Source organism: Adiantum capillus-veneris, chromosome 2 (genome assembly GCF_014529385.1).
Source record: "Adiantum capillus-veneris isolate H3 chromosome 2, ASM1452938v2, whole genome shotgun sequence".
Lineage (NCBI taxonomy): Eukaryota > Viridiplantae > Streptophyta > Polypodiopsida > Polypodiales > Pteridaceae > Adiantum > Adiantum capillus-veneris.
Window position 1 is genome coordinate 3,445,876 of NC_140932.1, and position 144,179 is coordinate 3,590,054.

Genomic DNA, 144,179 nt, shown 5'->3' on the forward strand with positions numbered 1-144,179 from the left:
TAGCCTCCAGTGTCCAGTCTCTAGAGCTGCTGGGTCAGGGTCTATGACGCAAGTCCTCCCACATATGCCCACAACTCGGATCCTCTGGAAATAGCACTCTGCTACCTGCGGGGCCTCTACTGCAACTCGCTATAATCGTCCCCCACCCTGAAGCTCGAAGAACAGTGGGACAGTCTCTGAGCAAGCCCTGACTGAAATGAGAACCTCCAGTCGTGTGAAGGCTCCCATCCACTGGGGTGCTACTGGCTCGAGAGGTGTGAGCCACTCAGCTGGAACTTACTCTGAGATGTCCCGACACATGCTCTGCACCCCTCTCATGCCCTGTAGCTGGACACCCTGCACCTCCTCAGATAAACCTGTGAACTCAAGCCAGTCACCTAGAGAACACGCTGGACCTACTGCCATGGGACCCCAAGAAACATGAGGCCGACTCCCAACCAAGTGGCCTCTCTGAGTGCTAACCATGGGGTTCCAGACGAGGGGCTGCCGTAGGCGCTCCTCCGTGCACGTCGGCTGTCTCTGCTCTAGGCCACGCCGTAAGAGCTCCCAAGATCGAAGCAGACTCACAGCGAATCGGTCCTCCAGTCTCCTACTCAAACCAACTCGGCGCAACTCTGTAAAGATCCATCTGGTCGAAGGTTGCCAAGGGCCTCCTGACTGAGGCACTCTGGCACGAAGCCTCTACAGCAAGAACTCCTTCCAGGGCTTCTCACCTGGAAGAAGTCCTCTGACGACGAACTTCCCAAGAAGGGCTCTGCTCTGCTGTGCTGGATCAATGATCCCAAGCCCTCCCTGAGAACAAGGAAGTGTGATGACTGACCAAGCCACCTTGGCTCAGGAAATCTGAGTGTCACGACCTGGCCAAAGGAAGTTCCTGATCATCCTCTCTACCTGGCTGATACAAGAACTCGAGAAGATCCAGCAAGAAGTGATGTACCACATAGTTGCCAACAACACCTGGTTGGCAACTACTACTCTACCAGCCAGCGAAAGTCGTGTTGAGCTCCAATGTAACAGCTTTCTCCTAATGGACAGGAGAAGAGGATCAATCTGCTGCTCGGGGGACAAGTCCAAACCAACGTGACAACCCAAGTACCGAACTGCAGTCCCTAGAGGAATCCACCTGAAACCCTCTCCTGGCATCCAATCTAGCACAGGAGCACTGCCAACCGAGAAAGCCATTGTCTTTCTCCAGTTGATCAGTGCGCCCGATGCACAGCAGAAGGTCTCCAAAGCTTGCTCACATCTGTGTAGATTGGCCTCCTGGCCCTCTAAGTACAAGGCTGAGTCGTCGGCAAACTCAGCGTCCAGAATCTCATCTCCCCGTATACGGAGTGCTAAGCCCCGCAGACCAACCTGATGTGACACCAAAAATCTGCTCATCGCCTCCGCATAGAACAAAAAGAGAAAGGGGGCAAGAGGACAACCCTGTCTGACAGATCGTGTGAGCATGAAGCGCTCACCTCTACCTCCTTCCAAAAGCACCTGACTGTGAGCCTGTCTGTACAAAGCTACCACCCCTTTGATCCAAGCATCTGAGAAACCCATCCTTCGTAGAGTTCCCTCTAGAAAGTCCCAGTCAACTCTGTCGTATGCCTTCTCAAAATCGAGAAGAAGAATCACAAGGTCCTCCCCACGGAGCCGTGCCAGGGCAGAAGCCTCCCAGAAAGTGAAGATGTTGTCAAGGATACTGCGTTCCTTGACAAAACCTGTCTGAGTCCCATGTATAAGGCTCTCCAAAAGTGGCTGAATCCTCAAACTCAGAGCCTTGGCAAGAATTTTGTAGGCTGAGTTGAGGATGGTGATGGGACGCCACTGTCGAATCTCATCCAAGGAGCCACCCTCCTTTGGAATGAGGTAAATCAAGCCCTCACTCATGCTATCCGGCATCACTCCTGTGTGCAGAATGTACTGAAAGGCACTACAAAGATCTGGGCCAAGCAGGTCCCAGTACTCCAAGAAGAAATTGGGAGTCAACCCATCCTCACCTGGACAGCTACCACGTGGTAGGGCCCTAAGAGCCGTGTGCAGCTCCTCAAGCTGAAGAGACATCTCTAGTCTCTGGCGCATCTCCTCAGTCACAAGACAAGGCATCTGTGCCCAAACCTGCTCTCTGCATGCATCCTGCCGCTCTGACTGGGGCTCAGCCGACAGTAACTCACGGTAAAAGTCAGTAGCAACTGCACACATATCCTCTGGCTCACAAACAACTGACCCATCGGGTCTCCTCAACTAATTGACCTTGGCATGCGAGTGCCGAGGTCCCACTGTCTCAAAAAAAGAACTTGTCACTCTGTCACCCACCTGAGTCCACTGAGATGCCTGTCGGTGAAAGGCAAACTCATGACGCCTCTCCTCTGTGCAAGCAAGCTCCTGTCGAGCCTGCTGTAACTACTCCTCCAACCATGGACTGTCTGCCTGCATCCTTTGTAGTGAAGCAATGCCTCGTCTGAGAGGCTGCTCCTCCTCTCTCGCTGCAGCCCGTCGAGCCAGAGATTCCTGGAGAAAAAAGTGGCTAAGCTAAGCTAGGCCTAATGAGCTAGGCCTAAGGCCACTCTGTCTGCAGGTAGAGCCTGGCTGTCCATGCCCTCTATCCAAAGAGCCTCTACCCTCTCTTTGAGTGCTTAGTCCAACAAGACTCGCTCTGGGATGCGAAGCATCGTGCTCCCACTCCTCTGCGTGTCTGCCACTGTGAGGATCACTGGTGCATGGTCCGAGAAGGATGTCCCTGCCAAGATGCCCACTGATCCCCCCAAGTCACTGAAGTGGTCACTAGTGTAGAAGCGATCTATCCGCGATAGATTCACTCCACCCACTCTGCGGTCCGACCTAGAGAAGGCAAGACTCTCTGGAGGCCTCACAAAGCCAGAGTGCTGCCATGTATCCGAGACCCTCAAAGTCATACACAACCTCTCCCAAGCTACTAACTCGACTCCATGAACAGTAGCATGGCTGCCTCCAATCCTGTCAGAAGGGTCCTCCAACATGTTGAAGTCCCCCGCTACACACCAATGGTCAGCCTGTGGCAAAGACTCAACAATCTGTGACCAAAACTCTGCACGAGCACTCGCCACATTGGATGCATAGATGTTCAGGAAGCCCACAAGGCCACCCTGAACCTACATAGTAATCCACTAAGCCCTGCCTGGCACAATAATCCCTCTGCCCACAATGGCCTGCTGCAATGAGTCCGCAATAGTCATACATACCCCACCCTGGATGCCTCCAGGTCCAAAAGCGGTTGACCAAAAGGTATCATATCGTCCACGCAAAATCTGACCACATCGCCGAATGCGGCTCTCAGACAAATGGTGCTCCTGTAGCATAAGGAGATCAATCTCTCCTCCCACAAGGCAACGCTGAAGCTCCTGACGCAATCGGCCCCGTTGTCGCTGAAACTGGGGCCCACCTAGTCCCTGCACGTTCCACGAGACGATCCTCATGGGGAGCGAGAGAGAATAGATGCTGCCGCAGCAGCAAGACGGGCTATCTTCGAGGCTGGCTATTAACCGATTGGTCGTAGGTTTGAATCCCCTACCATTTTCCCCGGTAGCTCAACGGTAGAGCGGTCAGCTATTAACCGATTGGTCGTAGGTTTGAATCCTATCCGGGGAAATTCGTATCTCCGTCAAGAATTCCCACTAATACTTATTAGGATTAGGAGAGCTGTATTTCACATCACACATATGCCAAAACAAGTCGCGTGACCCACCAACCACTGAATGGTTTGCTACCGCGCTATTTTAGGCCTCGAGACCAACCAATGGAAACGAGAATACTGGCACGTTCCCCCCCCCCCCCCCCCCCCCCCCCCCCCCCCCCCCCCCTCTCCACTTGACTAATTTAATTGGCCTATTCCAGTCATTCGGTACACCGGATTGATTTAAAGTGGAAATTCTTAGATTTCGACGCCTCAATGAGATCCTTGGAGCTACTTGGGGTGGGTTGGGGGGGGGAGGGGGGGGGGGGGGAATCCAAAATTTTATCGAGGATAGTTATTGGGAAGACAAAGAATTGTCTTCGTTCGCATAATTCCTGCGGAATAACCTATATCACTCCTTCCAATCCTACCTCTCAGTGGAGAGACTCCTAATTCCTATAGTAATTGTTCTCCGACTTCTTTTATTTTTGAAATGCTATAATTAGATTTTTTGCATCAATAAAGGAAAATAGAGATCTTCCTCCTTCTGAGTGAGTTGCTTCCAATTCTATGGCTAAAGATCTAAAGGGAGTGGGGAGTATCTAGGTGAGGAAACAACAGTTGTTTCATGACATCGAACTTTCATAAAGGAATTGTTTCATTGTTCAATCCAGTGATGCTTTACCAAACCGAAACGGATTGGATAAATATTCATAAGTTTCAAGCAACATATTATAAATAAGAAAATCCCGAAATGGGGAACGGTTCCGTCTCAGACATTTGTTTCTATGAACCAGAAGCCTAAACCGAAGAAATCGTTCTAGGAAATCCTCCGCTACCGCGTAGCAACCCAAACGAACGGGAGTAAATATCTGCGGATATTGCAGATGTATATCTACGGAAGAGGTTTCCCTGACGTATTCGGAATCTCGCTCCTCCTCTTCCAGAGGAAGATTATTCCGCTGATTGAGAGATGAGTCGGGTTTCAATTTTGGATTCTCTTCGCTATAGAGAAAAAAATCTTTAATTTTATTATTTGACATCTTCTGAAGGTGCTGCCTTCTCATACCGTAAATGGTGTAAAGCCTCCGTGCCAGTTCTTTCGTTGACAACAAGTTGCGGCACAGGGAAGGAATGTTAGGGTCTGGCTGGAACAGAAGCATGGGGTCCCAGAAGAAGCGCCCCCCGAAGAGTCGAGTCGTTTCATTCATTCAATCGATCACAATGTGTTTCATACTCATTAGATGAATTGCCAGAGATTCCCAATTCGAAAAATTGCTCACGTAACAACATATTATCCAATCGGTTTTCCAATCTTTTAATGGAACTATCTGTTCCATTATTGACAGATTTCTCGAAGCTGAAAAGATACCCGCTTTTCTCGCGCCACTTACTTCTCTTTCCCCTAATCTTACTGAATTCAAAATCTTGTTGGGGTATGTAATTCTGATTGTAGTAAAGTTATACAAATGGTTGGGTTTGGATAATACCCCCATCAATTCGTAAGTCCCGCTTTGCAAGAAACAGAGACGCCAAGCCTTACGGGACCAAGTAATCTCACGCGATATCTCTACCGCTGAGTTTCTTAATTTGGGTGACTGTTGCATCTCGAAATCGGTTAGACTACTAATTCTCCCTCTTTTCAGAGATTTGGAAGAGCGACTTAGAGAGGTTACGCCTGAGCAATACTTGGGTTTTACAATAGGAAGAGGGGGAGGAAAACTATTACTGCACCGGCTCTCTCCCCTACAAATTTTCGGACGTGGGAAATTATTCGAGAGGTTTTCTAGGACGCCACAAGCTAGGTTTAAGTCATTCTCTACGAGTTTGTCGATAACAATGAAATTCTCTTCTTTCCCCTATCCATTTGGAACGAATCGCAAGCTACTAATTTGGCCACGTAATTCCCTAATGTTTCAGCAGATGTGAGTGGACCCTATTAGCCATTACAAGATCTACTTTGACTGTTTTTATTTCCCGTTTGTAGTATTTTTCATGGGTTTTCCTCGTCTTGAGATTTCCCATTGGTAATTCAAAATGACATTAAAATCAAAAGTGTGTGTGTGTGTGTGTGTGTGTGTGTGTGTGTGTGTGTGTGTGTGTGTGTGTGTGTGTGTGTGTGTGTCCAAAGGCATGCCAGTGTGCGGATGCACACGATCATACAGAGGGAAGGTGAGAAGGAGCTAGCATCGTGCAGGAGCATGAAGACTAAGAAAGACAAGTACAAGGTAGAAAGAAAGCCAAAGCGGCCATGCAAGACAAGGAGAGATAGAGTCTAATGAAGGAACTTTGCAAGGATTGTGTGTGTGTGTGTGTGTGTGTGTGTGTGTGTGTGTGTGCGCGCGCGCACGATATGAGGCAGATGATGATGATCTTTATGTAGTCATGTGTGTTTATGTGCGTGACTTTCCTTCTGGATGCTTGCCAACGAGAGCTAAGTCTTAACTCAACTTTGTGAGATGCACCAACCCTATAGGTTGCAACACGTGTGTATGGTTCCTAGTTACTCATATGGGAAAATCAAAAAGCGGAGCAAGGAACGAAAACAACCATGAATTGTCATTTTTTGTTACAAATATTCACGTTTAAAACATGGAATGGAGCTTTGTAATGGGAGGTTAGAATGGGAATAGGTATAGGAAGCCTGATAATAGCCATTACCTGTAACTATGGTGCTATATCCAATTATACATGGATCCCCATCAAGGGGAAATGTGCATACGTGTGTCTTCTCAACAGCAAACAAATATGTGGGTGCACCATGTAGATGTATGTGTGTGTACAGACACATATCAAACTTGCTTCCCTTACATTTTCAGCCACCATGACTTAGACCTACACACTTTCCTCCTCTACCAAAGTGTGGGCTCTTCATGGAGATTCTCATCACCACGATTCTAGAGCATCAAGAATTACTTAGTACACACATGCATCTTTGGTCCCATATGTCAAGGACGATAATAAAATCACTCTCTCTCTCTAGGCAACTTTAAAATAACCCTTTGCAACTGACGCTATTGCAAAAAGGTCAGAAATTGTGAAGCTAAAGATGGCTCATGTGTTCATGTCTTACTTTTCGACACCCAAAACCTAGTCTGGCTTGGTTGGCCTTATAGAGACAAATAAAATATCAAATGTGAACTTAAAAGATTTTATCTAAGTATAAATTTTTTGTGCAAAGCACTAGTGAAATGTATACGTCAAGATAGAGAACTCACCTTATTTGTAGTCCTTTCACTCGATCAAGTACACACTTCAAAAAGATTGCCTTTGATGGACCACGAACCAAAGTAGAAGAGTGGTTAAACTTTTCATATCATAAATATTTTAAATTATAGAAAAGGTAAATAGTGCATGGTCCACGCGAGTCATACAAAAGTATAGTGGAAAGCCGGCACTACATCTCCGCAAAAATTAAAAAAACGCAAGCCGCACAATCCATTTCCTACTACATAGTCATGGTACTCGAGAATAAGATATTGAACCTGAATTTCTCTGATAATTTGATATTCAAGTACATGCCACAACCATGTGAATTTGTATGTTTAATTTTATATTCAAGTTCTTCTCATAGCAATATAAGGTAGATCCTGTATTCAACATGTTCCGAGAGATAGCATTTTAGATAGAAAGTCCATTATGAACTTTCGTAAACAATAAACCAACTTCACTTTCTGTGGCCCTCACTTCGCATCTGTACAGAGCTTCCTGGCCCTTCCCATGTTCCGTATTTCCTGCAATCAATGTGTTCCAAGAGTCTATATTCCGTACAAGAAGCTCCCCAAGCAGTTTTTGTGCTTTTTGAAGTACAACATATTTGGTATACATGTCAACCGAGGCAGTGCCTAGCAGCACTACTTTTTTCTCCAACCCCTGACAGTACGATCGTGAGTTTTGTTACCCATATCAGTGTCTTGCGTAGTGCAACATGCCTTCAAACCAAAAGCATAGGTGATTGCATTTAGAGAGATGCCCTCATATCTTATCTGCTGACAACAGCCCAAGGCTTCCTGGCTTGCCACATTTGGCATACATGTCTACCGAGGCAGTGCCAAGCATAACATTTTTTGTTTTCAGCAACCTGTGACTAACGGTATCATTGTGAGTTCTTTTGCCCATCTTAGCGTCTTCCAAATTGCCACATGCCTTCAAGATGCAAGCATAGGTGATGGCATTCGGAAAAATGCACTCGCTTCGCATCAGCTGAAAACAGCCTAGAACTTCCTGGCCCCACCCTGTTCAACATATCCCGCAATCAGTGCGTTCTTGGAATTGACACTCCAAGAAGGCGCTCCTCAAGAACTTTGTGTGCTTTCTGAGGTACACACCACCTGGCATACATGTCAACCAGGCCAGTGCCCAGCATTGACAAAGGCTCATGGTGACGTTCTCGCTAATAGGTAAACATGAAAAAGACGCGTACTTAAAGTGCGTGTTGGTCAACATTTATGCCAGTTCCTGTGCACTTTAGAGATCAGACCAAGTCATTAATATGCTCCCCGTGCAGGATGTCTTCTTGTGGCCTTCAAGGTGATGCCATAGGGCGGGTAAAGCTCGGAGTTTTTTTCAAGGATGCAAAGCAAGGGTCTTGTCTGCAATCTTTCTTTTAAAGGGGAAGAACAGCATTCATGCGGGTGAGCAAACTTTTAACGAAGTACTCAAGAAGCTCAAGAGTCAGCGTCAATATACCGAGGCTTACTGTGAACGTTTTCTGCTTCTCAATATATTCTGGGCAAGGCCATGATCAATTCTGCTGTGCTTTGTCAGAATAACACAACCCATGATCGCAATACTGCTTTTTGACCATAATATTAAGATCATGGAAAGCGAGAGCGTCTGCAGAGCTGCGCAAAGTCAACGCTACCATATTGATCGTAGGATGAGGTTGCAAGATCCGACAGAGAAGTTGAGAACATGGAGCAGCCTCCGGGCAAATTCAATAAAAAGGGCCTTAGGCCAACCAAGGATTGACCAGACAACCTTGTTATATACGTAATTCAAAGAGCGAAACGTTGGGACCTTTCACCAACTTCAAACATACGGTAAGTAAACACACTTCACGCTCAACATTCAAAGATTTGTGAGTCGCACACATTGAACAAAGTCGAGCATCGATCCCAACTAGACAAAAACTCTTGGTTCAATGTGGTACACAATGGGCTTGAATTGTAGTACACAAAAGCAGTCCACAATGAGGACCAAGTCTTGATACACACGTTAGATACATGCAACTTTCTCGTTCTGGAGGGTACGAATTCCTCCAACAAGGTTTTTCTCAAATCATATAAATGTCTTTGGTGAGCCGTGGCAAGAAGCAATATGAATGAATCATTGAAGATCAGTGAGAGATGTGAATAAATGTCAATTGAAAATAAACAACTGTAAATGCTCCTTAAGAGACCACGAATAGTAATCAGACTCATACTAGGAGCTCTTTATCAAAAACTAGAAGTACCTCCATGATTTGCTCTCCCAGAAAGCCTGTCTTTATCCATTTGGCCACTGGCCAACACAATATTCCCCATTGCTTCCTCGGCTTTCTCCATAGCATCTTTAGTCCCTACAACAGTAGACCTCTCATTTTGGACTTCAGAGCCTACCTGGCCCTGGTTTGACAAAAACTGAGCCTGTGTATTGTGAAGTCCTACATTGAGCCATGAATGCAAAAGACATTGACTGGCAGTAGGTCGTTTTTCAGGAACAAAATCCAGCAAGGGAAGAAGAAAATCACTAAGGTCCTTTGCATCCTGTTGTGAGAAATCGTACTTCTCAACGAGCACTCTGTCTAGAGGCCAGTATCTTAATCTTCTAATGTGTCTTAGATCCCCATGCCTATTGAAAAAGTCCTTTGCATATCGACCACCAAGAGAAATCTGCAGTAAAAGTCAAGCATTAAAATCATCAGCTTACCAGAGGTGGACAAGACGACAAAATATTAAATGCCGTAACTTCTAAAGCAGAAATATACACGTCTCTCTAAAACTTCTTCTTCTCTCTCTCTCTCTCTCTCTCTCTCTCTCTCTCTCTCTCTCTCTCTCTCTCTCTCTCTCTCTCTCTCTCTCTCTCTCTCTCTCTCTCTAAAATGAGGGCCTGGTACCCTTTGTATTATGTAAGCAAGTTGCAAACCCAAAGGCATTACATCAGTCCATAGGCATTACAAAATAAGACAAAACTGGTGGTTTTTCCCCATTCTGTTGTCATTGTATATGTTAGGGGAAAAACCACCACTGATACAGAGTTACAAAAGATCGGTGAGAAGTCAAAAGCCAGGGACAATTGTAGCAGAGACCTCAAGCAAAAACAGACCACCAAACATCGCCGAGGAGGCCGCAACTCCACCAAAGAATCTCAAATATCAGCCTCCAGAAAAGGGGCATCCCCAGCAGAAAAAGCTTCGCCACCGCAAATCTGTTATAATTTCAGATTCCTGATGTTAGGTGCAGCGGAATGATTGTTTGCGCTTTGCTCAAGATGAGTGCTCCGAACTGTGCTCAAGGTTCCTTTTAGTTGTTATGGTGTCACAAAGTGATGACGTGGCGGACAGCAAAAACCCTAAAAATTCCTTCAAACCCTAATTTTTCCCAAAAACCCTAACTTCCGGAAATCGCGGAGGCTATATTTTTTTTATTTTTTTTTAATGATGAGCGAAGCGAATCTTGTTTTTTCTCTATGCAATGAGAAAGAGAGAGAATGCTTTTGCTTTCAAGTTTTGACTCTGTGTGAGAGAGAGAGAGAGAAAGAAAGAAAGAAAGAAAGATTTTTAACGTCTATGTCAGGCCGAAATCGGCCTATGAGACAAATCAAATGTACATGGTGTGTATGTCATCCGTCTATCGGAAAGACAAATGAAACAAAACTGATACAAAACTGAACTGAATGTAGGTAGTGGGGTATCTGAGGAGGGATGGAGCTCTATCTCTAGGGGTATATGCATGTCTATATGCTCAAGGTAGTACAATCATGAGAATGCATCAAGCTATCTAGCTCCATCCTGTACTAATGGGGGGATGTAAGATGTGGTACATGGGCGGGTCTGGTGCCAAGGCTGCCCGGATGAAAGCTGTCGGGTCGGCCCTCATCTGGGCCACTCGCTCCTCAGTGGCACGGCGCTCCCGGGCTCAGATCTCCTCGATCTGTCGGTGGTGGGAGCGCGCGCCCCTGTAGCCTGTGACTCGTGGTCGTCGTCTAGCTCGGCTCACCTCCGCCTGTGGGAGTGTCACTCCCCTCTGAGTGTCTGGTGGGGGAGGGGCGGTAATCCTCTGAAAGAAGTCTGTGAGCTGCGACTGTCTCCCCTCTGTCTGTGTAGCTGTGTGTGGCTGTAGTAGTGTGTCCCGATGGCTCTGTATCTCTAGTAAGAACCGTCCGAGCTGTCTCTGATCCCGAGAGTCCATGATCTCTCGGAGAGTGGGCTGTCCTCTGAATAGGGCCTCATACCTGCCTCTGATCTCAGTGTATGCTCTGCATCTACATACAAAGTGCTCCTCAGTCTCCACCTCCTCTGTGCAGGCTCTGCAGACGCGCTCCTCCCTGGGGACACCAGTATGTCTCCCGATCTCAATCTCTAACCTGTGTGAAGCCACTCTCAGCTGACCAATCGCCACCCGTGAGCTATGTGGCATATATGTGTCCATGTAGCGTGGTCTCTGTATGAACCCCCCAGACAATATGGTGAGAAACGGGTCTCTGTAATCTGACATCCTCGTCCCCAAGCCAGGTGACTCCCAGACTCTCCTAGTGTATAGCTGCCACAGATCCTGTCTCAATACCAAGTTCCTCTCACTGCGAGAGAGGTGAACATATGGTGAGTGGGGGTCGTACTGGAAAGGTGGTAGGCTCTCCATGTCAAGACCGTGTCCCTCAAACCATGCTCTGACCTGTGAGTACCATGCTCTCTCATGCCCACTCTCTGATAGCTGTATAGCTGCCTCAAATGCTCTACGAGTAAGTCTGTCAGGAGGTAGCTCTCTCATCCTCTGGATGAAGCAGACTGTCTGGAATAGTGCCTCTACCACCATGGGTGGTGTGGCGAGCTCGGCTCTAATAATGTCATGTGGCACTGTCTTCTTGCTGCGGAACAAGCGTGAGATCATACATATCTGTGGCCTCTCAAGCTGTGTCCACTGGTCAGCTGTCAATCCTGGTGCCCATACTGCCGCCGAGTACATCAAGGCCGGGGTGACTAAGGTGTCGAAAAGCCACCCCTTCGTGCGGGGTTCCTGAAAGTGTGCCTGTGGTGGCATCTCCGCTCTAGCATGGCCAGAGCTGCATATCCTCGGGTGAGCCTGTCAGCAGCAGCCTGCCTCATAGTGAAGGGTCCTGGTAGGCTGGTGAATGTGATGCCAAGGTAGACATAGGAGGTGACTACATCAACCTGTCCTCCTGCTGCTGTGAAGGTGGCAGCGCTCCTCACTGCACTGGATGTGTGAAAGATCATAACCTTGGTTTTGCCAAGGTTCACAGTCAACCCCCTGTGTGTGCTGAATTCGTCCAAGGCCTCAAGATGGCGTTGCAAGCCCTCGGGTGACTCTGAAATCAACACAATATCATCAGCATATAACATGATGTGGACCGGAGTACCTGCCAAGTCGCTCCCCTCTCCCCCTGCTCGCAGTATGTAGTCGGAGATCTCGTCGATGTAGAGCCCAAAGAGTGTCGGGGAGAGTGGGCATCCTTGCTTAACACCAATGGTGCTAGCAATGGTCTCTGAAAAACCGCCTGGGCAACGAACTCGACCCGTCACCTTCTCGTAGAGAGCATATATGGCCCAAATCATCTCTGTTGGTACCCCAATGCTGTGAAGGCGCTGGAAGAGTCTCTCGCGTGGGACTGTGTCAAAGGCCTTGCGGAAATCCACAAAGCAGCAGTAAAGCCTCTTCTTCCGCGCCTTTGCCCCATCAATGAGGCAGCGCAGAACGAAGATGTGATCAGTGGTGGAGAAAGCTCGTCTGAAACCTGCCTGGCCTGGAGCTCGTAAACCCTCGATCTCTGCGTCGTAGCTGAGCTGTGCCTCAAGTACTGCTCCATATAGCTTGGCCATCGTGTGGCCAATCATGATAGTCCTGTAGTTCCCTGGATCCAGGGTGTCGCCAGATTTGTGGATAGGCACTATGGTGTGCTGTGTCCACTCCTCTGGGAAGCCCTCCCCTATAGCCCGGTTGAAGACATGTGCAATCAACGGGGCTATAGTGGAGGCCGCATAAATGATGTGCTCACTCTGTAATCCAGTATGGTCAGCTGATCGTCTGTGCTGCATGCGGCGTATGGCCCTCTCTACCATCTGTGCTGTAAAGAAGGAGGAGCACGTGGGGCGTGGCTCGTGTGGCTGTGGGATAGGAGGCTGTCCTGGCACCTCGTAAAGTCGCTCTGCATAATCATGCCATATCTGTGGATCCTCAATAGCTGTAGTCGGACGTGGCTCGCGCAGGGTGCGCCATGCCGTCGCGCTATCCATGCTCATGAATAGGCGGTATAGCTCAAGCTCCTGTGCCTCTTCGAATGCTCGCCGCTTTTGGCGTGTCAGCGTCTTCATATGCCGTCTGGCCTCTCTCTCTGTGATCTCTCCTAAGGCTCGCTGTGCGCGGAGGCGTCGGTATAGCTCTCTGCACTCATCATCATACCAGCGGTTCTGAGGCATAGTCCCGGGGGGGGGAGTGCGTCCTGTGTGAGTGGTGTGTGGAAAGGAGCTAATAGCTGAAGTGTGGAGAACGGAAGAGATATGTGATGTGAGAACTGAGAGTGGTGTGGATGGGTGGAGGAGGCATAGGCCATGCTCGACCTCGGCCGAGTAAAGAGAGGCTAGCTCATGTGTGAAATGGATGGTGGTGTGTGGAGTGTGTGCTGTGGAGCTGTGTGGGATGGTATCTCCGGTGATGGAGAAAGAGAGGTATGTGTGGTCGGCTCCGATGGGTATGGGTGGAATGGTGAAGGATGTGATAAGGTGTGTAGCCTCCCTGGGTCCCAGAATATAGTCGACTGTACTCCCCCCTCCCTCTGCAACTCCATGTGGCATACAAGTCAAGCCCCCTGAGGTGGGCCACTGGACCATCCCGTTATAAATAACGAGACGGTGCTGGGAGCCAAGTCGAAGTAGATGTCGTCCGTAGGCTGTGACTGGAGCTCTGTCTGCTGTATCTCTCATAGTAGCCTCCTCATCTAGAGTGTGTAGTGCCTCTGGGTCCTCGTGGTCATATGCCTCACACTGCTCACTGCGCGTACGAGCATTGAAGTCTCCCATAAGGAAGACTTCACCCAGTGTGGAGTACTCCATAATCTCCTCCGTGAGGCATGCGTACGGTGACTCCTGCTCAATAGGGGCGAATCTGGAGCCTGTGGGAGCAAAGTAGCAAAGGGCAATGTAGACGATCCTGTCTCGTGAGAGCTCGAGGCGAATCCACATGTAGCGGGCCTGTGGGTCCCGGGCAACAATCTGTAGTCTGCTGTGAAGCCCCTGTCTAAAGAGTATGGCCACTCCTCCTGAGCCACGAGTGGTGTGCTGGCGCATACATCCCCGATGTAGAGACTCCCACTGGAATCCATGTATCCGTGGTAGCCCTCTCTCTGGGCTCTCGTGTGTCTCTGTAAGTAGAATGATGTCTCGACCTCTCATCACCTCCTCAAGTCTCTCTGGGTGTGTCCATAGGTCTCCATTGCAATTCCAAACCGTGACATGAATCTCCTCGTGTGTCCCACAGGCCGCGAGTCCCTATGCGATGGTCTTGCCATCAATGATAACCCTACCATCTCGATATACTGCCTTCTTCCCTTCTTTGCGGGCTTGGTGGACTCTAGGCATGCACGCGCGACGGTGATCTTGTTGCATCTTTGTGAGGTCATCATCAAGATAAATCGGGGGGCCTTCTAGCCCTCTCAAGATGACCCTCTTTCGGAGAAAAGAAGTTCGAGACTCCTCGGAGGCGAATTGGAGGATGAGAGCTCTCTTCTTTGGATCTTTGCCAGCTCTCCAAACTTTGGAGAAAGGGATTTCTTCTTCCTTGTATCCCACTTTCTTGCATAAAGCTTTCCCATCGCTCTCGGGTGTAGACCCTTCTTCTTCTTTGATGCCGGTCACTCGCACATTGAGACGGCGAGCTTGTCGCATCTTCTCCTCCTCGATGGTTGTGTGTACGATGAGTACCTCATCTTTTTGGGCTTCCTCTCTTGCAACCTTCTTGATGTTCTTTTTGACCACTTCGACCCATCCTTCTTTGGTGGCCTCTAATTTGTCCTCAATGCTTGCGGTGAGGGCTTTGGTGATCTCCTCCTTGAGGGCTTCCTTAGCCTCCTCTTTAATCTCTCCTTCTTCGGGGGTGAGGGATGTGATGGAAGCATGAAGGAGATCGATTTGTGCCTTCATCTCTTCTTGCTCTTTCCTCCATCTCTCCCTCTCCTTCCCGTTCTCCCGTTCCCTTCTCTCCTTCTCCTCTTTGAGATTTTGGATTTCCGCTCTCATGTCCTCTTTCTCTTCGTTCCATAGCTTGATGAGGGTGGCTTTCTCCTCCTCCCATATCTCTCTCTCCATCCGCCATTCTTTCATGTCCTTCTCCAATTGTGCAAGCCTCTTGTTCGTGAGCATGAAGGTTGTCTTCATTGTCGATGCCGGCGTCTTGATGATGGGGGAAGACATGGCTGTCTTCGTAACTACCCTCTCTTCATATTGTGAAGAAGAGGGGAGAAGGGGAAGAGAGGGAGTACTTGTGTGTATGAGTGTATGTGTGTAGTGTGTGTGTGGGTATGTATCCGTGTGTGAGAGATTGGGGGCAGCGGGCCTGGTGCACTTGGTAATGCTGCAACAGTGAGGCAGCAGCAAGTGCTACAGCCTTGGCAGCGTGCAGTCGCAACAGGTCAGCCACAACGGGTTCAGCAGCAGCAGCAGTGGCGCGCGCAGGGGGTGAAACAGCAGCAGCGGTGGCGCGCACAGGGGGCAGCAGCAGTGGCAAGTGCTACAGCCTTGGCAGCGTGCAGTCGCAACAGGTCAGCCACAACGGGTTCAACAGCAGCAGCAGTGGCGCGCGCAGGGGGTGAAACAGCAGCAGCGGTGGCGCGCACAGGGGGCAGCAGCAGTGGCGCGCACAGCAGCAGCAGCAGTGGCAGAAGAGAGAGAGAGAGAGAGAGAGAGAGAGAGAGAGCAGTTGCTTTTGATTTGAAGCTTTTGAGGCTCTGCTTTTGAGCATCCCTTGTAACCTTTAAATTAGTGGTGAGGGCTTCACTTCTCAGAGCATCTGGACACAGAGTCTGAGAGTGAAACCCTAGCCACTCTCTTGTACTTTGATCCGATTAATATAAAAAGAAATACCGAAAGGGGCGCCAGTCTTTGGGGCCAATATCTCTAGGCACGGAACTCCGCCAGGCCAGTGCAAATCTATTGTGATCTGTGAATTGTTTTGAAGTGGTTATTTGATGCTGTAGCGATTGATTCTTGACTTGGAGTGTCCAAGTCTGTTACAGTGGTATCAAAGCACGGTCGATTTCTCTTCTACAAGAAATCCGATCCCCGAATTTTTTTTCCGTGGCACCTATGGCTTCAGGCAATGATCAGTCGACTCCCTCTGCATCTGGACATGTAGGCAGGGATCACGACGAAGATTCCGGCACGGAGTATGGCCTGCCTAGGCCTACTCCAGCGAAGCAGCAGGAGATGGAGCGTCGAAAATTGATTGATGATGCAACAAAGATGATGCTCAATTTTGCCAAGGACCCGAAGATGGCAAAATATATGAACCAGACCTCTTTGGATGAGGTACAAATGGAGTGGCAAAGAACCACAACACCACTCCCGAAACCCGCTCTCAAGAAACCTTCTGCCTCCAAGAAATATACGCAAAGGAACTGGAGAACGTGGTTGATGCACGGATTGCTCAGCTTTTCGACGTGCAAAAGAAAGGCAAAAAGCACGGCAATAAGCAGAAGAAAGGCACTGGCTTCCCGGGATATTTGGGTCGTCGGTCGACATTTGACAAGGCAAAGAAATTGAAGAAGCGCGTCAAGTTTGAAGACCTACCCAGTTCTTCTTCTTCTTCTTCTGACAGTTCTTCTACCTCTTCAGACTCGAGCGAAGAAGACAGGAAAAGCAAAAAAGCGAAGCAAGAAACAACGCTTCGGAAAGGGCAAGAAAAAGGCAAGGAAGTCTAAGTCTCGCCCAGTGAATGACACTTCTACAGAGGACTCGTCTACGGACAGTTCAGACTCTGACAACGGAAACTTTTATGCGAATAAGAAGAATTTTTACAAAGCCAACCAGTATGACTTTCTCGAAGATAAAAGCAAGAAAGTCCGAGAGTTTAAGGAAGGTGGCCACTTGATCAAGTTTGATAATTTTTCAGGATACTCAGATGCTTCGAAGGCTTTGTCTTTTATACAACAGTTTGACATCGCTTTCGCGGGAGGACACTATTCAAAGCACTCCAAGATTCGGAGAGCTGCCTCTTACTTTAAAAGGAATGCTCGTACTTGGTGGTCCACGCTTCTTTTAAACAAGACTGCGCCAGTTAAATGGCTGAAATTTAAGAAGCTTTTTATTTCTTCTTGGTTCACGCAAGAATATGCATGACATATACGAGCTGCTTGGAACCATCTTCGGATCACCAAGAAAGATACAATCAATGCTTACTCTGAAAGATTCTGGAGCTCTTTTCTACCCGCCTCTTCATTCAAGAAGATCTCGTTCAGAGAACAGATTGAGCGGTTTACCTTGGGTCTACCTACGGAGATCCGAGATCACAGCTTGGAATAGAAGTCAGCTTCTATTTAGGAGTTGATGAGTCATGCGAAGCGGGGCTTTGCCATTCACTCTAGCAGTTTCACCTACCCCACAGATAAGGCCATGACACAACGAGCCAAACAGACTTCTAGGAATGAAAGTAAAAAGAAAACGAGCAACCCAGAGAAAAAAGGATGCACGACCCAAGCTTACTCCTGAGGAGAGAGCTCGCTTCCTCAGAGAGCGGAAGTGCTTTGGATGCGGGGAACATAGACATATCTCCGCGAAGTGCCCTAAAAAGGCATAGAAAGCACAGAATGATAAAGACGACGACAGGCTTGAGAGTTCAAGAGCAGCTGAGGAATGTGGCAGAAAAGGCAGATAGAAAAGCAAAACTGGTACCACATGGCGTGGGTCCTGCACCGAATCTAATGAATGAACGTACAAACTTTGCCGCTTTTGGACCAAAGTGAAGGATCGGGAAGCTCTTTTGAAGGAGCCAAGGCCAACTTCTTTTCACTTGGAATTGGCGGCTCAACTTGGAATTACGCCCGACAGATTGACACCACAGGCGGAGGTAGTTCGACTAGCACCCGCATGGGATGTTTCCATTACACCAAGCATTGGCAAACTTCGTTTGCAATGACAGGGGTGTTCAGGACACGCGAGTGACGTTCTACTCAGGATCCCTTGGTACCACAAGAACTACGCCATGGTTGACTACCAGGCCGAGAAAGCGACTTTGATAAATGAAGGGCTTAGAGATTGTACTTGATGAACTTCAGTTTCTTACTCATTCTTTTGGGAGAGAACTGAACGACGGATAAAGGTTGAATATGTTTTGACCTGATCAAAAGAACGCCAAGATTTTTCTCCACACTCATGCCAATTGCTTTTCAGAGGGCCTGAAGATCAAACCATTGATCTGATACCTGGAAGCACGCCACCGAATCCACCACCTTACCGTGTGAGCCGAGTACAGAATGAAAAGATTATGAGCCCAGTGAAAGACCTCTTGGAAAAGGGTCTTGTCCAGCCTAGTACTTCACCGTATTGCTCTCCAGTGTTGTTGGTTTTGAACAAAGACGGATCTTGGAGAATGTGCATCGATTATAGCACTCTCAACGAAACCACCATCAAGAACAAATTTCCGATTCCTAGGATCGATGATATACTCGACAGGTTACAGGCATCCTTTAGCAGGATTGACTTGAAGAGAGGATATCATCATCTCAGGATAGCGCCAGGAGATGTCTACAAGACAACTTTTCGGATGACTTTTGCGTTATTTGAGTTTTTGGTGATGCCTTTTGGCTTAACCAATGCTCCTGCGACATTTAACCGGATGATGGACAGGATTTTTCGAGAGTACAGGCTATTTGTTGGCACTTTCTTTGACGACATCATTGTTTTCTCCAAGAATGAGGCAGAACACAGAGATCATCTGCTTCAAGTCTTTCAGGCATTACGAGATCACACGTTAGTGATTAATGCAAAGAAAAGTGAATTTTTCCTACCAGAGATACACTTTTTGGGACACATTGTGTCAGCAAAGCAGAAGTGCAAATGGACCCGGCCAAGATAGAGACTATCCGTGATTGGTCCGATTTGAGGAATGTCCATGAAGTTAGAAGCTTCTTGGGACTGTGTTCGTACTACAGGCGGTTCATACGAAAGTTTGCAGAGGTTGCTTCCCCTTTGCATACCTTGACACAGAAAGGAGTACGTTTTTCGTGGGGACCCACAGAGGTGACTGCCTTTCGGACATTGAAAGAGAAATTGACTATGGGACCTATTTTGACTTTGCCGAACTTGCAGAAGTCATTTGAAGTATATTGTGATGCTTGTGGCCATAGTCTGGGTACGGTCTTGATGCAAGAAGACCATGTCATAGCTTACGAGAGCCGTTTGTTCTCTAGGTCGGAGATGACAACACAGATTTATGAGAAAGAGCTTTTGGCGGTTATCCATGCTCTTACTCAGTGGCGGCATTACCTACTCGGAGCGGATTTTACTATCTTTACAGACCATCAGAGTTTGCGCTACTTCTTGTCACAGAAACAGCTTTCGGAAAAGTAAATGTGGTGGGCGAACATCTTGTCACAGTTCCACTTCCAGATTGTCCATGTGCAGGGACAGAAGAATGTGGTGGCAGATGATTTGTCTCAGAAACCGTTGGTTCTGGCTATGTCCGCGATACATTATAGGAGCTTCGAGGATATGGTCGATCAGTATGCCACAGATACAGATTTTGCAGATATTTTCACACAGATATGGGATGGGGAGACAGTAGCTTGATACTCCCTTCGGGAAGGCTACTTGATGAAAAAGACTATGTTGTGCGTTACACAGCCGTTGAGGGAAAAGGTTATGACTGAATGCCACTGTCCACCTTTTATGGGTCACCGCGGCATTGCTACCACCATGAAAGGGGTAGATAGATACTTCTTTTGGCCGTGACTCAAAAAGGACGTGGAAGAGTTGTGCGTAGTATGCCAAAAGGTCAAGTTTGACAGACATAAGGCACAGGGATTGTTACATCCTTTACCCATACCCACCCGCCCCTGGGAAAGTATTAAAATGGATTTCATTTTCGATCTCCCGATTACACAGAATGATCACGATGATTTTCCGATTACATGGCACGTCTGAGACGATTGTCTCCGACAGAGACCCCAGATTTATGAGTTTGTTTTGGAAGGCAATTTGGGAGAACATTGGCACGCGGTTGCAGTTCTCGTCATCGTTCCACTTGCAGACTAACGGGCAATCTGAGATTGCCAATTCAATGGTTTTAGATTTATTGAAGTCTTGTATCTCGGATCAGAAGACTCAATGGGAAAAGAACTTACCTTTGGTGTAATTTTCCTACAATAACACGATACACTCTTTGACGGGGAAGACGCCATGTGAGATTGTTGAAAGTGCTACGAAGGTTCCATCCTTCTTGAGCACGAAAGATTAGATATTGAAAGCGGATGAATATTCGCGAGATATGGATACTGCTTTTGCCAAGGTTCGCGAGACTTTGGCGGAGTCTCAAGAACGACTGAAAAAGGCAGCGGATCGTAATCGTCACGACTTGAAATTGAAGGAGGATGATTGGGTGCTCTTACGTTTTGAGAAGGCACGCCTACGAAAGAAAAAGGGAAAGCTTAGTATGCGATACTACGGACCTTTCCAGATCACTGCCAAGATAAATAATGTCTCCTTCCGATTGAAACTGCCAGATACTTGGAGGATTCACAATGCATTGCATGTGAATCTCTTGAAACCTGTTAAGGATGATGTGTCTGATGATGGGGAGCCTGATGAGCAACCCGAAGTGGAAGAAAACGAGGAGATCCTTGTTCCTGAACAGATTTTGGCACATAACGATACGGAGAAAGCTTAACTCCGAAGGCGGTTGTTGGTTAAGTTCAAGAACTTTCCTGCATTTGATGCGAAGTCGATGGAGGAGGAGGACCAAGCAGATACTCCTCAGATTGTGAAACTTTACCTGGATGTTCTGTTTAACATAGTCTACTCCAAACGGAACCCAGAATTCAGCTTGGCCGGAGATCTGCTGCAGTGGGATGCACAAGAGGGGAGTCACTCCGCTCCTTTGTCAACAGATGCCTTGATTTTGATACTAAAGTCATTGATGTCTCTTTGAGCTTCAAGGATACTGAGAGCTGACAGTATTCTATTGGATGACTTTATGAAATGGAATTCCTGATAATGATACTGATTTGTTCTTGACTGATAGCCGAAATGATAGCAGCATTTTGGTCTGATTGATCTCGAATAGACATGGTTGCAATAGGAGATAGTCAATCGGACATCGATGAGGTCCCGATTGGACCTAGATGTGATTGCTAGATACATTGCCGATAAATCAAGGTCTAAGATCCGAATGAATGTTGACTGTCATGTGATGTCCTGTGATGTCTGGTGATGTCCTGTGATGTCGTGTGATGTGACTGTCGATTTTGTACATGTGCTAGAAGTGTGTTCCTAGTACGTAGGTACTAACAGTCAGTGTCTGCTAAGACGGTTTATGGCTTTTGTCAGTTTTGCAAGCGTAATCGCAGTCGATTACAATGCTTTCAAGAGGGGGGTATGTCACAAAGTGATGACGTGGCAGATAGCAGAAACCCTAATTTCTGCCAGAAACCCTAAAATTCTTGTAAACCCTAATTTTTTCCAAAAACCCTAATTTCCGAAAATCGCGGAGGCTAAAAAAATTTTATTTTTTATTTTTTTCTAATGAGGAGCGACGCAAATCTTGCTTTCTCTACGCAATGAGAAAGAGAGAGAATGCTTTTGCTTTCAAGTTTTGACTCTCTCTGTGAGAGAGAGAGAGAGAGAGAGAGAGAGAGAGAGAGAGAGAGAGAGAGAGAGAGAGAGAGAGCAATTGCTTTTGATTTGAAGCTTTTGGGGCTCTGCTTTTGGGCATTCCTTGTAACCTTTAAATTAGTGGTGAGGGCCTCACTTCTCAGAGCATCTGGACGCAGAGTCTGAGAGTGAAACCCTAGCCACTCTCTTGTACTTTGATCTGATTAATATAAAAAGAAATACTGAAAGGGGCGCCAGTCTTTGGGGCCAATATCTCTAACACAAAACCATGAACATACCCATTCCATGTTAAGTGAGTGGAAAAAATCTAGTCTTTCTCAAAGACTGTGCATGCAATGTAGATGAAAAAATAGACGGAGTGTCAAACCGTTCACCACATACATGCAAACAATGAGATCGAATCTTTTTGTGCTGATCTAAATCAATCAATTGTGGCAAAACACAATGGAAATGCCCATGCTTGGTGCTCATACTTTCATGTGCTCGTTCAAAGACTGTGTCATCCCAAGAAAGAGACATGGAATGTGACTTCCTTACATACATACTTTTCAGCTTTTCATGAAAAATCCGCATACACTCGTGCTCATTCATGAGAGAAACGTGTTCAACATACAATATGTCATGCCTAGGAAAAGGGATCACATAACGATGCTGACTAAAATATAGGAAACGATCACGAATGAAACACTCGTACAATGCATGCGTATCAATCATACAAACACATAATACTTCCTGTGAGGGTTCTTTGGACCTAGGCTCGAGAGCCAAGATCGCTTCTTCTTGAATGATCGAATCGTCTTGTGGGGGTTCTTTGAACCTCGACTCGATAGTCAAGATCGGTTCTTCGTGATTGATCGAATCTACAACGAGGTTAGCTTCGCTAGAAAAAGAATCCACCAACACATCATCCTTGTGAACAATCACGTCATCTTCATGCAACTCATCATGCTTGTGAGAAATCACATCTTGATCATGCAAATCATCATGCTTGTCTTTGTCATCCCAATCATCATGCAAATCATTGTCAATCAAATCATCATCACGCTTCACACAATCATGCAAATCCTGTGTATCATGTTGTGGAGAAAAAGAGACTGAGAGAGTCTCCTTCTCTTGAATCTTTTCAATCTTGTCCTGCATATTAGCAACGAGAGATGGAGAATGAGCAATGTCCTCTCCATGAATGACAGTAGGAGAATCACTGTCGGCATTGAGAGTTTTAGTGTTAGCCGCAAATTTCATAAGAGCGTCATTATCATGAAACCATCGAATGTCCAAAATCATATCACATCCTGAGAGAGGAGAAACAACAAATCTTCTAGTGAAGGCAGTCTGTTGAATTGCACACAACACATCAAAGCGTCCATACTGGATGAAAGCCAGAGACCTCGATAGGAGATCTCGGACTAACTTCGAGGCGGACTCTCTCAACAAGAGAGGAACTGATCACATCATGCATACTACCTAGGTCAAACAATATGACAAAACGGTGCCCCGACGTACGACCATAACATTTAATAAGAGAATCATCAATGGGAGGGCCTTGAGAAACTTGGGGCACACTCGTGTTATCATTCATTGCATTGACAGAGGAAGTGGGTGCTTTGGGTTCTTTAGATTCATTCGATTCAAGCTTAGGACATGTTCTTTTTATGTGACCCTTAATGTGACAATGAAAACAACGACCTTCCTTAGAATAAGTGCTTTGTTCTTCGGACGTGATGTAACCTCCTACAATTCCTTGTGCGACCTTTTCATCTGGAGTAAGCTTAGGTTTAGCACTTGTGTTAGCCTTACCCTTAGATTCATTGGAAGAATTCTTTGATGAGAGACTGTTGGAAGATTGGTTAGAAGAGTTATCATTCTTACCATTCTTACCGTTCTTACCGTTCCGAGGGTTCTGAGAAGTCTGCGAGGTACTTGTGGAAGTCTTGTTCTCCTTAGGCTTTCCCTTGTTGTGCTTCATCTCCTGTGCGAGAGCAATCGCTACCGCCTTGTTGAGATCCATTGGATCGAGTACCTCGACATCGTACTTGATATACTCGTCCAATCCAAAGAGAAAAGCCACTTTGCGCTCATCATCCGATTTTCGTAATTGAGTGCCTAGCTGCAAAACACGATTAGAAAAAGACATAACTGGCATACCATTTTGCTTGAGAGAGCGCCAATCGTCTTTCAATCGTGCGAGGTACTGAGGTGGCGTAAACCGCGCCTTGAACTTGTCTTGGAAATCAGCCCAATCGAAGGTAAGGGACGTAAATCCGTCGGCTACCTCTAGGTGCGCGGCTAGCTGTGCCTTCTGCCATGTGTGGTACCAATTAATGGCATCACCAACAAGGTACACAGCTGCCGTCAAAACATTGCTATTTCCTGTCTTCTTAGTTGTCGCAAAATAAGCATTAAATAGATGCAACCAAGAATGAATAACCGTAGCATCCATCTTACCGTCATACTTACTGAAAGTCAACTTCTCTTTGACTGGCAATATGGCTTGCGCCACTTGATGAACTCCCACGATCTTTGGGTGGTTCGGTCCTCGAGGCTAGTACTTGGGAAATAAATTCTTGAGTGCGTAGCTCCCTTTGAGCTTCACGCTCGGCCTCCAAGGCCGCGCTTCGTGTTGCCGCTTCCTCCTTTCGTAGTTGTTTTCTTTCTTTTCTTGCGTCACGTTCATGTTCTAAAGCAATGCGATTTTCTTCTTGTTGTGCGGCAAATCTTGCGTTTCTTTCGTCGCGCTCGTGGTCTTTGGCTTCTTGTTCACGGTTCTTTGCTGCTTCTTCTCCAGCAATTCTTGCAATTTTGTCGTCGCGGTCATGGTCTTTAGCTTCTTGTTGTTCTGCTTTGCTTGCGAGCTATGCCAATGCAACTCGATTCGTTTCTTGTTGTTGTGCCATCATGTCCAACATCGACTTGACCGTCATCTCCATAGGAGAGAGTACAACTCGTGGCGTAGATGGCGAAGGGGGAGGGTCGAAAAAGTCTCCTGGTGGGGAAAAATCTTCGCCGCCTCTCTCATGCTCATCACCTATATGCGAAGTATCCATTCCACTTCGGGTGACGACCATGCACTATGATCTTTGGTTCTTAAGTTCACGAGCAACTTGGGTTCTTAAGGGTCTTGGTTCTTGGGTTCTTGAGGATCTTGAGGTTCTTCAGGTTCTTGAGGTTTTCTTTCGCTTGCAAATCGCGTTGGAGAAGGATCTTCTCTTCACCCGAGTTCTACTCTTTTCCGCGGACGCACCTTTTGGCGGCCTTGCGCTCACACCAAGGTTGCTTTTTCCCCCCTCACTTCAATTGGCTGGCCGCTAAGTGCACGGTCCGCTCTCAATGAGTGAAAAGAGACACAAGGAGAGGCTCGACAAGCCCTTCTTTCTTGGGATTCCTATCACTCTTCACCAAAACACGATTAGGAATCGACACGCCCAAGTAAACTTGGGTTCGTGCAACCTCAACAAGCAAAAAAAATCGTGTGGTTCTTTCCTTGAGTGATACAGAACACTGCCAAAGCTTTGATACCAATGTTAGGTGCAGCGGAATAATTGTTTGCGCTTTGCTCAAGATGAGTGCTCCGAACTGTGCTCAAGGTTCCTTTTAGTTCTTATGGAAGGGAGAGCCTTCCGTTCTTAATGGAAAGTGCTATGATCACGAACAAAGTGAATGCACAATGTGCGTGCAAGTGTATGAGACTGAGAGATAGAGAGAGAAGAGAGATACGACACCAGAGACGTTGTAAAACCCTCCTCCGAAGGCCCCACTCTCGTCGGCGAGAGTGGTCTACTTTTTGATTGCACAAAGTGGTACAATGCGAATGCACTGGACTGATGCAACTTGGACTATGCTGATGACGACAACCGTGATGACGACGACGACTCGATGGCTGAAATCTGTGATCTTCTAACTACTGAATTTCGGGACTGTTTCGGTGGCTGAAAATGACTGTTTTGGCTGCATTTTTATGGCTGAAAATGGGGGATCTCTGCAATGCTTCAAGGGGTTACTCTGCTACTGTGTCTAATGCTGAAAACGTTGCTGCAAGTGCTTCATCAACGGCTGAAAATGAAAACGCTGCAGCAAGAGGAAAACGCTAGCTGGACTGCTGTGATGCTGGCGATGATCTGCAAAAACGCTACCCAACTGTGGTGGTGGCGATGATCTGCAACTGAGGAAAACGCCAAGTCGGGGGAGATGGCCTGGCGCTAGAAAACGCTAGGGGCTGATGTGTATGGCGAGGTTGGGAGGTCCAAAAACGCCAAGTGCTAGGGTTCTACTTAGAAGGTGCCTGTTGAGCATGGGCTCCAGCTCCCTCTTTTGCCAGAAAGTGCTAACTTGGGTTTGCTTATATATTAACTTAGCAAAATTGCCATACCTACTTTTGTTGGAAAGTCGCTCAAAAATAATAAGTGAAAAATGTTAAAAATAGGGAAAATAGGCTATATGCACTGGAAAATTCCCTTGACTGAATTTGATGGATTCTGAAGGGAATACTGATGGTCATGCTTTGTGCAACCGGAGGATATGCATCTATGCTAAGTGACTGGGCATGCATGGTCTACGAATAGACTCACAAAAGTGCCAAATCACTGCTAAATCTAGACAGACTGGACTGACTGAACCCTACTGTGGTGTAGCTTGTTGTCCACGGACACATAGGGTTGGGATGTGTCACGTGACACCTGATGGTGGCTCCAATATCTCCTAGGAGCAAATTAGGGACTAAGGGCTGTTTTGTGGCTGTCCCCAGCCGTACCTAAGGTAGAAGTTGTCACGCGGACGTGGCAGTTATTAACCATGTCACAGAGATGTGGCAACTGCTAACCTTGGTTGTTGGTTTCTTTCCAATGGGGTTTACTTTATTTGTTTAAGACCCTCTTTTTGAAGTAGCAAACGGTCGGACATTGTATGGCCAATGTGAACGGTAGATTCAACCGCATATGGGAAGTGGTTGGCACTGGAATTCGTATGGTAAGAGGATGTCTAGGCTGAGAGCAAGATCATATAGGTCCCCCCGTCGCACTTAGCAAGTTGGTGGATACTAGGAAGTGAACTCAATTAAGACATAAAGTCAAGGTGGGACTACCAACAAAAAGTATCCGACAGTTGGGCCACATTGCATTTTTGGATGTGGTCCCAATGAGGATAGATGGTCAGAAGACCACTGGGAGCCCAACAGAAGCATCTCCTAAAATTTAGGGAACTGCTATTTTGGGCCGTGAAATGTGTTCGCGTCATTACCTCCGGTATGACTAGGGGAACATTTTATAACTCTGCCGCGAAGTCAACTGGGCAACCGGTCAAGATATTTTTAAGTGGCAAACCCGAAACGGAAAAATGCTTGAAAATGCGCCAAGTGTCACATTTTCGTGAACTTTCCTCTTGCAGAAAAATGGGCGTTGATTTTTAAGATGGGAGAGGCCTCATTTGCAACCTGTCACAGGTTAAGAGCTATGGAGTGCTTCCTTTCCCTCTCATGTACAGTGTGGTGCTAGGAGTGATGCCCTGCACACTATACACTGCTCTCTCTCTCCCCTACGTGCAGTTATGTGATGCCCCACAAGAGGGCTACTCATTTGACTGATGTACAGTTGTGTGGGTTCATGCTTTTGTGCTGAGGCAAGAGCCTCCTTGAGCAGGAACAGGGGTAGCTAACTGCTGCTCCAAAGCAGGCACTGGTGAGGGTCATAACCTCACCGTACAGGTGCAAAATCAGCGCTGTGTATGCGCTGTAAATTCACTGTTTTTCAGCCATACGGACGCCAGGATCATTGGGAATCGTGCCCCACTGGCAGAGGACACTTAGGGGACTGTTTGGGGCTGAAAACAGGGCAAAAACCAGTAAATACAGCGTGCTGAATTTACTGTTTTTGGACAGGAATCAGAGGTATACGACAGTGCAAGCGAGTTCCAGTAGGGGAATTGGTTTCGCGCAAGTTTTGGGGCTGTTATGCTGCCGAAATTTGGCCAAATCAAATGGTATCTAGGTGGATACACGTGAAGGATTCCCAGGACCTTACCTTGTAATTTACCCTCCTAAAGAATAAAGAAATATCGTAAGGGGCGCCAATTTTGGGGCCTACAGGTTCTCGGCGTCTGCTCGGAGCATTCTAGCTTCCGAGCCGTGTGTGTATTCAAGTGTTAACTCCCGTCGCAGGTTCTCTTTGCAAAGTGCTCTGTGTGTGTGTATAAAGTAAAGAATTTCGGGTGAAAGCCAACGCCTACCGCCCTACGGGCCGGTTTCATGGTTCCGTTGCCGAGACGTCAATCACTTTTTCCTCAAAGAGTGAGCCTGGATTGTTCAGGGTAAAGACACACAGTGCAAGAACGCGGGGATTACACTATGGCCGACAAGGGGAAGGGAATTATGGAAGAGGGTTCCTCTCCAAAGGACAGGCAGGAGATTCCTATGGTTTTTGAGATTGGCGAGAGCTAAGGGCCACGTCAGTCTGTACCTCCTGTCAACGTGAATGTCCCTCCAGTAGTACAGGGCTTTATGACAGGGCAACTTGAGGATGATGCATTTAAGGCTCAGTTAGTTGCCGCGGTGAATGTCTTTTCGCAGCTGGTGCAGAATCCGAGGTTTATGGAATTCTTGCAAGCGCCGCCAGTGTAACAGCAAAATAGGCAACCTACGCCGCGTACGGAGCTTGTTGAAGTTCAAGCCCAGGTACTTCATGAGGCGCAGGAGGAAAGGGAACACTCGAATGTTGCGGAGTCGGGAGCTCCTAGGCAGGTTCCTCCGGTGCTTGAACAGGTGGCTAGAACGCCTATTCCACAGGTTATGTCAGTTCAGCCCGCCACCTTTCAGAGCCAGCATGCTGTCTTGAATGGACAGGGAGCTGGATACCAGGCTATGCACTCAGTTTTTCCACCACCCACGGTACATCCTGGGTATTTCGGGGGTGGATCAGTGTTCCAAAGTATGGCTGGTTATGCGCCTGGAAGTCAGCCGTACATGCCAGGAACAGTGTTCGGGGGTATGCAAGGCATCATGCCAAACCGCATGTATGGTACTATCGGCATGCAACAAGGTTTCCGCGGCAACCAGGGCCAGTTTGGGGTGCCACAGGGTCATTTTGGCATGGCTGGTTTTTCTGGACAGCAGCCAGATATCGCACCTCTTACGCAAAATGTGAATGGCCAAGGCGTGCCGATCATGCCTAGTACAGTGCCCATGTTGCAGACCATTCCGTATGACAACTTGGGGGCACTAGAGAAGCCGAAGGCTTACAAAGAAGGTGGTGCAGCAGTAAAGTTCAGTACCTTCAGTGGTTTCGAGGACAAAACAAAGGCCCTCACTTTCCTCCAACAGTTTGATACAGCTTATACGGGAGGGAATTTTACAGAGGCCTCAAAGGTTAGGAAAGCTGCCACTTTCTTAAAGGACAATTCGCTTACATGGTGGACGACATTGTTAATGCAAGGACAGGCACCCGCCACTTGGGTTTACTTCAAGCAAATGTTTGCATCTGCTTGGCTATCAAATGAATTTGAAGCCGATGTACTGACAGATTGGCACCAGCTTACCGCAGCTTCGTGTAAGAGCTTGCTGGAGTACAATAGGAGGTTTTGTAAAGCATTACTCTCAGTGACCTCCTACAGATTTGTGCCACTGACAGAGCAGATAGAGAAGTATTGTTGTGGACTGCCTAAAGGGCTTCGCGATTACTGTACAAAGAACAGAGTGGCTACCCTTACTCAGCTTATGGAAGTTGCGAACACTCGTCTTGCCTTGTTGAAAGGAGAGGACAGTGGATTTCCGAGCAGTGACAAAGGAGGGCAGCAAAAGAAAAATTCAGCCAAGAAGCCCTTTGTGAAAACGGCTCCTGATGCGTCACAGGGGTCAGAACAGGTCACCAAAGACAAGGATTCAGCTGGGACTTCTGGAGCGCAGGCAAAGAAACAGAAAAGGAAGCCTTTTGTGCGCAAGTCGCTCGAGGAAAAGAAGGTCCTAATGGCTGAGAACAAATGCTTTATATGCGAGCAGCCTGGTCATATTTCTATCAATTGTCCACAAAGGAAAAGGCCAGCTGACTCAGAGGATAAAGAAGATCAGAAAGGCAAGAAGCCAAAACCCACGGCAGGTTTAGTGCCAGACATGGTGGGTGACAGGCCCAGCACAGATGCCAGTGAGTTATGCAGGGCATGGGGTAAAGTTAGGGATCAGACGGCACTCCTCTTCTTTGATCCAGGTGCCAAAGCCAACTTTATCTCACCAGAGTTAGCTATGAAGCTCGGCATCAGAGCTGAAGAGATGGGGTACACAGCAGAGGAAGGGTAGGCATGTCCTGGCCACTTAGAGTGTGTTACTCCCATCATTGGAAAACTGCGTCTGCATATTCAGTCGTATGTGGACACTGAAGAGTTTTACATCATGCCGCTGGAAGGTTGTGACGCCTTGTTGGGGATCCCGTGGATGTTCCGAGTGCATGGAGTCTTGGATGCCTACAACAAAAAGATCACTGTACAGCATAGGGGCAAAACTCACATCTTGGATGTAAAGCTTAGAGGAGAGTCAGTCCCTATTGTATCTGCTTCTGCCATCACTTCTGTAATAAAGAATCATCTTTCTGTGTACCTGATTTTTGCACGTGATGTCTCAGATAGTGATCAGTCAAATTTATCTGTGTTAGATAAAGAAAGGTCAGCATTTTTGCAAAAGTTTAGTGACTGTTTTTCTGATTCATTACCGTCGCAATTGCCGCCAGAGAGACCTGAGGACCATCGGATAGATTTGGTGCCAGGGTGTAGCCCACCAAATAAACCTCCCTACAGGGTTAGTGCGGCGCAGCAGAAAGAGATTATGGGCCAGGTTGAGGAGTTATTAGAGAAGGGGCTGATTCAGCCTAGTTCTTCACCTTTTTGCTCCCCAGTGCTCCTAGTGCAGAAGAAGGATGGCTCATGGCGCATGTGTATTGATTACCGTGCGTTGAATAAGAATACCATCAAGAATAGGTTTCCTATTCCTCGCATTGATGATATTCTCGATCGTTTAGAGGGTGCTGCAATTTTCAGCAGGATAGACCTTAAGAGTGGGTACCATCAGATTCGTATAAGCCCAGAGGATGTGCACAAGACTGCGTTTAGAACGACATTTGGTCTTTATGAGTTTCTAGTGATGCCGTTTGGGCTAACAAATGCTCCTGCCACGTTCAACAGAATGATGGACCGGATTTTCCGCTCGCATCAACAGTTTGTTGGAACATTCTTTGATGACATGATTGTGTATTCGAAGAATGAAGAGGAGCATAGGCGTCACTTGACCATTGTGTTCGAAGAGCTGCGCAGTCACAGGTTACTTGTCAATCCTAAGAAAAGTGAATTCTTCCTCGAAGAGATCCACTTTCTGGGCCACATAGTCTCAAAGGATGGTGTTAGAATGGATCCCGCAAAGGTCGAAGCTATCAAGACATGGCCAGACTTGAAGATTGTGCACGATGTCAGAAGCTTCTTGGGATTGTGTTCCTACTATAGAAGGTTTATCAGAAATTTTGCAGAGATAGCATCGCCTCTTCACGCATTGCAAAAGAAAGAGGTCACTTTCAGATGGACCCAAAAAGAGATTTCAGCTTTTAGTCTCTTAAAGGAAAAGTTGACTTCAGATCCAGTTATTGTTTTGCCAGATCTCAGGAAGTCATTTGTGGTCCAGTGTGACGCGTGTGGCAGTAGCATCGGAGCAGTGCTAATGCAAGATGGACGGGTAGTAGCTTATGAAAGCCGAATTTTGCAAGGGCCCGAGAGGACTATGCAATTCTATGAGAAAGAGCTCTTGGCCGTGATTCATGCACTTTCTAGCTGGAAGCACTACCTCTTAGGTGCTGATTTTGTTGTCCAAACAGATCATCAGACCTTGCGATAATTCTTGACACAGTCAAAGTTATCCGAAAAGCATATGCGATGGGCAAACATTCTTTCCATGTTCCACTTCCAGATTATGCATGTGGAAGGCAAGAAGAATGTTGTGGCTGATGCGTTATCAAGAAAGCCACAAATTTCAGCTGTGTCAATTCCTTATCATCATGAGTTAGATGACATGAAGGAACAGTATACTGCTGATGAAGATTTTGCAAGGATCTTTGAACAGTTACAAGAGGGGCAACATCATGAGCACTACCTCCTCAGAGATGGTTTTATGATGATGCATGGCAGACTTTGTGTCACTAGGCCACTGCGACATAAGGTCATGGAAGAGAGTCATGTCCCACCGTATGCAGGGCATCGTGGCATTGATGCGACAGTTAAAGCGGTAGAGACGTTCTTCTATTGGCCTACCTTGAGGAGAGATGTGGATGCCTTTGTGCGAGCATGCATAGTTTGCCAAAAGGTCAAGTTTGACAGGCAAAAGGCACCAGGGTTGTTACAACCACTCCCGATTCCGGATAAGCCATGGGAAAGCATTGCTATGGACTTTATCTTTGATCTTCCAAGGACGCCAACAGGGAATGATGGTATATGGACCATTATCTGCAGGTTCAGCAAGCAAGCCCATTTTATCCCTGTCAGGAAGAAGATAAAATCTGATCAGATGGCACGCTTGTTCATGTACAATGTGTTTAAGTACCATGGTATGCCACAATCGATTATCAGTGATCGTGATCCTCGCATGACCAGTTTGTTCTGGAGAGGATTGTTTGAGAACATGGGTACTACGCTCAAGTTCTCGTCTTCGTTTCATCCACAAACTGATGGACAGTCAGAAGAGGCCAATTCTACTTTCTTAGATCTGCTGAAATGCTATGTGTCAGATAATAAGGGCAAGTGGGAACAGTATTTGCCTATGCTTGAGTATGCGTACAATAATACGGTGCATTCGTCTACTGGCAAAGCACCTTTTGAAATTGTTGAAGGCGGCAAAAAGGTTCCTCCCATTTTGCATACAAAGGACAAGATCTTTGAGGCAGATCGATATGTTGAGAACATGGATGAGATGTATAAGAAGATTAAAGTTGCCTTGGAGAAGACTCAGGCAAAACAGAAAAAGGCTGCTGATCGTCACAGTCGTGAATTGCTACTATCACCTGGTGATTGGGTTCTCTTAAGGTTCGAAAAGGCAAGGTTAAAGAAGATGAAGGGCAAGGAACGGCTGTTTCCTAAGCTCAGCATGCGTTACTATGGGCCTTTTCAAGTGCTTGACAAGATCAGCGATGTGGCTTACAGGCTGAAATTGCCTGATGCGTGGAAGATTCATAATGCGTTTCACGTGAGTCTTCTAAGACCCTTCGTGGGTGATGAGCCAGAAGATCCAGTTGAGGATCAGCCAGAAGTTGAGGAACTTGATGAGATCCTGGTACCTGAGCAAGTTTTGGCACATAAGGACAGAAAAGTTAAAGGACAAGTTGCAAGACGTTGTTTGGTGAAGTTCAAGAACTATCCACCTATTGATGCAAAGTGGATGGAAGAGCATGAACTGTCAGTGTCACCAAATGTATTGCAGCTCTACCTTAAAGCCTTTGGCTTACAGCCTACTTATGCCCCAACCCAACGTGTGCAAAGGAGGGGTAATGATAGAGCTAGTACATCAAATGTACATATGAATTCAGTGCCATAGATAGAAATAGCAAAAGTATGAAGGCCTCATTAAGTCATTTGTATCTATGTACGTTACGACCTTTCTTGCGGATACATGCGATAATAAAAGAGTGTTGATAGCACAAGATCATCAGTGGCGTGTATTTATGGAATGCAATCGAGGACGTTTGCGATTTCAAGAGGGGGGTATGTCACGAGGACGTGGCAGTTATTAACCATGTCACAGAGATGTGGCAATTGCTAACCTTGGTTGTTGGTTTCTTTCCAATGGGGTTTATTTTATTTGTTTAAGACCCTCTGTTTGAAGTAGCAAACAGTCGAACATTGTATGGCCAATGTGAACGGTAGATTCACCCGCAAATGGGAAGTCGTTGGCACTGGAATTCGTATGGTAAGAGGATGTCTAGGCTCAGAGCAAGATTATATAGGTCCCCCCGTCGCACTTAGCAAGTTGGTGGATACTAGGAAGTGAACTCAATTAAGGCGTAAAGTCAAGGTGGAACTACCAACAAAAAGTATCCGACAGTTGGGCCACATTGCATTTTTGGATGCGGTCCCAACGAGGATAGATGGTCAGAAGACCAGTGGGAGCCCAACGGAAGCATCTCCTAAAATTTAGGGAACTGCTATTTTGGGCCGTGAAATGTGTTCGCGTCATTACCTCCGGTATGACTAGGGGAACATTTTATAACTCTGCCGCGAAGTCAACTGGGCAACTGGTCAGGATATTTTTAAGCGGCAAACCCGAAACGAGAAAATGCTTGAAAATGCGCCAAGTGTCACATTTTCGTGAACTTTCCTCTTGCAGAAAAATGGGCGCTGATTTTTAAGCTGGGAGAGGCCTCATTTGCAACCTGTCACAGGTTAAGAGCTATGGAGTGCTTCCTTTCCCTCTCATGTACAGTGTGGTGCTAGGAGTGATGCCCTGCACACTACACACTGCTCTCTCTCTCCCCTACGTGCAGTTATGTGATGCCCCACAAGAGGGCTACTCATTTGACTGATGTACAATTGTGTGGGTTCATGCTTTTGTGCTGAGGCAAGAGCCTCCTTGAGCAGGAACAGGGGTAGCTAACTGCTGCTCCAAAGCAGGCACTGGTGAGGGTCATAACCTCACCGTACAGGTGCAAAATCAGCGCTGTGTATGCGCTGTAAATTCACTGTTTTTCAGCCATACGGACGCCAGGATCATTGGGAATCGTGCCCCATTGGTAGAGGACACTTAGGGGACTGTTTGGGGCTGAAAACAGGGCAAAAACCAGTAAATACAGCGTGCTGAATTTACTGTTTTTGGACAGGAATCAGAGGTATACGACAGTGCAAGCGAGTTCCAGTAGGGGAATTGGTTTCGCGCAAGTTTTGGCGCTGTTATGCTGCCGAAATTTGGCCAAATCAAATGGTATCTAGGTGGATACACGTGAAGGATTCCCAGGACCTTACCTTGTAATTTACCCTCCTAAAGAATAAAGAAATACCGTAAGGGGCGCCAATTTTGGGGCCTACAGGTTCTCGGCGTCTGCTCGGAGCATTCTAGCTTCCGAGCCGTGTGTGTATTCAAGTGTTAACTCCCGTCGCAGGTTCTCTTTGCAAAGTGCTCTGTGTGTGTGTATAAAGTAAAGAATTTCGGGTGAAAGCCAACGCCTACCGCCCTACGGGCCGGTTTCAGAAGTACTTTCGCAGAGGTGCATTCCACAGTATTGCCCACCCAGTAGACTGGCATGAGGCAAGATTCCTGTTCATAGGAGTTCCCAAGGTCAAAGTCTCTATTGTTCTGAGTTTTCCTTCTAAATGTGTGCGATTATGTCACTTTCAAGGACTTCACATTTATTAGGAGTTTTGGCATATTTTCGAAGTCATGGGGTATCTGCTGAGAGTAGAGCATCCCTATGTATGCAACCCCTCCCCCCCCTGTCACAAATTGCTGACGAGTCAAGCCCCTCCAGGTCCAAATGCAGCTGACCAAAACATCTCATAGCGACCACGCAAAATCTAACCACACCATTGAAGAACAGAGCCGATTGGGAGATCCCAGCCAAGGGGCCTAAACCCTAAGAGAAGCAGCAGAAGAAGTTCCCGCCAACTTATGGGACCTTGTTCGATGGGCCGAAGTGAACTAAGAGCACTATCTGTTTTCTCTCACTGACTCCATGAGGATCATCTCATGGAATGTGCAAGGATTAGGAGGGCCCCATTTTCAGTGTCAGAGGGGTCGGCTGCGTCAGGAGCTTCAGTGTTGCCTTGTGGGTGGTGAGATTGATATTCTTATGCTACAGGAGCATCATCTGTGTGAGAGCCACATTAGACCATCCAGGGAGGGGTATGCATGACTATTGCGGATTCTTTGCAGTAGGCCATAGTAGGCAGAGGTATTTTTGTACCAGGCAGAGCTCAATGGATTACTATGTAGGTTCACGGTTGCCTCATGGGTTTCCTGAACATTTATGCGCCTAATGTGGCAAGTGCACGGGCAGAGTTCTTGTCTCAGGTTGTGGAGTCTTTGCCGAATGCAGAGCAGTGGTGTGTTGGCGGGGACTTCAACATGTTGGAGGACCCCTATGATCGGATTGGAGGTGGCCACGTCACGGTGCACGAGGGTGAGCTGGCAGCTTGGCAAGGGCTTTGTATGACTGAGGGTTTCTAATGTTTGACAGCACTCAGTTTTTGTGAGACCCTCCCACAGCTTGGTTTTCTCTCGTTCTGATCGCAGAGTTGGAGTGAATCTATCTAGGATAGATCGCTTCTACGCTAGTGACCGCATTTGTTGTTTGGGTCGGTCAGTATGCATTTTGGCTGGGACATCCTTTTCAGACCATGCACAAGTGATCCTCACAGTGACAGATAGACAGAGGAGGGGGAGCACGATGCTACGCATCCCTGAGAGGATCTTGCTGGACTCTGAGCTCAGAGAGCGAGTGGTGGATCTATGGACAAAGGGCTTGGACACACGGGACTCTCCTGCTGACAGAGTGGCCTCTGGACTTGCTCAGCTTAGTCGGTTCTTTCTTCAGGAGTCTTAAGGCCCGCTTGGCTGCAACGAGAGAGAAGGATCAACGTCTTCGACCGGGCGTTGCTTCCGTGAAGAGGATGCAGGAGCAGCACCCAGACAGTCTCTAGTTGGAGCAGCAGTTGCAGCAGGCTCGTCACGAGCTTGCCAGCACAGAGGAGAGGCGTCATGAGTTTGCTTTCCATCAACATGCATCTCAGTGGACCCAGGTGGGTGATAGAGAGACGGGGGCTTTCTTTGAGACAGTGGGACCCCAACATGCCCACACCAGAGTCAACAAGTTGAGGAGGCCTGACGGGTCAGTTGCTTTAGAGCCGGAGGACATGCGTGCACTTGCTACTGGCTTTTACCGTGACATGTTGTCAACAGAGCCTCAGTTAGAGCATAAGGATGCATGCAGAGAGCAACTTTGGGCACAAATGCCTTGTCTTGTGACCGACGAGATGCGCCAGAGGCTTGAGTTGCCTCTTCAACTAGAGGAGCTCCACGTGGCCCTTAGAGCACTTCCCCGTGGGAGCTGTCCAGGTGAGGATGGTTTGACTCCCAGTTTTTTCTTAAAGTATTGGGACTTGCTTGGCTCATACCTCTGCAACGCTTATCAGTACATCTTACACACACGAGAGATGCCTGACAGCATGAGTGAGGGCTTGATTTACCTCATTCCCAAGGAGGGTGGCTCCTTGGATGAGATTCGGCAGTGGCGGCCCATCACCATCCATAACTCAGCCTACAAAATTCTTGCTAAGGCTCTGAGTTTAAGGATTCAGCCACTTCTAGAGAGCATTATACATGGGACCAGACAGGTTTTGTCAAGGAGCGCAGTATCCTCGACAACATCTTTACTTTTTGGGAGGCATTTGTCCTCGAGCGTCTCCATGGTGAGGATCTGGTGATACTTCTTCTCGATTTTGAGAAGGCCTACGATAGAGTTGACAGGGACTTTTTGGAGCGCTCTCTTCGCAGGATGGGCTTCTCAGAGGCCTGGATTAGAGGTGTGTTAGCTCTTGACAAACGTGCACACAGTCACGTGCTTTTGGCAGGAGGTAGAGGAGATCGTTTCATGCTCACACGTTTGGTCAGACAAGGCTACCCTCTTGCCCCATTTCTCTTTCTATTCTATGCTGAGACGATGAGCAAATTTTTGGTTTCGCAGCAAATTGGTTTATGTGGCTTAGCGCTCCCTATTCGGGGCGATGAGCTACTTAATGCTGAGTTTGCAAACGACTCAACTTTGTACTTGGAGGGCCAGGAGGCCAACCTACACAGGTGTGAGCAGGCTCTTGAGACCTTTTGTTGTGCATCGGACGCACTGATTAACTGGAGGAAGACAGTGGCTTTCTCGGTTGGCAGTGCTTCTACGCCTGATTGGCTGCCAGGTGAGGGTTTAAGATGGATCCCCCCAGGGACTACAGTTCGATACTTGGGTTGTCAGGTAGGCTTGGACTTGTCTCCCGAGCAGCAGATTGCTCCCCTCCTCCTGTCCATCAGGAGGAAGCTGTTACATTGGAGCTCGCACGACTTTCTTTGGCAGGCAGAGTTGTAGTGGCCAACCAAGTGTTGTTGGCTACTATGTGGTACATTACATCTTGTTGGATCTTTTCGAACTCTTGCATCAGCCAGATAGAGAGATTGATCAGGAATTTCCTTTCGTCAGGGCGCGATACTCAGATAGCCCGGGCCAAAGTGGCATGTCACGTCATCATTCTTCCTTGTTCTCAGGGAGAATTGGGGATCATAGACCCAATAGAGCAGAGCAGAGCCCTTTTAGGGAAGTTTATCGTCACAGGACTTCTCCTAGGGGTGGAGCCCTAGAAGGAGTTTTTGCTTCAACGGCTTAGTACTACAGAGCCTCCAGCTGGAGGCCCTTCGCGACCTTCGACCAGATGGATTTTCACAGAGATGCGCAGAGTTGGCCTGAGCAGGAGACGGGAGGACCGTTTTGCTGTGAGCTTGCTTCGCACCTAGGAGGAGGTGCGGAGAGGCCTGGAGCAGCACCCATAGTCACAAGGGACGCATTCCGAGATAGGGAACAGGGGACGGGACTCAAATGGATTTTTAGTGTCAAAAAGAAAACGGGATGGTAAGTGGGGACGGGAAGCCCGAAAAAAGGCGTCCCTTGTGACTATTGCAGCACCAGCCTACTTGCACGGAGGAGCACCTGAGACAGCCCCTTGTTTGGAACCCCATGGTCAACACTCAGAGAGGCGACTTGGTTGGTAGTAGGCCTCATGTGTCTTGGGGTCCCATGGCAAAGGGTCCAGAACGCACTTTAGGTGACTGGCTACAGTTCTTAGGTTTGTTAGAAGAGCTTCAGAGCATCCAGGTACAGGGCATGAGAAAGGTGTAGAGCATGTGTCAGGACATCACAGAGCCAGTACCGACTAAGTGGGTTACACGTCTCGTGTTAGGTGCAGCGGAATGAATGTTTGCGCTTTGCTCAAGATGAGTGCTCCGAACTGTGCTCGAGGTTCCTTTTAGTTCTTATGGAAGGAAGAGCCTTCCGTTCTTAATGGAAAGTGCTATGATCACAAACAAAGTGAATGGACACTGTGCGTGCAAGTGTATGAGACTCAGAGATAGAGAGAGAAGAGAGAGACGACACCAGAGACGTTGTAAAACCCTCCTCCGAAGGCCCCACTCTCGTAGGCGAGAGTGGTCTACTTATGATTGCACAAAGTGGTACAATGCAGATGCAATGGACTGATGCAACTTGGGACAATGCCGATGACGATGACGGTGATGACGACGACGACTTTAGGGCTAAAATTTGTGGTCTGCTAACTGCTGAATTTCGGGGCTGTTTCGGTGGGTGAAAATGACTGTTTTGGCTGCGTTTTAGAGGGCATGTACTTAGGGCTAAATCTGTTGTTGTTTTCAAGGCTGAAAACGCTGAGCTTCCTGCTCTAGAATGGGCTGAAAGTAGGAAACGCTGGCAGATTTGGGACCGTTAGCAAACAGCTAGGCAATCTGGAACTGCTGCTAAAATCCAAAAACGCTATGGCGGAGGTTGACCAAAACGCTGGGCTAATGGAATCCAAAAACGCTAGGCCACTGGAATGCTGGCGATGATGCTTGGGAGTAGAAACGCTAGATGCAAGGGAAGCTTCTGCGATTTCGAACTGCTCAACACGCCAGGGCAGGATGGGGTCTTGATGGTGATGGAAACGCTAGGCTTAGGTGAGTGCTGAGAGGGTGCTTGATGAGTTCTTGATGGTTCCTGCTGAGAAGGTGCCTGTTGAGCGGGGAGCTCCTGCTGCCTCTTATGCCATTTAGTGCTAACTTGGGTTTGCTTATATATTAACTTAGCAAAATTGCCCTACCTACTTTTGTTGGAAAGTCACTTAAAAATAATAAGTGAAAAATACCAAAAATAGGAAAAATAGGCTAAATGCACTGGAAAATTCCCCTAGCTGAATCTGATGGATTCTGAAGGGAATACTGATCATCATGCTGTGTGCAACCAGAGGATATGCATCTATGCTAAGTGACTGGGCATGCACCGTCTACGAATAGACTCACAAAAGTGCCAGATCACTTCTAATCTAGACTGACTGGACTGACTGAACCTTGATCATGCTGTAGCTTGTCCACGGAGACATAGGGTTGGATGTGTCACGTGACATCCCCTCCTTTTCAAAGTGAGGTACTGGTACCGAATTGTACGGCGTCGAGGGAGATCGCCAATAGCATCCGGAACCCTGGAAGGGACTCTTCGCCGGCCCACTCTGATGTGTGGGTCGTGCGGTACTTGAACTTCATAAAGGTCTGCAACGCTTGCTTCTTTATGCCGCATCGAAAGCAACACAAAGTCTTATGTGGCTCCTTCGATGCTTCAACTTCGTTGAGAGTCATGCTTCCTTCTTCTTCAAGAATCTCCATGGCTGAAAATTCCTGAAACCATTTCCAACACAAAACCATGAACATACCTATTCCATGTAAAGTGAGTGGAAAAAATCTTGTCTTCGCTAAAGACTGTGTATGCAATGTAGATGAACATAGAGACGGAGTGACATTCCGTTCATCAAATGCATGCAAACAATTACATCGAATCTTTCTCTTATGATGTAAAGCAATCAACTGTGGCAATTCACAACGGAAATGCCCATGCTTGGTGCTCATACTGTCATGTGCTCTGTCTACAACTGTGTCATGCCAAGGAAGAGACATGTAATGTGACTTCCTGACATACATACTTTTCACCTTTTCATAAAAAATCCGCATACATTCGTGCTCATCCATGAGAGAAACGGGTTCAACATACAATAGGTCATGCCTACGAAAAGGGATCGCATAAAGATGCTGACTAAAATACAGGAAACGATCACGAATGAAACATTCGAACAATGCGTGCATATCAATCATGCGAACACAAGGGTTCTTTGGACCTAGGCTCGAGAGCCAAGATCGGTTCTTCCTGAATGATCAAATCGTCGTGTGTGGGTTTTTTGGACCTCGACTCGAAAGCCAAGATCGATTATTCGTGATTGATCAAATCTACAAGGAGGTTAGCTTCGCTAGAAAAAGCATCCACTAACACATCATCCTTGTGAACAATCACATCATCTTCATGCAACTCATCATGCTTGTGAGAAATCACATCTTGATCATGCAAATCATCATGCTTGTCATTGGCATCCAAATCATCATGCTTAGCAATATCATTCAAATCATCATGCTTATCTTTGTCATCCAAATCATCATGCTTGTCATTCAGATCATCATGCTTATCATCATGCAAATCATTGTGCTAATCATTGTAAATAAAAACATCATGCAAGTCATTGTCAATCAAATTATCATCATGCTTCACGCAATCATGCAAATCCTGTGTGTCATGCTCTGGAGAAGAAGAGATTGAGAGAGTCTCCTTTTCCCGCATCTCTTGCATCTGTGCCTGAGCTTGAGAAAAGAGTCGCAAGAACTCTTCCTTCCTTGCTTTGATCGCGCGATCAAATTCTGCTTGTCTTGCTTTGTTCGCTGCTTGTCTTTCTGCTTTGTCTTCTGCGTGACTGCGTTTCATTTCTGCTTTTTTTTCTTTGCATTCACGGTCCAATTTGGCTTGTCGTTCTTTGGCTTCCAAGCGTGCTTGCTCGTGCTCACGCGCTCTGGCTGCCATTCTTGCGGCATTTCTTGCTTCGCGTTGTGAATTATGTTCCATAAACAACGGCTCCAACTTCTCCATTGGAGTTAGTCAATCGCTGTCGTAGATGGGGAAGGGTTGGAAAAGCCTCTTGGTGGGGAAAAGTCTTCTTCGCCTCTCTCATGCTCATCACCTCCAAGCGAAGTATCCATTCCGCTTCGAGTGACAATCATTCTGAAGTCGTGGGTTCTTGTGGGTGTCTTGTGGTCTTGGGTTCTTAAGTTCACGAGGAACTTGGGTTCTTGGGGGTCTTGGGTTCTTAAGTTCAAGAGGAACTTGGGTTCTTGAGGGTCTTGGGTTCTTGGATTCGTGGGTTCTTGAGGATCTTGAGGTTCTTGAGGTTTTATTTCGCTTGCAAACCGCGTTTGAGAAGGATCTTCTCTTCACCCGAGTTTTACTCTTTTCCGCCAGCGCACCCCTTGGCGGCCTTGCGCTCACACGAAGGTTGCTTTTTCCCCCCTCACATCGATTGGCCGGCCGCTAAGTGCATGGTCCGCTCTCAATGAGTGAAAAGAGACACAAGGGAAGGCTGGACAAGCCCTTCTTTCTTGGGATTCCTGTCACTCTTCACCAAAACACGATTAGGAATCGACACGCCCAAGCGAACTTGAGTTCATGCGACCTCAACAAGCAAAAAAATTATTGTGGTTCTTTCCTTGAGTGATACAGAACACTGCCAAAGCTCTGATACCAATGTTAGGTGCAGCGAAATGAACGTTTGCGCTTTGCTCAAGATGAGTGCTCCGAACTGTGCTCAAGGTTCCTTTTAGTTCTTATGGAAGGGAGAGCCTTCCGTTCTTAATGGAAAGTGCTATGATCACAAACAAAGTGATTGGACACTGTGCGTGCAAGTGTAAGAGACTGAGAGATAGAGAGAAAAGAGAGATACGACACCAGAGACATTGTAAAACCCTCCTCCGAAGGCCCCACTCTCGTCGGCGAGAGTGGTCTACTTATGATTGCACAAAGTGGTACAATGCGGATGCAATGGACTGATGCAACTTGGGACTATGCCGATGACGATGACAGTGATGACGACGATGACTCTAGGGCTGAAATCTGTGGTCTTCTAACTGCTGAATTTCGGGGCTGTTTTGGTGGCTGAAAATGACTGTTTTGGCTGCGTTTTCAAGGGCTGAAAATGGGCGTCTTCTACATGTACTTAGGGCTGAATCTGCTATTGTTTTCAAGGCTGAAAACGCTGAGCTTCCTGCTTGGGCTGATAGTAGGAAACGCTGGCAGATTTGGGACCGTTAGCAAAACGCTAGGCAATCTGGAACTGCTGCTAAATTCCAAAAACGCTATGGCGAAGGTTGACCAAAACGCTGGGCTAATGGAATCACAAAACGCTAGGCCACTGGATGCTGGCGATGATGCTTGGGAGTAGAAACGCTAGATGCAAGGGACGCTTCTGTGATTTCGAACTGCTCAACACGCCAGGGCAGGAAAGGGTCTTAATGGTGATTAAAACGCTAGGCTGAGGTGAGTGCTGAGGGGGTGCTTGATGAGTTCTTGATGGTTCCTGCTGAGAAGGTGTCTGTTGAGCAGGGAGCTCCTGCTACCTCTTCTGCCATTTAGTGCTAACTTGGGTTTGATTATATATTAACTTAGCAAAATTGCCCTACCTACTTTTTTTGGAAAGTCACTTAAAAATAATAAGTGAAAAAAACCAAAAATAGGGAAAATAGGCTAAATGCACTGGAAAATTCTCCTAACTGAATCTGATGGATTCTGAAGGGAGTACTAATGATCATGCTGTGTGCAACCAGAGGATATGCATCTATGCTAAGTGAGTGGGCATGCATGGTCTACGATAGTCTCACAAAAGTGCGAGATCACACTAATCTAGACTGACTGGACTGACTGAACCCTGATCATGCTAGAGCTTGTCCACGGACACATAGGTTTAAATGGGTCACGTGACATCTCGAGTCAACAGTGCCCAGATGGATGGGGGTCTTCATGCGACTAGAGGTTCTCATCGCAGTTCGGGCTTGCTCAGAGACTGTATCCTCCATGTTTTTCGAGCTACAAAGCGAGGGTCGATTACACAGTCTCAGTAGAGGCCCCACAGATTGCAAAGTGTTGTTTTCAGAGGATCCGAGTTGTGGGCATCTGTGGGAGGACTTGTGTCACCCAGCAGCTCTTGAGACAGGCCACTTGAGGCTGTGGGCTTGGAAGAGTTGTCCACTTGCACGAGTGCACTGGGATCCTGGAGAGTGGTTTTGGAGGGACCCTTTCTCCTTAGCCAACCATCCAGGTGTCCCTTTCTTTCAGTACATTGTTCGACTGGGACGTCACATATTGGCAGCACGGAGAGAGGCTCGTCCTACTACAGCACCCCATTGGCAGGAGGAGGGTCTCACAGCTGAGTTCTTGTCAGCTTTCTGAGCGAGGTTGTGAGACGCCAGACAGCCACAGCGAGTCATGTTGTTCCAGTGGTTGGTTGCACATAGAGCTATAGCAGTGGGGAGTTGGCTTGTACATAGTGGCCTCTCGGCAGCATGTGTAGCTTGTGACCATCCTTTGGAGAGTCAGCGTCACTGTCTTTGGGACTGCCCTATGGCACAACGGTTTGGCTTGGGGTCCTTCGGCTGATGCTAGCTCTTTCCATAGCACGGTAGTACACTTGGGGGACAACTACTTGGTCCACTCTCACGAGCCCTGCATTACAGTTTGAGCTATCCTCCACCAGCAGGATGATAGTGATATAGGGGGGTCAAACACTCTAGCCTGCTATAGAGCTTACTCCACAAAAGTGGTGCACTGAGAGAGAGGTGTGTTGGGAGCTCGTTTGTGGCCTGACATTATGGTTCATCTGGCGGGTCTACTGCTTCTCCGTCTTTGAGGCTCGCCTTGTGCCACCAACGGAGACCGTTCGAGATTTTTGGCTGGAGCTGATCCATACTCTCAAGGAACAGTTCAAGAAACTTCAAGGAAACTCCGATCGCACGCGGGAGCGTAGAGAGGCGTTCCTTCGACCCTGGCGCCCTAGGCCTTTCTTCACCATGGTCCAGGATGTGCTCAAATGGCATTATTGTCCACCTGTGTGGCTTTTCCCTCCTCCCATCTCCTGATTTAGCCTCATTGTACATATGCCGTTTTTTCATTGGGAGAGTCTCCCCTTATGATTGTTGTAGCCCTATGGGCAATTTCATTAACTAATAGAAGGATCTTTTTCTCCCAAAAAAAAAAAACTCCATTTTTTTTCAACAACAGATTTCACCAAAGGTTTGTTGTGTCAAGGACACCACATTTCGTACCACCAATACCTGCTTTCAGCTTGCATGGCATTGCCTCTGAGAAAAACCGTAGCTTGAAACAAATATGGGATCCTTCTCTTGCAAGTGATCTTTATGGTTTATGCCCTGTAAGACAGAGCGATGAAGACGGGAGCGCACCCGATGCGCGATGAAGTAAGGGTGGGAGTGGTTAATAAGTTCGAGATCAACCTCGAAGATACTTCAAATAAAATTCTAGTGCACTTTGGGAAGCGCCGGTCTACTCTGTCTGCTCTTTGGTGGGATTGGTATGCTTTCAGAAAAGCAGACGTATGAAACTATGATACCACTGTCACGAGACGGGCACCACGTGCCAACGGAAAAGAACACTTTGAACAGACTTTTAGTACTTCAAAAAACAATTGAACTGAAAGAGAGAGAGTATACGTGACGCAGAGTGGCAGAATTCCACCCCAAAGAATATTGGCCCTAAACCTTGGCTCCCCTTCCGGTATTTCTTTATATTACTTTAACTCAGTACAATGCCGGTACTTGCGCTCTGCACCTCCTCACTAAAGCGTGCCAGAGAATGAGCCCTTTGCACATATTTAAAGGCCCTTGCCTCAAAAGTAGTTACATGAAAGCAGTAAACTCAAAAGCATCTGGTCCAAAAGCTGTAGGCCCGCAAATGCGAAAATCCGTACAGGTGCCACGTGGCACTGCCAGTGTAAGATGCGGAAATCCGTATAATCTAACACGGCAGCAGTCAGCGTGAAATCTCCAGCGCAAATCACGGGCTTGCTATCTTTGAGGCCGGTTTGGATGGGGAGTAATCCGTATCCGAACGACCTCTAGACAAGCGCGTATGGAGTGATTGTCCCACTCAGGCCCAAGCGGAGAGTGCAGCCCGTAGGGCTACATCCTCTGTCTAAGAATCCTCATGTACAAATACATAGCAAGGAGCGCTCTGAGTGTCAGCAAATAGATGCACCACAATGTGCTTGCAACCTGCTGCATCTGGAGGCGTCACGCTGAACTTGGCAAGAGGCCAAAGTGTCTGTACCAAATCTGTCACTGTACCAGATCTGTCACCCCTAAGTCCCCTGTGTGGTGTGAGAACTCAGTAGCCTAATTCTGGAGACAGTCAAGAACTGTGTGCAAGGTCCACTTTGTAGGATCCCTACCACACAGCAGGAAGGAGAAACCCACCGCTGTGTCCAAAGCCTCAATGCCTCGAGCTGCCAGAAAGAGGACGTGGACTCGAAAGCAAGCCTCCTCCAAGTCAGGAGAAGAATCACACAGGAACCGTGTGAAGCTATAGTCGAAGAAGTCCCAGCGTCTGCGAATGTCAAAGCTAGTCAAAGTTATAATACCTCTGCCCACAATGCCCTACAGCAAAGAATCCGCAATAGTCATACATACCCCATGCCTCCACGTCCAAATGCAGCTGACCAAAACGTCTCATAGCGACTACACAAAATCTGACCACACCGTCTAATGCGTCTCCCACACAGATGATGCTCTTGTAGGGACTGTCAAACCTCTAGGGATTGTTGTAAAAGAAGAAGTCTGCACCAGAAAAGGCGGCCTCAGATGGGCTTATCCCTCTCGAGCCACACGGCTCGTAGCACTACCAAGAGATTGCCTCGAGGCAGGTGAGTGTCCAGTCCCCTGCGTCTAAGGAAGGGCGAAGGAGAGATCGGGAGATGAGGTTGTGGGCCCCACCGGGAGAGAGGAGGGACGGGCGGCGGGGGTGGAGGTGGAGGTAGGGGAGTGTCACAAAGTGATGACGTGGCTGCCTGATTATTAGGGTTTTAATGACATGGCTGTACTGCTGAAACCCTAACCCTAATTGCCGAAAACCCTAATCTGCAAAAACCTTAAATGCTGCCAGAAACCCTAACCCTTATTTTGGGTGCATGACACGCGGCAACAGTACTGACACCAGCAGATTGCGGCGGAAATTGCGGAGGCTCATTCTAACGGCAGATTTGCTTTTCTAACAGTTTTTGGATATTGCTTTTTTTTCTACGCAATTTGAAAGAGAGAGAGCTCTTTTGCTTTTACTTTAGGGCAAGAGAGAGAGAGCTTTGGTTTTTAAGCATTTGGGGCTCTGCTTTTGGCATCCCTTGTAAATAAATAAATAAGTGGTTTGGGTCCCCACTCTACAGAGCATCTGGACGCAGAGTCTAAGAGTGAGACCCAACCACTCTTCTACTTTGAACTCAGATTAATACAAAAAGAAATACCGAAAGGGGCGCCAGTCTTTGGGGCCAATATCTCTAGGCACGGAACTCCGCCAAGCCAGTGTAAATCTATTGTGAACTGTGAACTGTTTTGAACTGGTTATTTGGTGTTGTCGCAGTCGATACTTGACTTGGAGTGTCCAAGTCTGTTACAGTGGTATCAGAGCACGGCCGATTTCTTTGCTACGAGAAATCCGATCCCAAAAAAAAAAATTTGCGGCACCTATGGCTTCGCGCAAGGATCAATCGACTCCCTCTGCATCCAGAGATGCGGCAAGGGATCACAACGAAGATTCCGGCAGAGAGTATGGCCCGCCTCGGCCTACTCAGGCGAAGCGACGAGAGATAGAGCGTCGTCAATTGATCAGCGATGCAACAAAGATGATGCTCAATTTTGCAAAGGACCCAAAATTTGCAAAATATATGAGCAAGACTTCTTTTCAAGAAGTGCACGAGCAGTGGCAGAAAACCACAACACCACCCCCGAAACCCGCTCTCAAGAAACATTCTGCTCACAAGAAATATTTAGAGAAGGAATTAGAAGAGGTGGTTGATGCACAAATTGCTCAGCTTTTTGACGCACAGAACAAAGCTAAAAAGCACGGCAAAAAGCAGAAGAAAGGCACTGACTTCCCGGGTTATTTGGGTCATCAATCAACATTTGATAAGGCAAAGAAACAGAAGAAGCATGTTCAATTTGAAGAAGTACCCAGTTCTTCTTCTTCTTCTTCTTCTTCTTCTTCTTCTTCTTCTCCTGACAGTTCTTCTAGCTCTTCTGACGCGAGCGAAGAAGACTGAAAAGGCAAAAAGCGAAGCAAGAAACAACGCTTCGGAAAGGGCAAGAAGAAGTCTAAATCTCGCCCAGTGAGTGACAGTTCTACAGAGGACTCGTCTACAGACAATTCAGACTCTAAAGACAACTTTTATGCAAACAAGAAGAATTTTTAAAAAGCCAACTAGTATGACTTTCTGGAAGACAAAAGCAAGAAAGTCTGGGAGTTTAAGGAAGGTGGACAATCAATTAAATTTGACACGTTTTCGAGATATAAAGATGCTTCGAAGGCTTTGTCTTTTATACAGCATTTTGACAGCGCTTTCCCAAGAGGACGCTCTCAGCGCACTATTCGGAGAGCTGCCTCTTATTTTCAGGGGAATGCTCGAACTTGGTGGTCCACGCTTCTTTTAAATAAGACTACGCCAGTTAAATGGTTGAAATTTAAGAAGCTTTTTATTTCTTCTTGGTTGACTCAAGAGTATGAACGCGATATACGAGCTACTTGAAACCATCTTCGGATGACCAAGAGAGATACAGTGGACGCTTATTGCGAGAGATTCTGAAGCTCTTTTCTACCCGTCTCTTCATTCAAGAAGATCTCGTTCAGAGAACAGATTGAGCAGTTTACCTTGGGTCTACTTACAAAGATCCGAGATCACTACTTGGAACAGAAGTCAGCTTCTATTCAGGAGTTGATGAGTCATGCGAAACGAGGTTTTGCCATTCACTCTGGCAGTCTGACGTACCCCACCGATGAGGTCATGACACAACGAGCCGAACAGACTTCAGTGAACGAAAGTAGAAAGAGAAAGAGCAACCCAGAAAAGAAGGATGCACGACCCAAGCTTACTCCTCAGGAGAGCTCGCTTCATCAGGGAGGAGAAGTGCTTTGGATACAGGGAACATGGACATATCTCCGCAAAGTGCCCTAAAAAGGCACAGAAAGAACAGAACAAGGACGACGAAAGGCCTGAGAGTTCGAGAGCAACTGAGGAACGTGGAAGAAAAGGCAAGATGAAAACAGGACTGGTTCCAGATTGTGTGGGTACCGATCCCAACAGCATGGACGAGAGTACAGAACTTTGCCGAGCTTGGGGCAAAGTGAAAGACCAAGAGACCATGATCTTCTTTGATGGAGGAGCCAAGGCCAACTTCATTTCACCGGAATTGGCGGCGCGGCTCGAGATCACTTCCGATCGGATGGGACCACTTGCAGAGGCTCTTCTAGCGGCACCCGGCACGGACTTAGTCATTACACCTGTCATTGGCAAACTTCGGTTGCATTGTCAAGGGTATTTGGGGCATGAGGACTTTTACATAATGCCTTTGGAAGGTTGTGATGTTCTCTTGGGAATTCCCTGGTACCACAAGAACAACGCCGTGGTCGATAATCGGGCGAGGAAAGCGACATTGACTACAGAGAAGGGCAAAACCATTGTACTTGACATTAAACTGAAGAGCGAGAAAGATTTTTTTGCTTGTTGCGGTCACACGTAACACAAGTCCTCTTGGGCATGTCGATTCCTAATCGTGTTTTTGAAGAGTGACAGGAAACCCAAGAAAGAAGGGCTTGTCCAGCCTCCCCTTGTTTCTCTTTTCACTCATTGAGAGCGGACCGAGCACTTAGCGGTCGGCCAATCGACGTGAGGTGGGAAAAAGCAACCTTGGTGTGAGTGCAAGGCTGCCAAGGGGTGCGCCCGCAGGAAAGAGAAGAGCTCGGGTAAGAGAAGATCTTTCTCTAGCACAGATTGCAAGCTAAAGAAGAACATCAAAACCCTCAAGAACCTCAAGCCTCAAGACCCACAAGAACCTAGGTTCCTTGTGAACTTAAGAACCCAAGACTTCAGTGTATGGTCATCACCCGAAGAGAAATGGGATACTTTGCATGGAAGTGGTGAGCATGAAAGTGGCAAAGAAGAGTTTTCCCCACCAGGAGGTTTTTCCGACCCTCCCCCTTCCCCATCTACACCAAGGATTGTACCAAATCCGATGGGGGCTTTGGTCAAGTCGATGATGGACATGATGTCACAACAAGAAGCGAATCGCGTTGCCTTGGCATGCGAGCGCGAAGAAAGAAAAGCAATCTTCGATCGCGAGCGCGAAGCACGAAAAGAAAGAAAGGCAATCTTGGATCGCGAGCGCGAAGAAAAAAGAGCGGCCTTGGAGTTAGAGCATGACGTGTTGATAGACCAACCCATGCAAGAGTTGGTCCTACAGGTACTCACCTCGAAACCCGAGCCGACCAAAGAGGTTGGTAGTTCATCCAGTGGCGCAAGCTGAGATTCGAACTCCAACGACCGCGTCACCGAGAAGTTGACGTTCAATAAGTATGATGATAAGATGGATGCTACTATTATTCATTCTTCGTTGCATCCATTTAATGCTTATTTTGCGACAACTAAGAAGACAGGAAATAGCAAGGTTTTGACGGTAGCTATGCCATTAATTGGTACCACGCATGGCAAGAGGCACAGTTGGCCGCGCACCTAGAGGCAACCGATGAAGACGCGCCCCTTTCCTTCAATTGGGCCGACTTCCAAGACAAGCTCAAGGCACGGTTTATGCCACCACAGTACCTAGCACGATTGAAAGACGATTGGCGTGGCCTCAAGCAAAATGGTATGCCAGTTATGTCTTTCTCTAATCGTGTTTTGCAATTTGCAATTCGGCACTCAATTACGCAAATCGGATGCTGAGCGCAAAGAGACATTCCTTTATGGATTGGACGAGTATATCAAGTTTGATATCGAGGTACTTGATCCAATCGAACTCAACAAGGCGGTAGCGATTGCTCTCGTGCAAGAGATGAAGCACAATAAGGGAAAGCCTAAAAAGAACAAGAATTCTCAAGGACCCTGTCAGACTCCTCACAACCCGCAGAATGGTAAGAACGGTAAGAATGCTAAGAGTGGTAACTCTTCTGCCCCATCTTACTCTAATTCTTCGGAAAAGAACTCTAACAATGAATCTAAGGGTAAAGCTAAAACACCTGCTAAACCTAAGATATCCCCTGATGAAAAGGCCGAAAAAGGCATTATAGGAGGATACATAACGGCAGAAGAACAAGTCATTTATGCTAAGAAAGGTCATTGTTATCAATGTTATGCCAAGGGTCACATTAAAGCGGCTTGTCCCAAGACAGGCCCACCTAAAGAACCTAAGGCACCCGCAGCAACCACGAGCACTTTAACGAACCACATTGAATCTTCTCATGTCTCTGACACACACATTGATGAGTCTCTCATGAAGTGTTATGGCGTCACGTGCACATCCAACCCTATATGTCCGTGGACAAGCTACTTCATGACATGGGCTCAGTTCAGTTCAGTCAGCCTAGATTAGGAAGTGATATGGCACTTTTGTGAGTCTGTTCGCAGACCGTGCATGTCCAAACACTTAGAGTAGATGCATATCCTCTGGTTGCACACAACACAATTATCAGCATTACCATCAGAATTCATCAGGAGCATTTTCTAGTGCATTAAACCTATTTTCCCTATTTTTGACATTTTTCACTTATTTATTAAGTGACTTTTGTTGGAAATTGGGTAGGGCAATTCCACTAAGTTAATATATAAGCAAACCTAGCGCTAGCTTATCTGGCAAAAGGAGGAAGGACAGCAACAGGCACCCAGTGCAACAGGCTCTCTGGAGCACTATCTCAAGCAAGAACCACCCCTAAGCCCTGGCGTTTTCGGCAATGAACCACCAACGCTTAGAAGCCAACAAGAACCCCTCAGATCCAGCGTTTTGATCCAGCCATCAAGCGTTTTTGACAGAGCATGGCAGCATTTTTCAAGCAGTAGGACCAACGTTTTTACAGCCATTGAATCAGCGTTTTTCATTCCTTGCAATTCAATGTTTTTGTACCCAGCATAGCAGCGTTTTCAGCATAGGCACTTCAGCGATTTGAAGGCAAGCAGGTCAACGTTTTTAGCCCTCATATTAGCGTTTTCTGCAGCAATCAAACTCAACGTTTTTGCACCAACAAACTTCAGCAAGTCAGCAGTTCAAATCAGCAGACAAAGCATCGTTCGAACTAGCAAGTCATTACATCGTCGTCATCATCGTTTTCAGACTTAGATCCCCCTTGCATCATAGCTTCACGAGTTTGCATCAACATCTTGTACCAGATTGTGCAATCAATAGAATAGACTTCTCTCGTCATCGAGAGAAGGGCCTTCGAAGGAGGGTTTGATAACTTCCTAGTGTCGTATTCTTGTCTCTCTATCTCTCAGACTCGTGCACCTTCATTCACAGTGTTCACCGCTTTGTTTGTGTCCATTGCTCTCCCTTCCGTAAGTAAAAGGAACCTTGAGCACAGTTCGAAGCACTCATCTTGAGCAAAGTTCGACATTCACTTCCGCTGCACCTAACATATGGTCATGTAAAGGGTCAACATTTTGTCATATTGTTTGATTCAGGCAGTATGCATGATGTGATTGGTGCCTCTCTTTAGAGAGAGCCCGCCTAGAGGTTAGTCAGACATCTCTCGAGGTGGCTGGCCTCGCTCCCGGGATGGACTCTCTCATCACCGCAAGAGTGCCTTGATGTGTTGTTTACAGTTCAACAAGCTGCCTTCCGTAGGAAATTTCTCGTGTCTCCTCTCTCAGGATGTGATATGATTTTGGGCATTAGATGGTTTCGTGAGCATAACCCTCTCATTGATTGGGAGGACAACACTCACATTAAATGCCAAAAGCGACTCTCTTATGACCATTCGTGCTAAGGAGGGTCTGCATTCTTTGCCTCTCATTTCTCATGTACAGGCAAAGCGTGAATTACGACGAGGAGCACAAGCGGCATTCATCTATGCCTCTCCAGTTACCTAGAGCATTCAGGCTCGAGACAAGTACTCAACTTTGTTTACCAAGTTTAAGCATCTCTTTTTGCAAGATGATCTTCCACCCTGTCTACCACCCGCTGTCTACCACCCGAGCGGCCGGAGGACCATCACATCGAGCTTACGAAGGGGGCACAGCCTGTCAGTAAGGCTCCCTACCGTTTGAACAAGACACAGGACGAAGAGTTAGAGCGGCAACTCACGGAGTTGGTGGCTAGAGGATTCATACGTCCTAGTGTAAGTCCTTTTGCTTCACCTATTTTGTTTGTCCGCAAGAAAGATGGTTCGTCTCGTTTGTGTGTCGATTACAAGGCATTGAACAAGATGACCGTCAAGAACAAGTTTCCAATGCCTCGCATTGAGTATATCCTTGATAGGCTCAATGGGGCAAAGGTCTTCAATAACGTCAATCTCAAGAGTGGATACCATCAGATAAGGATATTCAAAGGCGACATCTTCAAGACAGAGCGAGGGCAATGGGAGTATGTTGTTATGCCTTTTGGATTGACAGGTGCCGTGGGTACATTTAATCGTCTGATGGTAGGTCGTTTTGGCGATATGGTTGGTATATGTGTCTTCATCTTTCTGGATGATATTCTCATTTTTTATACATCGTGGAAACAACATGAAAAGGATGTAAAAAGGGTATTGACCCGTTTGGCTGAGTGTCGGTTGTGCACTGCAACTAAGAAATCTGAATTTTTTCTCACTGAAGATACTTATCTCGGTTATATCATTTCTGTAGAAGGCGTCAAGCTAGACCCCGCGAAGGTAGAACATGTACATAATTGGGATTTGTCCAAAACTGCATATGATGTGCGTTCTTTTCTTGGTTTATGTCAAGCATATTGAGAATTTTGCACGCATTGTCACACATATGACTGATGTTCTGAAAGGGGTCAAGACTCACCGTCAGCCCGTAGACTTGCCTGAAGTAGCCTTTGAGGCTTTCGCAGCTCTCAAGGTTGCGGTGACAGAAGCACCGTGTCTTATTCTTGCTTCTTGGGATGACCCCTTTGAGGTATGGACGGATGTAAGCAATGTCGCCATAGGTGTTGTGCTTCAACAGCATGGTCATCAAGTAGCTTTCCTTAGTCTGAAGCTCAATAGTGCAAAAAAGAACTATTCCGTTTATGATAAAGAACTTTTGTCTGTCATTCACTCTCTTAAGCATTGGAAGCATTTTCTTTATGGTAGAGAGTTTACAGTTCGCACAGATCACCAAGCCCTCAAGTTGCTTCAGTCTATGCCTAGTGCAAATTGGAGTGATCGCCAAGCACGGTGGTCACAATTATTTGAGCAATTTGGATTTGATTAAGTATGTGCCTAGAAAAGCTAACCCTGTTGCAGATGCGTTAAGTCGCAAAGGACAGATCCTAGCTCTTGAGTCAAGATCCACAGTTTCTCTTCAAGGGGTGTCTTCGACAGAATGAAGAACCAGTATGCGGATTCTGAGTTTGGTAAGCAATGGTTGAGCCCTCAAGTTGCTTCAGTCTATGCCTAGTGCAAATTGGAGTGATCGCCAAGCACGGTGGTCACAATTATTTGAGCAATTTGGATTTGATTGAGTATGTGCCTGGAGAAGCTAACCCTGTTGTAGATGCGTTAAGTCACAAAGGACAGATCCTAGCTCTTGAGTCAAGATCCACAGTTTCTCTTCAAGGGGTGTCTTCGACAGAATGAAGAACCAGTATGCGGATTCTGAGTTTGGTAAGCAATGGTTGCAGGCTCTTGCTTCCCCAGGGTCAAGCAACTATCTCATTCGTGATGGTTTGTTGTATTTTCGTCAACATTTATGTGTGTTGCCCTCTCTCAAGACCAACCATATTGCATGATGCACATGACTCTCTCACGGGTGGGCACAGGGGAATGAACACCACCCTAGAAAAAATAGAAAGATTCTTTTATTGGTCTAAAATGTGAAAAGATGTATTTCGTTATGTCACACAATACACTATTTGTCAAAAAGTAAAGGCTCATCCGAACAAGCAGCAAGGCCTCTTGCTTCCGCTGCCTATTCCCGATGGACCTTTTCAAGATATTTCCATGGATTGTGGGACTAACCTTCCACCCAGTTTGCATTCAAGAAACAATCAGTGTTTGACAATTGTTGATCATTTCAGCAAGTTTTGCATGTTGATTACTTGTAAGGTCACAGTCACCGCACAAGATGTAGCACGGTTGTTCATAAAGCATTGGTACCCCCTCTGTGGTTTGCCAAAGTCGATTGTTTAGATAGAGATGTTAAGTTCACGTCCAAGGGTTAAGTTAGCCTAGCTTAGGAAGTGTTAAGTTAGCCTAGCTTAGGAAGTGTTCTGGCACTTTTCAGAGTCTGTTTGCAGACCGTGCATGACCAGGCACTTAGAGTAGATGCATATCCTCTGGTTGCACACAGCATGACCATCAGCATTACCATCTGATTCCATCATGAGCATTTTACAGTGCAGAAAACCTATTTTTCCTATTTTAGCCAATTTTCACTTATTATTTTTAAGTGACTTTTGTTGGGAAACTGGGTAGGGCAATTCAGCCAAGCCTGTATATAAGAAACCTAGCGCTATTGTATTCTGGCAACAGAAGAAAGGAGACCACAGGCAACTACTTGCAGAAGGCATCTCTAGCAACCTTCTCAAGCAAGAACCCCCTACAAGCCCTGGCGTTTTTCATTAGATAAACCCAGCGTTTTCAACAGCCATTACAACGTTGCAGATCAGCCTTTGGACTAGTGTTTCCACAAGCAATTGCAGCACTAAGTCAAGACAACGGTTGTAGCAGACAAATCAGCGTTTTCACAATAGTCAAATCAGAGTTTTCAGCCCTGATCTACTGGCGTTTTCAGCCTACTGTCCACAGATAAAACCAGCCAAGAATAGCAGCGTTTTTGACACAACTACATCAGTGTTTTCAGAGATCTGCATCAACGTTTTCAGCAAGGTCAAACCAGCATTTTTCAGCCATACAGGACAGCGTTGTCGTCGCCTCGCTGTCACCATCGTCACCGACCTAGAACCTCACTACATCATAGCATCAAGAACATTGCATCAGCACCTCTCTACTCAAATTTGTGCAATCAATAGTAGAGAGTGGAGCCTTCGGAGGAGGGTTTGACAACATTCTAGTGTCGTATTCTCTTCTTTCTCTATCTCTTAGTCTCAGCACCTTCATTCACAGTGTCTACCACTTTGTTTGTGATCATTACCACTCTCTCACTAAAGGAACGGAAGGCTCTCCCTCCCGTAAGTAAAAAGAACCCTTGAGCACACTTGGGAGCACTCATCTTGAGCAAAGTTCAACTTTCACTTCCGCTGCACCATACAAGATAAGTGGCACAACAAGATTGTTAGAGGTGGACTTGTGGTTGAAGGCTTGTACTATGGCCAAGTGGATGGGAAATATGATACATATAGCTTTCTTGATCATACACCACCAATCATGATCTATTCCCACCTTGTAAGAGCCATACGAAATCCGATGGAGCCTATGTCTAGACTGTTTACGTTAACCAGTGAGATCTATGAAAATGTATACAATAGTATGCCGTATGATGCCGATGGAGAATAGGATGGGGGCATTTGACCCATCCCCAACTCCGCCATTCGGGAGATTGAGTAATTTGTACTAGGTCTATCATTCAAGCTTGAGTAATTTGTCTTTTCCCTCTCTACCTCCATTATGTATGCACATCACATGCTACACTGTTGAGGTTAGTAATATAACATAATTTACAGGAACTTGAAAAACAGTGAGTTACAATCGTCTTACAATGAGAAGACCACTGCCAAATTCGGAACTTACTAGTACAGGTAATTGTAACTTCCCGAGCTCACAATGTTGTTTTTTTCCCAAAACAAGACTAACTCTACTATAAAGTTTGTATAATCGACTTCCATGACATAAAATCACCCTACAATAAGAAGACCAGTACCAAATTTGGTAGTTACCAGGTGCAGTACTTCAACCCTCAAAAGCTTCAAATTTGGTACTGTTATTAAAACTTCCCCAACCCATAATATTTTTTTTCCAAAATAATCTTTCTTCTACAATCACCTTATAGTGAGATGACCAACACCAAATTTGGTACTTTACAAACCAAATTTGGTAGATGCCAATGCCAGTATCAAAAGCACCAAATTTTGTACTGGTATACCTAACTTCCCAAGCCCATAATATTGTTTTTTTCCAAAATAAGCTATCTTCACCAATCACCCTATAATGAGATGAACAGCACCCAATTTGGTACTTTACAGTATCAAATTTGGTAGTTGCCAATGCCAATATCACAAGCACCAAATTTTTGTATTGGTATATCTAACTTCCCCAACCCATAATATTGTTTTTTTTGCAAAATAAGCTATCTTCAACAATCACCCTATAGTGAGATGAACAAGCACCCAATTTGGTACTTTACAATACCAAATTTGGTAGTTTCCAATGCCAGTATCACAAGCACCAAATATTGTATTGGTATACATAACTTCCCCAGTCCATAATATTGTTTTTTTTCCAAAATAAGCTATCTTCAACAATCACCCTATAGTGAGATGAACAACACCCAATTTTATACTTTACAGTATAAAATTTGGTAGTTGCCAAAGTCAGTATCACAAGCACCAAATTTTGTACTTGTGTACCTAGCTTCCCCAGCCCATAATATTGTTCTTTTCCAAAATAAGCTCTCTCAAAAATAAGCTTTCTTCTACAATCACCCTATAGTGAGACGAGAAGCAACCAATTTGATACTTTAAAGTACCAATTTACCAGTACCAAAGCCTGAAAGTTGTCAATCCTAGTACCAAAGGCTTCAAATTTGATACTAGTAATTATAATTTTCCGAGCCAACAGTGGTAAATTTTTCCCAAAAAAAAAGCTATAAAATTCGTAGAATGGAGCTTCTGTCACAAATTGCTGACGTGTCAAAGCCCTGAAGGAGAGAGCCGACTGGCAGATGCGGCCCAAACCCTAAGAAGAAGAAGTCCTACCAACTTATGAGGACCCCGTCCGATGGGGCCCCAAGTGACATAAAGATTAATATAAAGCAGGACCCGCAATTGATGACGTGGCAATTTTCAAAAATTGCGCTGACATGATGACGTGGCAAGCTGTACAGATTTTCGTAAATTACGTTGGCAACTTTTGGCATTGCTTTTTGGACCAGAAGCTCTTGAGTTTTGAAGGCTTTTCACTGTAACTACTTTTCAGACCAAGGGCCTTTAAATATGAGGTTAGGGCTCATCTCTGGCATGCTTCCTGGAGAAGGTGCAGAGTATGGAGTGTAAAGAAATACAGAAAGGGGCGCCAAGGTTTGGGGCCAATACTCTCTAGGGTGGAATTCCGCCACTCCGTGTCACGTGTCGTCTCTCTCTTTAAAGTTTGGTTCTTATTGAAGTGCTAAAAGTCTGTTCAGTCTATTCTTTTCTATTGGCACGTGGTGCCCGTCTTGTGACAGCTTCCATGAGTTACAATCACCCTACAATGAGAAGATCGGTACCAAATTTGGTACTTACCAGTACCAAATCCAAAGATCAAGACAAAATAACCACAGAAGTATACTATAAGAAAAATGCATAAATGGACATTAATGGATTTTCATTTTCACATAAAGAGTAATACATAACAGACTGCACCATGAAAATTTTCTTTCTTTGTTCCACAAATCATGGATTGACAAGGGGGCCATAGCGATAAGCATATCCCTCTCGCTGAATGAAATAATCACCAACGAGAAGGCTAACGTCATCTTCTACATCAAAGATGGGGTTTTGACAGCTATATGTTGTTGGGTAGGGAGTAGAAATCCAGCCATCCAACCAGGGCTTGACCAAGTCCTTGAAATACAAGGGATAGTAGGGATCAAGGTAAGAAGGCTCATATGACCATATGGCCAAACAGTTCTCATAGTCATTTCTAAGAGACTTATACCTACAGTCATCCACAAGTATGATAGTGCTGGCATTATACGACGGGTGTTTTGCCCACATTGATCTCAACAGCTTCAGGAAGACAGGCTTATCAACAACATCCCCTTGCACACACGAGACATCAAGGATGCTGGATAGCCACATCTCACAAACTTCTTGGCTGAACACATCTGTAAGAGTACGGGAAATTCAAGCAGAATTAATGACTATACTGTCACGTGACACATCTAACCCTATCTGTCTGTGGACAAGCTACAGCACGACCAGGGTTCAGTTCAGTGTAAGTGATCTGGCACTTTTGTGAGTCTGTTCGCAGACCGTGCATGTCCAGACACTTAGATTAGATACATATCCTCTGGTTGCACACAGCATGATCATCAACATTACCATCAAAATCCACCAAGGAAATTTTTCAATGCATTAAACCGATTTTCCCTATTTTTGACATTTTTCACTTATTTATTAAGGGACTTTTGTCGGGCAATTTCGCTAAGATAATATAAAAGCAAACCAGAGTTAGCACTTTCTGGCATTAGAGGCAGTAGGAGCATTGCTCAACAGACCAATCCTCAAGCAAGAACAAGGACCCCCTTCAACCTGGCGTTTTCCCCTCAGCTAGGCCAGGGTTTTTTTCATCACTTGCAAGACTCAGCAAGGCAGCGTTTTTAGACCTGTTGCTCTGCGATTTTTAGCCAGACTACTTGGCGTTTTCCAGCAGTGCAGTCCAGCGTTTTTGCTAGCAGATCCAGCGTTTGAAAACAGCCATAGATCAGCGTTTTACAGGGCAGCAGAACAGCGATTCGGCAGCAGCAAAATCAGCCTATGACCAGCATTTGTGTAGCAGCATGAACCAGCCTTTTTTTCAGCCAACAAGTTAGCAGTCACCTCCAGACTTGGTGCAACAGTTACCGACTCGAAGCACTCAGTTTTCAGCCCTAGTCTCGTCCTCGTCGTCCACGCCGTCGACCTCGACATAGCAAGCATTTCTACTCATTGCATCGCCCATTGTATTAGATTGTGCAATCAATAGTAGACCACTCTCGCCATCAAGAGTGGGGCCCTTGGAGGAGGGTTTGACAACATCTCTGGTGTCGTATTCTCTTCTCTCTCTATCTCTGAGTCTCATGTACCTTCACTCACAGTGTTCATTCACTTTGTCTGTGATCACTTACACTCTCTCATAAAAGAACAAAAGGATCTCCCTTCCCTAAGTAAAAGGAGCCTTGAGCACAATTCGGAGCAGCACTCATTTTGAGCAAAGTTCAACTTTCACTTCTGCTGCACCTTACGATGGTATCAGGGCTTTGGCAGTGTTCTATATCTCTCAAGAAAGAACCACAAAAAAACAATTGCTTGTTGCGTGACACATCCCAACCCTATGTGTCCGTGGACAAGCTACACCACAGTAGGGTTCAGTCAGTTCAGTCAAGTCTAGATTAGCAGAGATCTGGCACTTTTGTGAGTCTATTCGTAGACCGTGCATGCCCAATCACTTAGCATAGATGCATATCCTCCGGTTGCACACAGCATGATCATCAATATTCCCTTCAGAATCCAACAGATTCAGTCAGGGGAATTTTCCAGTGCATTTAGCCTATTTTCCCTATTTTTGGTTATTTTCACTTATTATTTTTAAGTGACTTTCCAACAAAAGTAGGTAGGGCAATTTTGCTAAGTTAATATATAAGCAAACCCAAGTTAGCACTTTCTGGCAGAAGAGGCAGTAGGAGCTTCCCGCTCAACAGGCAACTTCTCAGTAGTACCCCCTCAGACCCTCTAGCATTTTTGCATCTCCCACCCTCCCTTGGCTTTTCTCAAGCATCAGCACATCGCCATCAAAGCTTCCCTTTCCTGACGTTTGTTCCCCCTACAGGCAGCCCCATCCTTGGCGTTTTTGGCTCGCCAACCACCTGCACATTTCAGCATTTTACTAACGCTAGGAACCTGCTGCAGATTGGCGACTTTCAGCATCTTCAACCAGCGTTTTTCAGCCATATAAAAACTCAACTTCAGCAGTAGCAAAACGCAGAATTTCAGTAGTTCAAAACGCAGATTTCAGCAGATAGAGACGCAGCAGATTCAGCCTAAGTGGTTGCAGCAGATCTCCCATTTTCAGCCCATAAAAACGCAGCCAAAACAGTCATTTTCAGCCACTGAAACAGCCCCGAAATCAGCGATTAGAAGATCTCAGATTTCAGCCATCAGGTCGTCTTCATCATCACCGTCGTCGTCACCGGCATAGTCCAAGTTGCATCAGTCCATTGCATACGCATTGTACACCTTTGTGCAATCAAAGTAGACCACTCTCGCCGACGAGAGGGGAGCCTTCAGAGGAGGGTTTTACAACCTCTTGGGTGTCGTATCTCTTTTCTCTCCTTCTCTCAGTCTCATTCACTTGCACGCACAATATCCACTCACTTTGTTCGTGATCATAGCACTCTCCATAAGACGGAAGGCTCTCTCTTCCCTAAGAACTAAAAGGAACCTTTAGCAAATAAAGAGCACTAATCTTGAGAAAATACAACATTCATTCCACTCCACCTTACATTGGTATCAGAGCTTTGGAAGTGTTCTGCATTACTCAAGGAAAGAACCACAAGAACCACAAGAATTTTTTTTCCTTGTTGCGGTCGCCTCCCCTTGTGTCTCTTTTCACTCATTGAGAGCGAACCGTGCACTTAGTGGCCGGCCAATCGACGTGAGGTGGCAAAAAGCAACCTTGTTGTGAGCGCAAGGCCGCCAAGGTGCCCGCAGAAAAGAGTAGAACTCGGGTGAAGAGAAGATCCTTCTCCAACGCGATTTGCAAGCGAAAGAACACCTCAAGAACCTCAAGACCCAAGTTCCTCGTGAACTTAAGAACCAAAGATCCTAGTGCATGGTCGTCACCTGAAGCAGAATGGATACTTCGCATACAGGTGATGAGCATGAGAGAGGCGACGAAGGATTCTCCCCACCAAGAGATTTTTCCAACCCTCCCCCTTCGCCATCTACGCCACGAGTTGTTCTAACTCCTATGGAAATGATGGTCAATTCAATGATGGACATGATGCTGGCACAACAAGAAGCGACTCGCATCACTTTGGAAGCCAATCGCGTTGCGTTGGCACAACAAGAAACCAATCGTCTTGCTTTCGAACGCGAGCAAGATAAACGAAATGAACGAAAAGCAGAAAGGGACGCCGAGCGTGAAGCTCAAAGGGAGCTACGCACTCAAGAATTTATTTCCCACGTGCTAGCCTCGAAGACTTCCGGAACCACCCAAAGATCGTGGAAGTTCATCAAGCGGCGCAAGCCACGATGCGGATTCCAACCATCCAGTCACAAAGAAGTTGACTTTCAGTAAGTATGACGGTAAGATGGATGCTACAGTTATTCATTCTTGGTTGCATCAATTTAATGCTTATTTTGCGACAACTAAGAAGACAGGAAATAGCAAAGTTTTGACGACAGCTATGTACCTTGCCGGTAATGCTATCAATTGGTACCACGCATGGCAAGAGGCACAGCTAGCCGCGCACCTAGAGGCAGCCGACAGATTCACGCCCCTTTCCTTCGATTGGACTGATTTCCAAGACAAGCTCAAGGCGAGGTTTATGGCACCTCAGCACCTCGCACGATTGAAGGACGATTGGCGCGCTCTCAAGCAAAATGGTATGCCGGTTATGTCTTTTTCTAATCGTGTTTTGCAGCTAGGTATCCAATTACGCATGTCGGATTATGAACGCAAAGAGGCATTCCTTTTTGGATTAGACGACTATATCAAGTTCGACGTAGAGGTCTTCGATCCAATCGATCTCAACAAGGCGGTAGCGATTGCTCTCGCACAGGAGATGAAGCACAACAAGGGAAAGCCTAAGGAGAACAAGACTTCCACAAGTACCTCGCAGACTTCTCAGAACCCTCAGAACGGTAAGAATGATAACTCTTCTAACCAATCTTCCAACACTCTCTCAACAAAAAATTCTTCCAATGAATCTAAGGGTAAGGCTAACACAATTACTAAACCTAAGCTTACTCCAGATGAAAAGGTCGCACAAGGAATTGTAGGAAGATACATCACGTCGAAAGAACAAAGCACTTATTCTAAAGAAGATAGTTGTTTTCATTGTCACATTAAGGGTCACATAAAAAGAACATGTCCTAAGCTTGAATCGACTGAATCTAAAGAAACCACAGCACCCACTACATCGGTCAATGCAATGAATGATAACATGAGTGTGCCCCAAGTTTCTCAGGACCCTCCCATTCATGAATCTCTCATTAAATGTTATGGTCGTACGTCGGGGCACAGTTTTGTCATATTGTTTGACCCAGGTAGTATGCATGATGTGATCAATTCCTCTCTTGTTGAGAGAGCCCGCCTCAAAGTTAGTCCGAGATCTCCTATCGAGGTCTCTGGCTTTCGTCCCGGTATGGACGCTCTCATCACCGAGGAGTGCCTTGATGTGTTGTTTGCAATTCAACAGACTGCCTTCACTAGAAGATTTGTTGTTTCTCCTCTCTCAGGATGTGATATGATTTTGGGCATTCGATGTTTCGTGAGACTAATGCTCTCATTGAATTTGAAGCTAACACTTTAACTCTCAATGCCAAAAGTGATTCTCCTACTGTCATTAATGGAGAGGATATTACTCATTCTCCGTCTCTCATTGCTAATATGCAGGACAAGATTGAAAGGATTCGGGATAAGAAGACTCTCTCAGTCTCTTTTTCTCCACAGCATGACACACTGAATTTGCATGATTATGAGAAGCATGATGAATTGAATGATAATGATTTGCATGATGATTTGGCTGACAATGACAAGCATGATGACTTGCATGATCAAGATGTGATTTCTCACAAGCACGATGAGTTGCATGAAGATGATGTGATTGTTCACAAGGATGAGGTATCAGTGAATGCTTTTTCTAGCGAAGCTAACCTCGTCGCAGATTCGATCAATCACGAAGGATCGATCTTGGCTCTCGCGCCTTGGTCCAAAGAACCCTCACAGGAAGTATTATGTGTTCGCATGATTGATACGCACGCATTGTTCGAGTGTTTCATTCGTGATCGTTTCCTATATTTTAGTCAACATCGTTATGTGATCCCTTTTCCTAGGCATGACATATTGTATGTCGAGCACGTTTCTCTCGTGGATGAGCGCGAATGTATGCGGATTGTTCATGAAAAGCTGAAAAGTTTGTATGTAAGAAAGTCACATTCCATGTCTCTTCCTTGGCATGACACAGTTTCCCAACGAGCACATGATAGTATGAGCACAAAGCATGCGCATTTCCATTGTGCTTTGCCACAGTTGATTGATTTCGATCAAACACAAAATATTCGACCTCATTGTTTGCATGTGTTTGATGAACGGGTTGTCACTCCACTCCGTCTCTATGTTCGTCTACATTGCACAGTCTTTAGAGAAGACAAGATTTTTTTCCTTCACTTTACATGGAATGGGTATGTTCATGGTTTTGTGTTGGAGATGGTTTCAAGAATTTTCTGCCATGGAGATTCTTGAAGACGGAGGAAGCAGGACTCTAGACAAACTTGAAGCATCAAAGGAGTCACAGAAGACTTTGTGTCGCTTGCGGCGCGGCCAAAAGAAGCAAGTGTTGCAGACCTTTATGAAGTTCAAGTACCGCACGACCCACACATCAGAGTGGACCGACGAAGTGTCCCTTCTAGGATTCCAGATGCTGTTGGCGATCTGCCTTGACGCCATACAGTTCGGTATCAGTACCTCACATTAAAGAGGAGGGGATGTCACATGACACATCCCAACCCTATGTGTCCGTGGACAAGCTACACCACAGCAGGGTTCAGTCAGTTCAGTCAAGTCTAGATTAGCAGTGATCTGGCACTTTTGTGAGTCTATTAGTAGACCGTGCATGCCCAGTCACTTAACATAGATGCATATCCTCCGGTTGCACACAGCATGATCATCAATATTCCCTTCAGAATCCAACAGATTCAGTCAGGGGAATTTTCCAGTGCATTTAGCCTATTTTCCCTATTTTTGGTTATTTTCACTTATTATTTTTAAGTGACTTTCCAACAAAAGTAGGTAGGGCAATTTTGCTAAGTTAATATATAAGCAAACCCAAGTTAGCACTTTCTGCCAGAAGAGGCAGAAGGAGCTTCCCGCTCAACAGGCAACTTCTCAGCAGTACCCCCTCAGACCCTCTAGCGTTTTTGCATCTCCCACCCTCCCTTGGCTTTTCTCAAGCATCAACACATCGCCATCAAAGCTTCCCTTTCCTGGCGTTTGTTCCCCCTACAGACAGCCCCATCCTTGGCGCTTTCCGCTTGACAACCACCTGCCCATTTCAACGTTTTACTAACGCTAGGAACCTGCTACAGATTGGCGACTTTCAGCATCTTCAACCAGAGTTTTTCAGCCATTTAAAAACGCAACTTCAGCAGTAGCAAAACACAGAATTTCAGCAGTTCAAAACGCAGATTTCAGCAGATAGAGACGCAACAGATTCAGCCTAAGTGGTTGTAGCTTAGGACGTGTTCTTTTTATGTGACCCTTAATGTGACAATGAAAACAACGACCTTCCTTAGAATAAGTGCTTTGTTCTTCCGACGTGATGTATCCTCGTACAATTCCTTGTGCTACCTTTTCATCCGGAGTAAGCTTAGGTTTAGCAGTTATGTTAGCCTTACCCTTAGATTCATTGGAAGATTTCTTTGATGAGAGACTGTTGGTAGATTGGTTAGAAGAGTTATCATTCTTACCATTCTTACCGTTCTGAGGAGTCTGCGAGGTACTTGTGGAAGTCTTGTTCTCCTTAGGCTTTCCCTTGTGCTTCATCTCCTGTGCGAGAGCAATCACTACCGCCTTGTTGAGATCGATTGGATCGAGTACCTCGACATCGTACTTGATATACTCATCCAATCCAAAGAGAAAAGCCTCTTTGCGCTCATCATCCGACATGCGTAATTGGGTACCTAGCTGCAAAACACGATTAAAAAAGGACATAACCGGCATACCATTTTGCTTGAGAGCGCGCCAATCGTCTTTCAATCGTGCGAGATACTGAGGTGGCATAAACCGCGCCTTGAGCTTGTCTTGGAAATCAGCCCAACTAAAAGAGAGGGGCGTGAAATCGTCGGTTGCCTCTAGGTGCGCGGCTAGCTGTGCCTCTTGCCATGCGTGGTACCAATTTATGGCATCACCGGCAAGGTACATAGCTGCCGTCAAAACTTTGCTATTGCTTGTCTTCTTAGTTGTCGCAAAATAAGCATTAAATTGATGCAACCAAGAATGAATAACAGTAGCATCCATCTTACCATCATACTTACTGAAAATCAACTTTTCTATAACTGGATGGTTGGAATCCGCATCGTGGCTTGCGCCACTTGACGAACTCCCACGATCTTTGGGTGGTTCGGTCTTCGAGGCTAGGACTTTGGCAATAAATTCTTGATTGCGAAGCTCCCTTTGAGCTTCACGCTCGACGTCCTTTTCTGCTTTGCGTTCTTTTCGTTCAGCACACTCGCGTTCGAGAGCAAGCCGATTTTCTTCTTATTGTGCGGCCAATCTTGCGTTTCTTTCGTCGCACTTGCGTTCTAAAGCAAGGCGCTTGTCTTCCTGTCTATCCATCATGGCCATCATCTGCTTCATCGTTGCCTCCATAGAGTCTGGTGTAGATGGCGAAGGGGGAGGGTTGGAAAAATCTCCTGGTGGGGAGAATCCTTCGTCGCCTCTCTCATGCTCATCACCTGAATGCGAAGTATCCATGCCGCTTCGGGTGACGACCATGCACTATGATCTTGGGGTCTTAAGCTCACGAGCAACTTGGGTTCTTGAGGTTCTTGAGGTCCTTGATTCGTGAGAATCTTGGGTTCTTGAGGTTCTTGAGTCTTGAGGGTCTTGGGTTCTTGAGGTTCTTGAGGTTCTTGAGGTTTTCTTTCACTTGCAAATCGCATTGAGAAGGATCTTCTCTTCACCCGAGTTCTACTCCTTTCTACGGGCACACCCCTTGGCGGCCTTGCGCTCACACCAAGGTTGCTTTTTCCCACCTCACGTCGATTGGCCGGCCGCTAAGTGCACGGTCCGCTCTCAATGAGTGAAAAGAGACACAAGGGGAGGCTGGACAAGCCCTTCTTTCTTGGGATTCCTGTCACTCTTCAACAAAACACGATTAGGAATCGCCACACCCAAGTAAACTTGGGTTCGTGCAATCACAAGAAGCAAAAAAAATTATTGTGGTTCTTGTGGTTCTTCCCTTGAGTAATGCAGAACACTTCCAAAGCTATGATACCAATGTTAGGTGCAGCGGAATGAATGTTGTTTTTTCTCAAAATTAGTGATCTTTATTGCTCAAGGTTCCTTTTAGTTCTTAGGGAAAGAGAGAGCTTTCCGTCTTATGGAGAGTGCTATGATCATGAACAAAGTGAGTGCATATTGTGCGTGCAAGTGAATGAGACTGAGAGAAGGAGAGAGAAGAGATACGACACCCAAGAGGTTGTAAAACCCTCCTCCGAAGGCCCCACTCTCGTCGGCGAGAGTGGTCTAACTTGATTGCAGAAAGGTGTACAATGCGTATGCAATGGACTGATGCAATGGGACTATGCCGATGACGACGACGGTGATGACGACGACGACTTGATGGCTGAAATCTGAGATCTTCTAATCGCTGAATTTCAGGACTGTTTCGGTGGCTGAAAATGACTGTTTTGGCTGCGTTTTCTTGGGCTAAAGATGGGGGAACTTCTGCAACCAATCTAGGATGTATCTGCTACTGTTGTCTGCTGAAAAACTGCGTCTTTCAAAGGCTGATTTGCTGCTGCAAAAACGCTACCAAAATCTGAAATCTGCTGGCGTTTTTGGCTGAAGTCGCTAGAACTTTGCTGAGGTTGGAAATGCTGGAAAAGCTGAGGTGTCCAAGCTGTGGGAAACGCTGGAATAGGCAGCAGATAAGGCTGAAAGCAAAACGCTGGTGCTGCCTTTCTATTGCCAAGAACGCTGGGTCAGATGCTACAAAAACGCTAATGGCTGCTTGTGAAAAACGCTAGCAGAGATGAGGTCCCCTGCGATGGTGAGGATCTGCAATGATCTGCTAACGCCTGTGATGGCGAAGACTGCAAGAGAGGAAAACGCCAATGGTGGGGATGTGGCCCGGCGAGGATGAACTCCAAAACGCTGGGTGTGCTGGGGGGTACTGCTGAGAAGTTGCCTGTTAAGCGGGAAGCTCCTGCTGCCTCTTCTACCAGAAAGTGCTAACTTGGGTTTGCTTATATATTAACTTAGCAAAATTGCCCTACCTACTTTTGTTGGAAAGTCACTTAAAAATAATAAGTGACAATAACCAATAAATAGGAAAATAGGCTAAATGCACTGGAAAATTCCCTTGACTGAATCTGATGGATTCTAAAGGGAATACTGATGATCATGCTATGTGCAACCGGAGGATATGCATCTATGCTAAGTGACTGGGCATACACGGTCTACGAATAGACTCACAATAGTGCCAGATCACTGCTAATCTAAACTGACTTGACTGACGGAAACCCTGCTATGGTGTAGCTTGTCCACGAACACATAGGGTTGGGATGTGTCACGTGACAGAAAGCCTAAGGAAAACAAGACTTCGACAAGTACCTCTCAGACCTCTCCGAACCCTCAGAATGGTAAGAATGGTAAGAACGGTAACTCTTCTAACCAATCTTCAAATAGTCTCTCAAAAAAGAACTCTTTTAATGAATCTAAGGGTAAGGCTAGCACAATTGCTAAACCTAAGCTCACTCCATATGAAAAGGTAGCACAAGGAATTTTAGGAGGATACATCACGTCGGAAGAGCAAAGCACTTATTCTAAGGAAGGTGGTTGTTTCCATTGTCACATTAAGAGTCACATAAAAAGAACATGTCTTAAGCTTGACTCTAATGAATCTAAAGAATCCACAGAACCTACTTCCTTTGTCAATGCATTAAACGAGAACACGAGTGTGCCCAAGTTTCTCATGACCCTCCCATTGATGAGTCTCTCATTAAATGTTATGGTCATATGACGAGGCAACGTTTTGTCATATTGTTTGACCCAGGTAGTATGCATGGTGTGATTAGTCCCTCTCTTGTTGAGAGAGCCCACGAGGTTTGTCAGAAATCTCCTCTTGAGATCTCTAGCTTCGCTCCCGGTATAGACTCTCTCATCACGAAAGAGTGCCTTGATGTGTTGTTTACAGTTCAACAAGCTACTTTCCAAAGAAAATTTTTAGTCTCTCCTCTCTCAAGATGTGATATGATTTTGGGCATTCGATGGTTTCGTGAGCATAACCCTCTCATTGATTGGGCGGAAAAATACGTTCACTTTCAATGCCAAAAGTGACTCTCCTATTGTCATTCGTGGAGAGCAAGTTGTTTATTCTCCATCTCTCATTTCTAATGTGCAGGCGAAGATTGAAAGGATTCAAGAAAAGGAGAGACTCTCAGTCTCTTCTTCTCCAAAGCATGACACACAGGATTTGCATCATCATAAGCATGATGAATTGTATGATAATGATACGCATGATGACAATGACAAGCATGATGATTTGCATGATGATCACGATGTGATTTTTCCCAAGCATGATGATTTGTAGGAAGATGACGTGATTGTTCACAAGGATGATGGTTTAGTTGATGCTTTTGCTAGCGAAGCTAACCTCGTTGCAGATTCGATCAATCACGAAGAATCGATCTTGGCTTTCGAGTCGAGGTTCATAGCACCCCCCCCAGGCAGATTCGATCAAACACGACGAACCAATCTAAGCTCTCGAGCCTAGGTCCAAAGAACCCTTACAGGAAGTACAATGTGTTCAAATGATTCGTCAGCACACATTGTTCGAATGTTTCATTCGTGATCGCTTCCTGTATTTTAGTCAACGTCTTTATGTGATCCCTTTTCCTAGGCATGACATATTGTACGTTGAGCACGATTCACTCATGAATGAGCACGGATGTATGCGGATTGTTCATGAAAAGCTGAAAAGTATGCATTCAAGAAAGTCACATTCCATGTCTCTGCCATGGCACGACATAGTTGTAGAGAGAGCACAAGAAAGATTGAGAACCAAGCATGGGCATTTCCGTTGTGAATTGCCACAGTTGATTGATTTAGATCAGAAAGACAAGATTCGTATCTCATTGTTTGCGTGTGTGTGGTGAACAGTTTGGCACTCCCTCTATTTGTTCATCTACATTGCATGCACAGACTTCGATGAAGACGAAATTTTTTCCAGTCACTTTACATGGAATAGGTATGCTCATGTTTTTGTGTCGGAAGTGGTTTCAGGAATTTTCAGCCTTGGAGATTCTTGAAGAAGGCGGACCTACGTCCATAGACAAAGTTGAAGCATTGAAGGAGGTACAAAAGCTCTTTCGGCACGCCCCAAAGAAGCAAGCGTTGCAGACCTTTATGAAGTTCAAGTATCGCACCACCCACGCATCAGGGTGGGCCGGCAAGGAGTCCTATCCAAGATTCCAGATAACCGTGGCGATCTCCCTCAACGCCATACAGTTTGGTACCAGTACCTCACTTTGAAAAGGAGAGGTGTCACGTGACACATCCAACCCTACGTGTCCGTGGACAAGCTACAACACGACCAAGGTTCAATTCAGTCAAGTCGGTCTAGAATAGGAAGTGATCTGGCACTTTTGTGAGTGTTCACAGACCGTGCATGTCCAGACACATAGATTAGATGCATATCCTTTGGTTACACACAGCATGATCATCAACATTACCATCAGAATCCATCAAGGGAATTTTTCAATGCATTAAACCGATTTTCTCTATTTTTGGCATTTTTCACTTATTTATTAAGTCACTTGTGTTGGGAACTTTTCTTTGGGCATTTGACCCATCCCCAACTCTGCCATTCAGGAGATTGAGTAATTTGTACTAGGTCTGCCATTCAAGCTTGAGTAATTTGTCCTTTCCCTCTCTACCTCCATTATGTACGCACATCACATGCTACACTGTTGAGGTTAGTAATATAACATAATTTACAGGAACTTGAAAAACAGTGAGTTACAATCGTCTTACAATGAGAAGACCACTGCCAAATTCGGAACTTGCAAGTACTGGTAATTGTAACTTCCCGAGCTCACAATGTTGTTTTTTTCCCAAAACAAGGCTAACTCTACTATAAAGTTTGTATAATCGACTTCCTTGACATAAAATCACCCTACAATAAGAAGACAAGTACCAAATTTGGTAGTTACCAGTACCAGTACTTCAAGCCTCAAAAGCTTCAAATTTGGTACTGTTATTAAAACTTCCCCAACCCATAATATTTTTTTTCCAAAATAATCTTTCTTCTACAATCACCCTACAGTGAAATGACCAACACCAAATTTGATACTTTACAAACCAAATTTGGTAGATGCCAATGTCAGTATCAAAAGCACCAAATTTTGTACTGGTATACCTAACTTCCAAAGCCCATAATATTGTTTTTTTCCAAAATAAGCTATCTTCAACAATCACCCTGTAATGAGATGAACAGCACCCAATTTGGTACTTTACAGTATCAAATTTGGTAGTTTTGTCAATGCCAGTATCACAAGCACCAAATTTTGTATTGGTATATCTAACTTCCCCAGCCCATAATATTGTTTTTTTTGCAAAATAAGCTATCTTCAACAATCACCCTGTAGTGAGATGAACAAGCACCCAATTTGGTACTTTACAATACTAAATTTGGTAGTTTCCAACGCCAGTATCACAAGCACCAAATTTTGTATTGGTATACATAACTTCCCCAGCCCATAATATTGTTTTTTCTCCAAAATAAGCTATCTTCAACAATCACCCTACAGTGAGATGAACAACACCCAATTTTATACTTTACAATACAAAATTTGGTAGTTGCCAAAGTCAGTATCACAAGCACCAAATTTTGTACTTGTGTACCTAACTTCCCCAGCCCATAATATTGTTCTTTTCCAAAATAAGCTCTCTCCAAAATAAGCTTTCTTCTACAATCACCCTATAGTGAGATGAGAAGCACCCAATTTGGTACTTTAAAGTATCCAATTTACCAGTACCAAAGCCTGAAAGTTGTCAATCCTAGTACCAAAGGCTTCAAATTTGATACTGGTAATTATAATTTCCGGAGTCAACAATGGTAAATTTTTCCCAAAAAAAAAAGCTCTAAAGTTCGTACAATGGAGCTTCTGTCACAAATTGCTGAGGTGTCAAAGCCCTGAAAGAGAGCCGACTGGAAGATACGGCCCAAACCCTAAGAAGAAGAAGTAAAAGAAAAAGAAGTCCTACCAACTTATAGGGACCCCGTCCGATGGGGCCCCTAGTGACATAAAGATTAATATAAAGCAGGACCCGCAATTGATGATGTGGCAATTTTCGAAAATTGCGCTTACATGATGACGTGGCAGGCTGTACAGATTTCCGTAAATTACGCTGGCAACTTTTGGCATTGCTTTTTGGACCAGAAGCTCTTGAGTTTTGAAGGCTTTTCACTGTAACTACTTTTCAGGCCAAGGGCCTTTAAATATGAGGTTAGGGCTCATTCTCTGGCATGCTTCCTGGAGAAGGTGCAGAGTATGGAGTACCGGCTTGCACTGTGTTGATGCAATACAAAGAAATACAGAAAGGGGCGCCAAGGTTTGGGGCCAATACTCTCTAGGGTGGAATTCCGCCACTCCGTGTCGCGTGTCGTCTCTCTCTTTCAGTTTCGTTGTAATTGAAGTGCTAAAAGTCTGTTCAGTCTATTCTTTTCTATTAGCACGTGGTGCCCGTCTTGTGACAGCTTCCATGAGTTACAATCACCCTACAATGAGAAGATCGGTACCAAATTTGGTACTTACCAGTACCAAATCCAAATAGACAAAAAAACCACAAAAGTATACTATAAGAAAAATGCATAAATGGACATTAATGGATTTTCATTTTCACATAAAGAGTAATACATAACAGACTGCACCAGGAAAATTTTCTTTCTTTGTTCCACAAATCATGGGTTGACAAGGGGGCCAGAGCGATAAGCGTATCCCTCTCGCTGAATGAAATAATCAGCAACGAGAAGGCTAACGTCGTCTTCTACATCAAAGACGGGGTTTTGACAACTATATGTTGTTGGGTAGGGAGTAGAAATCCAGCCATCCAACCAGGGCTTGACCAAGTCCTTGAAATACAAGGGATAGTAGGAATCAAGGTAAGAAGGCTCATATGACCAAATGGCCAAACAGTTCTCATAGTCATTTCTAAGAGACTTATACCTACAGTCATCCACAAGTATGATAGTGCTGGCATTATACGACGGGTGTTTTGCCCACATTGATCTCAACAGCTTCAGGAAGACAGACTTATCACCAACATCCCCTTGCTCAAGGATGCTGGATAGCCACATCTCACAGTCTTCTTGGCTGAACACATCTGTAAGAGTACGGGAAAGTCAAGCAGAATTAATGACTATACTGTCACGTGACACATCCAACCCTATGTGTCTGTGGACAAGCTACAGCACGACCAGGGTTCAGTTCAGTGGAAGTGATCTGGCACTTTTGTGAGTCTGTTCGCAGACCGTGCATGTCCAGACACTTAGATTAGATGCATATCCTCTGGTTGCACACAGCATGATCATCAGCATTACCATCAGAATCCACCAAGGGAATTTTTCAATGCATTAAACCGATTTTCCCTATTTTTGACATTTTTCACTTATTTATTAAGTGACTTTTGTTGGGAACTAGGTAGGGCAATTTCGCTAAGATAATATAAAAGCAAACCAGAGTTAGCACTTTCTGGCATAAGAGGCAGTAGGAGCATTGCTCAACAGACCAATCCTCAAGCAAGAACAAGGACCCCCTTCAACCTGGCGTTTTCCCCTCAGCTAGGCCAGCGTTTTTTTCATCCCTTGCAAGACTCAACAGGGCAACGTATTTAGACCTATTGCTCTGCGATTTTTAGCCAGCCTACTTGGCGTTTTCCAGCAGTGCAGGCCAGCGTTTTTGCTAGCAGATCCAGCGTTTGAAAACAGCCATAGATCCGCGTTTTACAGGGCAGCAAAACAGCGATTCGGTAGGAGCAAAATCAGCCTATGACCAACATTTGTGTAGCAGCATGAACCAGCCTTTTTTTCAGCCAACAAGTTAGCAGTCAGCCCCGGACTTGGTGCGACAGTTACCGACTCGAAGCACTCAGTTTTCAGCCCTAGTCTCGTCCTCGTCGTCCACACCGTCGACCTCGACATAGCAAGCATTTCTACTCATTGCATCAGCCATTGTATCAGATTGTGCAATCAATAGTAGACCACTCTCGCCATCAAGAGTGGGGCCCTTGGAGGAGGGTTTGACAACATCTCTAGTGTCGTATTCTCTTCTCTCTCCATCTCTCAGTCTCATGCACCTTCACTCACAGTGTTCATTCACTTTGTCTGTGATCACTTACACTCTCTCATAAAAGAACAAAAGGATCTCCCTTCCCTAAGTAAAAGGAACCTTGAGCACAATTCGGAGCACTCATCTTGAGCAAAGTTCAACTTTCACTTCCGCTGCACCTTACAATGATATCAGGGCTTTGGCAGTGTTCTATATCTCTCAAGAAAGAACCACAAAAAAAAAAATTTGCTTGTTGCGATCGCACGTAACCCAAGACTTCTTTGGCGTGTGGATTCCTAACTGTGTTTTTGAAGAGTGACAAGAAACCCAAGAAAGAAGGGCTTGTCCAGCCTCCCCTGGTGCCTCTTTTCACTCATTGAGAGCGGACTGTGTACTTAGCGGGCGAGCAATCGACGTGAGGTGGTAAAAAGCAACCGCTATCCCTCTATGCATAATCATTCCTACAAGAAAAACAAGGGAGAAACACACAAAATGCACGCACACATGCTTGCTGTAATTTTCTGCACATAACCTGAAAATGTTACATGAGCACGTTCCAATGCCGAAATAGAGACGTTTTTCGCAATGGAATCGCACCAAGCTTAGTGTACGCGTAGTATAGGTAGAGAAGAACTAGATTCTATGAGTGCTTTGCTGAAATTCACCCTAATGGAGGAGATTAGGGGCTGAAAATAGAGAATTTGCAACAACTAGGCGTGAAAGAAAGAGAGTTTCCTTCTACTTTTTCGCGATGAATCTTCCCCCACAACAGCCTATGATCAAGAGAAACCTTGTTCTAAGTGATGGGAGCTCCACGACTCCACATGCACCACAAGAGCTGATTCTCTAACTTCAATGGAGAGCTCCGGTGCGTAGAGCACGCTCACATTTGGGGGGATAGGTGCACTACCAACCTGTGAAGAGGGAGAGGGGGTGCTCCTAAATAGCCAGCCAGAGAAGGGGACGCTAGGAAGAGAGAGAAGGTGAGAGTGAGAGTGAGAGTGAGAGCTAGTTTGCATTGGTAAGTGTGCCACTTGGCACACTTACTTAATAACTTAAAAACCTTTCAACTTTCACATTTAAAAGTTCATAAGCTATTAATGAAATGTGCAAATTGAATCACAACTGCACACATGGATGCAACCAATGAAATGTTAGCTGCTCACCAGCGCAATGCCGTACCGGCACCGTTCTGGCATTGCCTGTTCGCACTTGTCTAGCCATTTGGTCTAGCATAAACAATTTAAAAATATTTTAACTGACTTGTCGTAAAGCCGTAAAAATCATTCAGGCCTTAGGGTTACTGTTCTACGGACCCCATCTCATTCATGTGCTTGCACTGGCGCGCGTCATTTTTCTAAGCCTGAAATCTGAGGCTGCTATAACCCCTTTATTGAAGACCCGATTTCCTAATCACTAAGGCTTCAGGGTATTTTCTGCTAGGGTCTCCTTGAGGTGCTCGGGCCCAAATTTGGGCGCACTTGAGGCCCTAGAACTGCTAGTTCTATTCTGATGTGCACACAACTAATTAGATAATTATTTCCTCGTAAATAAACTAATTATTTACAAAGTCTGACATTGTTACATCCCTCTTGGTTCTAAACAATTGACCTCAACTGTAGAGCGTCAACATAACTGTGCAAGATGTATGGGTAATCCTTGAGATCAGGCTCAGTCATCCACTTTGCATCTAAAGGGATGTAATTCTTGAACTTGACTAAATACTTTCGAAGTAGGCTCCCACACTTTAGTTGTCTCTCAGAGTGATGTATTATCTGTTCAGGTTGAAGGATTTCCTCAGTCTCTTCGACTTCTGGAGGATCTTCTTGCACTAGCGCCACTAGAGAAGGTCCAACATATGGTCGGAGGAGACTTACATGAAAAGCATTACGAATGCGCCAATGAAAAGGCAAATCCAATCTAAAAGTCACTTAAATGACTTTATCTGTAATCTTAAAAGGGCCGTAAAATCTATGGGAAAGTTTAACAACTTTTACTTTTCCGACCCGCTTTTTCAATCTAGCTTTTTGAAACCTAAGTAGGACATATTATCCTTTTTCAAGATCAAGTGTCCTTTGTGTTGGTCTGCTTTTCTCTTCTGCTGCTCGAGTACGAAGAATCGCTTGCTTTACTTGTTGGTAGGCAGTATCAATATTGCGCACAAATTCATATGCAGCAAAGATGTTTTCTTTGTAACCATAATAGGAAGTAAGAGTGTTAGGTGCAGCGGAATGATTGTTTGCGCTTTGCTCAAGATGAGTGCTCCGAACTGTGCTCAAGGTTCCTTTTAGTTCTTATGGAAGGGAGAGCCTTCCGTTCTTAATGGAAAGTGCTATCATCACAAACAAAGTGAATGGACACTGTGCGTGCAAGTGTATGAGACTGAGAGATAGAGAGAGAAGAGAGATACGACACCAAAGACGTTGTAAAACCCTCCTCCAAAGGCCCCACTCTCGTCGGCGAGAGTGGTCTACTTATGATTGCACAAAGTGGTACAATGACGATGCAATGGACTGATGCAACCTAGGACGGTGATGACGACGACGACTTTATGGCTGAAATCTGTGGTCTTCTATCTGCTGAAAATCTTCTAATCTTTGGGCTGTTTTGGGTGGCTGAAAATGACTGTTTTGGCTGCATTTTCGAGGGTTGAAAATGGGGGTCTTCTGCAACCAACTAGGGCTGAATCTGTTGCTTCTAATGCTTGCTGAAAACGCTGAACCAACTGCTGCAAATGGGCTGAAAACCAAAAACGCTGGGCTGCCTGCTCTAGCGTCAGTGAAAAATGTTGAACATGGGGGAATGTTGCCGATCATGGGACTCTGCAAACGCCAAGGCTTGGGGGATTGTTGGCGGCCAAGCAATGTTGAAAACGCCAAGGCTAGGGGAGGTACTGTTGGAGAAAACGCTAGGGTGAATGTGTGTTGGCGATGAGACAAACTGCAAATGCCAGCTGCTTGTTAGGTGCAACGGAATGATTGTTTGCGCTTTGCTCAGAATGAGTGCTCCGAACTGTGCTCAAGGTTCCTTTTGTTCCTATCGAAGGTAGAGCCTTCCGTTCTTAATGAGAGAATGTGTCACCAGCGTGTGACTACTATCTATCCTTTTTGTTGATTTCTTTCTTATTATTTATTCATTTTCACTTTTTGGAAACACCCCTCGGGAAATCTAACTGCCCTACATTGCATAGCTAGTGTGGAACTGTTCAGAGGGAGTCCAAGCCTAAGGGCAAGAGAGCATTAAGGTTGGACAAGGACTATGGTTAGCCAAAGTGGGGTCACTGACTAGCCAAAGTGGAATCCTTTGCTACAGAGGCTACATTTCAGTTCTTGGTGTGGCTGCAGTGTACAAAGAGGGTCAGATGACCTAGAAAGATACAATGGCAGCATCTCCTAAAATTTAGGGAACTGCTATTTTGGGACCTGAAAATGTGTTCGCGTTATTACCTCCGGAATGACAAGGGGAACATTTTATTACTCTGCAATGAAGGCAATTGGACAACCTGTCGGGAGATTTTTAGGCGGCAACCCCGAAACGGGAAATAGCCTATAAATGTGCCAAGTGGCACATTTCTGTGCACTTTCCTCATGCATGAAGAGGGGGCGCTGATTTTAGAGAGGAGAGGGCTCATTTTCAGTCTATCACAAGTTAAGAGCGATGGAGTGCTTCCTTTCCCTCTTATGTACAGAGCGGTGCCAGGAGTGATGCCCTGCATGCTACGCACTACCCTCTCTCTCCCCTACGAGCAGTATGTTATGCCTCACTAGTGGGCTTTTCATTTGACCAATGTACAATTATGTGGGTTCATGCGCGATTGCCGAGGCAAGAGCCTCTTGCACAGGTACTGGATTAGCTAGCGGCTAATCCCCCGTAGGTACAGGTGATTCCGCAAGGTTTCACGTGCGAAATCTCGTCCGATTCAAAGGGCAAGTAGCCCTACATGTGCAGGAGCTCGAGGACTTGCTACGTATGCGACCGGCACGCAAAACGGAGCCCGAAACAGTGAATTACAGCCTGCTGTGTATTTTGCAGGTTTAGGGTTTTGGCCCTAAACGGACCCTAATACCCCCAGGAGGTTTGGGGACGCGAGGGGACCGTTGTACAGGTGATCTGGCGCATTTTCGGGGCAGAAAAAAGAGAATTCAGCGTGCTGCAGATTCTCGCCAGGTTTTGCAAAGTGTCCGTATGCGTCGGGGAAGTCATCCAATGCGTGGGAATACTGACTGTGAAGGATCCTAGTACAGTTATGCTGCCGAAATCGGGCCAGAACAGTTGAAATTCAGCCAAGGTTGTGCGGGGCAGCTTGTAGGGAACCACAGCGTTTATTCCCTCTTTTAAAGAATAAAGAGATACCGAAAGGGGCGCCTATTTAGGGGCCAATCCGGTGTCGGTCTTCTCATACAGGTGCAATCTAGCAGCCTGTATCCCTTTACCCTTTGTTGTGTCTTGAAAGTACAGGTAAAGTGGGCGACAAATTAAATGGGTGAAAGCAAATAAGGTTTATGTCTAAGGTCTACCGCCCTTTTTGAATTAAACAGGCCGGTTTCATGGTTCCATCGCCGGGATTAAATCACTTTTTTCCATAGAAGTGAGCCTTGGTCAGTTTGGGCTTGAAGACACAAGGGATCATAGACCAGACACAGGAAATTGCAATTATGGCTGACAGACCGTATGATGTGACTGAAGAGGTTTCCTCTTCGCAGGGTCAACAGACACATGAAGTGGGTGAGTCTTCAAGACCACCACAGACGGATGATGATATATTCAGGACCCAGTTGGCTACTGTTGTGGCTATGTTCACACAAGTAATGCACAACCCGAGGTTTTTAGCCTTTCTGCAACCTCCTCTTCCGTCTCAGCAAGTTGGGTCACTGGATCATATTCAAAAGCCTGTTAAGGCTCCAGCACAGGTGATTCATACTGCAGAGTCAATGGAAACACCTGTACACTTGACGGAGAACATGCAATCTCCACAACCTGTGCCTAAGGTGCAAGAACAGGTGGCTGAAATGCGATAGATTTGGTGCCAGGCAGTAGCCCACCAAATAAGCCTTCGTACAAGGTTAGTGCAGCTCAACAGAAACAGATAATGAGCCAAGTACAGGAGCTGTTAGAAAAGGGGCTGATTCAGCCCAGTTCATCTCCATTCTGTTCTCCAATGTTGTTGGTGCAAAAAAAAGGATGGCTCATGGCGTATGTGCATCGACTACCGTGCACTGAACAAGAATACCGTCAAGAATAGGTTCCCTATACCTAGAATTGATGATATTCTGGACAAATTAGGAGCAGCAGCTATGTTTAGCAGGATAGATCTAAAGAGTGGGTACCATCAGATCCGCATTAGATCAGAGGATGTGCACAAGACTGCTTTTAGAACAATGTTTGGCCTTTATGAATTTCTAGTGATGCCCTTTGGTCTCACAAATGCTCTTGCTACGTTCAATAGGATGATGGACAGAATTTTCCATCCAAACCAGCAGTTTGTTGGTACATTCTTTGACGACATGATAGTCTACTCAAAGAATGAAGAGGAGCATAGGCATCACTTGGCCATTGTGTTCAAAGAGCTACGTAGCCATAGGTTGCTCATCAATGCAAAGAAAAGTGAATTTTTCCCGGAAGAGATTCATTTTCTCGGACACATTATCTCAAAGGATGGTGTCAGAATGGATCCTGCAAAAGTTGAAGCGATCAAGTCATGGCCAGATTTGAAGACGGTGCATGATGTCCGAAGCTTCTTGGGACTATGCTCCTATTACAGAAGGTTTATCCGAAATTTCGCTGAGACTGCTTCACCTTTACATGCTCTTCAAACGAAGGCAGTCACCCTTAGATGGACACAAAAAGAGATTTCAGCTTTTAATCTCTTAAAGGAAAAGATGACTTCAGATTCAGTCATTGTGTCGCCAGATCTTAGGAAGTCATATGTGGTCCAGTGCGACGTCTGTGGTAGTAGCATTGGTGCAGTGCTAATGCAAGATGGCAGGGTAGTAGCCTATGAGAGTAGAATATTGCAAGGGCCAGAAAAGACTATGCAAGTCTATGAAAAAGAACTGCAGGCCGTGATTCATGCGCTCTTAAGTTGAAAACACTACCTGCTAGGTGCAGATTTCGTTGTCCAAACAGATCACCAGACCTTGAGATACTTCTTAACACAGGCAAAGTTATCTGAGAAGCATATGCGATGGGCAAATATCTTGTCCATGTTCCATTTTCAGATTGTGCATGTGGAAGGCAAGAAGAACGTTGTGGCTGATGCCTTGTCAAGGAAGCCACAAATTTCAGCTGTGTCAATTCCTTATCATCATGAGCTTGATGATATGAGGGAACAGTATGCAAATGATGAAGATTTTGCAAGGGTCTTCGAGCAGTTAATGGATGGACAACGTCATGAACATATCTTCTCAAAGATGGGTTCATGATGATGCATGGCAGATTGTGTCACAAAGCCATTGCGACGCAAAGTTATGGAAGAGAGTTATGTCCCACCGTATGCAGGGCATCGTGGTATCGATGCTATAGTTAAAGCGGTTGAGACATTCTTCTACTGGCCTACATTGAGAAGAGATATGGATGCCTTTGTGCGAGAATGCCTAATATGCCAGAAGGTCAAGTTTGACAGGCAAAAGGCACCAAGGCTATTGCAACCACTACCTATTCCAGATAAACCATGGAAAAGTATTGCTATGGATTTTATCTTTGATCTTCGGAGAACGCAGACAGGAAACGATGGTATTTGGACCATCATTTGCAGATTCAGCAAGCAGGCTCATTTTATTCCTGTCAGGAAGAAGATAAAACCATATCAGATGGAACGCTTATTTATGAGCAATATTTTCAAGTATCATGGCATGCCACAGTCGATTGTTAGCGACCGTGATCCACGCATGACAAGTTTGTTCTGGAGAGGCTTGTTTGAGAATATGGGTACAACGCTCAAATTCTCTTCGTCATTTCATCCTCAAACAGATGGGCAGTCAGAAGAGGCAAATTCTATTGTCCTAGATCTACTGAAGTGCTCTCTGTCACAGCATAAAGGAAAGTGGGAGCAGTATTTGCCATTGGTGGAGTATGCATACAATAATACAGTGCATTCATCAACTGGCAAGGCACCTTTTGAGATAGTTGAAGGTTGCAAGAAAGTTCCTCCCATACTGCATACAAAGGACAAGATATTTGAAGCAGACAAGTATGTTCAGGACATGGATGAAATGTACAAGAAGGTCAAAGTGGCCTTAGAAAAGACTCAGGCAAAGCAAAAGAAAGCAGCTGATCGTCACCGTCGTGAGGTGGTATTTTCACTTGGTGATTGGGTGCTTCTACGCTTTGAAAAGGCAAGGTTAAAGAAGATGAAGGGCAAGGAAAGACTGTTTCCAAAGCTCAGCATGCGTTACTATGGGCCTTTTCAAGTATGCGACATAATTAGTGATGTTGCATATAGGCTGAAATTGCCTGAGAGTTGGAAGATTCACAATGCGTTTCATGCGAGTCTTCTCAGACCCTATGTGGGTGATGTGCCAGAAGATATGCCAGTTGAAGATCAGCCGGAAGTCGAGGAACTTGACGAGATCTTGGTCCCGGAACAAATTTTGGCACATAAAGAAAGAAAAGTGAAAGGCAAGGTTGCTAGGCGTTACTTGGTAAAGTTCAGAAACTATCCACCAATGGATGCTAAGTCGATGGAAGAAGGTGAACTTGCAGAGTCACCAACTGTGTTATCACTTTACCTTGAAGCCTTCGATTTGCAACCTACCTTGACCCCTTGAGTTTCAAAGCTACATCGATTGTCTGGGTGACAATGGCTTCTGAAAGAAATGATGTACATGGTATTTAAAGTGAGCTCAAACGAAGTACATGTTACATGAATGTAAGAGCTGTACAGATTGTCAGTTTGGCAATTGCTCTTACAGAATGTCCAAAAGTTTGGTTAGTGCTATAGAAGTAAGTATTTCTTGTCAGTTTGTCAAGGATACAGTAATTGCTTCTATTAAAGGGTACATGTGTAACTGCATTCTTAAACTGTCGGTTTGGGTATGCTCAATGACTCAAAGCAATGGCAGAGTGCGAAGCTACCACTATGTCATTGGGACAGGGTTCACACGCAAGCAATACATGTGTCGACGAGGTGTTGAATACACCAGGGTTGACAATGAGCATGTATGTGTCGTGCATGTGTCGACAAGTGTTGAATACACCAGTGTTGACTGTGAGCATGTACAACATAGATGCAAACGAGGACGTTTGAGATTTCAAGAGGGGGGTATGTCACCAGCGTGTGACTACTATCTATCCTTTTTGTTGATTTCTTTCTTATTATTTATTCATTTTCACTTTTTGGAAACACCCCTCGGGAAATCTAATTGCCCTACATTGCATAGCTAGTGTGGAACTGTTCAGAGGGAGTCCAGGCCTGAGGGCAAGAGAGCACTAAGGTTGGACAAGAACTATGGTTAGTCAAAGTGGGGTCATTGACTAGCCAAAGTGGAATCCTTTGCTATAGAGGCTACATTTCAGTTCTTAGTGTGGCTACAGTGTACAAAGAGGGTCAGATGACCTAGAAAGATACAATGGCAGCATCTCCTAAAATTCAGGGAACGGCTACTTTGGGACCTGAAAATGTGTTCGCGTCATTACCTCCGGAATGACAGGGGAACATTTTATTACTCTGCAATGAGGACAATTGGGCAACCGTTCGGGAGATTTTTAGGCGGCAACCCCGAAACGGGAAATAGCCTGTAAATGTGCCAAGTGGCACATTTCTGTGCACTTTCCTCATGCATGAAGAGGGGGCGCTGATTTTAGAGAGGAGAGGGCTCATTTTCAGTCTGTCACAAGTTAAGAGCTATGGAGTGCTTCCTTTCCCTCTTATGTACAGTGCGGTGCCAGGAGTGATGCCCTGCATGCTACGCACTGCCCTCTCTCTCCTCTACGAGCAGTATGTTATACCCCACTAGTGGGCTTTTCATTTGACCAATGTACAATTATGTGGGTTCATGCGCGATTGCCGAGGCAAGAGCCTCTTGCACAGGTACTGGATTAGCTAGCGGCTAATCCCCCGCAGGTACAGGTGATTCCGCAAGGTTTCACGTGCGAAATCTCGTCCGATTCAAAGGGCAAGTAGCCCTACAAGTGCGGGAGCTCGAGGACTTGCTACGGATGCGACCGGCACGCAAAACGGAGCCCGAAACAGTGAATTACAGCCTGCTGTGTATTTTGCAAGTTTAGGGTTTTGGCCCTAAACGGACCCTAATACCCCCCGGAGGTTTGGGGACGCGAGGGGACTGTTGTACAGGTGATCTGGCGCATTTTCAGGGCAGAAACCAGAGAATTCAGCGTGCTGTAGATTCTCTCCTTTGTTGTGTCTTGAAAGTACAGGTAAAGTGGACGACAAATTAAATGGGTGAAAGCAAATAAGGTTTAAGTCTAAGGTCTACCGCCCTTTTTGGATTAAACAGGCCAGTTTCAGAATGCTATGATCACAAACAAAGTGAATGGACACTGTGCGTGTAAGTGTATGAGACTGAGAGATAGAGAGAGAAGAGAGATACGACACCAGAGACGTAAAACCCTCTTGCGAAGGCCCCACTCTCGTCGGCGAGAGTGGTCTACTTTTGATTGCACAAAGAGGTACAATGCGTATGCAATGGACTAATGCAACTTAGACTATGCCGATGATGACGACGGTGATGATGAAGTCGACCTAAGGATTGAAATCTGCAATCTTTCTACTGCTGTCCAAAAACGCTATGGGCTGAAATCTGCAAATGTTCTTTCTGCTGAATTATGACTCTATGTTGATGACGACGATGCGACGACGACGCGCTGAAAACGCAAATGCTGAAATCTGTGTTTTCCGGGTTGAAATTGTAAACCTTGCGGAAACTGACCGTGCGGGGAGGAACTGCTGCCGGAAGGTGAGATCTGCGAGGTTCGGGACTTGATCTGCGAAGTCTAACTGCTGAAAACTGAAAACGCTGTTGGTACTTGACTTTCCGTAGCGATGAAGGTGCAAAACGCCGGGGCTATGATCTGCAACCAAAAACGCTAGGGCTGAATTCTGGTGTTTCTATCACCGGGATTCTGCAGATGCAAAAACGCTAGGCTGATCTGCTGTGGTCTTGTCCAAAAACGCTACGCTGTTGCTTGGGAGCAAAAACGCTAGGTCACTTGGGGGGTTCTGCTGAGAAGGTGCCTATTGAGCATGTGCTCCTGCTGCCTCTTCTGCCATTTAGTGCTAACTTGGGTTTGCTTATATATTTTCTTAGCAAAATTGCCCTACTTACTTTTGTTGGGAAGTCACTTAAATTAATAAGTGAAAAATGTCAAAAATAGGGAAAATAGCTAAATGCACTGGAAAATTCCCTTGAAGGATTCTGATGGATGCTGATGGGAATACTGATGATCATGTTATGTGCAACCAGAGGATATGCATCTACACTAAGTGCCTTGGCATGCACGGTCTACGAATAGACTCACAAAAAGTGCCATATCACTTCTAATCTAGACTTGACTAGACTGATTGAACCCTGATCATGCTGTAGCTTGTCCATGGAGACATAGGGTTGGATGTGTCACGTGACACTTGTGGTCTTGAGGGGTTCCTGCTGAGAAGATGCCTGTTGAGCGGGGAGCTCCTGCTGCTTCTTCTGCCAGAAAATGCTAACTTGGGTTTGCTTATATATTAACTTAGCATAATTGCCCTACCTACTTTTGTTGGGAAGTCACTTAAAAATAATAAGTGAAAAATACCAAAAATAGGAAAAATAGACCAAATGCACTGGAAAATTCCCCTAACTGATTCTAATGGATTATGATGGGAATCTTGATGATCATGCCGTGTGCAACCGGAGGATATGCATCTACACTAAGTGGCTAGGCATGCACGGTCTACGAATAGACTCACAAAAGTGCCAGATCGCCTCTAATCTAGACTGACTGGACTGACTGAACCCTGATCATGCTGTAGCTTGGCCATGGATACATAGGGTTGGATGTGTCACGTGACATCCCCTCCTTTTCAAAGTGAGGTACCAGTACCGAACTGTATGGCATCGAGGGAGATCGCCAATAGCCTCCGGAATCCTGGAAGGGACTCTTCGCCGGCCCACTCTGATGTGTGGGTCGTGCGGTACTTGAACTTCATAAAGGTCTGCAACGCTTGCTTCTTTGGGCCGTGCCGAAAGCAACACAAAGTCTTCAGTGGCTCCTTCCTTGCTTCAACTTCGTCTAGAGACCTGGTTCTTTCTTCTTCAAGAATCTCCATGGCTGAAAATTCCCGAAACCACTTCCAACACAAAAACATGAACATACCCATTCCATGTAAAGTGAAGGGAAAAAATCTTGTCTTCGCTAAAGACTGTGTATGCAATGTAGATGAACATAGAGACGGAGTGACAACCCGTTCATCAAACACATGCAAACAATGAGATCGAATCTTTCTCTTATGATCTAGAGCAATCAACTGTGGCAAAACACAATGGAAATGCCCATGCTTGGTGCTCATACTTTCGTGTGCTTGTTCGGAAATTGTGTCATGCCAAGGAAGAGACATGGAATGTGACAGCATAGCGTTTTTGCTCCACAGCAACCACCTAGCATTTTTGGACCAGATCAGCCAACGTTTTTGCTTTTGTAGATCTCTGGCGACTAAAGACTCAACAAGAGACCTAGCGTTTTGCAGTTGTAGGCCATCCGGCGACAGCAGAGCCATTTTTAGATCAGCCCCAGCGTTTTGCAGATTTACCGCGACGGATCATCAAGAACCATTAGCGTTTTCAATTTTCAGCCCTTAGACACCGCAGATCAAGTCCCGAACCTCGCAGATCTCACCTTCCCGCAGCAGTTCCTCGCCGCACGGTCAGTTTCCGCATTCCAGCACGTTGTCGTCGCATTGTCGCCATCGACATCGTCACCGACACAGAGTCAGAATTCAGCAGATAGAAGATTTGCAGATTTCAGCCCATCTCGTCGTCGTCCTCATCGTCGTCGACATCGTCGGCAAGTCCAAGCATTGTAGAGATTTGTGCAATCATAAGTAGACCGCTCTCGCCATAGAGAGTGGGGCCTTCGGAGGAGGATTTTACGTCTCTGGTGTCGTATTCTCTTCTCTATCTCTCAGTCTCATACACTTGCACGCACAGTGTCCATCCACTTTGTTGTGATCATTGCACTCTCTCATTAAGAACGGAAGGCTCTCCCTTCCATAAGAATAAAAGGAACCTTGAGCACAGTTCGGAGCACTCATCTTGAGCAAAGTTCAAACATTCATTCCGCTGCACCTTACAGAATAAAAGAGCTCTAATAAGGGTCTCACTCTTCAGAGCATCTAGACGCAGAGTCTGAGAGCGAGCACCCGTGGGAAGTTGTACTTTGCTCACATATTAATATAAAAGAAATCTCTCTTGGCACGGAACTACGTCGGGCCGTGTCAACTCTCTCTCTCTCTCTCTCTCTCTCTCTCTCTCTCTCTCTCTCTCTCTCAATTTATGAATTGTTTTTAAGGAATCTCTATAGTGTCGCGACAGATTCTAGACTTGGGATGCCCAAATTTGTTACAGTGGTATCAAGGCATCAGGCGTGTGCTTTTCTCAAAGCATACCAATCCATGTCGGGGAGGTCTCAATCACCATCAAGGACCCCCTTGCTCTGTTGCCAGAGCAAGTACTTGCTTTTTCTTACTTGCACAATGTTGATACAATGGTCCTAAATGCTGACATGAGATGCTGATGGGTACCTGCTAGAGATGCTTGGTGCTGCCAAGATGCTGAGGGGTACTTGCTATCGATGCTTGGCACTGCGAAGCTAAGGACTCGAATGCTGAAAACGTTGATGGATCATAGAGCTGAAATCTGCAAACTGATGGCAATGAAGACTAAAATCCGATGGCTGAATCGATGGTATTGATGCTGAAAAACGTTGGTCTTGTAGGATGCGACAAGGTACTAGCGAGGAGGCAAAAATGCTCAAGGGCTGATCGCTGATTGAGGGTGAAAATGCTGGTGTAGAGGCTTGAAAACATTGATGGCTGCTGAGGTAAAGAAGGTACTTGTATTGCAAGTGTTGCTAGTGCTGGTGTTGCTTCCTCCCTTTGGAGGTGACCCCCCATGTCCCTTATATACCAAGGAAAAGCTGGGTCAGGCAGTGCTGAAAATGCCCTCACGACCTTGGGAATAAAATGCTGAAAAGTCACTTATTTAATAAGTTGATGACTCACTAATAAGAGGTGCTTTGTATGCCTATATGCGAGCTGACTGTATTGTGCAAGAGAGGGTATGCAACTATGACCTGCCTAAACATGCACGTCCAACTATAGGCTCACAAGGGTGCCAGGCTAGATCCTAAGCTAAACTAAGAATGACGCTACACTGTAGCAAAAGCTTGACGTGGCTAAGTGTAGTGCGCACGTGACACTTGGGTTTTCAGTTGTTCGATCTTTGGTTTTTCATTACTCCGACCTTTGACTTTTTCACTTGAAATACCTCTTGCTTTTCAACTATCTGACGTTTGGCTTTTCCTTTGACCGACGTTTGGCTTTCATTTGTTTGATCTTTCCTTTTCAATCGTCCGATACCTTGGCTTATAAAGAGAAGGGCGTCCCACTTTTAGGGCTGATTTGTGTTATGCGCCTCACTTTTTAAGGCTGATTTGTGACACTCACCCGATGTGGAGGGCAGTTTGTTCGCTAATCAAATGCATTGATGATGGGTTTGTGATGTAGGGATAGTTGCATGGCTTTTGCAATTTCAGGGCTCTCCAACATATCCGGTATTCATGATCACTTCATTGGGATATAGACCAAGCAATCTACAGATGACTCCAGATACAAGTCATCAGTTGGACCTTTCCCTCTCCCATGTGAAAGGCTTGTTGTGCTCACATTCAGGGCTCTATCTTTCCCTACATCCATCACTTTGACACCTATTTGGACTAAGTTGTTGCATACTCTTTGTGGCCAATGGGATACAGTAAGGTGCAACGGAATGAATGTTTGCGCTTTGCTCAAGATGAGTGCTCCGAACTGTGCTCAAGGTTCCTTTTTGTTCTTATGGAAGGGAGAGCCTTCCATTCTTAATGAGAGAGTGCTATGATCACAACAGAGTGAATAGACACTATGCGTGCAAGTGTATGAGATTGAGAGATAGAGAGAGAAGAGAGATACGACACCAGAGACTTGTAAAACCCTCCTCCGAAGGCCCCACTCTCCTTGGCGAGAGTGGTCTACTTATGATTGCACAGACTGGTACAAACTGAATGCATGTGACTGATGCAAGTCTAGGCTATGTCGGCGATGACGACGGGGACAACGAGACCGGCCTAAGGGCTGAAATCTGCAATCTTTTATCTACTATCCAAAAACACTATGGGCTTAAATCTGCTACAGTCCAAAACGCTGGTTTTGACGCTGATTCTGTTGGTCTTTGTCGCTGAAATTCTGCAGGTCTTAGGGCTGAAAACACCACCTATTGTGGAGGGCGATCTGGGTTGAAAACGCTAGGGCTGCAAATCCAAAACGCTAGGTATCTGTGAGTTTGTGGGCGATGGTCTTTGTCGCTGAAATTCTGCAGGTCTTAGGGCTGAAAACGCCACCTATTGTGGAGGACGATCTGGGTTGAAAACGCTAGGGCTGCAAATCCAAAACGCTAGGTATCTGTGAGTTTGTGGGCGATGAGATCCTAATGCAAAAACGCCAAGGACTGGGACTTGCTTGGCAATGGTGCTTGATGAAGAAAACGCTAGATGGTGAGTCTTGCTTGGAGGGGAGAACCGACAAGGTATTGCTTGAGAAGTTTCATGCTAAGCTTGGCTCCTGTTGCCTCTTCTGCCAATTAGTGCTAGTCTAGGTTTGCTTATATACAAACTTACTCAATTTGCCCTACCTACTTTCCAACAAAAGTCACTTCAAAATAATAAGTGAAAAATGTCAAAAATAGGTAAAATAGGCTAAATGTATTGGAAAATTCCCTTGAAGATTCTGATGGATTCTGATGGGAATGCTTATGATCATGCTGTGTGCAACCAGAGCATATGCATCTACACTAAGTGTCTGGACATGCACGGTCTACGAATACACTCACAAAAGTGTCAGATCACTTTTGATCTAGACTCATTGGACTGACTGAACCCTTGTCATGCTGTAGCTTGTCCACGGACACATAGGGTTGGATGTGTCACGTGACATCCCCTCCTTTTCAAAGTGAGGTATTGGTACCGAACTGTATGGCATCGAGGGAGATCGTCAATAGCATTCGCAATCCTGAAAGGGACTCTTCGCCGGCCCACTCTGATGTGTGGGTCGCGCGGTACTTGAACTTCATAAAGGTCTACAACGCCTGCTTCTCTGGGCCGCGCCTAAAGCGACACTCTTCTGAGGCTCCTTCAATGCTTCAACTTCGTCGAGAGTCATGCTTCTTTCTTCTTCAAGAATCTCCAAGGCTGAAAATTCATGAAACCACTTCCAACACAAAAACATAGAACATACCTATTCCATGTAGAGTGATTGGAAAAAGTCTCGTCTTCTCTAAAGACTGTGCATGCAATGTAGATGAACAAATAGACGGATTGCCAACCCATTCATCCAACACATGTAAACAATGAGATCAAATCTTTTCTTTCTTATCTAAATGAATCAACTATGGAAAATCACAATGGACATGCCGATGCTTGGTGCTCATACGTTCTTGTGCTCTTTCTACGACTGTGTCATGCCAAGGAAGAGATGGAATGTGACTTCCTTGAATGCATACTTTTCAACTTTTCATGAGAAATCCACAAACATCCGTGCTCATTCGTGAGTGAAACATACTCAACCTACAATATGTCATGCCTATGAAAAGGGATCACATATAGACGGTGATTAAAATACAGGAAAGCATCACGAATGAAACACTCGAACAATGCGCGTTGACTAATCATTCGAACACAATACTTTCTGTAAGGGTTCTTTGGACCTAAGCTCGAGAGCCAAGATAAGTTCTTCGTGTTCGATCAAATCTTCCTTTGGGGGTTCTCTGGACCTCGACTCGACAGCCAAGATCGATTCTTCGTGATCGATCGAATCTGCAACGTGGTTAGCTTCGCTAGAAAAAGCATCAACTAACACATCATCCTTGTGAACAATCACATCATCTTCATGCAAATCATCATGCTTGTCATTGACATCCAAATCATCATGCAAATCATTGGCATTCAAATCATCATGCTCATCAATATCATTCAATCCATCATGCTTCTCATAATCATGCAAATCTTGTGTCATGCTTGGGAGAAGAAGGGAGTGAGAGAGTCTCCTTTTCCCGAATCTCTTGCATCTGTGCCTGAACTTGAGAAAAGAGTCGCAAGAACTCTTTCATGTATTGGCCGCTCTTGTCTTTGACGGCAGCTGCCATTCTTTCTTGGTATTTGCGCTCCATTTCTGCTCTTCTTTCTACGTGTCTGCGATCCATTTCTTCTTTGCATTCACGAATTTTGCCATTCTTTCTGTTTGTCTTGCTTCGTTTCTTTTCATAAAGATCTGGTCCAAAGCCTCATAGGAGTTAGTGCAATCCTTTGCGTAGATGGGGAAGGGGGAGGGTCGGAAAAACCTCCTGGTGGGGAAAATTCTTCTTTGTCTCTCTCATGCTCATCACCTCCAAGCGAAGTATCCATTACGCTTTGAGTGATGACCATCCATTGAAGTCGTGGGCTCTTGTGGGTTCTTGTGGTCTTGGGTTCTTAAGTTCACAAGGAACTTAGGTTCTTGGGGATCTTGAGTTCTTGAGGTTCTTGAGGGTCTTGAGGTTCTTCTTTCGCTTGCAATCTGTGTTTGAGAAGGATCTTCTCTTCACCCGAGTTCTGCTCTTTTCCGCGGGCGCACCCCTTCGCGGCCTTGCGCTCACACCAAGGTTTCTTTTTCCCACCTCAGGTCGATTGGCCGGCTGCTAAGTACACGATCTGCTCTCAATGAGTGAAAAGAGACACAAGGGGAGGCTGGACAAGCCCTTCTTTCCTGGGATTCATGTCACTCTTCAAAAACACGATTAGGAATCGACACGCCCAAGCGAACTTGGGTTCGTGCGACCTCAACAAGCAAAAAAAATTATGTGATTCTTGTGGTTCTTTCCTTGAGTGATACAGAACACTGCCAAAGCTCTGATACCAATGTTAGGTGCAGCGAAATGAATGTTTGCGCTTTGCTCAAGATAAGTGCTCCGAACTGTGCTCAAGGTTCCTTTTTGTTCTTATGGAAGGGAGAGCCTTCCGTTCTTAATGAGAGAGTGCTATGATCACAGCAAAGTAAATGGACACTGTGCGTGCAAGTGTATGAAACTAAGAGATAGAGAGAGAAGAGAGATACGACACCAGAGACTATTGTGAAACTCTCCTCCGAAGGTCCCACTCTCGTCAACGAGATTGGTCTACTTATGATTGCACAGACTCGTACAAACTGAATGCATGTGACTGATGCAAGTCTAGGCTATGTTGGCGATGACGACGGGGATGACGAGACTGACCTAAGGGCTGAAATCTGCAATCTTTTATCTCCTATCCAAAAACGCTATGGGCTGAAATCTGCTACAGTCCAAAACGTTGGTTTTGGGGCTGATTCTATTGGTCTTTGTCGCTGAAATTCTGCACGTCTTAGGGTTGAAAATGCCAGCTACTGTGGAGGGCGATCTGGGTTTAAAACGCTAGGGCTGCAAATCCAAAACGCTAGGTATCTGTGAGTTTGTGGGCGATGAGATCTTGATGTAAAAACGCCAAGGACTGGGACTTGCTTGGCGATGGTGCTTGATGAAGAAAACGCTAGATGCTGAGTTTTGCTTGGAGGGGAGAACCGCCAAGGTCTTGCTTGAGAAGTTGCCTGCTGAGCTTGGCTCCTGTTGCCTCTTCTGCCAATTAGTGCTAGTTTAGGTTTGCTTATATACAAACTTACTTAATTTATCTTACCTAATTTCCAACAAAAGTCACTTAAAAATAATAAGTGAAAAATGTCAAAAATAGGTAAAATAGGCTAAATGTACTGGAAAATTCCACTGAAGGATTCTAATGGATTCTTATGGGAATGCTTATGATCATGCTGTGTGCAACCAGAGGATATGCATCTACACTAAGTGTCTAGACATGCACGGTCTACGAATAGACTCACAAAAGTGCCAGATCACTTCTAATCTAAATTGACTGGACTAATTGAACCCTTGTCGTGTTGTAGCTTGTCCACGGACAGATAGGGTTGGATGTGTCACGTGACAGATACTTATGTGGGCTCCTCCAAGAGGCGTCAATATTCCTTCCTTCAAACATGGGTGAGAACTTTGGTCCTTTTCAATCTGGACCATGGCCACATCACATGGCATTATGCACCCACCTAGATGTATATATAGCTCTCACATTGTACCTCCCATCATATATATCTGCTAGGTCATAGGCCTTTGAGCATCCCCATACATCTCTTTGTACACTGTATACAGACACTTTTTGTGCGAGAGAGAGAGAGAGAGAGAGACACACACGTTCCATGAACTACTCTTCATTGCAAAACCTAAAATGCACATAAATACTGCAAGTATAATCAAATAAACCAGTCCTCGTGATTCATAACAATACATCATATACTCGTCCTGTCTAGCAAAACAATGTATTGTGCTCCAATCTTGTGCCTGTTCAGAATTCCTCACCTTTTTTGGAATGCGTCCTAGAAGTTCCATCATCAAAGCTAGATGATCCTGGCCAAAAGTATTAAGGTGATCACAAAAACTAAGGTAGCTATGCTGGCAAATAGAATGCATCACTCAAGTACATCATACCTCATCTCGATCGTAGTCATCACCACTGTGGGGATCAAACAGAAAATCCCCAGTTGCAAGTTCAAATACAATACACGCAAATGACCACATATCAGCTGATGTTGAATACTTGGCACCAAGCAACACCTCTGGACAGCGGTACTGCCGTGTCTGTATGTCATTTGTAAATTGTTTGTATGTCCAGCAAGCATTACCCAAGTCCACTATTTTGCAGTGGAGATCAGCAGAGGTAAGGAGTCTCTTACGGCAAGAGTGGACACCTTTCTTGCGCGAGTTCTCAGTTCGACAAGCATCTGAGCTCTCTCCCATTCCATCAATGACATTCTGGGAGCCTTTGTTGACTGGTGTGCTGATTGCATCAGGATAGCTTGAATCCTGCCCATTTTCATGATGACTGCATTGATCCCTTTCCGCTTCATTTTCTCGAACAATCATACTAGCTTTCTTTGCCTTGCGTTTTAGCTTCTTCCTCTGGTTTCTGGTTAATCTAGAAACAGTACTTCCAACCTTTATGTTCTTGTGTTCTGTGCTAATCCCCAGCTTATCCATACCATTGCTTAGTAATGGACCTCTCATTGTAAGCTGAGGGTCTTTCTCTGGGTCCATTGAAGATCGGAGTAGGATATTTTCAGGTTTTAAGTCTGTGTGAATTATTGAGAGTTGGCGATGAAGATAGTCTAAACCTACCAGTACATGGTGAGAAATGTGTTTGACCGTCTCAAGAGGGAGACCCTTGTAATTGTAACATTTAATCAGTGTCAAAAGGTTGTCTCCCAAGTATTCAAAAACCATGCACACATGATGTCCGTTTGGCCCACTGTGCTTGAAACTATCTAGCAGTTTGACCACGCTCTTTGTATCATTAGGATCCCCCTCTGCAATCTGCTTAAGAATGGAAACTTCATCCATGGCAGCCTCTGTGTAATGCTGGGCACTTTTTTGAATTTTTAACGCCACATAACGCTGCAGGGGTAGATGAAAAGATAGAATGCTTTTAAAGAGCGACAGAGCATCCTGCACTGAAATAAGCACGACGAATCGAGAAGAGAGAAGTAACATACATTGCCCTGCACGTCCAAAGCAAGCCAGACGGTGGAGAAATGACCCCATCCAAGCTTGCGCTGCACCATATATCTCCCATTCTTGAAAGTGTCCCCCAACTTTACTGCATGGTATCCCCCTCGCCGATAATCGTCGGCGCCCTCGTCCTCAGACTCCGAATACCCCGAGCTCCCTTCTGTGTTTCCTGCCGACCCGCCCCCCGCCATAAACCTTTTGGTTTGCAGGTGTCAGCTCTCCTTCATCAGGTCATGAAAACTAGGAGCTGGGGCGACTTGTGTAGTGTAGTGTACTCAACTTACTCTTGAGGCCATTAGAAATGTAGGAAAACTTCGCTTTGAATTTGAGTGATAATATGAAAATAGACTGAATATGTTTGTACATTACAATGAGAAGAAGTGGTTTTGGCAAGAGAATGTGTCCGACCGTTAAAGAGTCTTAAGATGAAGGGAACAAACTAAAGGGGTCCAGGAAGGTCCAAAGATGGCCACCAATTTTGCATCATTTTGCCCTCAAGCCACTATTTGGTTGTAACTAGTAGAGCCCATTTACGAAAGCCCAATGTAATTCTCAATATGTAAACCATAGAAAGCCTTAGGAGTTGATCGAGAATTTCGGTGATTTCTATTGTAACTCTATGATGCTCACAAAGCCTAAAACTAATTGCGAGAACTATAATTAACCTGGCCAAGTACAAACCCTAATCTTTTAAGCTCATTTTGAAAATTCAAAAGTTGAGGAACTAGTCACAACAAGATTGAGCTTTGTAACCACCAAGGCGTCAGAATAGTTAGTGGAAGATGTAATGAAGACAAGAACTGGCCTACGATCTGGTTCCATCCTGGGCCAAAGTAAATGCCACCTTTATCCCAACAACCTCCCATTTATAGGAAAATGTGTCAATAAATGGGTACCAATAGGTAAACTACTAGTATATAGAAGAAAATAGGTGAGAGACTCTCTCAACATACACCCACTAGCTCACTCACTCAATCTATATGCAGTCATATCGGTTCCACACTAGAGCCTACAGTGACATCTTTGTATGTTCTCCATAGATCCACAATGCATCATGCTAGTGTCATGGTCATCATATGACTGACAATCCTTGCTATAGGAGCTCCCACTGTAGCTACTAGGCTGGACCTTGACACTAGTAGGTCATACATGAGATGCCTAAATGTTGGAACACATGTACAAACCTAGCTGTACTAACCTTCCTTTGTTATCTGCATGTACTGCATCATCAAGACTACTCATCACATATGGATGTGTCATCATCGACATTGGGATGGATATGTCCCTCTCATTCATAGGAGTAACTATGAATCTTGGCATCAACTCATCGGTTTCTAGCACGCTTGTATCGAAGAACTCCAAGTTTATCATGTTTACTTGTGTCTCCAAGGAGTAGGCATGTTATATCTACACAAACTCTCACAATAACTACCAAGCCTCACTAGAGAAATCTTGCTCTAGCTCTTGTTTACAACCATATTTAGTATATTTCTTACTTTAAGTCAAGTGTTTGTAGGTTCACGCATCACTAATTTTGTAATGTAGGGTGGAACCTCTTTAAAATCAGAATTGAGAGTTATCCTGAGATGTTATAATGTTTTGAATGAAGTGGAAGAAAGAGGTTGAAGCCTCGCGCACTGTGTATTCATGGCATTCTAAGTAATCTATTGTTAGTTGTAGTGCAATAACCTTTTTGTTTCCTGATTCTTATTTAGTGCCTGAATAACATGTGTTTATAAATCTTATGGATGATACACTTAAAGTAAAAGCATATGCATGTGTTGGCATTCTCCTAGAGCCCCAATAACACTTGGCGACCCTGCTCATTGTGGAAAGTATTCAGTGGGCCAATTGGGTAATGGGATTAATTGGGTCTCATGGAGACTAGGGTTACTAAGGAGGATGGGATTGAAGAATATAACAAAATATTTTCTAGATACTTACTTTGATTCATTACCTAATGACATAAGACTCAACATTGCATTGATGATCCATCAATACAAAGTCAGTAGGGTACCGTTTGGTGCCTGCAATGCTCTTGGATACATGTAATTCTACTGTAAAAATCAGGTCATTCAATATCTAAGGTCTCAAAGAAGAAGTAGTAGAAGAAGGGGAGATGTATGAGTGATTCAAGGGAGCAGCCACCAAATATTACTTATGGCACCAGATTTCAGAGGAGAAGATGAGATTCTTCGCTGGAATCTCAAAATCATAGATAAGGTGGTGATTTGGGGATAACATCCCTGAAGTAGGGGTGATTACTGGCTTTCCACCAATTATTGTGAGGACAGAGACATTGGATGCTAGCACTTCAAGTGGTGACCAGGAACAGAAGCAGGGGGAAGTTTTTCATCTAAGTAAAGAGAGCAGGGAAGAACCCTAGAAGCTCCTAAAAGGGTTATGCATCAATTGGTTGGAGTTGAGCAGTCCATCAATTTTTGATAGCAAGAACACAATTGAGGTTCCAGAGACCCCCACTTCAGCTACCACCATTAATTTTCAATCCCTTGGGAGGTCCACCACCACCCCATTCAGTAGTAATGGCCCCAATTTTTAGGTCTCTTCTAAAAACAAGAAAGATAGCTTTCAATATCTATTTTGCCAAATTTTGACTTAAGATGTTTGATTGATAGTATTGGAAGGTTCTAACGTAAAAAACAAGGTCATTTCCATGTTCCAGTAGGTTAGACGGACGTTTGGTTAAGTTTTGGAAAAATCCACTATTATTAGTTTTTTCTAATGCTTTTTATGCTTTTAGGTGCTTTTTTGCAAAAAGCAAGGTCGGCTACGTGCACTAAGGAAGATATAGCTCAATTTTTGTAAAAATCTTCTTTTTGAGTGCTTTTAAGTCTATTTTTAACTTTTCATTATTTTTAGTGCTTTTTAGTGAAAAGCGAATCAGCTTTCTTATTCCAGTGGGGACGAGGGGAACCCGTGAATCAATTTTAGAAAATTTTTCTTTTTACGCTATTTTTTATCTTTTCGTGTTTTTCGGTGTTTTTGAAAAGCAATGTGCTTTTTATGATGACTTAAACATAAAAATATTGATTTTAGTCTCCGTCGGATTTAAAAATGATCACCCGAAGTAAAAACCGGACCAGATGGGATTTTTACGAGAATTATTTTCATAAAAAACGGTCTCGTAAATACGTCGGGGCAATATGGGAAAGTCGGCATAGTCTAGCTACCGTTTCCATTAGTTGGCAAGATATTGTTCAGATGGCCAATTTTGCTGTAAAAAATCAATGATAAGTGGGAGAGTTAACCAGCAAAAGCTATGCCATGTTTTTAGAAAAGACTGGAGTTTTTTCCTAAAATCAGGAAGCTAATCCAGGCTGAGAACTAGCACTACCTGTAGCTTGGGGCACACTCCTAGCAGCTGCAAAACCTATAAATTGGCATAGAGTGCTGAGTTTTTAGTGATGTCTGTTGCGTCTACTACCGCAAGGCTATACGTATCTACTAAATGGAGTGGTGCAAGATCTTCATCACCATCTCCATAAGCTCTTCTCTCTTGAGAAGAAGAAGAAGGATATTGTCTCTCTACTTGCTTATTATCTTCTCTCTCGTTTCACGGTGTACGCACTCTTCGGAAGCTTTCGTGGCAGATACCTCTACATAGCTCTCATCATTGCTCTCTTGCGGCAAAGCAAGAAGCCTTTCGACAGTCCCTAATTGATTCTAAATCACGGTGAGAAGCTTTAAACTCCATAGCCATCATCTCTCTCTCTCTCTCTCTCTCTCTCTCTCTCTCTCTCTCTCTCTCTCTCTCTCTCTCTATGTCGTTTCTCATAGTAGTCACCCTCTTGGTGATTGTTTTTTCGCATATGAGTGCATGTATGGATTAACAAAGTATGTATGAAGTTGTCCCATGATTATTTCATTATGTTTAACACGATGATTTACACACATGATTCGTTTATGGTCACGTGTGTGCATAAAAAGCGCATTTCATTTCATGTCATCACAAACCGTTATGAATCAGCCCGAACCCTTTATATCAAAGATAAAATACATCATTTAGAACATTTTCTCTCTTAGGTGTCATGTGAAAAACACGCATGAGCTAAGAGATATGGTGAAAAAACGGCTTACTGTCCACTGCACAACCAATTTTTTTGACTCTAGGCTCCTTGGAGAACCACTATATAGAATCACCAGTGTCAGGGGGATTTGTATTCGAAAGGTGAGCCAGGAAGGCACTGGGCCCCTGGCTGTAAGCGGTGTGAGGAAAAGAGTTGCAGCAGACACAATTAATGGGAACAAAGCTTTAAAATAGACAGTTTAGCTAAAGCCAAATAAACAACAGTATCCCTGCTTAATCAAATGGTAATGGAAACGTTTATGCTCCTTACAAAGTTTAACATGTCTTAATCTAGGTGCTAATCAAGACAATCACAATTAAACTTCCTTGTATTGTCTTCTGCCTTCAACTTCCAATGCCTTGGGTGGTCCGAATCAGTTTATGGCTACCGGATTAATTACGGTTTTGAACGGGCTTAGATATTGTGGTAAACCGAGCTTAGGCTTGGCTAATGAGTTTATGATTAATGAAATCGAACTTAGGCTTAGTTTGGCTTAAGATTGAGGCTTTGGCGTAGGGAATTCGAGCTTAAGCTTTGCTTGAGTAATCAGTTTAGGATTAGGCTTGGATTAGCATAGGAAAGCTTAATGGAAAATGAGCTTAGGCTTAGCTTGAGTAAGGAGTTTAGGATTAGGCTTGGATTAGCATCGGAAAGCTTAATGGAAAACGAGCTTAGGCTTAGCTTGAGTAAGGAGTTTAGGATTAGGCTTCGATTAGCATAGGGAAGTTTAATGTAATCAAAAGCTTTGGATTCCTCCTAGAGAGAGAGCGCTCAAAAAGAAGGGGAGAGCCTTCCACAAGATCTCAAAGAGAGCCCCCCTTTCCTTTTTATATCTTTCATGAGCTTTTCCCCTTTCTAAAAAAGGGCCTACCCATTAGCGATGTCGCTAATGGGTACCCACTTGATGATGTGGCAGGCAGGTAGATGGGCCGGCACAGAATTCGCCTGAACCAGCGCCGAAAGGCATCGTGCCAGCATGTTGAGCATTTCTCGTCTCTTGGGCGAGCTCATTCGAGCACCGTGCAGCGTGCTACGTCTTCTTCTTCTCCTTCCTGCGCTCATCAATTGCACTTGCGTGTCATGGGTTTTGCCCTTCCACACAAAAGCCCCAATTAGTTGAATGGGCAGCCTCTAGGTTCGCTTGGGCGGGCGGCCATTTGGGCTATTAAAGGACCCTTGTTCCCTTGTAAGGGCACCACACTTGGCATACATGCCGGCCAAGCTTGCCAAGATTCTCCATTGTCGGCCATAGTAACTTTGGCTTCTTTGGGCGGCCTTCGGGCATCATTTAGGCATACATTTCGGCCAAGCTTGCCAAGCTTCTCCAGTGGGCGGCCACGGCCATTGTAAGGGATGACATTCCGGCCAAAGCAAAGCCGCTCATGACTTCAATTCCCAACATTTTCGACTAGCAATATCACCTTGTTGCCCATTCTGGTGCTTTGAATGGCATCGTAGCTTTCAAGATGCAAGTATCAGTGTCCGTCAAGGCTAGGCATTAGATATATTATAAAAAATGCTTCCACATCGGCCCACATTTGGCATACATATCGGGCACCGCACTGCATTAAGCCTGTATACTGGCCATCAGTTGCCACAAATTTAACTTTGACGGCTCCATTTCTTAGAATCTGTATGAAGCTTCAAAAATTACCAGATGGACTGATCAAGGTGATCAGGGCCGTTCGGAACCGGCACCCTAAACTGGCCATATCTTGCCAATCGAAACCCCGATTGACAAATTGGAAAGACCGACATGCTCTTGGAAGTGAGCACTTTGGACCCATGCATTCCTTTCATCTTTGACCTTTTATCAGCAGGTGCTCAATCCGGTACGGATCTGCTACTGACTCAACTTAAAATTGTCATAACTTCTTATCCGTACCTCTGATTGATAAGCTGTGAAGATATGCATGTAGAGCCCTTCAAGTACTTCAACTTTGATTAATAAAATCCCAGCTATGACCACTATACTTTTAGCTTATAAATTGGCTTGTTAGCAAGCCCTTATATCTGCTGAATAATCATGCAGGATTCAAATACACCTGATCGGCATTCCTTTGCTCATTTTCTTGTCATGGGAGTGGAGCGGCACGACATTCACCCCCTCTGAACCTGCACAGCCTCCAGTCTATGCCAATTGCACTTAATTAGCTTCATTAAAATCATCATCAGACATATCATCTGATGTATACATAACATGATCCTCTGGAGGTGGATATGAATGAGAATCTTCAAGAACAATCTCGCCTTCTCGCTTCTTGAATAGCTTGATCCGTTTTCCTGCAATAGGCACCTTAAGCATAGTGCCATCTACTTCACATAATTGATATGTCGCATTATCAAAAACATGTTGCACCACATATGGTCCAAACCACTGTTTAACCATTTTCCGCATAGTAGTATGTTGGTTCTCCAAGCTACTGTCATAGACAAGTACCCAGTCACCATCTTTGATAGCAAGTGGTCGTAGTCTGTGCTTTTCATAAAACGCTGCTTTATTCTTCAATCTTGCTTCTTTAAGCTTCTCTTTAGCCTGTTCAATATCCTCTTGACGCCTCTCAAGCTGGCGAATATGTAGAGCAAGCAAGTCTTCAGTAGACATACCTTCTTCCCATGGCATTATGGTCCAAGTCATAACCTCTTCCTCTTAGGCCTAATCAGTTTTTGCCCATGCATCAATTCAAACGGTATAAATCCTGTAAACTGAACTCTAGTGCGATCGGACCATAAAGCAAATGGCAAAGTTTAGGCCAATCACCAATATGTCCTTCACACGCCTTCGCTAAAGCTTTAACAATAGACAGATGTCCTCTTTCACTTTTCCCGTTACCTTCTGGATTATAGGCTATAGTAAGAGCGAGTTTAATGCCCATGCGAGCAAAAAATTCTCGAGCTTCATCTGCATCCAGCTCTCCTCTATCTCGAGTAATACTGCCAACACATCCATACCTAGAGATAACATCTTTAAGCGAGAACTTGCATACTGAACTGGTAGCTTTGGTATGCAAAGCTCTGCCTTCAACCTGATTAGTAAGATCTTCTCTGGCAAGAACAATATACCTCATCTGCCACACTCCTACTGGCATTGTAATAAGGTCCACTACCCACTTGTAGTGCATAGCCAGTGGATAGGTGGGATGCAATCCATCTCTATGTCGCACATTAGAGTATTGTTGACATATTAAGAATAATTCCACAAATTGAACCACATTTTTGTACATACCTTTCCACCAATACCGGTCTTTAATCTTAACAAAGGTTTCCCAGATTCCTCTGTGTCCCCAGCCCATAGACTTTCATGAAACTCTTTGATCACCTATCGTTGAGTTGCTTTGTCCCAAATAATTCATTGTGGTACCCCTCCTGGGCGCTTCGGTTGCTTCCATAAATGTCCATCTTTCAGGAAATAACCATAGGCCTTCTTCTTGATCTTCTTGAAATCTTGGTCACTCCATCCTTCTTGTCTAGTGAGAGTACTTAGGTAGCGGTCAATCATAAGCCACTCTCCGTCATAAAATTCTTCAGAAAATACTTCAAAAACATGAGCAATGTTTCCACAATTGGCATGTAGATAAGAGGACGTGTAGAACTTCAAGCCAACATCATCACTTGTGGTCATCATCTCTTCTTCATCTTCAAACCTGGCTTTGATAACCTATCTGCAACAGGATTATCTCTACCTGCAATATGACAAAATTCAGGGTTAAGAGACTTAATATAGGCTATCCATCATAGCATGGCAATGTCCGGAGTAGAGCAGTTTGCAATCATCCCTATCAGTGGCAAGCAATCTGTCTCTACCACAAGAGAAGCTCCAATAAAGTATTCTTTATCAGTCCTTAGAGCAGTAGCAACGCCCCAAAATTCCCTCTTAACCTGTGGATAACCTCGTTGACGAGCATTGAGCACCTTCGCTCCGAATCTTACCTCATACCTATGTCCTTCAGCATTATCTTGACCTATATCCCATCCAATACCTATTGGACTAGTGTCAACAGTTAAAATAACTGGCCTTTCGCATTTATAGTCGACTTTCCTCAAGGTTGGTGCCTCAAGAAGCATCTTCTTTAATTTCCCGATAGCTTGTGTGTGAACTTCTTCCCAAACAAACCTTTTACCTTTCCTTAGCAATTGGTACAACACCTCTGCAACATGAGCAAAGTGTGGCAGCCAAATACGAGAGAACACACACGCACCCAAGAATCAACCGAACTTCAGTAACTGAAGAGCATGTTTCCTTCATCTTTTGGATAGCTTCCACTTTTGTTGGACTTGGCCTTCTACCTTTAGAAGTGCACATATGTCCCACAATTAAGACCTCCTTAGCACCAAAAGTTGATTTTTAACATGAAGATGTTAAGTTAACTTCTTCAAGCCTCGATAAAATAGCATCACAGTCAGCAATATGTTGAGCAACAAACTATCGGCACCCCCTCTGGTCTTTTGTTTCATCTTTTGAGCCTTCTTCACAGCCCTTAATTGGTAGATCATCAATGAAAGGCATAGTAACATGTGGGATAAAGTCCCTTAATACCTTATTCATGTCGTTCATCATATGAGCTACTGAATTAGTAGCACCTTGTGGTAGAGTGCACATCCTTATCAAACCAAGAGGAGTACGCATTGTAGTAAGATCCCTGCTCTCCAAAGCTAATTGGAATTGATCATATCCTGAATAAATATCACCCATGGAGTAAATATATCTACCTGCAAAGGCCTCAGCAAATTCATCCACAATTGGACCAGTACCCACATTGCGGATTGTTACCTTGTTAACCGGTTGCATATCCTAAATGAACCTTAATGTACCATTTTTCTTTGAAATAGTAAACCATCGGTTAGAATATGGTGCACATGATGTCTCCAAAATTCCCATTTGAATCTTTTCATTAACCAAATTGATAAGCTTTGGCAAGTGAGCTTTAGGAACTGGAATAGGACGCAAGCTCCATGGCATGTGTGGAACAATGAAAATAATCACAGGTGAAACAACACTTGGATCCACACACCCAATCTCACTTGGCTCAAAAGCGAAAGCTTTACCATGTTTTTCAAGCATACTTTGAAAACATTTGATCTCCTCTTTGTTGAGGAAATTATCTTCTCAACCTTCAGCTGCTGCTGCAATGTCTCCTTAGTAAATTTATGCCCTATGTTCTTTAAATTCATGAGTATAGGCTGTCAAGAAGCCTCCTTGATCATCCCATCACTTCCTTCTGGCAACGGTGTAGCCACTGGCCTCACTTTCTTTGCAACAGTCTTGTATTTTGTCTCTACCTGTGCTTCAACTGTTTCACCTGCATCATCCTCAATATGCATAAGTGCTTTATATATACCTAACTCATCGTACATGTCCATGTAATGGACCTTAACCACTTCAGTTCCGCTTTGTAACCTGTTTTGCTTGATCTCCTCAAGCTTTGACATAGTATCTACATAATATACCTCTTCAAAGATTCCTAAAATCACATCATTTGATTCAAGCACATCACATCTCTGCAATTCACTTTGGATACCTAAAACATACTATTTTTCCCACTTTGGCAAATCATTAAATTTTCTGAAAGATACTGAACCTTCAAATGTTAACCCCAAAAACCCTGAAGAGAAAGCTTCTCTTTGCGAGAACTTCTCCTCACTTGTACCACCATAGTTCCGCTTTATAATGGCACTCCGAGAAAATCCTGTGCAAACCTGTGTTCTCTAAATTCCTTGCATATCTTTGGCATTGGATGATCACGTAGACTATCCTTGTTCCTGGCATGGTCAACACATACAGTCAAGAATTGAACTGCTTTCTTACCATCTTGGCTTCGAACCCTGGCATAAGCCGAGCCATCATCCAGCACCTTGGTTTCCATTCGCACAACCGTAATGTAGGGTTGCCCCAAAATTAATGGATAAGAGGAATGCTCCTGTATAAAGAAATTTTGCTCATCACAGACATCCCCTACATTTACCTTAACATTGGCACAAGCACCATAGAGGTCACCTGGAAGCATATTGGCAGCTCAAATCCGCCAACCATGGTCCACATCAATATGCCATTTTCCCTTCTTGTGCAATCTTTTTGCCATCAAATTGATCTCCGATCCATGATCTATGAGTGCTAAGACCGGTTCTTCAATGTCACCAAGCTTCACAACACTTTTGGTCGTTGCTCTTGCCCAATGAGTCCTTGAAAAGTGACTCCTTGGTATACTTTCATTATCTTCATCTTCATTGAAATGAACATGCCTTACCTTTGGTACAGTTGGATTTGACACCGCCACAGACCTCGACTCTTCTTCTTCTTCAAGATTCGCTAAATACTCTTCATAGTCATCCAAAACTGCTTCAATGTGGCGAACCGCCTGGCTCTTAACTGACTCCGGCTCCTGTTCACTTGGTATCTGTCGCTTTCTTTTGATAATATCAATAATCTCCTCATGAAACTCACGTTTGGCAATGTCCAAAATATCACCCAATGAGAGCTCCACTTTGCTATTCAGAATGCGCTCTTCAAAAACTTTCTTTAAATCTGTTGCTAATTCAATGTCAGATTTAAGCTTGTATGAGGGTCCCCTGGTTTTACCTTGCTTTTTGTCCTTGGGTGCATCCTCCATCACCACTTCAGGAGCGAGATTAGGAGTAGGACCTTCTTCTCGTTTGCTGTTGAATCTCGTTGTCCTTTTCGATGTCCCATGGGCTTCTTCATCTCTTTTCCGCTTTTCCTCCACCATAGCCTCATTAGCTTGAGACTTCGCAGTGAACGCATACACTGAGAGGGAATCCACTGGATCAGTCCACCCTATGGTTTTGTGAATTGAATTCCCTACTTGCCACAGCTTCCCATAAGTTACCTGCCCTGTTTCTGCTATCTTCAAAGCATAAGGCCACAATTGACCCTTGGTACATGCACCGTCATCATCACCCTTCCCGCAGACTTGCAGCCCATATGTAGCTTCTTCTACAAGAGCAACATTATGCTGAATGTCTTCAAGTATCTTTTTCATGCCGCCCCTATTGAAGTTCAGGCAGAGCATCTCACTTGTTGCCCTAAGGTGTATCTTCTTGTCCTTCTAGAACACCACGTTCCTTTTATAAGCTTCGTCAAATTCATCACATTCTTTAACGTACTTGTGGTCTTCACTATCACACCACATGCATCGGTCCCAGCCTTTGCGTGGAGGCTGCTGTCTAGGCTCAGAAGTAGACCCCTTTGCAGCTAGCCCTTCACATTTTACAGCTTTAAAATTCAAATTTAATTCTTGAATACCTTTCACCAATTCGTCAAGAAGTGGCTCCTTCACATCATCAAAAGCATATATAATTCACAAATGCTCATTTTGTTTGGATAATAGTAAAAAAATACCCTTATTCATATTATAATAAAGCCATAGTAAAGTATGAATCAACAGTCATGAAAATTGTTTATGATCGATCCATCTTTAAATCTGCGCATTGATATACAACAAGAGAAGATAAATAATTTTTCTTACTTATATCCTTTGCAAAACTTAAAAATTATGTAGTAAAAATGGAAAATATAAACTTGATGAAATTTTATGTTAAAGATTTTAAGATACGAGGAGTGATAGAAAGCTGAAAACTTATTGAAAGAGCAATCACACAAAGACTCTTTGGATATAATCTGCAGTTTAACGAGGTGCACCAAAAGCTCAAGGAAAAGAAATTGCAGCTGAGTGAGACAAAGCAACAAAACCAAGTGCTCACAAAAAGCAGCTTCATGGAATCAAAGAGACGCGTTAAAAGCTATTAAAAACAACGCAACAATTGAAAAAGGCACACCTATAGCTTGAGGAGTAGAAAAAACCAAAAATCAATTTGAGATGCCAAACAAAGGTGCATGATTGAAAAGCCAAAGAGATAAATTATCGTAAAAAAACGTAAATGAGAGAGAGCTGTTAAGAGCTCTTCACAATGTTGAACATGTTCCAGCTTATTTTACTCCACATCTATTTGAGTAAGAGTACAATTACACTATAAAATGTTGCACCATTACACGTGTTTCTGCTTGATTTGGCATGTCAACTTGATCAATAATTTTACACATTACGGTATAACCATTCATTCTATTTGCATTGTCCCATGAAGAGTTTTGTACACATGACAACGTGTAAATTTTTTAAGGTTGTAGTTCTAAAGGCACTCTATAGAAGCTTATGGATGGATGATCTTGATTGTGTAGGGAGAGTTGTATCCACACACATGATGTATTATCTAATCTAAAGAGAGCTCTAATGTGCTATGTATACATTACTGCATCCAATTGGTTTATTGACATTATAATGTATGTATGTTGTAATTAATGTTGATGTTGACTCTAACTTGTGTTTGTCCTATTGAACATATATGAATGGTTTATAAAAAAAGTGAATTCAACATACATGTCAAAGAGAGTCTTTACATTGCTTTGCAAGATTAAACAAGAGAAGCGCGTAAATTAGGCTTTGATATGTTAAAATTGGCTCGATTGAGAATGCTTAAAAAGTGCATGTATAGTCGAAGTAAACTATGTTTACATTTGTAATTTTTGTTTGAGTACTCTCTTACGAGAGAAGTTAGTTTAGAAGGTACTTTAATCTAAAAAGAATGAGAGCATATGCAATATGAATTGCATGAATCCTTGTCACAAACAATCATGTTGGGTATCGTACTTGATTTATTTGATAAAGAAGGGGAGTCAAGAGATCTTTGTGTTGCTATTATATGATGACATAATGGTGAACAATGTAACCCCATTAACTTCACCATGCATGATATTGACTATAGGATACTTGATGCAAAGTACTCATCCACCATGAGGAATCGTGACAACAAGAAGATGCAAGACCTCCAATAATATTTCAAATATATCAAGTATATCAAATATATAAAATATATCAGAAAGCCAGAACCTGACCTTCCACGTAGACTGCATAGTCTTGGTTTAAAAGATACTCTCTTGCTAGAGAAGTTGCTTTAGAAGGTACCTTAATCTTGAAAGAATGGAAGCATATGCAATATGAATTGCATGAATCCTTGTCACAAACATCCATGTTGGGCATTGTACTTGATTTGTTTAATACAACCAGCATTTTTGCATTTCAACCAATTGCACGCCTCTGCGGTTGTAGATTAGCCCCAACAGTACCACCACTGTTAGCAAATCCACAGTAGATTACCTAGCGTTTTCAGATTTCAACCTTGACATCGTCGTCGTCGACACCATCGTCATTGTCCTAATACTATAATAGTGTATTATAGGAATACAATATTATAACACTATAGTATTATAAATCATATAATCAAGTTTATCAAATATAACAAGTATATCAAATATATCAAATATATCAAATTGCTAGGAACCTGATCTTCCAAGTAGACTGCATAGTTCTGGTTTAAAAGATTAACTTGTAAATCAACTTTAAAGTTTCCATTATACTCCTTGCTTACATAGAGTATTTATGAACCCTCTTTAAGCCTTTCCCTGGCTCTACTTTATTAGGAGGTGAAACATTTGAAGCTTAAAAAACCCAGAAGCAGGAAGCTTTATCTTTCAGAACCCTTACTTTTTAAGTAGCATAAAAACATTGCAAATTGATAAAACTCTTTGTCAAAGCTTATTGTAAATTGTATAATTGACTTCCACAACTCCAACTTGACCTACTCAACTCAAAATAACATACCTGCTTTTTGTAAAGAGAAAAAGAATTTACTGTCTTTGTCTGTGGATTGGTATACTTGATATATCTGATATACTTGATATATTTGATATACTTGACATTGCAAGTTGGTAAAACTCTTTATCAAACCTTGTTGTGAACTATATATTTGACTTCCACAACTCTAGCTTAACATACTCAACTCAAAGTGATATACCATCTCTTTGTAAAAGGGCAAAAGAAATTGCCTTTCTATGAGGATTGGAGCAAATATGAGAAGATACTATTGCAAACGCACGTACTATGTGAGAATAACTACATAGATTTGACGGGCATGACATCTGCAGACATATGGCATCCAAACTACCTTGAAGCTTGCCAGCGCGATGAGAGGTTCACATAGACAACCTTTGGTGTTTGATATGTAGCTTATGTCTTTCCTCGATCGTTAGTAATTTATAGGTCTGGATGCCATATGTCTGTAGATGTCATGCTTGTCAAATCCATGTAGTTATTCTCACGGAATACGTGCGTTTGCGATAGTATCGAGGTTGTTTTATCCTTAGGTTCCTCTTCCACAACATCCATAATGTCAGCCACAATCAGCTTATCGATTCTCATCTGTCGTTTCACGATCATGTTTACTGCTTCAGTGACTATCTTCCAGTCAGACGTTAAGCCTAGTTCTCCTATTGAATCCTCCAGCAACTGCACTAGACTCTTCTGAAGTTGTGGATCAGTAGCCTGAATGAACAGTTCAACCTTCTGATCCTTCATTGAACGTTGCTTTGTCGAGGACAATTGCTCGAATTTCTTCTCAAATTCCCACAATAATTCTCGTGCAAAAAGATTTTTGTTCTTCTTCTGCACCCACTTCATAAAGCTTTGTCTGGTTACCCTTTCTGAATCCTCAAGGAAGTATTCCTCCTGAAGCGCCTTCTTGAAATCCTGCAAATTCGGGCCTTGAACCGCCTGAATTTCTTTTATTCGGCTCCTAAGTTCTAGCTCCGCAACAAAATGGAATCCTTCCACTGCATTCTGATCGTCAATTCCATTATCTTCCATTGCCTGCTCGTAGATATTGCAAAACTTGCTAATATCCCGGCCTTCAAATCGATGTAATCTTGGTAACTGTGTGTCGAGCTTTAAGGATCCTCTCTTGCAAATTATACTGATGTTGGGCAGCCTGTTGTAGCAGCAAACTGTTGCATCATTTGCTGCATGGCTACCTCTTGCGGTGTCGACATCTTCCTCCACCACATTGCTCACCCCGGCTCGTTTCACGTCGGGCTCACCAAGAATGTCCGGGGATTTGTATTCGAAAGGTGAGCCGGGAACGCACAGGGGCCCTGGCTGTGAGAGGTGTGAGGAAAAGAGTTGCAGCAGACACAATTAATGGGAACAAAGCTTTAAAACAAATAGTTTAGCTAAAGCCAAATAAACAACAGTTTCCCTGCTTAATCAAATGGTAATGGAAACGTTTATGCTCCTTACAAAGTTTAACCTGTCTTAATCTAGGTGCTAATAAAGAAAATCACAATTAAACTGCCTTGTACTGTCTTTTGCCTTCAACTTCCAATGCCTTGGGTGGTCCGAATTAGTTTATGGCTATCGGATTAATTCCGGTTTTGAACAGGCTTAGAGATTGTGGTAAACCAAGCTTAGTCTTGGCTAATGAGTTTATGATTAATGAAATCAAACTTAGGCTTAGTTTGGCTTAAGGTTGAGGCTTTGGCTTAGGGAATTCGAGCTTAGGCTTTGCTTGAGTAATTTGTTTAGGATTAGGATTGGATTAGCATAGGAAAGCTTAATGGAAAATGAGCTTAGGCTTTTTAGCTTCAGTAAGGAGTTTAGGATTAGGCTTGGATTAGCATAGGAAAACTTAATGGAAAACGAGCTTAGGCTTAGCTTGAGTAAGGAGTTTAGGACTAGGCTTCGATTAGCATAGGGAAGTTTAATGTAATCAAAAGCTTTGGCTTCCTCCTAGAGAGAGAGCGCTCAAAAAGAAGGGGAGAGCCTTCCACAAAACAATACCCGAGAGATCTCAAAGAGAGCACCCCTTTCCTTTTTATATCTTGCATGAGCTTTTCCCCTTTCTAAAAAAGGGCCTACCCATTAGCGATGTCGCTAATGGGTACCCACTTGATGACATGGCAGGCGGGTAGATGGGCTGGCACGAAATTCGCCCGAACCAGCGCCGAAAGGCATCGTGCCAACATGTTGAGCATTTCTCGTCTCTTGGGCGAGCTCATTCGAGCACCGTGCAACGTGCTACGTCTTCTTCTTCTCCTTCCTGTGCTCATCAATTGCACCTGCCCGCCATGGGTTTTTCCCTTCCACACAGAAAGCCCCAATTAGTTGAATGGGCGGCCTCTGGGTTCGCTTGGGTGGGCTAGGCCATTTGGGCTATTAAAGGCCCTCTGTTCCCTTGTAAGGGCACCACACTTGGCATACATGTCGGCCAAGCTTGCCAAGCTTCTCCATTGGTGGCCATAGTAACTTTGGCTTCTTTGGGCGGCCTTCGGGCATCATTTAGCCATACATTTCGGCCAAGCTTGCCAAGCTTCTCCAGTGGGCGACCACGGACATTGTAAGGGATGACATGCCGGCCAAAGCAAAGCCGCTCATGACTTCAATTCCCAGCATTTCCGAATAGCAATATCACCTTGTTGCCCGTTCTGGTGCTTTGAATGGCATCATAGCTTTCAAGATGCAAGTATCAGTGTCCGTCAAGGCTAGGCATTAGATATATTATAAAAAATGCTTCCGCATCGGCCCACATTTGGCATACATATCGGGCACCGCACTGCATTAAGCATGTATATTGGCCATCGGTTGCCACAAATTTAACTCTGACGGCTCCATTTCCCAGAATCTGTCTGAAGCTTCAAAAATTACCATATGAATTTGATTGATCAAAGCGACCAGGGCGGTTCGGAGCCGGCCCCCAACGATACTTAAAACTGGCCATATCTTGCCAGCCGAAACCCCCATTGGCGAACTGGAAAGACCGACATGCTCCTGGAAGTGAGCATTTCGGACCCATGCATTCCTTTCATCTTTGACCTTTTATCAGCAGGTGCTCAATCTGGTATGGATCTGCTACTTACTCAACTTAAAACTGTCATAACTTCTTATCCGTAGCTCCGATTGACGAGCCATAAAGACAGGCATGTAGAGCCCTTCAAGTACTTCAACTTTGATTAATAAAATCCCAGCTATGACCACTTCAAGTATACTCACTGTTTAGCATTACCAAGACATCATTTGGCCCTCAGAGCCCCATCTGACACACTTTTAGCTTATAAATTGGCTTATTAGCAAGCCCTTATATCTGCTCAATAATCATGCAAGATTCAAATACGCCTGATTGGCATTCCTTTGCTCATTTTCTTGTCATGGGAGCAGAGCGGCATGACACCGGGTGGGCAAACCCACTCAACCAATTGAAAAACTTAATGATAAATGAATTTAGTTTACCGTTATCACCTAAGGAATGCGAGTTATTAATCGTTCTATAATCGATTTTACCTACACGTGTAGGAGTGCTACCAAGGGGGTGTATCATATGATGTCATGAGTTAATCGAGCTGTTTTATTATGTTTCATGGTTTGTTTTGGTGAGTTATTTTCAACTATTAGATGGACAAAAAATTATGTGAGAGTATATGGTTAAACATCTCGAACCGCATAGGCAAATATGATTAAAGTGGCTTCCTTTTGGGGTTACCGTTTGTTGTGTGAGTATCATATGGGTGAAGTGATGTGATAGAGTGATAGTCTATATTATGGAGCTGAGCTTGATGCATTGGTTTGAGGTCAAATACTTTCATTTGCATGTTTTGCATACTCCCGACGATGCAAAAAAATTGTTTTTTTGCATATGTGTTAAGTTATGGTTTATGGTTGAACTAAAGGTCGGAGCTATTTTGCATCATGTTGACGGTGATGGAATGTTATCATATGAATTATGGAACTCATGGATTGATTTGGATACCTTATATGCATGGTTATGATTGCTTTCCACCTTCCTAGGTCAAACCTAGGTCTATGTGCTAGGGAGGTGAAGTGCAGATGTGATGCATGAACTTTGCATGGTTGGATGTTGTCAAAATTGGATTTTCTTATCATGATTAGTTGCTGGTCAAAATATTTTTATGCATGAAAGAATCACGTCTTAAGAGTCAATGTGTATGGACTCTGATTGATTGCAGGGGATATGTCAAACTCCAAGTGTGGGAGTTGGTCCAGTGTGGTTATCATTTATGGTTAAGGGCTGAGATTCCCTCATGGATTATGGTTGTGAATTTATGGTGGAAGCCGGTGGGGCTCATGGTTTTTTTTTTGTGGATATGGTTATGCTACCGAAATTGTTGCAGCCATGTTATGTTTAAAAAAAAGATTGTAAGTGCATATGGAAAGTGCTATTGTGATTGGACTCACGTGTTATGTTTCTCATGGCAGCATCACTACAAGACTATGATCACCTACATCGCTTAGCCTTAGACTAAAGAGTCATTGACCTGGGGCTTTGCTGGATCGGGGGTGTTGCCTAGGTCTTCTCCTTTTTGTTAGGCTCATCTACACGGTTAGTGTGTTGGGGGTTGAATGACCTACATGGCTAACGTGTTAGGGATTTTGCCTTGAATTTTCCTAACACCCAGTGTTGGGCATCGAAGAGGCATGGCCCCTAAACTGGTATGTTTGATGTTGATACCCTACCATCTATTGGTACTTGGGATCCTTTTAGAACTCAGGTTCATGAAGGGAGGCGAAGCGGCCTCAACCTATGTCTGGCTCATGTAGGTTGGAGGTGTTCTGGTTCGCGCTCGGTGAAGTGAAATTCTCTCTGTCCATAGTAGAGCAGAAGTGGATGGGTGGATTGGTCAATCCCTACATAGGGTCCGATGCTCTGCTACATATTTTATCATAAACTTTTTGATGTTATGGTATACCCAGATTTTGTCATTGCATTAATACATGGTTGCCCGTTTCATTTAGATGGGGCATTTAAAGATTCTCTGTTGTCATTCTCTCATGTCTCTGTGCACTCTATTTCATCCTCCACTATATTCTCTCTGTCTCTCTTCTCGCAACGCGTTGTACACATATATTCACCCTCCACAATGTTATATTTTTTCTTGAGTACGCTTTCATTCATAACACCCATTCAGGGGTAGCACTAGTCGCTAGGTACCTCTGAATGCATTCCGCCAGCTCATGGTCTAAACTCCATGCTTGGTCGGGCACCGAGAACTCCTCCCCTATGCAAATGCTTTTGCAACTCTGATGTATATTGAAAATTGCATAAAGGTGTAAATTGTATATTTTGTGCATAGATCTCTGAGGAGGGGTATCTCTCACCTGGTATCAGAGCCAATGCTTAAGGTTATGGGGATATCCTAAAGCTTGATACTAGTCAGGTTAGTTATGCATCATGCACGCATTCGTGCATGTTGTTTAAGAAAAGATATTGTATTCATGATGCATCTGTAAGTGACATTGGTTGATGGTACTTGTTTGACTTGTCTTATTGAGTGGAAGTGTTTGGTTTGAGTTATGGTAAAGTGGTTGAAGTGTTCACAACGGCGTGGTAATTTATTTGAATGTTTGTTTTGTAGTAAAAAATGGCTTTCAGAGTCATGTCTGAATGCTTTAGCCAGGGGAATGAGGTTTTGGCCATAGTGTTAAACAATATGGCAACACGGTTTTCTGGGGATGAACGGGAACTCTTTTACTTAGAAATCGAGACCAAAGTCTTTGGCATGCCAGGAAGCACAACTTGTAGGAAGAGTGTTGACCGCAGTTACATTATCTGTCACCAAGAACCCTTTCGTCAATTCTTCATCTATATTGACGATAGTCCAAGAGATTGGTTAGCCAGGGGAATGAGGTTTTGGCCATAGTGTTAAACAATATGGCAACACGGTTTTCTAGGGATGAACGGGAACTCTTTTACTTAGAAATTGGGACCAAAGTCTTTGGCATGCCAGGAAGCACAACTTGTAGGAAGAGTGTTGACTGTAGTTACCTTATCCGTCACCAAGAACCCTTCCGTCAATTCTTCATCTATATTGACGATAGTCCAAGAGATTGGTTTGCCAACCTCATACTACTTCAACTCAAAATATGGTTAGGTCTAGAGCACAGGTTCTACTACTTGGTGATACGTTCCCAAATATTAAGGATTGCCAAAGGTGCCAACAAGTTTGAAGTTCTTACAACTGTCATAGGAAAAGAGAAGTTGGAAGATAACTACAGACCACGTTATCGCATGGGAGGTCTGAAAGAATACCCTGTTATGAGAGTTAAAAGAATATTTAGAGAATTAGCTCCAAGACACCCATAATATTGTAATGATATCATAAAAATTAAATTTTGATGAATAAAAGAAGTGTAGACTCACTTTTGGTTCACATGTGTACTAAGTTTTCTCTCTCTCATTGTCTTGTTTTAGATGGATCTTCTAAATGTCTAGATGAACTCCCAAGTGACTTTGCACAAAAAGTCTTTTTCAATTATGTGGTTGGATTCAGTCTCCATTGGGGAATTGAAGTGATTCGAGTTTCAAAAGGGACTAGTGACTACCTTGTACCGAACACTTATGTATCATGGGAGTTATATGTTGAAGCTCAACTTGAACATCGAACACAAGTGCATGATAGGTTTATGACCAACCCATAGATTTGGGTCAAGAAAAAGATCCAAGAAGGTGATGTTAAAGTGTAAGGATATTCTATTTACCTTAACTTATGTTCTCTTTTGGACGTACCAAGTCATGAATTCGTACTTAGTAAGAAGGCCCTTATGCTAAACCAAAGATATGACTTTTGTGAAAAGGTCATAATTAGAGTATGGAAGAAATCAAATGGCGACAACCAATTCTATTATGTACTGAAGGAGTACGAGCGGAAGTGTGATGCGAGAGAGAGTGCGAGAAGAAGAGCACGACGATATGGTGAACTCGCTCTACTGTAATGTGTAGAGCATAGTGAGTTCTTATTAGGTTTTTACAAAAGAATATGTGTACGTACCTGGCGGCCCGCCCACTTACCTGGGCGACCACATTAGGCTTTATACCCCAACAACCTCCCACTTAAAGTCCAATGTGGTACTTTAAGTGTGAGAGAAGCTACTATACAAGCTAATATACAAGAGATGTAGAGAAGTGATGTACTACCCTACACCTAACTGCTTGCGAAAATGCGCAAAGATCTCTGAGGGAAGTCCTTTTGTAAGTAGATCAGCAGGATTTTCTGTGGTGTGAACTTTGACAAGCTGAAGTTGCTTATCCTCGAGCATTTCCCTGATGAAATGATACTTCACATCCACATGCTTTGTCTTTGAGTGATAAACTGGATTGCGAGCCAATTGTATAGCACTTTGACTATCACAATATAACACAGGCATCTCTTCTTTGATTCCCAAATCTGTTACTAGTCGATTAAGCCAAATTGATTCTTTGCATGCCTCTGATGCTGCAACATATTCAGCCTCTGTAGTAGACTGAGTAACACAATCTTGTAATCTAGAACGCCATGATACTGCTCCACCAGCCAATGTAAAGACATACCCTGACGTAGACCTTCGGTTGTCTAAGTCACCTGCATAATCTGAGTCTGTAAAACCCTTTACACTTAGCTCCTGACTCCCATAGCATATATGCATACTCTTTGTAGCTTTCAGGTATCTCAATATTCCTTTCACTGTCTCCCAATGTTTCTTGCCTGGGTTTGACATGTATCGACTTACTACTCCCACTGCAAATGTAATGTCTGGGTGAGTAGCAATCATTGCATACATCAAACTACCCACTGCAGACGCATATGGAATCTTATCCATTTCAGCCTGTTCTTCCTCAGACACTAGACAATCTTGTTTGCTAAGTTTCACATATGGTGGCAATGGAACACTCAATGCCTTTCCCTTCTCCATATTGAAACGTTGCAAAACCTTGTCAATATACTCTGTTTGAGATAACCAAATCAACTTCTTTGATCTGTCTCTCTCAATGCGCATACCAAGTATATGACTTGCCTCACCCATGTCTTTCATGTCAAACGATTTTGCCATCTTTGACTTCAAAGCTGAAATTTCTTCCAAGTGCTTGCCAGCAATCAACATGTCATCCACATACAAAATAAGGATCAGCCAACTACCATCCTTAGCCTTCTTTGTATATAGACAGTGATCGAACTCACTACGTTTGTAGCCTTGAGAAAGCATAAACTTGTGGAATTTATGGTACTATGCCCTCGGTGATTGTTTTAAGCCATAAAGACTCTTTAACAACTGGCATACCCAATCTTCCTTGCCTTTCTCAACAAACCCTTCTGGCTGCTGCATGTAAATTTCCACATCTAAATCACCATGCAAGAACACTGTCTTGACATCCATTTGGTGCAACACCAAATCTAATATGGCAACCAATGCAAGAAAGCATCTCAATGTAGTCATCTTGACCACCGGAGAGAAGACTTCCTCAAAGTCAATGCCTTGTTCTTGCTTAAAGCCCTTGGCAACAAGCCTTGCTTTGTACTTTGGCTGACTATCATGAGGGGTGATCTTATACCTGTAAACCCATTTACAGGGTAGAGCCTTTTTGCCCCGTGGTAATTTAACTAGCTTCCATGTCTGGTTTTTATGCAGAGCTGTCATCTCTGACTGCATGGCCAATTGCCAATTCCTGGAGTCCTTCATTTGCACTGCTTCCTTGTAACATGAAGGCTCATTGCAATCAGTCAACATGACATAGTCATAGATGGAACAAACCTATCAGGAGGTCGCGTGACACGTCCATATCTACGCACAATAGGTGGCTCAGGCTCAGCCACAACCTGTGGTTCCACTCTATCCTGTCCTTGCTCCTCTTGAGCCCTGACATTATGTCTTGCACGTGCAGGTCCATCTTCTTGGAAGACAACTCTTCTAATCTCCTCAACCCTCTCTGGTTTAGAATGATATTTGGAGTCATTAAAGTGAACATCATTGCTGCGGACAACCTTTCTGGATTCGGGATCCCAAAGTCTGTACCCCATCTCACCAGAATTACCATAGCCTAGAACGATGCACTTTCTACTCTTTGGCTCAAGTTTGTTCCTAAATTCCTTTGGAACGTGAGTATATGCCTCACAGCCAAAGACTCTCAGATGCTTGTATGAGGGCATTTTGCCTGACCATACCATCTCTCGCACTGAATCCTTCTGCAAAACCTTGCTAGGAGATCTATTTACAAGATGAACAGCTGTTGATACAGCTTCAGCCCAAAACCCATTTCGCAGCTGTGCATTAGACAACATACTTCTGACCTTCTCTTGTATGGTCCTATTCATCCTCTCAGCAACACCATTTTGAGGAGGATTGTAAGGAGCAGTAAGTTCACGTTTTATACCTTTTGACTCACAAAAGTCCTGAAAGGCCTTTGAAACATACTCTCCACCATTGTCAGTGCGTAAGCATTTAAGCTTCTTGCCACTCTGATTCTCCACAAGTGTCACAAACGTTTTGAAAACACTCAACGCTTCATCCTTGTGCTTGAGAAAGTAAACCCATACTTTCCTCGAGTAATCATCTATAAATGTCACAAAGTAAGAAGCTCCCCCTAGAGATAGGTTAGGCATAGGTCCACACAAATCACTATGAACAAGTGCCAACTGTGTATCTCTTCTACTGCTTCTATGCTTATGTGGCTGTTGTGTTTGCTTACCATACAGACAATGTTCACAGAATTCAAAATCATTAAATGAAAAGCCAGGCAAATAACCAGAACGAGACAAGATTTCCATTCCCTTCTTGGACATATGTCCTAACCGGCAATGCCACAAAGAAACGTTCGGCTGCTCGGTTACATTGATTACATTTTTAGAGACATTTGATACATAAATCATGTAAAGTCCTCCAGAATTTACTCCATGTGCTACTGTAATAGAACCCTTGGATATCTTCCACTTGTTCTGTCCAAAAGTGGTGACGTAGCCAGCATCATCAAGTAAACCTATGCTGATCAAGCTCTTTGTTATTGCGGGAACATGTCTCACATTCTTCAATGTGAAAGAAGAGCCATTCTGAAACTTCAATTGAACATCTCCAACACCTAAGATCTCACATGTCTTCCCATTGCCTAGCCGAACATGATCTTTAGTGGTCACATAAGAGGTAAACCACTCCTTGTTTGGAGACACATGAAGTGATGCCCCTGAGTCTATAATCCAGTCACTCAGTGCATTTCCATCAGATGCTGTAAGAAGAGCCGAGTCCATTGTATTCTTCAAGAAGTAGATGTCTCCTGACACTAGACTGTCATCCTCTGCAACAGTGTTTGTCACATTTATTTCTTGAATCTTCACTGAGGACTTGTTCTTCTCACCATGGTCTTCAGCTTTCTCTTTGCCTTTTTCTGCTTTCCATTCTCTGCAGTCTCTTTTCATGTGACCCTTCTTGCCACAATGGTAGCATTCTATGTCACTCTTGCCTTTAGCACTGCGGGACTTGCTACGAGACTGATTCCTCTTTCCACCTTTGTACTTTTCTTTGGTCCTTCCCCTGACAACTAAGGTTGTTCCTTTGCCTTTGTCCATTGTCTTTCTATTGGTTTCTTCAGTAAGCAGACTTCCTTCTACACCTGCTATGTTCAAACCATCTGGAGGTGCAGAATTACTCAAAGCTGTGCGAAAAATGTCCCAACTTTCCGGCAATGTGATCAACAGGAACATAGCTCTAACAGGTTCATCAAACTTGACATCTTGAGCTGACAAGTGACTATAGATTGTGTTGAATTCGTTCAGATGATTGGACATAGGTGTCCCTTCTGTCATCTTCAAGTCAACAAGCTTCTTAAGCCAGTATACCTATGAAGCTGCACTCTGCTTCTCATAAAGATCACTCAGCTTTAACCATGCTTGATAAGCCGACATCTCGTCTGCTACATTGAAGTAAATGCTTTCTGCCAAAGTCAGCATAATGGTAGAAAGTGCCAATTCATCCATTTCGCTCCATTCATCTTCGTCCATATCTTCTGGTTTTATCCCCTTGAGCTTTATAGGTTTTATCTGCTTCTTTTGTACCAACACGTGCCAAATCTGCTTCTTCCACAATGGGAAATTGGTTCCATCCAGCTTCTTGATATTGTAAAGAGCAGTGTCCTGTGATCCAGCCATAGCTACGCTTCACAGTAGTTTACTTTTCTGGGAAAAATTCGGCAGAGTTTCCCCTGTAAACTGACCTCTGAACCAATATCAACCTGTCAAATGAACCAAGAAAGCTTCAGATTCTGCAGAAATTTTGGCAGAGTCTCCTTTGTAAAATGGCTCTGGTGTACTAAAAACAGACCAAAAAACAGCTCAAAAAACACTGTCTCTTTGACACTGTAAGCTTCGGGTAAACATGTCCTGCACCTGTACTGTCTCTCACTGTCATGTCACTGTCCTGTAAGCATAGACTGGGACAATGCCTCAATGGCAGTAAAGCAAAGATGCAATCCCAACTGTCTAACTCACAGTCAATACATCCTAGCTGCCTATCTAAGGGTGCTCGAGGGATCGCTCCAAGACCTGTATCACCGAAAGGATCTCAACATTCGAGAATCCCCCAGCTCAATAAAACCTCACTCGACCCTCAACAAAGGCTGCAGTAAATCTGACAGTACATAGACTTCCCACAAAGTCATACATCCACAAATTTCCCATTGTATGTTGTAACCGCTGCGGCGGTTGTTTGCTGCGTGACTCATAGCCAACAAACCCTCAACAGACATACATCATCTCTGACAATACATCCCATGTGGAAGTACCTGCAATGTTAGGATGAAATCTGGAATATCAAGCAGCAAACACAAGCTACCTGATGAACTAGTGGATGTCGCCTATAGTCTGTGTGTAGATGCGTCCGTGTCGTGTGTGACACGCCTCCAAGAACTGTGAGCCGTCCTTCGATGTGTAGACAGCCACAAATCAACACTCTGGGAGTGTCGATATCCTCAGCACCTGCAGTCGTAGGCCGAAAACCCCAAATGTACAGAGTCGGATCTGCACCCGCTGAGACCACGTAGTCGAAAATGGCATACGTAGAACTTTGTCGAAGCCGAACGGTGACCGAGATGACCTCAGAATGAAATTCTGACAACACCAAGCCCTTCAGGGTTTTTCCACAGGATTTGGGGCCGTGTCTTCGCCTGTCGAATTTCACTCCAATATGAGCTGGTGACTCTAGCCTCCTGCAGTGTTGCCCCGAGCCTCGATCTGAGCTCTGATACCAGTTGAAGGAGTACGAGCGAAAGTGCGACGTGAGAGAGAGTGCGAGAAGAAGAGCACGATGATATGGTGAACTCGCTCTACTGTAATGTGTAGAGCATAGTGAGTTCTTATTAGGTTTTTACAAAAGAATATGTGTACATACCTGGCGGCCCGCCCACTTACCTGGGCGACCACATTGGGCTTTATAGCCCAACATGTACCCCATGATGGGTTCAATAGAGTCTATGGACCTATTCTCAAATACAACCCTCACAATGTCACTGTTACCTTTGATGACTACGAGAAACCAAGGTGCATTGGTGCTTTGCCCAAGCACAACCAATGGCAGTGAACTCGAGTAGATATTTCTATAGAAATGAGGTAATGAACGACATGCTCCTGTAAACTACTTAATTATCACCCAAGGATGTATCACGGGGGGAAGAATGGTACGAAAAGAAAGACCCGACTTTTAGTGCACAAGTTGAAGTTCTAAACTTTGACACCTGAGATGTGAACAAATATAGGGGTAGAATTCTCAGGTGAACAAATATAGGGGTAGAATTGATTTAAGGACTTCGAGTGGAATATAATATTTTACTAAGTGTGACCTTGGTTGATATGGTGCAGTAAGTGACCATGCCTCCTAGAGAAAATGTGGTTGCTGCTAATGCAAATGCGCCTGTTGTTTCTCAATACACTATCATTGATAGAGACATTGATGCTATGCTTTACAAGTCTCAACCTGGAAATTTTAGTGGGGAAGGCAAAGATGTAAGCAAAGTTCTAGAAGATTGGATTGAGTGCATGGATACTTACTTTGATTTGGCTCATTCGGTTTAGCAGTAAACAAAGCTATCATCACTAAGTTCAAACTAGAGAGAACAACCAAGCATTGGTGGAGAGACCATTGCATGGAAAACAATGTTGATCCTAATGTTGCAACTTGTGATTACCTTAAAACCCAGCTCAACAAGAACTATCAGAACAAAGTCTATCATTCAGACCGTATGAATGAGTTTCTTGACTATATTCAAGGAACTAGAGATCAAAAATCATATTATCAACATTTCTTAACTCCTATCAAGTATGCTCCAATAGGGATGACTCAAGAGCTCAAGGTAGCTCGATTCATGTCGGGGCTACATAATTCGATGAAAACTAGACTCTAGAGTCTTCGTCTTACCAATTTTACAGATGTACTTGCTGCAGGAAAATCTATCAAAATAGAGTTGTCTACTACCAAAAAGAGGAAAACAGAACCCGTTCCTGTTCATGAAAGACCTCGTCCTGAGGAGGAACAAAGGTCTGGAAATCCACATCAAAGAAGAGAGAACTTATTATGTATGAAAGCTAGACATGATCATTTGTTCTACACTTGTCTTGATCCTGGTCATCAATCCAGGGATTTCCATCTAACAATTCAACCTTTATAGGATTAGTAGACAATTATGAACATAGCAACTTCAATCAAAATCGGAATTTTGAAAACTCTAGACCCAGACCATCAGCAGTTCAGAGGAACTTCAATCAGCAAAACTTTAACCAAAACAAGAGACAATCTTAAAAACAAGGGAATTTTGGACCAGGCAATCCATCTTTTGTTTGGAATGGACCGTCTGTCTCACAAGAATAACAATAACGAGAATGCTAACCATCAACCACGTCCAGGAGGAGGAGGAAATCAAAGACCTCAAGTTAACAGAGCTCAAGGGACTAGAGGTAAAGGAAATCAGGCAAACACGTATGTTCATGCTACAATTGAACATCAAGGAGTGAATGAACAATTTTTAGTTATTCAAATCCCAACGGAGTATCAAGGTAACCATTTTATCTTATTGATTGATTCAAGGAGTACACATTCTTTCATATCTCCTAAGTCCATCAGAAACCTCATTGTACCTGAACACCCTGATACAGACCTTACAATAGAATTAGCTACGAGTAGGAAGGTTAGATCTTCTACTTCAGTGGGTAACTTGAATTGTGTTTTGGATGGTCACAATACTTTTGCAAACTTGAGAGTCTTACCCATAGGAATCTACGATGGAATTCTAGGAATGGATTGGCTTAAAGCCAATAATGCTCACATACATTGTAAAGACACTTCATTGACTGTTGAAAACGATCAAAACTAGAGGGTTATAGTTATTGGGAAATGGGGGAAGCCTAAGCTCAAACTAGTGAACTTTACCAAATTTTTGAAGAGTCATAGGAAGAATGAGAGGATTTATGCAGTAAAGCTGAACCCTAAGGAGAAAAAGATAGATTCACTTGAACCCGAATGGATAACAAAACTTGATGATGTATTTCTCAAAAAACTTTCAAAGTTACCACCCAAGTATGATGTTGATCATGCAATAGAGCTTACTCCAGGAGCTCAACCAGTTTCTTGTAGACCTTATAGAATGTCAGTACTTGAATCTATGAAACTCAAGGAGCAATTAACTCAACTCCTTGAACAAGGCTTTATTCAACCCAACGTTTTGGGAGTACTCTTGTTCTCTTTCATAGGAAGAAGGATGGTACTCTATGTCTTTGTATTGAGTATCATGGATTGAACCAGGTAAGAATCAAGAATAAGTATGCAATACCAAGGATTGATGAATTGCTTGATCGATTACATGGAGCTTCTATCTTCACAAAGATTGATCTTAAGTCAGGGTACTACCAAATCCGAATCAAGGATGAGGACATACCAAAGACAAGATTGAAGACTCATTTTGGATATTATGAATTTACAATTATGTCTTTTGGACTTACCAATGCTCCTGCAACGTTTAGTCGTCTTATCACACTGACGTTTTGAGAGCATCTTGATGATTTTGTTCTTGTCTTCTTTGAGGATATCCTGGTTTACTCAAGAAACACAAAAGAACATGAAAAACATGTGCGACGAGTACTTGAATTCTCCGTCAAAATCAACTTTATGTCAACCGTAGCAAATGCACCTTCTTCATTGACAAGATGGAATATTTGGATTTGTATCCAAGGATGGTGTTTCTACTGATCCAAGTAAGATAAAGCTGTTATAGCTTGGCCTACACTGAAATCACTACGAGAAGTACGTGGCTTTTTTGGTCTGATAGGATGGTATCGTACATTCATTGAAGGTTATGCTAAGATTGTATCTCCATTGACTAATACACTTAATAAGGCTAAAGTGTTTACTTTGAATGAACGTGCTAAAGCTAGTTTTGAGAAACTCAAAGAAGCCTTGGTGAATGCTCCAATACTACAGCTTCTAAACTTCTCAAAGACATTCACTCTGCTCATTGAAGCAAGTGGGCAATTGGTGGTGTTCTGTCTCAAGAAGAAAAACCAATAGCTTATGAGTCTCGTAAGTTATGTATACATGAGTTAAATTACTCTACATGCATGACTTGGAATTATTGGCCGTTGTGCATGCTCTTAAAGTATGGCGACGTTATCTTCTTGGAAGGAGATTTGAACTACATACCGATCATAAAAAGCCTGAAGTGGATCTACACCCAACCTGACCTAAATATGCGGCAATGAAGATGGATGGAGTTGTTATGTGAATATGATTTTGGAATTGAATATAAACCTGGAAAGGAAAATCTTGTGGCCAATGCTTTGAGTAGGAAGAGTACTATAGTGGTCGTCACAACCTCTACTACTTCTTTAATTGACCTTATTCGAGAAGAGATGACTCAGGATCCGTATTACTTAAAAATCCAGTACTTGATGAACTTAAATAATTGTATAGAGAAGCAAAAAAGGTAAATCAAAGGCTTCCACGTTGAAGGAGATGACCTTTATTTCGATAACCGTCTTTGTATTTCAAATCAAGGTGGAATCAAACTTCAAATATTACAGGAAGCTCATGATATACGTATAGCAGGACATCCAGGGTACATTAGGACTTACTCTACTATAAGAAAGAGTTTGTTTTGGCCAGGACTAAAGCGTATGTGTTAAACTATGTTACAAGATGCTTAGCCTGTCTCAACGTATTAAAGCTAAACGAATTCGATACCCTGGTAAGCTTCAACCTATTGATACTCCACAAATGAAATGGGAATGCATATCCATGGATTTTATTATAGGACTTCCTAAATTTTTTGGTTGTTGATATGCTTATAAAAATGACCCATTTATTTTTAGCCAAGACAACATTTAAGACTAAGGATATAGCTCAAGTTTTCATGAAAGTTATTTTCATGTATCACGGTTTACCTCGATGAATAATTTTTGATCGTGATGCGAAGTTCACCTCTAATGTTTGGAAAGTCTTATTCTCAGCTAATGGAACCCAATTAACCTTTAGTACTGCTTATCATCCACAAACTGATGGGCAAACAAAAAGAACAAATCAAATCATTGAAGACATGTTGAGAGCTTATTGTATACATGAGCATATAAATAGACTAGATATTTATATTTGGTTGAATTAGCATATAATTCCTCATTCCAAGGCTCAATTGGGATGTCTCCTTTTCATGCATTGTATATACAAGAGTGTCTTACTCCACTCAAATGGACAGACCCTCTCATACGAGTTCACTCATCCAAAGAAATGTTGGATGAAATGCAATTACAAACCGATCTTATACGATAGGATATTAAGACTGTTTAAGATAGACAGAAGAGTTATGCTGACCCAAGACGATCTGCCATACTTTTTGAAGAGGCCGATATGGTATTTTTGAGGGTGAAAGCCAAACATAGTTCTTTATCAATGGGTACGTGTAAGAAGCTAAGTGCTAGATATTGTGGAACTTTTGTAATCACAGAGTGGAGTAATGATCAAGCTTATAGACTCTTGAGTCTTGTTACCACCACACATAAAGGTACATGATGTTTTTCAGGTCAGCTTACTCAAGAAGTATGTACCTAATCCGCAACATATTCTTCACGATGTGAGCGGGATGAAAACACACACAGCGCCTCTATAACGACTCGACACACACTCTTGGGAAGATACACACACACACACACACACACACACACACACACACACACACACACACACACACACACTATGGGGCACCACTCGGCTTACACAACACACTTGGCCGAGACAGGAAACACACCTATGGAGTGAGAGGAGAGAAACTATCCACTTGCCCACTCCCACACACACACACACACACACACACACACACACACACACACACACCCCCAAAAAACTCAGCTCAAAAGAGGAGAAGTTCTGATTTTTAGATACAAATGAGCTTGGGCCAACACCAATGGGGCAAATAGCTCACACAATATGGGTAAAACATGCCAGATACAATCAGAAACGGGAGCGGAAGCTTCGCTCATAGGAGAAACTTACACAGCAAAAACAACAGAAAGAGAGTGAGAAATTTGGAAAAATGGACAGCGCCATCGCGTCCGGAACGGCCCAAAACCCGAGTCTACAATGTCAAAGTGCTCAAATCCGACCTCGGATGAGCAGTTTACGGCCAAAACAGGCTCCAAAAACCCCAAAAACACACCTGCTACTGTTCCTCCTCTCTTCTCCACGTTTTTTCTGGTCTTCTCTCTGTTTTTTCAGTTCCCACACTTAGATTTATTAGTTGGGCACCCTTGGCCTTTTAGATGACCTCAAACGGACCCCAAACAGGCCAAAAACTGACCTCACAGTGCATAGTTGTCACCTTTTTGCATCATTCGCACACCTGGCACTCAACTTTTTTCCAATAATGCATCTCGCCACCACGTGAAGTGGCCCCAAAAAGTGGTCCTCATGATGACCTTTCTGCATAATTATCACAAGAAAACATCCACGTTGTGCCCGTACTTCTCCGCGTGCAAGTATTGACCCCATTCGCCGTCCTTACGCCACTAGATGCCATATGACGCACCTGCTTACCTCATGTCGTCGGCCCGCGGATAGCTTCCTCGAGAAGTTTTACGCGCTATAAACTCCTCATTATTGTAGAAAAAACATACTGGTACTGGTGATAGTGAAAATCGATGCACTATATACACGCTGTCCTACCTGTACACATGTGGGCCCCACATAACCACCTGGCTCTGGAAAATGGGCAATTCTTTATTTGATGCACCATGCATGTGTATGTACATATGCGCAATCCCTTGCTCCAAAAAACTCCTGACAACGATTCTCAATTATCTACATCTACTGATGAAACTTTTGAAGTATATCCTGAAGTAGTACTTCAGAGTGGAACCAAGCCTTTGCGTAATGGGACAATTATTGAACACCTTGTTAAATGGTCAATGTATCCTCATGAAGATGCCACTTGGGAACATGATGATGTAATGAGACTAAATTATCCAGATTTTATGTCGAGGTGAGGACACCTTGAATTTTTCAAGTGTTGGAGGATGTAAGATTCCCAATTTTTCGGTCTCTTCTGAAAATAAGAAAAATAGCTTTTAATATTTATTTTACAAAATGTTGACTTAAGATGCTTGATTGAAAGTATTAGAAGCTTCTAAAGTAAAAAGCCAAGTCGTTTCCATGTTCCAGTACGTTAGACGGACATTTGGTTCAGTTTTGAAAAAATTCACTATTTTTAGCTTTTTCATGATTTTTATGCTTTTAGGTGCTTTGTTGCAAAAAGCAAGATCGGATCCTTAATCTATGTGTTCTCGGAAAGCTATGGTTCAATTTTGAAAAAGTCTACTTATGAGTGCTTTTCACTCTATTTTTAGCTGCTCATGATTTTTAGTGCTTTTTAGTGAAAAGCGAGTTCGCTTCTTATTCAAGTGGACAAGGAGAACCCGTGGTTCAATTTTAGATTTTTTTTTTCTTTTTACACTATTTTTAGTTTTTTGTGCTTTTCGGCGTTTTTGAAAAGCAATGTGCTTTTTATGATGATCTAAACATAAAAATACTAATTTTAGTCTCCGTCGAATTTAAACATTATCACCCGGAGCAAAAACGGGACCAGACGGTATTTTTACAATGATTATTTTTATAAAAAGCCATACCGTAAATACACTGGGGCAGTATTGGAAAGTCATGATTATGTCGAGACATTACGGTATGGCATAGTCTAGCTATGGTATCCATTAGTTGGCTAGATACTGTTCAGATGGCCAATTTTGCTGTAAAAATTGAATGGTAAGTGGGAGAGTTGACCACCAAAAGTTGTGCCATGTTTTTAGAAAAGACTGGAGTCTTTTCCCAAAAGTAGAAGGCTAATCCAGGCTGAGAACTAGCACTACCTGTAGCTTGGGGCACACTCCGAGCAGTTGCATAACTTATAAATTGGCATAGAGTGCTCAGTTTTCAGTGCCGTCTATTGCGTCTACTACCGAAGGGTGTACGTATCTATTATACGGAGTGGTGCAAGCTCTTCATCAGCATCTCCATAAGCTCTTCTCTCTCTCTCAAGAAGAAGAAGAAGAAAGATACGAGTCTCTCTCTACTTTCTTATTATCTTCTCTCTCGTTTCATGGTGTACGCGCTCTCCGGAAGCTTTCGTGGTAGATACCTCTACGTAGCTCTCATCATCGCTCTCTTGTGGCAAAGGAAGAAGACTTTCGACAGTCCCTAATCGATCCGAAAAGACGGTGAGAAGCTTTAAACTCCATATCCATCATTTCTCTCTCTCTCTCTCTCTCTCTCTCTCTCTCTCTCTCTCTCTCTCTCTCTCTCTCTCCCTGTCTCTCTTTGTCGTTTCTCTGAGTAGTCACCTTCTCGGTGATTGTTTTTTACCATACGAGTGCATATATGGATTAACCGAGTACATATGAAGTTGCCCCATGATTATTTCATCATGTTTAACACACTAATTTATGCACATGATGCGTTTATGGTCATGTGCATGCATAAAAAGCGCTTTTTGTTTCACGTCATAGAGGCGGTAGGAACACTGTTTTGGTCATAAATCACAAAACTTTATGAATTAGCATGAACCCTTTATACCAGAGATAAAACACATCATCTAGAACATTTTCTCTTTGGTGTCATGTGAAAAACACGCACGAGCTAAGAGATATGATCAAAAAACAGCTTGCTGTCCAATGCACAACCAATTTTTTTTTTACACTCCAGGCTCCTTGGTGAACCACTATATAGAATCACCGGATGGGCAAACCCACTTAACCAATTGAAAAGCTTGATGAAACTTGATGATAAATGAATTTAGGTCTCCTAATCACCTCGGGAATGCGAGTTATTAATCGTTCTATAACCGATTTTACCTACACGTGTAGGGGTGCTACCAAGGGGGGTACCATATGACGTCGTGAGTTAACAAAGATGTTTTTATATGTTTTATGGTTTGTTTTGTGAATTGATTTCAACTATTAGATGGCCATAAACTTATGTGAGAGTATATGGTTAAACATCCTGAATTGCATAGGCAGATATGATTAAAGTGGCTTTCTTTTGGGGTTACTGTTTGATGTTTGAGTACCATATGGGTGAAGTGATGTGATAGAGTGATAGTCTGTATTATGGAGCTGAGCTTGATGCATTGGTTTGAGGTCAAATACTTTCATTTGCATATTTTGCATTCTCCCAAAAATGCTAAATTTGTTTTTTGCATATGTGTGAAATGGTTGATGGTTGATCTAAAGATCGGAGCTGTTTTCCATCATGTTTATGGTGATAGAATGTTATCATATGAAATATGGGAACTCATGGATTGATGTGGATGCCTCATATGCACGATTATGATTGCTTTCCACCTTCATAAGTCAAAACTAGCTCTATGTGCTAGGGAGGTGAAGTGCATATGTGATGCATGGTTGGATGTTGTCAAAATTGGATTTTTCTATCATGATTAGTTGCTGGTCGGACTCTTTTTATGCATGAAAGAATCATGTGTATGGAATCTGATTGATTGCAGGGGATATGTCAAACTCCAACTGTGGGAATTGGTCCAGTGTGGTTATGATTTATGGTTAAGGGCTGAGATTCCCTCATGGATTATGGTTGTGATATTATGGTGGAAGCCGGTAGGGCTCCTAGTTTTTTTTTTTTCAAGATATGGTTATGCTGCCGAAATTTTTTGTAGCCATGTTATGTTCTAAAGTGGTTATGCAAGATTGGTCGTGCCTCACCCAAGTTTGGTGGAGTGCTCGCCTGTATGAGGTGATTGGATTATGGTTTATGATTTTGGGAATAGATCATGAAGTGATTTAGATGGTTTATGGTAGACGTGTAATGATAGAGACCTTGTACAGTCTAACTGCTTGGAAAAGATTTTTTGTGCATATGGAAAGTGCTATTAATTGTGATTGGACTCACGTGTTATGTTTCTCATGGCAGCGTCGACTAGGATCACCTACATCGCTTAGCCTTAGACTAAAGGGTCGTTGACCTGGGATTTTCTAGATCAGGGGTGTTGTGTAGGTCTTCTCCTTTTTGTTAGGCTTATCTAGACGATTAGTCGTCGGGGGTTGAATGACCTAAACGGCTAACGCATCGGGAATTTTTCCTTGGCTTTGCCTAAACACTCAGTGTTGGGCATCGAAGAGGCATGGCACCTAAATTGGTATGGTTGATGTTGATACCCTACCACCTACTCGTACTTGGGATTTTTCAGAGCTCGGGTTCATGGAGGGAGGTGAAGCGGCCTCAGCCTATGTCTAGCTCAGGTAGGTTGGAGGTGTTCTGGCTCTCTCCCAAAGAAGTGAAATTCTCTCCATCCGTAGAAGAGCGGAAGTGGATGGGTGGACCGGTTGATCCCTCACAGGCTCTCTTGCTCTGCTAGTTATTTTATCATAAATTTTTTGATGTTATGGTATACCCATATTTTGTCATTGCATTAATACATGGTTTCATGTTTCATTTAGATGGGGCATTTAAAGATTCTCGAGTGTCATTCTCTCACGTCTCTGTGCACTCTATTTTACCCTCCACTATATCTCTCTCTCTCTCTCTCTCTCTCTCTCTCTCTCTCTCTCTCTCTCTCTCTCTCTCTTCTCGCAACGCGGTGTACATATATATTCACCCTCCACAATGCTATATTTTTTCTTGAGTACGCTTTCATTCATAACACCCATTCAGGGGTAGCACTAGTCACTGGGTACCTCTGGATGCAGTCTGGCTCATGGCCTAAACTCCATGCTTAGTCTGGTGCTAAGAACTCCTTCCCTATGCAAATGCTTCCGCAACTCTGATATATATTGAAAATTGTATAAAGGTGTGAATTGTATATTTTGTGCATAGACTTGCGGGGATGGGTATCCCGCAACCACCACCCAACACTAAAGTAGGGGTATCAAAATTTAGTGGGAAAGATTCTCAGGATGCTAATAGCCATGTGGGTCATTTCGAGACTAGGTGGTCTGCAAGTGGCTATGATGTGCTCTACAACGATGCAATAAAGAAAGAGAACTTTGCACAAACACTAAAGGGGAAATCAATGACATTTTTGGCAAGATTCAGGGTATAAAACCTTGAAGATGTCATGAAGAAAATAAAGAGAATCAAGCAAAATGATCTATTGTGTTAGACAAGGGGAACTAGAACCTAGGATTCCACCTCCCAACCACCCACTATATAGCATGGCTGCTAGCCCTTTGCCGTAGTTGGACTCCCTTTCCACACTGCCTAGCCCGGCCTTGCCCTTGTCTAGTCTGGCCTTGCTGTTGTCCTGACATTACTCCCCCCTTAAAGAAGAGTTTTTGTCCTTGAAAACAAAAGTGGGGAACTTCTTCTTAAGAACACTAATGTTTTCCCAAGTGGCACCTTCCTCAGGTCGATCTTTCCACTTGATTAAAGCTTGTTGACATACATGATGATGCATACGTAACTCATGATAGTGGAGAATACGTTTAGGTTCATGCGATAAGCTAGGAGGTTCAATGAAATCAACCAAAATCTGTTGGTCAATGACATTGTCGTCCCCATGTAACCGCTTACGTAAACGGCTTACATGAAACACCGGATGAATACAATAATGTGTAGGTGGCAATAATTTTTAGGCATGATCGCCTACTCACTTGAGTATTTTGAAAGGCCCACAATATCGGGGAGATAATTTAGGTGTTGGCCTAGTTTTCAGGCTTTCTGAATGTTCTGCACACGTAAAAATACTTCCTCCCATTCCTCAAAGGTAACTTGCTGACGTTTCTCATCAGCATACTTCTTATACTGATCCTGCGCTTGTCGGACATTCTGATGAGTGAGTTTCAGCATATCCATGTGGTCTTGGAGAAAATCCTTAACTTGTTGTGGAGCTTTTCGATTGCCAACCCCACCGTAACAGGTGACCTAGGTTGAAACCCATACATGAGCATGAAAGGACTAAATCCACTATTGTAGGCAAACTCGAGAATAGGTAAGTATTCTTCCCAATCTGACTGTTTTTTGCTGTCGTATGCTCTTAGTATATCCTCTAGCACTTGGTTAACTCGTTCAATCTGACCATCTGTTTCTGGATGATCGGTTGTACTGAGGTTTAGTTGTGTACCCAATCGTTTGAACACAACCCTCCAAAAATGACTGTTAAACTTGGGATCACGATCACTGACAATGTTACTTGGCAAACCATACAACTTGTATAGATTGTCCACAAATAACTTGTCTAGTTCTGGTGTTTTACCCATTGATTTGGTTGGAATAAAATTACATAGTTTAGTCAATCGGTTTACGACCACCCATACCGAGTCATGACCTTGTACAGTGGTTGGTAAACCCACAATAAAGTCCATAGAGATACTTTCCCATTTTCCATTGGGAATCTCCAAAGGATGTAAGAGTCCTCCTGATTTCAGGCACTCTGCTTTGTTAACTTGACATTTTTGGCAATGCAAGACATAAGCTTGAACAAAGCCATGTAAACCTGACCAGTAAAACTGTCGTCGTACGAGAGCATAAGTCTTTCTAATACCAGGGTGCCTTGCACTTGGACTATTATGAAAGAATTTGGTGTCGAATGTTTGTGTCCGTCGGTACACAAACTCTCCCCTTATGGAGTAGGTACTCATTGTCGATGGTGAAACGCTTTCATCACTGTAGTTCATCACTCAATAGAGGAGAACTATGTGTGGAGGTTAACATTACAATACCATCATTGGAGTGAGAAGGATCCCTCATTTGTACATGTCTCCACACTTTGGAATATGCTTCATCATGCTCATATTTGCCTTTAAGAGAATCCAAAATTTCACTACGAAGTTTCGTGAACAAGAAAGAATTGACTTAGAGCGTTAGCCACCACATTGTATCGACCCTTACGATACCGGAGCTTGGCGTCATATTCCTGAAGAATCTTGGCCCACTTGGCTTTCCGACCCTTCAAATCCGTTTGTTGTGTAAACCATTTGATGCTTTCATGGTCAAACACAATCTCAAATTGAGCACCATACAAATAATGCCGCCATGTTTTCAAGGCAGACACTATTGCATAGAGTTCGTGCTCATAAGCAGAGTAGTTCTGCTAAGTTGCATCAAGCTTCTTGCTTTCAAATGCAATTGGCCGTCTGTCTTGTAACAGGACTGCTCCAATAGCATGGTCATTGGTATCCATTTCCAAACGAATGGTTTCAAAGGATCTACAATAGCTAGTATGGGAGCTATAGCTAGTGCATCCTTGAGCGTATCAAAACTATGCTATTTAGCGGGTCCCCACTAAAAAGCTTTGACTTTGCCTTTCAGTTGATCTGTGATGGGAACAACAATATTAGCATAGTTTTTAACGAACCTTCGGTAAAAATGTGCAAATCCTAAAAAAAATTATAACTCTTCCAGATTTTTAGGAGAAGGCCATTGCCGGATTGTATCCACTTTGGATTGATCCATATATAGCCCATTAGGTGAAATAACATGCCCCAGATAGTGAATTTCTTCTTTCAGAAAATCACACTTAGATTCCTTGGCATATAATTTGTTTGTTCGTAACAATTCGAACACCTGCCTTAGATGTTGTAAGTGTTCTTCTTCAGAAGCACTGTAGACTAGAATGTCATCGAGAACGATGACAAATTTGCCCAAGTACGGCTTCAAGACACTATCCATAAGTGTCATGAATGTTGTGGGCGCATTGGTTAACCCAAAGGGCATCCCCAACAACTCGTAGTGTCCAAACCTTGTTCGGGTTGCAGTTTTGGGTATATCAGCAAGTCGAATACGAACTTGGTGATAACCTGACCGTAAGTCCATTTTCGAAAAAATGCAAGCATGAGTGAGTTTGTCGAACAACTCATCCACTCATGGTAATGGGTACTTGTTTTTAACTGTAACCGCATTTAAGCCATGGTAGTCTACGCACATGCGCATACTGTCGTCTTTTTTCTTCACTAATAGGATAGGAGAAGCCCATGGTGAAGAACTGGGTTATATAAACCCTCTGCTAAGGTAGTCAGCAAGCTGACGTTTCACCTCAGCAGCTTTAGAGTAACTCATACGGTAGGGCGGTTTACTGACAGGTTTACTGCCTGCTACCACGTCAATGCTATGTTGCACCGATCACATCGACAGTAATCCTGGTGGCAAATCATTAGGAAAAACATCTTGAAATTTCTTTAATAATTTTTGTAACTCACTAGCAACGTTTGCTTGTTTGGAAGTAGCCATTGGTGGAAGAGATGAGAGAGAAGCATGCGGTGTTGAGGAATGTTCAACAGATTCAATGTTAGATAGAAAATGAGACAATGAGTAACATAAGAAAACTTGATCTATTTCATTATCAGAAACGAGCTGCATAAGCTCAGCTGTACATATCAATGGTGAAGAAGGTACATCCTTCTCTCCTAAAAACAACACATGTGCACCATAGGATTCGAACATCAAGCTATTGTGCTCATAGCTATGCTTCAGTGATGGTCCTAGGCTATGCAACCATTCCCTACCAAGGACCACGTCTGCCCTCTCCATGTTCACATTTTCAGGATGTGGAGTAACCTTGTACTTTCAACGGAACAGCTCGGACTTGAGTATCCCAGATTTTGGTATCATGTCCAATCATCATTGCTACCTTGTAGCGGTGGGTACTCAGAGTTTGAGGCAATTTGAGTTTTTTCACCAATGCATAATTAATGAAATTGTGAGTAGCACCGTCATCTACCAAGATGCACCCTTGTGTCCTTGCAGAGATCCGTGCATACGCACTAACTCATGTGGTCCGAAGGTCTGTTGCCACATGGAAGCTTTGAGACAGCATTCATGCACCACCTAGGTGTGTGTTACTTCCACTGTAGAGAATCGTGAGGAAGACTCAAGAGGCAGCAGTTGCACCGTGTACACTACTTTCTCCTTGCCATGAGCAACAAATTTCCCCTTGGGACAATCCTTTTTGCTATGAACGCTTCCTAAACATTGAAAACATAGTTTCTCTTTCTTCGCTTTATCAAAGTCCTCAGGAGAGAGAGGACCTCTGGACCCCTTGGGTTTTTTAGATGCTTCTGAATTGGCTACTATAAATTTCCTTTTATTGTGCCCATACTGTGTGCGTATATTACCATGTGTATTAGCAGACACGTGAGTATTATGTGCTTTCTTTTCATCTGGATCATCGTGAATATGTGCTTTCACTATGGCTTCCTCAAGTGTTTTAGGGTCTTGGGGTCTTGACGTGCTTCTTAAGCTCTAGTGTCAGACCACATATAAATCCTTGTACTTGCTGAAAGTTATCTAAGCCTTCCAGCTTGAGGATAATATCCTCATAGTGAGATATATATTCAAGTAATGATGGGTATTGGCGCATGGAACATGTGTCCCAAGCTGTCCAATTCCGATCTGCCTCATTTGTAGGCAAAACTTCTTTACGAAAACATAGCTTCAAAAGCTGCCCAACTCTGTGGTATGATATTGTTCTCCTTGAGAGACATCCACCATTTGTAGGCCTTGCCTTCTAGAGTTAAGCTCGTTTGCAGTGCTTTGACTGCATTCAGAGTACCGTAAAGCGTGAATTCCATCCCACTTGCTGAGAAAGATATTCTCTACATCCTTATTGCGGTCACGGTCTTCTCCCTTAAAAGTCGATGGTTTGGTGTTTTTCAACAACTCATCCACCTCTTTTGCAGTGAGAGTGTGCAAAGTATCAGCAATTGGACCTTGTCCCGAATTAGAAGGGCCTTGCCCCTGTGTAGCAACGTGCTCATACATGTGCGTGTCAGCAGGACCCTTGGACTGCTGTTGCATTGATTGGATCACTAACATGGATAATTTAGTGACGTTTTCATTTAAAGATTTAAAATTTCCTTCCATGACTGATATGCGTGTCTGAAGTGCACGAAATTCTTGAATGTCGGGCAATTCATAGGTGTCGTCACCTGCGGTAGCGTAGCGGGCACTCTTCGTGAGAGCATCCGGCCACGAACCATCATGGGCAGGATCAGACGTATTTTGCTCGAAATCAAAAGTCATATTGATATCTGAATCCATGGTGACACAGTGCAATGCAAAGAATAACAAGAAAAATACCTGTTGTACCGCTCTTGTAAATATCAATAAAGAATCTCGTTGATACTGGTAATTAGCCTTGCTAATTTTGTTCGTTCTCCAATTGCCATTGAGGATGTAATCTTGTTCTAGGTTTCAAGAAAACAATGCAATAGTGTAGGTGTGTTTGCCTTGAGCACCCATACTGCACTTGGTTGTGTTAAGTATGGAGCTTGATTTACCCTTATAATTTTCTGTGGTAAAAGCGCACATTTGTAAGGCCCCCATTATGAGGAGAAGCCATCGTGCGTGAAGGAAAATCACTCGTCGGAAACCAAAATTTTCACGGCAAAAAATCAGGGGCAACTTATTTCCCTCGCTGGAATTATGGCCGGACGGCGGCCGGAAAGTGGTCGGAAAACAACCGTCAGTTGGCCGGTGGCCGGTAGTCAATGGCCGGTGGCTGAATTCAAAAGCGGACTTGTCTTCTCAAGGGCGGCCACACATGGGCGGATTGGAGGGTCCGATTTGGACTTATCTACACAAGGGCGGCTACACATGGCTGCCTCTCATGAGAGAGGGCAGCCCTTTTGGCCTATAAAAGGAGGCCATTTCTACACACATTTCATAGTGTGAAGTTGATGCAACAAGGTGAGTGTGAGGTGGTGAGAGTGAAGCAAGGCGGGAGCTCCATCAAGGGTATAATCCCTTTGTAAACTACTTCTTGTTTTGAAGTATTAAAGCCATTGAGTGGTTGCTTTCCCGTGGACGTAGCCCACATTGGGTCAACCACGTATATCGTGTGTACTCTCTCTCTCTCTCTCTACTCTATAATCTCGTGTATGTAAATCTGTCTCTCTCCATTTAGTAATCTACTCAATTATCTATTTAGGTACGTCTTATTTCCTAACAGGTTGGTGTATGTTGGATACCTTGCCGATGACTTGAATGAAGTTACGAATCAAGAATATGCAGGATACGCAGCAAAAAATAGTAGCTTACCTTTATTTTTCTCGTCCTTGTCCTTGCTTGACTCTGGCGGATTTCCTAGCTTCGCCCGAAGCTTCACAAGAGGGAGGGGGGGTACCCCACTGTTAACCCTCACGGCTCACTGACACCCTATCACCTATGACGGACGTTGTATTATTTACATGGTAGAGTCAAGTACCGGGCTTGTCAGTCTAATAGGAAAAGGGTAAGAGTGATCGCCGATTAGAGGCGCACTCTAACTGGACTAGTTGGCTAAGCATGGGTGCCTAAGTGTGAATGGGGTGAGCTCATATAAAAGTAAACTAAACCTAAAATTCACTCATTCTCTGATTTGTGCAATTGAAGAGTGCTCTTGCTCCATCTCCATCTTCTTCTTCTTTATCTCCTTGTGGGTGTGTGTATGCGAGAGAGAGAGAGAGAGAGAGAGAGAGAGAGAGAGAGAGAGAGAGAGAGAGAGAGAGAGAGAGTGCGATCGAGCATTGCGGCGGCATGATGGCGGTTGAGCGCGGCGTAGCGGCGTCTCCCTCTTCTTCGCAGTGAGGAATCCTCCATGAAAGCAAGCGTAGAGCGGTGAGTGACACACCAATGCCATCTTTGAGCTTACTAGTTTAGGCTTGTTGTGTGCTTGAAGCCATTTGTGGCTCGCACACGGTGTATCGACAAGTTCCTTGCATTGACACGTGCGACATACGCGCACATTTTTAGCGCCGTTGCCGGGGAATGCCATACACTAAGCTTAAATGGCACTCTGTGCTTCTTTTGTGGTGCAATTTCATTTGTAGGAAAGGTAAGGAAGGAGGGTGTGTGTGTTGAGAAGAAGGATTTTTGTGACTACTGTGGAATTTTTTTGTTAATGGAGTTTTCAAAGGTACTGTGTTTATTCTCTGTGTATTAAGGTTGTTAGTTTTCTTTGTTAATGGAGTTTTCAAAGGTACTGTGTTTATTCTCTGTGTATTAAGGTTGTTAGTTTTCTGTGTACAGTAAGTAGGAAGTAGATCTGTGAGAGCTAATAGAGTGTGTTAGTGTGTAACAGTAGGTGTATTAGTTAGAAGTAGGTAGATAGAGTGTGTGTGTGCTCTCGTGCAGGCCGCGGCGATCTTATTTTTTTTAAAAATAAAAAATAAATAAAATAAAAAATTTAAAGGTAGGACCGGGATCGAGAATATCTCCCAGACCCAAGCTCACGCTCAGGCGTAGGCCTTAGTCGCCTTTTAAAATTATGAATTTTAGCTTCACACGTAGCTAAAAATCGATTATGCAGGTCATTGTGTTCTCCTAGAGAATCGCATATTTGTTCAAACACTTCGATATGATTTCTCACATCTCCGTCTCCACTAAAATTTTGTGTGAGCTTGGCTATTTGTACTGCCTTACTTCTAGGATCTCTATCAGGCGTGTTACGCATATTCTGAGCAATAGATTGACCAATAGCTTGAGCAAATGTTTCCAAGTCACCTAAGTGAGCACGCACCGTGGGTGGAGGTGCTCCAGAGACTACATGTAGAGTAGGTATTGGCATTGGGCTTGGCGCATAGGAAGCCCTTGGGTTCCACGTTGGGTACGATGTTGTGCCGTGTGGTGGTCCATAGTTCATATGTGTGGCCCTAGGCATAACAGGCATCGGATGTGACATGCTAATGCTAGCCGGTATAGTCCCATGGAAATAATAACTTGGGTGTTGTGGTTGGGGAGCATAGGTAGTTGAAACAATGGGAGGGGTAGGGACTACATGAGTGCGATGACCCATGGGTGTATACGATTGGTACACACTTGTAGGTACTGTTTGCAGGCATTGAGCTACCATGTAGCGGTGCTTTACTAACGAATGAGGTCCATGGCATGTTTCTCGGCATGCCCATCATTGGGGTAGGCATGGTAGCCATGGTGTCATCAAGGGAAAGATGAGCTAGACTTGGAAAGGTGAAACTATCACTTGTGGGCTCAGATTGCACTGAGACCCCTGGTGAAACAACATATGGAGGATCCGTCGGACTTACCGAGGGAGTCTTAAGTCCGACTGATCCTCCATTTGCGATAAGGTCGGTTGTTTAGCCTTCCCTATATCCAAGAATCTCATGAGACCCGTGAAGGCATGTTGATCCCCTTGTTCTGTCTCTCTAACACAATGACCCTATGGATGACCTCACAAACTCTTTGTTGTTGATCCTCCACACTAGTAGCACCCATTGTGGATTGTAGGACATTTAACCAACCTACGTGACAGGTGTGACCTGTGTATAGGTCGGTCAGAGTTTCTGTTTGTAGTTCGTACTCCCAGTTCTCATTTAAGAACGCTCCATCTAGGATTGAGGTGCTAGGGGTGTCATTTGAGCTAGATGCAATGTTGCTTTCTAGGGGTTGTCCCTTAGCGGTTGCTAAGTCAGGAGCACTCGATTGCTCTCTTAGCAAGGATTTTGACATAGGGGCTTTCGCTTTTAACTCTCTTCGTTGCTCCGCCTTGCGTAAGCTCTCGACTTCCTTTTCCCTCACTGCAAGGATATACCGCTCAACCTCTTGCACTTCGGCAAGGCTTCTACCATCGAGTAATATGACCTCGAAGGGAAATAGCTCTGAAGATTCAAGAGGTGCAGTGAATGAAGTATTCACGTGCACATTCTCTAACGGTATAGGGTCTACGTTGGTCACGAATGGAGAATTTACTTCCCCACCCCCCTCATTTACATCATTAGCTCCATGTTCGGAGCGAGTGGCTCTACTAAAGGTTTCCTTCAGGCGGCTAAGCACGCTCGGTCTGGACCGCGGGCCCATGGCATGCATGTCTTGGCTTGAGCTATCGGGATTAGGCATTGGGAAACCCTCCATGACGTCGTAGTCAGAGGAAGAGTCACTAGCCGCTATGTTCGGGTCTTGGTTTGTACTACCTTGGGTCTCTTTCGAGGGCCCGGAACCTAAAGTAGGTGGATATTGAGAACTCGCGTAAGTCGAAATTCTCTCTAGTTGCTCTGTCTCTAGCACACGACCAGAGCGCAGATGCATGTGCCTTTGGCACCCTACAAGCGTTGGCGAATAACCTCGAAGGTTAACCGCTTACCTTTTTTAAGCGTCCGTTTTCACTCGTGTTTTTTACGTTTTTAATGTTCTTTAATGTTTGATTTTTTTTATTAAAGTGTGTGATAGCTCGAAACGAGCGTATCACTTAGAGGGTCGCTGTGTGCTCTACAACACAATTTTTGGGCATCTGAAGTTCCGTTGGTCCTCAAAAAATCAATTTTTAGCTACGTGTGAAGCTAAAATTCATAATTTTAAAAGGCGACTGAGGCTTAGGTCTGAGCGTGAGCTTGGGCTTGGGTCTGGGAGATATTCTCGATCCCGGTCCTACCTTTAAATTTTTTATTTTATTTATTTTTTATTTTTTAAAAAAATAAGGTCGCCGCGGCCTGCACGAGAGCACACACACACACTCTTTCTACCTACTTCTAACTAATACACCTACTGTTACACACTAACACACTCTATTAGCTCTCACAGATCTACTTCCTACTTACTGTACACAGAAAACTAACAACCTTAATACATAGAGAATAAACACAGTACCTTTGAAAACTCCATTAACAAAGAAAACTAACAACCTTAATACACAGAGAGTAAACACAGTACCTTTGAAAACTCCATTAACAAAAAAATTCCACAGTAGTAACAAAAATCCTTCTTCTCAACACACACACCCTCCTTCCTTACCTTTCCTACAATTGAAATTGCACCACAAAAGAAGCACATAGTGCCATTCAAGCTTAGTGTATGGCATTCCCTAGCAACGGCGCTAAAAATGTGCGCGTATGTCGCACGTGTCAATGCAAGGAACTTGCCGATACACCGTGTGCGAGCCACAAATGGCTTCAAGCACACAACAAGCCTAAATGGGGTGTAGCCTCTCAGCTCCAGAAACCCAAACGAGAGGAAGGAGAGTCGGTGAGAGACTTTATTAGTCGCTTGAAGCATTTGAATTCTCGTTGTAATCCAAATGAGGGCTTCAATAATAACCAATTGCTTGATAGATTCATTAGGGGATTACGACATGAGGATATCTACAATGGCCTAGTCATTAGAGGTATCACCACTTGGGAAGCAGTCACCACCAATGCGATCCAATTGGAGGATAATTTAATGATTCAAGGAGAAAGAGTGTCTGTTGAGCCTAATTCTATTAGCTCGCAAGCATTAGGGCATCAGTAAATGACCCTAAAGCCTATTGCTAAAGAGCCAAAGATATCTGAGATGACTTTAGCAGATCTCACCAAGGCTATTCAAGAGAGTCTCAGAGACAATAATGCTTTGTAAAACAATCATATGTATCCAAGAAGGGAGCAACAATGGTGCTCAGTATTCTATGGACATCATATTACCAGTGAATGCCCTACTTTTAGAGTAAAATTCAGTGGGAACTGCAATGCCTATGGGAGGTATGGTCATCAAGCTAAGAATTACATAGTATTTAAGCGTGCAATGGCCAATAGACCAACCTTAGCATGGACAGACACACCTCGATTGCCTGCATTGATGCCGGCCCCACCTCTTGAACAAACATCACAACACATGGTCCCTAGGGCCCAAAATGTTGTTCAAACAACACCTTTACCACCTCCAGTGCTAGGACCACAACCACCACATCCGAGAATCACTTCTGTGAATCAAGTGGGTTGTGAGTCATCTATTGCTTGTTTGGAAGGCTGTGAGGATGATATAGATCCTAATATTGCCTATGGGCTGGATGTGCTTGAAGAAAGTCCACAATACTACATGGAGGACTATTGGGGACAAGTCAAATCTTTATATCAAGTAGCTGCTCTTGCGGCAAGAGGCCAAAATATCAATTACACCGCTAAGAGACCACCTCTTCAATGCTATGAGTGTGGAGGTCCACATCGTGTAGCCGAGTGTCCTATTAGGCTACAAAAGAACGCCACACTAATGTAAACCAATCAAGCGAGCACGTCTACAATACCAATACTCATGTGTAATCAATGTGGCATAGATCATTTGATTGCCCAATGTCCAAATAATCCAAATGCACCGAAGATCACGCCATTAAACTTGATTGAAGTTATCGAGGAGCCATCACAAAGTACACCTGTGGTACCAATAAACGTACTCACACGATCGATGCTCTAAAGAAAAAATTATATTCTTGAGGAAAGAGACACGGCATCAATTGCCCAATCTCAGAAAAAGAAGAAAACATGAAGAAAGAGATCGTAAAAAGCAGGGAAGTCAGACCCCAGTTCAAAGACCAACATAGGGACTGGTGACGACCCCGTATATATGAATGACGCTGAAGAAGATTCTGATTCAGGTGAAACCACGGAGACCAAAACAACCACTAAGATAGAAACCAACAAGGAAGATCTTTATGAGCCACAATGGTCAGGATCCAAGAAGAAGATAGGAACTTATCCAAACCCTACAAAGGAGATTGAGCGAGTCAAGCAATTAAGGAGTTTGGTAGAAGATACCCAAAGGGATCTAGAACCAACACCTAGGCAGATCCAGATTACAGACACCGTGTTCCCTACGCAACAACAACCTCACCGAGACCATAGACCCTTAGCCATACCTAGTGTCATCCAAGAAGAAAGTGACTTAAAGTCATGGGAAAGTGGACGTACTCACTTCTTGATGGAAAGAATGTTTACAGAGGGACTACTTGATCTTATCAAAGAAATGGAGATCCCATGTTCCCCACGTCAAGGGACTCAAGGCCAAAAGGTACCGTTAAACATTGCCAAATTGATGGATTTTATGTATTCAGAAGTTAGAACCACCATCATGTCCAAACTATATAAAGACCCTGAGCTAATCTCAGCTCTTCGAGCCTTCCTCAATGGAGAACTAAAGTTTGGGCTACCACAATTTGCACAGATGGATGGAGCTGGGGAGATTCCAATAGAGGAGGAACACTTAGATCCACAACCCAACCTAGATGAGAACCTTGTTATAGAAATACCTGTTAACAAGTTGGGACAATACTTTGAGGGTGATGAATCCAATGCGACCATACCAATCACTACTAAGGGATTAACTGTGAAGGGAAGCCTTGATGGTGGCGCTGGGGTTAGCATTGTGACTAAAAATTGCTGGGAAACTATGGGAATACCTCACCTTGCGACCACAACCATAGTAGTGAAGATGGCCAATGGGTCTATTGTTAAACCTATTGGGATGCTAGAAGATCTCAAGATCAAGGTCTTTGGACATAAAATAAGGATTACCTTCATTGTTATGGATTTCTCCAAACACACTATGGCATCGGAGATGATCTTAGGACGCCCTTTCATGAGGGAAGCAAAAATGGTGCATGACTGGTCTAAAGACCATGCCTACTTGCAGTTCCAAGATTTTGTCATTCGAGTGGATCTTGTAACTGGTTGAGCACATCCTTTAGGAAACAGGTTTATAATTGATCATAGATCTGACACCACAGTTCACTCGACCCCATTGCAGTATTGCTACACATGTAAAGTGGACACTGATGTTGGGGAAGATTCTCCTTATATGGATGTACTACCCGGGATGACTGAGTCGAACAATGTGGATTGGGTCCACCTAGCAGCAACCATAGATACTTGGGGAAATAGGGGGACAACTTGGGTAACACCTGAGGGGGATGAAATACCACCACTTGTACCCTTAAATATGCTAGAAGCAATGCATATAGCTTCTAATGATCTACAAGATGAAAGTTTGACTGGCATTGGAACCAGTAGCGCCTCACAAGACTATAGCCCACACGATTTGGGTTCAGAATCATCAATTGAAATTGACTCCGAGGACGAAGAATCTGAGTTAAATATTAGTGCAAATGTGGGGACAAACCATTCAAGGGCCAGTGGTACCCTAGATGACAATCTATCCAAGGGAGCAGAAGACACAAGTAGTGATTCATCTAGTGACTCTTCACTAGAGATCGACCGTAATCGAGAATTAAACAAGAAGAGTAAGAGATATAAGAGGCGACGATATCGAGCAAATGTGCGTGCTAAAATAAATGAAAAGAAATCTACCGCAGAATGGCTTAATTATATAGGGGCATGTGATGCTCATCTGAAGTTGGTAGATAATTGGGGTGAATACCTTCAAAGCGTTATGTGGTGTAGTGCACAACCCCTTGACATCACACAACTAGAGGCTACAAAGAAGCCAATGTTGAGCCGTACTGTAAGGAGACGACAAAATCGAGAGTTAGCGCAATAACAAAAGGAATCGAAAGTGAAATCACAGTCCATAGAACAACAGGACTCCACAGACTTACACCTTGCACCTAAACATTTCAAATCCTATACCACAGATGAACGTAAGGTTGTGTATACAAAGGCTCAACGAAAACCTATCGATGGGAGCAATGGAGTCTATGACGGTCCAACGATAGTCAAGGAAATAGAGTTAGAAGACCCTAGAGAAGAGTCTAAACCTGTCTTCATTGCCCAAGATCTGATAGAGACTGAGGAGTGTGTACTTAAAGAACTTCTCAAGGTATTCAGGATATATTTGCCTGGACATATCATGATATGAAAGGTGTTCCACCTTCTGTGGTACAACACACAATCCTTATGAATAGCATGGCTAAACCACTTCAGCAACGACCCTACCCAGTGAATCCTAAATATGCCAAAATTATTCAAGAAGAGATTGAAAAGCTTGTGGAATGCGGATTCATATACGCTATTGAGCACTCAGAATGGGTGTCTCCAATAGTGATTGTGCCAAAAAAGAATGGGAAACTCAGAGTGTGCGTGGATCTCAAGAAGGTCAATGCCGCCACTAGGAGGGACCATTACCCCTTGCCATATTTAGAACATGTGCTTGAAAGAGTTGCATGGAAGGAAGCTTATAGCTTTTTAGATGGGTACTCTGGCTACAATCAAATCACAATTGCGCTGGAGGACCAAGCTAAAACAACTTTTATAACCGAATTTGGAGTGTTCGCATTTCGTGTTATGGCTTTTGGTTTAACCAATGCCCCTGCTACATTTCAAAGATTAATAAACACAGCTTTTAGAGAATATTTGAGGGAGTTTTGTGAAGCTTTCTTATATGACCTTTGTGTTTATTCCTCTTGGAAAGAACATATATCATGCTTACGAAAAGTGTTTGAGAAGTGTAGATTGTATCGCATCTCCTTAAACCCTTTCAAATGCCAATTTTGGATTAAACATGGAGTCATTTTAGAGCATATAGTGTCCAAAAATGGGATTTCCACAGATGAGAGCAAAATTAAAGCCATTGCTGAATTGCCACCACCTACAAACTATAAAGGAGTTCAAAGGTTCATGGGCCATGTTGGTTATTACCGACGGTTTATTTTAAACTTTGCCGAGATAGCTCATCCTTTGTACAAGCTTCTTATTGAGTTCCAATGGACTGAGGAGTGTGACCATGCTTATGAGTCATTGAAAAAGACC

General features: G+C 44.2%; 1 protein-coding gene and 1 non-coding gene across 2 annotated transcripts; one reads left to right on the plus strand and one right to left on the minus strand.

The window, feature by feature from the left end:
• Positions 1-3,543: 3,543 nt before the first annotated feature.
• Positions 3,544-3,615, plus strand: TRNAN-AUU (transfer RNA asparagine (anticodon AUU)). The gene has a single exon. It is a non-coding gene; the product is annotated as a tRNA-Asn (tRNA).
• A 5,119-nt stretch (positions 3,616-8,734) lies between these two features.
• On the minus strand, positions 8,735-93,786 carry LOC147462287 (uncharacterized). The gene is made up of 4 exons (XM_086483395.1): positions 93,509-93,786; positions 92,448-93,410; positions 92,319-92,366; positions 8,735-9,513 (listed from the first exon to the last, which is right to left on the minus strand). The coding sequence occupies exons 1-4, from the start codon at positions 93,713-93,715 to the stop codon at positions 9,079-9,081; spliced, it is 1,653 nt and encodes a 550-aa protein (XP_086339521.1). The 5' UTR covers positions 93,716-93,786; the 3' UTR covers positions 8,735-9,078.
• Positions 93,787-144,179: the final 50,393 nt, after the last annotated feature.

Coding starts and splice junctions, on each gene's coding strand:
- LOC147462287 (XM_086483395.1), bottom strand. CDS start 93,715: ATGGCGGGGGGCGGGTCGGCAGGAAACACAGAAGGGAGCTCGGGGTAT. Junction 93,411..93,508: donor CTTTGGACGTGCAGGGCAAT/GTATGTTACTTC, acceptor CTACCCCTGCAG/CGTTATGTGGCGTTAAAAAT. Junction 9,514..92,318: donor TAGGACGCATTCCAAAAAAG/GTGAGGAATTCT, acceptor CTTTTACTGCAG/ATTTCTCTTGGTGGTCGATA.